The 144,179-nt window shown below is 33.1% G+C and overlaps 1 protein-coding gene across 4 annotated transcripts; it reads left to right on the plus strand.

Annotated features, from left to right (window-relative positions):
• Positions 1-32,590: 32,590 nt before the first annotated feature.
• Positions 32,591-112,638, plus strand: LNPK (lunapark, ER junction formation factor). Of its 4 annotated transcripts, none has more exons than XM_074303047.1 (14): positions 32,604-32,745; positions 38,602-38,690; positions 42,362-42,403; positions 43,322-43,509; positions 62,480-62,538; positions 65,937-65,977; positions 81,729-81,812; positions 81,892-81,943; positions 96,273-96,488; positions 99,499-99,604; positions 102,373-102,443; positions 103,051-103,221; positions 104,679-104,761; positions 111,575-112,638. In XM_074303047.1, exons 2-14 carry the CDS (start codon positions 38,664-38,666, stop codon positions 111,581-111,583), a joined length of 1,149 nt encoding a protein of 382 aa, XP_074159148.1. In that variant the 5' UTR covers positions 32,604-32,745; positions 38,602-38,663; the 3' UTR covers positions 111,584-112,638. The 4 variants fall into 4 exon arrangements, with proteins under 4 accessions (XP_074159146.1, XP_074159148.1, XP_074159147.1 ...); XM_074303046.1 differs by having other exon boundaries at positions 32,614-32,729; XM_074303045.1 differs by lacking the exon at positions 104,679-104,761 and having other exon boundaries at positions 32,591-32,745.
• Positions 112,639-144,179: the final 31,541 nt, after the last annotated feature.

The raw sequence follows: 144,179 nt of genomic DNA on the forward strand, positions 1-144,179 counted from the left end.
CCTTTACATGTATTTGGAAAAATAAAATACTATTGATTAAAAAAAAAAGAGAGAGATAACATTATTTTCAGTTCAGGAACATTTACATAGAAGTCAATGTCATCCTGGTTCTCTTTAGGGAGACTTCGTTTGCCATCCTTGAATGTGTTGAAAGCAGATGCACCATTGTAGGAGAGTTTCTTTTCCCAGTTGACCTAATAAAAGCCCCATATATCTTCTTATGTTTTATTTATGAGAAGTCACAGGGCATGCATATTCTGTATAATTTAGAACAAAAGGATATTCAATTATTTGCTCAGTACCTTACTGAATTCTGAATGTAATCAGATATTGTTTGATGGACTTTTGATCCTTTCATGAGATAGAATTTGGATTCTACTGCTCTCACTTATTTCTGATTTGATTGCCAGAAGACATAAGTACCATCATTTAATAATTGATTAGTTGTATTTCCATTTACTAATATGGTTTAACATTAAAATAAAGGATTTTACTTAGGCTGACTGGCTCAACTTAAAAATATTTCTAAAGTAGGCTCAGGTGATCTATACTCATGAAACATGGATGACATCATAGAGAAATCAAAAGTATAAACTAGAAGATAATTTCTTTTTTTTCCTTAATGATATTCCTTGACAGTCTTGCTTGAGAATATTTCACTGACAATCATTTAATATTGAACCATATGAACTTAAAGAGAAATTAAGGAGACTCTTCTGAGAATGATTTCATGAATTATTCTTAAGCCTTCATACTTCACTGCAAACATCATATTTATTTCTTTAAGAGTTAGTTTTGGTTTCTTCATGGTTTTAAATGCAGTCTTGTCATTCACAGGTTCCTCAAGGAAAAGATAGTATGTTGTAGAGGAGAAAGGATTGTATTAAGAACCAGAAAAATCTGGCTTTAATTAGTGATTCTATAATTTATTAGCTGGGTGATCTTGGGTAAATCATTTTAACCTCTCTGAGCCTCAACTTCTTTCATCTCTTCTGTTTTCTTTATAAGGTAGTTAGGTATTGCAGCAGAAAGAGTCTGCCCTGGAGCAGAATCCAAAACTCAAATCTAGCTTCAGAACTTATTATTATTCAGAACTTATTATCTATGCACACTAACTATGGGCAAGTCACTTAACCTCTGAGTGCCTCATTTTACTCAACTGTAAAATGGGGAGCAATTATTTTGAGTGTTATTTTGAGGATGAAATAAGGTAATTCTAATAATGTGCTTAGCATAGTGCCTGGTGCATACTACTATATAAATGTTATTATTATGTTACTTTACTGCAAAAATCAGTTGAGAAAGAAATGTATGCTGAACTCTTAAGAAACTCTTCTACAATGGTGCACCTACTTTCAACACATTCAAGGATGGTAAACATGGACTCCTTGAAGAGAACCAAGATGACATTTACTTCTGTATATGTGTTTCTAAACTGAAAATGTTATTTCTTTTTTTTTTTAATCAATAGTATTTTATTTTTACAAATACATGTAAAGATAAAAGTTTTAACATACAAAGCACTACATAAATGAAACCTTTTTATTTAAATGCTTACAGATCATACTCAATTTATATAGTGATACTAGGCCATCTAAAACTAACTTACATGATAAACTATTCAGAATTTGGATTAAAATCTACTGATCACTCAGCATCATCACTATAGTTTATCTCTAGGTTTTATAAGGAAAAAAGGATCAGAGTTCAGGAAACTATGTCTCCCAATCCATAATTATAAGTTTTGATCATGATATATAGATATAGATTTTGATGGAGTTATGATTGCAAGAAAAACAAACTAAATCCCTGGCTTTATCTATTTTCACAGAATTCACCTAATTAGTATTTTTATAAAAAGCTATCTTTCAGGTTCTATGGTACGTATCTTAGTTTTATTATTTGTTGTTTTCAAAAAATTTTTAGACTAAGATTCCTTATCTCATCTAAGTTGGAAGTAAGGGGGCCATTCACAGGTCAAATTCCACTATCCTCCCCACATGTGGCATGGACACTCTGATTTGCTGTGTTTCTAGCCTGGCCTGGCTTGCTCTTTCATAGGCAATCTATTTTCCCACTCCTGAAACTATATTGATGTCAGACAGTGGATACCTGATTGAATTTAGAACTCAAGACATCTACCAACCAGCTTTCTCAGTGTCAGGGATTACAGATGTGCTATCACAATATTTTTTTCTCTTTAAAGAATGAACATCTCTATATCCTATATCTGTATTTATATTGACAGTTTTTACCTCTCTTTAGGCCTTTTGCCACAAAAGTCTGTTGGAACTTTTCACCTAAATGTTCTAGCACCACAAAATTCACGTGTCTAAAATGGAGCTCATCTTCTCTAAACCTCTTTCCTCTCTTTTTAACATAATATTATCTTCTCACTTATTTGGGTTCATAACATTGAAGTTGTCTTTAACTCTTCCCTTTCCTTAACCTCCATATCCATCCAATCACTGATTAAATCTTGTTCTTACCTCAGTTAAAATATGTCACAACTCTGCCATCCCTCTCCATTTTTATGGCCAAATTAGTTCTAGACTTCCAGACTTGGTGAAGTAAGGGAAAATGTTAAGGGACAGATCAATTCTTTAACTCTGTCAACACAACTATGAGCTGTGAATCATAGCATCTGAAGGAGTTGCAAAGCAGCCTTTGCTGACATAGGTATTGGGGATTGGGAATGAGATAAATTGGAGGCAGAGGGAAAAGAAGAGAGGTCAGACAACGCAACAGCCTCTCAGTCGGAGAGGTCAGAGAACAGCAACTACCTTTCTGTCTCTTTGTATCATTTTCTCAGAAAAGGAGATCCATTCTGGGTTGGATCTCCAGCAGCCACTGTCAGGTGGCTCCCATGTATTCCAACATGAAAAAAGTAATGAATATTAATAATAGAACTTATAACTTAATGTTGTATTACTTCATTAAGTTAATTATAAAAAACTTATATTTAAACTTTTTAAAAAACTTTTTTTTTACATTTATTGAACTAAATACAAAATAAGAAAAAACAATAGAAAAAAGAAAAACAGAAAAGGAAAATAAACAAAATATTGTTATGTGCCTAGCAGAACATTAGAGAGGATTCAAAATATATAATGATAAATTTCCATTTCAAGAAAGCATATTTCCCTGTAGGTTATTTTTTTGTTCTCTGCTGATCATTTTTTAACCCTTTTTTCCCCTCTTCATTTCCCCACTTCCTCCATGAAAACTAAGCAAGATATATTTATACATACATACATACATATATACATATATATGTATACACACATAAATATGTACACACATATATGTATTTATATATATATAAAGATATGCAATATACACATTCATACCCATTCACAAACCCACATACCTATATGTATATCTATAAAAATCTGGATTTTAGAATCCTTACTAGGTGCTAAGTCAGTACTTAACAATTCTCTAGTTCAGAGTTCACCCCTTTAGTTCAAACCTTTAAAGGAGTTTACACTTTTAAAGGAGCTTGCTCATTGGCTTGTAAGGAGTTCCCACAAGCCCCTGGGAGTACCTACAAGCCCATTCTCTGAGAGGATAAAAGGAGCCAACACTGAGTGGGCAGGGTCAATCTGGAAGGAGTCAGTCTGGAAGAGGTCAGTCTGGAGTGAGTCAAGGGAAGGACTTCCCAGGAGAACTTCAGGGAAGCTTGAGGGGATTCAGAGCCAGGATTCATGAAGAAGAGGATTCGAGATTCTACTGTGGTGCTGACTGGGAACACTTAGACAAGAGCAGATTCACAAGTCTAAAGAAAAAGGCTGCTCATGGACTTCCAGAAGATTCACATCTAGGATTGAATTCTGGGATTATTGAATTGGAACTAAAGCCAAGGCTGTTTCCCCAGAAGTTCCCCAAGAAATCCTGCTCCCAGAGAATGATCACAATTCTAGAGACAACAGAGCACTACACAAATCTATATGGATACATACCCACACCTATTGACTCACATATATGCATATGCATTTACCCATATGTAAACATGCATCTAAAATAATAATAATAGGGCTGACATATTTCTCTTGATTGAATCTTTAAGTTTGACTTTCTCTCTTGGTTTGGTCTTTGACTTTAAGACCAATGATTATTAGCCCTACTTTTTTTTTCCCTAGCAAATTCTAATTCTGATCTTTGTTGTAGTGTTTCTTCTTATTCCCTATTCCTGCTAACTTTTCTACTTTAATTCTGTTCCTTAAGTTGCCTTGCAATACTTAACTTCCCCTTACCCATGAATCCCCCCCTTGTCTTTTTCCTTTACCCTTTGTTTCTTCTTCTTCCTCCCCTTATTCATAATTTTGAAAAGTGCTATAATCTTCATGATATATATATATATATATATATATATATATATATATATATATAGTCTTGCATATTTAATCCATTCCTGATGTAGGTTTTCAGAAATATGAGCCCTCCTCCTTCTTCTAATGCCTTTGTGCCTATTCTTCCTCTGTACCTCATTTGTATAACATAATTACTATTTTAACCTTTACTTAGACAGTTTCATTTTTTAGAGTCAGATCATATTCAACTCTGACCCAATCTTTTCTTTTGTCAGTCTTAAATATATGGTATACATTTTCAAACAAATCTATGTTAAGTTCCTTGAAACTAATCTTTGATATTGGCTCTTAGATGTTAAATTTTCTATTAAGCTTGGCTTTGGTCGAAAGAAAGTCCTAAAAATCTACAAGTTTATTGAATGTGTTTTTTTTTTTCCATTAAATATTATGGATAATTTTGCTGGATATGATATTTTTGGCTGCAGACCTAGTTCTTTTGATTGTTGATAGATATGATTCCAGGACCTATGGTCTTTTATTGTAGTTGCTGCTAAGTCCTGTACAATTCTAATTGTAGCTCCAGCATATTTGAATTATTTTTTTCTTGTTTCTTGCAAAATATTTTCTTTTATCTGGGGGTTTCAAAAATTGGCAATAATATAACTATATGTTTTTCACAAAGGATCTCTTGAAGTGGTGATGGGTAGATTTTTTTTTTTTTCTATTTCTACTTTTTCCTCATATTCTATCACTCCAGGACTATTTTCTTGGATTATTTCTTGCATTATTGTGTCAAAGTTCTTTTTTTGGACACACCTTTCAGGTAGTCTAAGTATTCTTACATTTTGTTTTCTTGATCTGTCCTCCAGATCTGTTGATTTTCTTAGGTTTCACATTTTATTCTTTATTTTTCTTTATATTTTATTTTGTTATTTCTTGAAAGATTTTCTTGATTTCTTGATTTTTTTTTTTTTTTTTTTTTTATGGTTGGGCTGGTTTTTTTTTCCTTGCAATTTTTTAAAATGAAAAGTATTAGTCTAAGCACTTCTAATTGTACAGTGTGGGAATGGTCCCTCTAGCTTCACTTTAGCTTTTTCCTCTGATCTGGAACCTCAAACAAAAAGCTCCACTCTCCTGAAAGCCTGAAACCAGAAGTGTCTCTGCCTCACTGCTTCTGTCTTTGCCTAGTGTGTTGGTTCCTTCTCATCCAGGGCCATGTCTCTGCAGTACAGTAGACTTGGTGTTTCCAATCAGTCAAGGTTCCTCATCCTTTCTGGACTTAGACCCTGGCCCTCTATGCTGTCTGGAAGATGAAAGTTTCTCTGGCATGTGCTAAGGCTCCAGCCAATCCCAGCTAGCCCCAGGTGTCCTCACTTGCAATTTCTGTGGAGCTAAGCAGGAGGTATTTGCACTTCACACCAGTTAATATCTAGACTAGGGCTTTTCTTCTGGTCTTGTTGGGTTGGTCCCAGGAGGATCCTTGTTCTGTTCCAATTCTTTTTTGTGTTTCACCAATCTATGTTCTCCCTAAGACACAAATTTGTTCTCTTTGTGGAGGAAATCTGTAGAGTTTGAAATTTACTGACCTACTCTGCCAACTTCCCAGATTCCTCTCATCACCAACACTGTATTCCATTTACTTAAATGCAATAAAAAATTTGTGGATTCACCCTCTCAGAAACATTGGCATTTAATAGATTATGTAATTATAAGGAGAAGACACAAAGACAATGCGAGAGTGACAAAGGTAATATGTGGCACAGAATGCTGGGGTGATCATAGACTTTCCAAGCTAAATATTCTTATTCAGCAAAAGTGATGGCCCCAAGGCAAAACTTGGAGGGAAAGTTGAACTCACATACAGTTGATAACAGAGGAGTAGAAAAAGGAGTGGACAGTTTTCAGAAATGTGATGTACAGCATTATATCTGCTCATCTGGGTCAGAATATTAGCAAACATCAAGATGGGGAAATTCAGAAGCTGGTAAATAAAAAAAAAAAAAACAAGAACTCCATAGGGCATATCACTAGGATAATCCATCCATCTCTCAAGATGACAGAAATCAATTCTATCAAAAGTAAAGTACAAGTGAAGCTTAGAGAGGTTGCAGAATTCTTAGCTCAGTAATAAGGTAGATGAAATTTGCTGATAGTACTGATAGTACTGCTGATAGTAACAATTCAGACAGAGCTTTTAAGATGCTCTGAAGACTACTTACAGGGTAAAAACCTAAGGTCCATCTTAGCCACTCAGTGCTGATGGAGCTACATAGGTTAGTGATAAGAACAACATCATAGAGAGATGGGCTGAACAATTCCATAGTGTTCTCAACAGATCATCATCAATCAATGCTGAATCCATTTCAGGTTGAAGTCAATCTCTTTCTAGTTAAAATTCCAGCTGAAGATAAGGTTTTGAATACCATGGAGTTCCATTTCTGTGTGGTAAAACACATGGTGCTGATTCTATTCCAGCTGATATTTACAACCTTTGGAGTCCATTGCTCATTAAAAAAAAAAGAAAAAAAGGTGGCTGAAATTTTCTAATTATATGGCAATAGGAGGTTGTCCCCGAGGAGTTCCAAGAATGTCTTCATTGTTCATCTCTATAAAGGTACAGGGATGGGGCAGCTAGGTGGTGCAGTGGATAGAGCACCAGTCCTGAAGTCAGAAGGACCTTTTTTGTTTGCAGATGATTGTGCACTCAATGAAGCTTTTGAAGATGAAATGCAATAAAATATGGATTGATTCTCTGCCCTTGTGCTTATTTTGGCATAACAATTAACACAAGAAAACACCACCCACATATGGAACCATCAGTGACAGCAAATGGAGAAGTTTTGAATACTGTATATAACTCTACTTGCCTTATTTTGACATATGCATTGTCAGAGCAGTGTTTGGGAGGCTCTGAAGGAAAATGTAGGAGAGAAGAGGTATTAGATTGACCACCAAACTGAAGGTCTACATAGCCAATGTGCTGATTTCATCCTTATATTGCTATAAAACCTGAATAGCATACCAGTGCCATTCCAGGAAACTGAATTGCTTCCAATTGTCTTAGGAAGATTCTGAAGATCACTTGACAGGATAAGATACCCAACATGAAGGTCCTTTCTTGAACTAAACTGCTAAGCTTTCAAACTCTTCTGCAGAAAGGACAACTCTGTTGGGCTGGGCACATTGTTCAAATTCCAAAAGTATGCTTGCTCAAAAAGACTATGTTATGGAGAACTCACACTGGTCTAGTGCTCCCCTGGTGCAATACAAAAAAAGCTACACAAAGATACTATTAAAGCATCTTAAGAATTTTGGAATTAAGAACTAACATTGAATGGATGCCTATGCCTATCAATTGAGGAAGGGCTGAATAAGTTATGGTATGTGAATATAATGGAATATTATTTTCCTATACAAAATGATGAGCAGGCTGATTTCAGAAAAGCATGGAAATACTTACAGTAACTGATGCTAAGTGAAATGAGTAGAACCAAGAAAACATTATACACAGCAACAAGAAGATTATCTGATATTCAGCTATGATGGACTTGGATCTTTTCAATGAGGTGAATCAATGCAATTCCAATATACTTGTGATGAAAAGAGCCATCTGCATCCAGAAAGGGAATTTCTTATGGAAGTTGAATGTGGATCACAACATAGTATTTTCACCTTTGTTATTGTTGTTTGCTTTTTTTTTTTCTTTTTCATGTTTTTTTTTTTTTTTCCCCTCTTTTGATCTGACTTTTCTTGCACAGCATGATGAATATAGAAATGTGTGCTTGCTCTCTGGGGGAGGGGATAGAAGGCAAGGGAAGGAAAAGAATTTGGGACACAAACTTTTGCAAAGATGAATGTTGAAAACTATTTTTGTATGTATTTGGAAAAATAAAGAGCTATTATAAAAACAAAAATAAAAAATAACTTTGGAATTGATTGTGTGACATAGGAGACATTGGCATAGAACCCATGATTTGCTCTCATCAGAGAAGATGCTGTGCTCTGTAAGCAAAGATTTGAATTGAAGTAGCTCAGAAGAAATGTGAGATGCAAATTTAGAGAATCCACTCCAAATGCTCACATGGACTATTTGTACCTGACCTGTGTAGAGTATTCTGAACCCAGATTAGTCTAATCAGCCACAGTTGGACACAATGTAACTTGAGTCTCTTAAGAGACTCTTTGAGAACAAAGGATAACCACCATCAACAACTGCCAGGCACTTTGGTAGACCTTGGGGGATATAAATATAATAAATGAAATAATTTTTATTAGCAAGGAACTTATATTCTAATGAAGAAGACAACAATTATGTGTGTGCACATACATACATACATACACACATTTATACATACGCAAACATATATATTATATATATGAATAAGTACATATTCATACATATATTTATTCTACATATATACATATATATGTAACTATATGCATATGCATGCACATATAGGTATGTATAATATACAGAGAATTAACACAAAATTATACTTTGTACAAATACAAAGAGTTTGGGAGGGAGGCCATTGTTAACTTGAAACAATGTTAAAAAATCTATGTATAAGGTATACTCAAGCTTTCTCTTTAATGAAGAGAAGAATTCTATTGAGATAAATGAGTGCATTCCAGGTATGAGGGTTGGTCAATGAAAAGATATGAAGATGAGAGATGGAGTGATATGTATGAGGAACAGAGGGAAAGCCAATTTATCTGGATCAGAGTATGGAAGGGAAAATAATATTCAATGAAGATAGAATAATGGGGACCATGTATAAGTAGCTTTGAAAGCTGAACAGGTAATTTTATATTTCATCCTAAAAGCAATAGGGAACCACTTGAGCTAATTGAGTAGAGAAGTGACATGGCTAGGCTCACACTTAATGAATATTACTTTGGCAACTATGGTGGCAGAAATGTAAAGATTTGGCTTACGTAAGTAATTGAGGAAGATTGAAGAGGTGAAGATAATATGACAGTTTTAAATCTGGGAAATTGGAAAAATAAGGGTGCCTTCAACACAAATATGTAAATTTAGAAGAGAGGCAGATTTTGGGAAAAGATAATGTATTCTTTTTTGAACATGTTAAATTTGAGGTGTTTTTGATAAAACTAATTTGAATGTCCAGTAGCCAATTGTTAATTTGGGACTGAAGCTGGGGGGGGGGGCACTCTGAAGATATACATACACACATACTTACACACACATATATATAAATATATGTTATCTGCATAGGAATGATAGTTAAACCCTATGAGACATATGAAGCAACTAAGGGAAAGAGAGTACAAGGAGAAGAAAATAAGACCCTAAACAAAACATTAGGGTACACTTGTAGGTAGAGAATGTGTTAAGGCCAGCAAAGAAGATTGCTGTTAGGAGATCTAGTGATAACTGCTCCAATATCAATCATCCAATTAACATCAACTCAATATTACTAACCAATGATCCCTGCTCCCAATATAAAATTTAACTAGTTGATCTTTCATACAGTGACATTGGCCTCCTGGCTATTCCTAAAAGAAAACATTTCATTTCTTAAGTTTCATTTTCTCTGATTTCCCCCATGTTCACAATGCTCTTCTTTCATATCAACACCTCTTTCTTGGCTTGCCTGACTTCTTTTAAGTTCCAACAAAAAAAATCTTACTTTTTACAAGAAGCTTTTCCCAATATCTTTTAATTCTAGTACCATTGCTTTGTGAATTATTTCCTATTTATCTTGTTTGTAGGTTGTATATGCATATTTGCTTGTTTCTCTCATTAGATTGTGAATTTTTGAGGACAGGGGCTGTCTTTTCCTTCTCCATGTATTTTTAGTGCTTAGTACAATACCTAATATATAGTAGGTACCTGGTAAATGCTTATTGACTGACTGGTCTCTTCATTATACCAAATAATCAATATGTTAGCTTTTTTTTTTCATCTTTTTTTTTAAATAGCTTTTTATTTACAAGATATATGCATAGGTAATATTACAGACTGACAATTGCCAAGCCTTTTGTTCCAATTTTTCTCCTCCTTCCTCCCACTCTCCTCCCCCAGATGGCAGGTTGACCAATTATGTTAGCTTTTATAAAGGGATATATTTACATCAGTAATCCGTAACCAAATCCCCTGAACTTCTGAAACTAGAGATAGTGGACTCAACCAATTTCTTCATTGCAAGGATTGATACAGCATTGGACTTAGGTAGGTTTCTTCTAGAGGACAGGACCAAGATTGGATGCTATGGCCATTGGCAAACTCTTGGATGAATTTCATTGTTTTAGACCTTTAGTGACTTTTCTGACATTTTTAAGCTTACAAGGTCATAATTTTTAATATCAGCAAAGAATAGACCCAACAGGGATAAAAGAAACATAAATGACCCAAATTCATTGCCACATGGTAGTCTTAGTGTGGAATTAAGGCAAATTTGGCACTTGTAGTCTTATAGCATTTCTGCCTCTTCAGGAAAAGGAAAAGCTCTGTCTTTCCTTTGAGCCTTTTGTACCTACTAAATTCCAGGTCAGCAGTCAATTAAAGGGCTTTCCATCACTATATAGAAAGCTGGCAGGAAAAAGAATACTTGCAGATGTTTGAATAGGGGAAAAAGGGCCTACCCATACCACATACTCTAGAAGCAAGATCATCAAGTTTCCTGTGGATTGGCATCAGGCAGAGCATATCATGAATTTTATTAAGGATTGTATCTTAATTGGCTACTCCTGCCATTATAAAACAGAATGCTAAAGACAGGCATCTCTTAGTCCATTTCCCTTATTTTTCATATGGGGAAACAGAGGCTAATTAAGTAAGGTCATGTGCATTTCACGTGTAAGTTATCTAAATTTTTAGTATATTGATTTATTAATGTTTTAAAATATTCTAGCTAGAAATATTTTGATAATGTAATTATTGAAGAAAAACAGGATAAAATGTATATATGAGAGATAAGTGAAAATTACATAGTAATAACCAATAAAAATTTTATATATCAGAGTCTTTCAATTTAATTCAATAATAATTAGGTTTTTCCCCCACAAGTTATTAAACTAAAAATACTACACAATGTGCTTTCAGTGGAGAAAGAAAAAGAAATGGTATGCAATCTTCTCTTTCTTAGAAAAAGGAAATCTTTACTTGATTAGAATTCAGAGTACTTTTTCATAGTGGGGAAATCCAAATTAGCTAACTGTTGGTATTACATTTCTTGAATGCAAATAGCAAAATTATTGTGATATCTTTTCTTTTCTTTTTAAAAAATGTTTTCTTACAAACAATAATCACCAACAAAATCAGTCAAACTTATAAAGGACAAACTCTTAACTTAAAGCCTTAGTCAGAACCAAAGGAATTAAATAAGCAAAGAAAATTATCTTGTAGCCCTCTCTGGCCCTGCCTCAAATTCTGCCCTTTGACTTTCATTCCTTTTTTCCTTCCCTCTTTCTTTCCTTCCTAATATAGTTGTGGTCAATGTATTCCAGCTTTGGTACTGATAATTTTTTTCTAAAATACCTTAGGTTCTCTCACATTTCCTTGTATGTTTCTTATTTACTCTTTTTAAAAATACACAGTATTCTCTTAATATACTATCACTTTCTGTGTCATGCTAAATTGCTGGACATTTAAATTATTTTAAATTTTATTGCTGTAACAGCTATTTTTTTTTAAGAGACAGGACCTTCCTCCCACTCCACCCCCTTTTTATGCTGTTTTTAGGATAGTCTCTTAGCAATGAATTTGTTGAATTGAAAAGTATATTTCATTTTATGCTTAATTATTATATCAAATTGCTATCTAAAATGTTTACTTTTTAAAAAGTGACTTTTATTGGTCACCTGTGGCTTGCTTTTTTTCTTTGAAAAACAAATAATTTTTTTCCTTTTGGTCCTATTGGAACTTTTGAGTAATTTTCTTCTTTTTCCTGCTTAAATCTGATATTTTCCTATTTAAGTTGGTCTTTCTACATAACATTTGAATCTGATATAACAAAGAGAATGTGACTTTGAAAATTCCAGATAAATTGCTTGGACAAAAGGAGCTAGTATTTGAATTTTAAAGCTAATATTTTAATTTTAACAGGTTTATTTTATTTTCGACAATGCTTAAAAAGTAATCATACAGACCACTGAAAAGGATCTAAAGGAAAGAAGTATTCTTGTACTGTACATATGATGAAAAATGTCACTGCTAATCCTTCTATAGCCAAGGCAGTAGTTGGGACCATAAAATTAAAGTGTGTTAATGAAAGCTAATTGAAAATTAATTCACTACTACTCCAGGGAAGAGATAGGATTTATATGATAATTTCATATGTTACATTCTTAGCAATTCTCTAATCATCAGAGCATGGCATAATATTTCAAAATGATACATAGGTTAATGAGGTGGGAAAGTATCATAACAAAAATCTTATTTTAATTTTAAAATAGCCACTGGACTTAAAACTGTCACTTTTGTGCTTTTTTCCTGCTTCATTCAACCTGATAATGAGTTTGCTATTCCTCTCTGGCAGATATTGCCAGATGATTGTTCCAAGTGTTAGTAACCAAAGATGAACTTCCCAAATGCCAGTTTACCCACTATATGAGCTTTTAAAAATTAAAATCAATAAGCCTTTAAAATTATTTTTTCCTGTCTCTTCTCCATCCAATGGGATATTCTTTCAGAGTTTCATAGATATGTGTCTTGATTCATTATTTAAGGCTTGGGGGTGTATTCCCATTATAATACAGATTTATAATACTCAAATAGTTTTCTTTAAATGATCATATCGATTGTTTTATCTTTTTTATGATATCCCAAATTTTTATTAGGACTTTATTTTATCTGTCGCATAGAATTCTTTATTTTGTAGAATATTACATACATTAAGCCAGTGTATGAGAAATCCCACTGAATTATGTCCTTGTTGGTCTAGAATAATTTTTCTACTTAGTTGATTAGGGACTTAAAGAATTTTAAAAAGAAATTCATTTTTAGGCAGCATGGCAGAGGTAGCAAGTACCTAGAATTAGGTAGTTCAACTTAAAGCTAGAAAAGTCAATGGGACCTTCTCAAAGTTGCAAATAAACTTGAAGGCATTTTAATATTTAATATTTATATTTAAAAAATCTTCATTTTTATCAGACTGCTCCAGTTGAATATACTTTTCAATCTTTTTGTAAAATCCCATCTTTTATTCTTCATTATTTATTTTCACAGCATTATTCTGAACCCTAAACCAAGGAAAATTGAGTACAAGTTAATTTTCTTTGAGATGTCTCTTAGGTTTAGTCACTATTAAAAAACAAAAACAAAAACAAAAACAAAAACTAACCTGTTGTTTTGGGATTCTTTTGGACAATTAGTTCTGGGGATATAAAGAAATATTCTTTGTTCCCATTTTCTGAGGCAACTTGAATTTCACTGAGAGTCTCATTTCTAAATATTTTTGCTTTTTGTAGATTTTTCCCTTAGGATTCATATCAATATATCAACACATTTTTGTTATATCTTCAGCTGAAATTTTCAGTCAAAATATGTTTAGGAATATTTCTATAACCTTTCTAATCTTGTTTTTATAAGGACTTCAATATGGGAAAATTTGATGGACCAACACATGCTAACATTTTATCTTAGAAAGATTTTTTTCCCTCTGGTGAAGGAGCAAAAGAAGATTGGTGTAAAAGTTTCAGTTTGTGATCCTTCTAATTTTTTTTTTTTTTTGAGCTATTAAGAAACAACACAAAGAAGCTAAAATACAGAACTCTCAAACCCAAATGTTACTTTTGCTAAAGCAGCATATTAATAATCTAATAATCAATTGGGAAATGGGGAAAAATGTTGACAGTGACACAGAATAGGTAAATTTTGGGGAAAAACATTTTTAAATGATATTTTCAAACACTGGATTTAGGTTTTAGTATATTTACAATGAAATCATTTTTGCTCCTGATAACATTTTTATTACCAATTAGTTTTTCCTTTTCTTTTCTTTCTTTTTGGTTCCCTCTTCTGACTTTTCCAATATAAACAACTATATGAAACTTTGTAAAAACAAAATGTGATGGGCTAAAAGGAATCTGGGAACAGGAAAAAGAGCAGACTGTTTAACTGAGGAGATCCATTATGTATAGGGGAACCCAAGATTTAATGCAAGCAGCAGCACATAAAGTTGTCTACTCCGTTACAGAAATACGAGCATACAAGCAGCTTGTGTGACATCTGAGCATTAGCACATGAAATACACGTATACAACATTTCTTCTATTTCTACCAGGCTCTTTTTTCTTTCTTTCTTTCTTTTTTTTCTTTCCTTTAAGTCTTATTCATATTCTCTATATCCTGGCAGGAAAGTAAGGCTGAATAATGTATTTGAATGACAGAGTAGAAAGAATAAAAGCTTTGTTCCTTTATATTATTAACAACTAATCAACTAAAAGTCTCTAATTCTTCCTAGATAACTCTCACTGGAATTAAAGTCAAGCCTTGATTTGTAATGCTCTAACCTCTCTCCAATTCATCCCTTTCGAATTATTTCCTATTCTCCCCTTATGTAACCTACCTTAGGGGGGAAAAGGAACCTTTGGCTTAAATTGAGTTTGGCTATTTCAAAGCTGGTATTTGCAACCTCGGGAAAAAAAAAAAAGGGGGGGGGGGCGCTTTTCATTAATCCATGATTTTGGAAACAGTCACTCTAACCCACAACCACGAACAAATACAAAAATCCTAATGGGACTATTTTCTTACTAAGCCTGTAACAGTTTACATTCACCTAATGGCCTGAGGTTATGAGCAAACTACTCAATTAGAGAGTTTAGGCTGCTTGCCCACATATTTTAGTGCAAATTATCCCTTCACAAATGCAGAACCCCCTATATAAAACGCCTGACCAGTATTTCCTGTTACATATATATATATGTTATTCCCTAAATTCCCACCTTAAATCCACTAAGAACTTCTCTTTTTGCTAGTGCAAAGATTTTATAGAGAATATTTGTTTTTGCCTCACATAACTTACTGTTGCTCCTTTTGCTGGCATGTGTTTTAACCTTAACTGTCAAAGTAGCTAAGAAATTGTAATAGAAAATGCTTCTAAATAATGTATTTCCTTTAAAGGTAAGATTCATTTTTCTTTTTGCTACTGCTAGATAAAGAGCTGAATTTAGAGGTGTAGCATTCTTGCCAATTCTTTGATAACAGATCTTCTGCTTGGGGGGTTAACTGAATTTCATGGTTCTCCTTAACACTTACTATTTCTTCTTATGCTTCTTTCATTTAAAAGGGGGGTCGGTGCTTCCAATCTATAAACACCTATTAAAAGTTCTCCACCCTTTTATACTAGGCTGCTGGTCTTAATTGTCTGCAGATGGGTGGATCACTTCATTGTTATTTCAAAGGTAGAGATTTACAAAATATAAACTAACCTAATAAGAGTTCCAAATCATGAATCTCAACTTGTATAAAAAGACATGGGCTTATCAAGTATTAATGGGGAAGAGAATTCTGTAACAAAAACTACTATTTTAGTAAAATTTTAATCTACTTGAAGATGAAGGTATATGTCATTATGGCTTAAAATTTTTAAAAAACAGTATTTTATTAAAGTTAAATAACAGTGCCACAAAAGTATTTAAAATTTAAGAAAAATAACCTTGGAAAAACCAAAAAATGTATACATGCAAAATCTTTTTCTTAAAGTGAGCCAATAAATAATAAATGATTTTTCAAATTAGTTGTCCATACTACATGTTAAAAATATTGCTGGGTAGAGCTAAAATATTAATTGAATACAATTAGTTTCGATTAAATTAATAAATATTTCTTGTGTCTACAATGTATGACATTATAATATGAAGCCTGAAAATGTTATTCAGTATTTTCTTTGCTTCCTTAATATGATTCTTCCATTTTGATAAACTTAAATTTCCTTGAGAATAAAATCTCTTGTACTTTTTAATTATTAGAGACTGAAAACTGAGCAGAGCTAACTGTTCTTTGGCTCTGTAGAAACTGACTTATCTTGCCTAAGGAACCAACAGTTTATCTCAGACAAAAAACAGTTTATCTTCTGCCCTTCTTTTACTTAGCACTTCCCCCTTGGTCTTGCTTTTCATTAGCCCACCCTGCTGGCTGACTACTTCTTATCCATAAATTAAATGGGAGGAAAATACAAAAAAATAAAAAAAATAAAAAAAACCAAAAAACCAAAAAAAACCCAAACCAAACCAAAACAAAAACCTGTGCTACTTTTATCTCTGAAAGTTGAACCCATCATTGACTAAATTTAATTTGACTTCTGCCTGTCTAAACTTAACATTTCAAGTTGTATTACAAAGGTCTGCTGGAATACCTGGAGTCCTAGACCAGTTTGAAACTTCCACCTTCTAGTGGTGCAAGAAGAATGACTCTATATTGCTTCGAGCAATTTTATTTAACTTGACTTTGAGCCCCATAATCTGTACCCAGTAGTCAAATCAAAATTTGAACATCTAACAAACATAGCTCCTTCTACCTTTTCTCTATATGTAACGCACAATTTATTTTATTTTAACAAGGGGAATCATGTTTTCCCCAAACCCTTATTTTAATTTGTACAGATTGCACTGGAAAAAAGTTGCTATGTGTAGCCAACTTTGAAGTTTATATTTTCTTTTGCTTATATTTTGCTCAGTGTCACTGTGTGTGAGCAGAAGAGAAGCAGGGATTGTGCATCTAAAGATAAACAAAAACAATTTTAGTTACTGTCCTTCAGCTTGCAAAATACAAATTTACAAGCTCTCAACAAAACTTAACTTTTAAAAGTAGTTTGGATATTTTTTATCTTGAGTAAAATAAGCTGATACTTTTACATGTGGATCTTATTATGTGAATTTCTGCATAAGTTTGCTATTTAACATGATCATATGAATTACGAACTGTGATTTTATTTCCTTTATAATCTTTGTAGTTCTTGCCATTACTTTTACATGTCTATGTCTGGCATTATGCAGCTTTGAAACTATGCCAAAAATATTTATTGTCCTATTTCTGGCATTCTAGTACTATGTGGCTCAGTTTGGCTTTTAAGCTGGGCAAAGCTTATTAGGAGATCTAGTTTTTAGCATTTGTTTGGAAAGAATCATATGTAATTTTAGTAGCACTCTAAACAATCTTTTGCAAACTATGAAACATCCTTGAAAAAAAATAAAATCCCATTCTGAGTTATCTTTCCAATTCTGAGTAGCCTAGAATAAAATCTATCAAATAAATCATGAAAATGAAACAGAAAAAAAACCCCAAAACAAATCATAGAGGAAAAATTAACCCAATGTAAATACATAGTATAATATTTTTCTGCAAGACACATGTAAACTATTGGCCTAAAATTAAATTGCTAGAGGACTGAGATTGACATATTTCCATAGCACAGTATCTAGTACTTTGTCAGTGATCATTCTAAATTAAAACAATGTAATATAATTTTAGTAAAAACATTATTAATAATTACTTTTAAAAATCTATTGTAGTTTGGTCACTAAACATCTTAATGCTAAAAGGATCACTTCCTATACTAAACTTTAACTTAAAACACCCATCACCATTTCACATAACAAATGTTCAAGAATTTTTATATATACATAAGACTATATTTTAAATATACAGGCACACAGAACACACACTATTAAAAGATAAGTCAAATCTATAAATTAGATTCTTTTCATATATCCCAGCATTAAGAATGGGATTGTATATTGTTATATCATACTTCCAATACTAAAACTGATAAAAAAAAAACAACAAAATTTTTACTTATCTATCCCACAAATTAGATTTCAATCAATACAGCTTTACTTTCTTAACTCTTTTATGTCTCTGAACTGAATCATAACTACTAGGCAAATTTTAAATTTAGAGTATTTGGTGATGCTACTAACAAGCAAGCAGGGAAAATACAGCTAGAATTTGAAACATCAAATTTAGGCCTTTAAGTCCACAATTACACATACTCACACCCACATTTGTATATATACATAACACATAGCACATATACCTACATGCACATATATATATATATATATATAAAATGAAGTATATACATGCATGTAATAATAAAACAACAGTGATATACAAGTTTGGATTTTTAGGGTTTCTTTTTTTTTTTTTTTTTTTCAATATCATCTGATCAGGGAGGTGTACAGTGTGAGAAAACATGAGTTCAAATCCTGCCTCAGACACCAGTTGTGTGATTTGACCAAGTCACTTCACCTCAGTTTGCTTCAGTTTCCTGAACTGTAAAATGGATATAGGCTAAGTCCTACTGAGACTCCTCACTGTAGTTTGAGGTGATTCCTAGGACCTTGAAAGATGTCAGCAGAATACAAACTATGGCAGGTTCTATCAAACTAGAAAGTACAGACTCAATGATGGACTCTCTGTCATCCAAAGATCAACCTCAATAAATTTGGATAGGTTCATCATTAGTTTGGTTTCAGGGAGATGGATCATTTCTATCACAGCAGGTAGAAATTGGGACTTAACATGCAGGCTTACCTTTGTTATTTCTCAAAGCTCCCAGGGACTTACTGTAAAATGAGTAATTCTTAAATGACTTTCAACTTTAGCCACAAGATATCAGGAAAAAAAAAAAAAGACTATAAGTGCTTCCTTGTCAAAGTGGATTGGGAAGAAATAGGTTTTTTTGTTTGTTTGGGTGGGAACAGCTATGGGGAGGGTCATTTTTAGGATTGAATGTTTTCCAATAACAGTAGTAATAGTGCTGTCTTATCTAAGCACTGTGGGTTTTGAACCACATGGGGACTTGTAACAATGTGTGTGGGGGCCCTGAATTATCAAAATATCAACTCTGAAAAGTTGATGCTAAGTGTCCTGTAGCATCAAAAAAATCTGCCAAGACTTAATTTTTCATATAAAAATAAATAAGCACATCTACATTATTAGTATGCAAATTTGCTTTTGTTTTAATAAATGGTAAAATTATATATATACATATATATGTAGATAATCAAAGAATTGTTTTAAAATACTTTTCTTTATGATTTACCATTAGTAAATAGTTGATTTGTATACCTATTTTATATACCTATATACCCTGGAGTCACTTAAAAATTTCTCAGGTAAAAGAGGGTCATGAGTGGAAAAAGTTTAAGAAGCCCTTATCTAAGCAACACTACCTAAAGACCACTCAGCTGATCACCAGCTACAAAAAGACCATGGATGTCAATGATTTTTAACTTTCTGCCCAAGATTTAGGGAAGAGAGGCACAGAAAGAAGAGACTAAATGTTTTAGTTTATGTACTTCAAATCAAAGGATTGTTTTTGCCCTGTGATCATTGTTGTAGTACTATATTACCAATTTCGGTTTCCTTTTAGGCTGTAGGATCCCAAAGCTTAACTGGTGTCCAATTTATTGGCCATTATGTTAAGATATGGGTGACAGATATACATGCAAAGTATTAATAAGTTAGAGGAAAGGAGTCAAGAAAAAGTATGAGGAAAGTAAAAAGTCAGGTAAGATGAGGAAAAAAAATTATTCATAGAAAGAGGATTATTAGATGAGGAATGAAGGGAATGAAGAAAGGGAGAAGGTGGCACAGAGAAATCTGAGGTCTTTGAAATAACTGATGTTGTCATTTTAGTATTATGTTTTGAGAAATAATATCAAGCCTTAAAATCTTGTTGGATTTGCTTTTTTCTCCTCTTTTCTAAGGAAAACACAAGTCTAATTTCTATCCTATCATTTATCCTCTTCTTTACTTGGCACATCTAATGAGGTGCTATATCCTACTGATTTTCCTCTTTAACCCCCCCTTCCCGCCCCAATAAACTCTTAATTAAATCCACCTCCTTTTTATTCTCGTTGTCACCACCTTAGTTCAGGTTTCTATCATCTCTCACTTGGATTACTGTAAGAGCTTCCTAATTGGTTTCCATGCCTCCAGTCTCTCTCCCCTCTAATTTATTTTTTCATACATCTTCCATATAATCAGTCAATCAGTCTGATTTTGTTCTTTTCCAGCTCAAGGATTATCAGCATCTCCCTATTGCCAATAGGACAAATTGTACATTTTTTTTTGGTCTGGGATTTAAAGCCAATCACAAGATGGCTTCAATCAAAATTTCCAACATTATCTTATCTTATTCTCCTTCATGCACTCTTTTCTAGGCAAACTGAATTGTCAATTAGTCCAATTTATTCAACAAGCATTTATTAACCATTTACAACATGCCAGGCACTGTGCTATGCTCTGGGGATACAAAGACAGAAATAAAACAAAACTTGCCTTCAACGTGTTTACATTCTGTTAAGGTGGGGATAATATCTGCATATAAAATGATATTTAATAACTTGCTAATTATTTGGTACAAGCAATAATTTTAATATACTTACATTTTATGATAGCAATGTATATGCTTTGTATATTGACTTAGATTCTTGACCATTATCAGATGAGATCAGATTGATTTGCAGCTCTTTAATTATCTCTCAGTTGAGTAATAAACTTTGTCTCATTCATATGAATTTCATTGCTCCTGCTCTAATTCTGTGGTTTAAAAAATGAATAATATTTCAAGGAAATGTATGAACATTGTTATTTTTTAAAGAATACACTTTAATCACTGTGGCTTTTGTGCCAGGGAATTTAAATAGTTCAGAGATCATTAAAATCCACAATGAAACAATTAATTGCACTGTGGAAGTATAAAAGAAAGTTTAGTTGAAAAATATAAAAATTTCTTCAAAGCAATCTAATTAGTTTTCAGAAAAGACCTTCATAAAATCTAACATTGGAGGGAGGGGCAGTTAGCGATTCCTCTATAATGTATTTGAATATTGAGAAAAGCAATAAAAAAATCTCTAGTTATAAACAGTTGCTATGAAGAAAAATAATGCTTTTGGTAAGACAATACAAAGACTGGAGTTGTAAAGACTGGGAAAAGACAATTTTACTGGTCTTTTCATTCAAAACTAAACTATACTAACACTATTGTCAGAAGCTGTTAAGTCCATGTAAGCCCATAAGATCTAGGCCTTTTCATCAGTTATAAATATCTGTCCCTCACTATCTGTGCTAAACTTTTCTCATTGAAGGAAAGATCAACTCTGAGAAATATATTTACATCCTGAGAAGCAGAATTATAGAATTCCCATGTAGAGATGGAATGCTAACAATACAGACATTCATCATGACATTTATCCAAGAGAAGGAGATAAACATGCTTTATTGGCCTGGAAACTGATTTAAAACTCCACTGAAAACCTATAGTTATAATCAAGGTTAGACTTGGAAAAATACTGTTGGTTAAAGATAGATTTAATAACCAGTATAATAAAAAATGTGGCTTCATGATAATTAAATGTGTCAAAATCTTATGAATTTAATGTCAAATTATGTAAAACTTAATGGTTGATACGACATATTACATCTGAAAAGGTTTTTTGTGGATATTAAACATTTGTAAAGTCATTGTATGTCAATAATTAATCTTTGTTCCACTTAGCTTGTATAATACTATATAACAGATATATACAAAATATATGATTTGGGTGGTTTGGTATGGGGCAGGATGATTACTAGGAGCTAGGTGATCAGAAAAAGCCTCATATAGAAAGTGGCATTGTCTTCCAATATTTTGTGCATTTGTTCAGGCTGGTCTCCCAAACTCTGGAATATATTCTTAACTTTTCTTTCTAGGTCCAACTGACATATAATTCTTCCTTGATATCTGCAACTGAAAGTGATGCCTGCCTTCTTTCAATTTTTTTTACTAGCCAACTGTACTTTGTTTTTCTAAAATATCAAAGTCTTACTCTGTGCATACATATTTGCATACCATTTATAATCTTCCTCCTCCTTATAAATTTGCAAACTTCTTGAAGGCAGTGACTGTCATTTTTCCATTACTATTTTGAGGGATCACTGATATCACTAATGTATTACCATCAGTGATATAAATTGTCACCCTCCATACCCTCTCATTTTGGGAGTCTCTTGTTTATGCCTTCCTGTAAATTGTCCACTTAACATGTAGAGAGCTTTCTTTTAGTCCTTTTGGCATGATGCAAATAATGGAAACATAGGCTTTTCCTGTTGGATCACTTTTTTTTTTTTTTTGGCTATGTGTGCCTCTTGGGTTATCTCTACCTAGTTTCTCTTGTGCCATTTGTAGTTGTCAGTGTGTTGCAGTTTACCCAGGTCCACTGAAAATGTCTCTGTTGCTCTTTTAGGGAACCTCAATATGTTTCATGACTGAATTGTAACTTTAGAATATTTGAATATAGTTTGGAATATTTTTGTTGGTAAGGCTCTCTTATTTTGCTCTAACATTGTAAATATTTGCAGAGTCAAGTTCTCACTCACTAATCAATAGCTTCCAAGGAAATTTGAAACCATGTGGATTAAGATGAGATAGTGGGACCTTGTTTTTTTGTTTTTTGGCAGGAGGGTCATGATCCATGATTTCAGTGCTATAGGAAACTCCTCCTACCAATGAATATGGCCAAGTGCTCTGCAACTTAAAAGAGTTTTATTGAGTTGCTTGGGGTACTGGCTCATATAGTATGTATCTGAGGTAGAACTTGAACCCAGATCTTCTTAACTCAAGGGGCATCTATTTTTCTATGGTCACAAGCCCTTACAAACTCTTAATAGTATGTAGTTAATATCATCTGAAAATTGAAAGGCAAATAAAAGTTTTTATTTATGGTTCTAGTTAGAAATTATTTTCAATAAAAGAAAACATGCTGAAAAATGAAAGCTAAGAAAATGCTACAAGATTTTTATGCCATATCATTATAATACATGATAGAACTAAAAGATTTTCCAGCAAGATATATAAGTGAAAAATTGCTACATAAAAATAATACAAAGGAATTTTATGACCAGAATTTTCACCTTGTTCCTATGCTTTATTTCCTGATTGGTAATTGTTTTAGCACACCTCTGTTATCTACTAATCCTTTTCCTCATCCTGTAGCAATGCTTCACTATATTCCCCAGCACTTCTTTCCAGGTACCTTGCATATACCTGTTTCTATCTCCATCTCCTCCCCTTCTCTTTGCAGTTCTAGAACCATGATTAAATTAACTTTGTCATTGTTCCTGATAAGTTTGCATCAATCCATTTTCCTTTAGTTCCCCTCATCCCATAACTTTCCAAACCAAAATATTCCTCCTGGTTCATGACTCACCCAAACGTGTCACCTCCTCTACTTAGAGGGCAAGAACTGATCTTACTTTTTCATTTGTATCCCTATAGCATGGCTCAATGCTTGGTACATAGTAAGAGTTTATTACTTTCTCACTCATTTATAACAGTTTCCTCAACTCGATTATGTTAAGACTGTAATGCTCTGTACATTATCTTCAAAAGGAGGTCCAAATGCTTTGTTATCTTTAAATAATTTTATGGTCTACTTATATATTCCTTTGAATTTTGAGAAAAAAATTTGCATTTTAAATTTGCTTACCAAAAAAAGGTTAGGGGGTTTCAGGAGAGAAAAAAGAATTTCCATATATGGAACAAAACAGATGATTCCACATGTAATCTCTAATCTCTACTTCATTTCACCATTTGATTTAAAAAAATTCTACTTGAGTTTCTTATGGGGTCACATAACTGAATATGAATCACAAAATTATGATTTGTCAGCGAATGTTTGATCTGTATTTCTCTTTCATATACATATATACCCAGGGTTGCATAAAAATTTCTTGGGCTAAAAGGGGTCATGAAGGGAAAAAGTGTTGTCCTGGTTCTATTCACTTTATTCTGTGTCAATTCATTGTACCTAGGATTTTCTGAAGTCAGCGCCATCATTTCTTATGGCTTGTAATACTCCCATTATATCCATATACCAAAATTGGTCCAGACATTTTTCAGTTATCTAAGCAATCTAAGGAATACTTCTAAATTAAAAAAAAAAAAAATTCCCTTCCTCTTTTGATAATTTCAGAGAGAGCTTTTTTTTTTTCTGCTTGTAGCTATTCCCTCCAAGGTTTAATCTGCTCAATCACCTCCCACTCTTAATCTCAGCTCGTATTTTGGTTGAAGTTTTGATGTCTTTCTACATCAAACTATGTGTTCAAGCTTTTTTTCATGTCAGATAAGAAATTCATCTATTCCTCCTGTCCCCTCTTTCATATTTATATACTTGCCCCCTTTTATACCCTATGAGAAACAGGTTTCACTCTACTTCTTTATATTTTTAATACATTCCTTTAGTTGTAAGCTTATCTCTTTTATCTTCTGGAATTCAACATTCCAGAATCTCCTCTCTTTTATAATAAAGGTTGCCAGGTCTTGAGTGATGTTATTAGCTCTGGAATATTTGAACTGCTTTTTTCTGAAAGCTTTTCCTATTTTTCTTTGATGTGGAAACTTTTTGATTCTAACATTCCTAGGACTTTTCCTTTTGGGATTGCTTTTAGAAAGTGATTAAAGGATTTTTTTATTTTTCTCTCTGGTTCAGAAATATCCAGGCAGCTTTCATTTATGATTTCTTGTAATATTGTATTTAGGCTTTTTAAAAAAATTATAGTTTTCAAGAAATCCAATGATTTTTAAGTTATATTTTTCCATATTTTTCAAAATATCAACTTGTCTTCAAAATTTTTTTCAGATATTTTTGTTCTAATTCTTACTGCTTTAAGAAGCATGTTTGATGTATTAATGGTTTTCAAGGAGTTCATTTCCTTGGTTAAAAGTGGTTAAAAGTGATTTTAATCACTTAAAACCAAATCCATATTCCCAATAGCTGAAACATTTCTTCATCTCTATTGCCACCATCACCACTATCTTAGTATAGACCATTATCATCTACTTTTCCTATATCTAGCAGGCCTCTGTCTGGTTCTATATAGTCATACATGCTCTCCAAAGGAATGTGTATTTGCCTTAAATTAACATGGTCTATTATTGATTTTCACAATTTAATTTAATATAGGCTATTTAAACAGCATTGTTCACATTGGATAAAACAGACGATTATCAAAAGGTAACATTTAAAATCTGAATTTGTAGTATATTAATAGTGTTACAATTTTGAATCATATTTTACATATCATTTATATATCAGTAAGGGCACTTTCTGTAATTTCACCTAGTAAATTTGATTGCTTATAAAATGATCTAATATGAATACAAAATATAATGTAAGATCTTTCTGTCACTATAATTGTTAGAATATATGCAGTTAAATTGTATACAAAGTTTTATCTTATCCTTGTGTTAATTTTATTTTCATTGATTTTGCAAAAAGTTAAAAATATTTTAATGTAATATTCATCATGCTGTACAAACACAGCATGTACCAAACCAAGTTCAGTTTTTCCCCTCAAACCTGTTTCATTTCTAATTTCACTATTTTTGTCCCATTTTTTGTATTATGTTTTGTAACCTTGGAGTTCCATATCCAATTTTACTTATTTTCATATCCATCATTTAAAATTAATTTCATCATTCCAACATCTCTCCAATACCTGTGTATTGTATATTTTTACTACTACCATATATGCCCTCATTATCACCTACTTGAACTATCAGGTCTTCCTCTGTGCAATCTAGATTCTCTAATACTTCTTTTATATGGTGTTAGGATTACTAGGTGAGAACTCAGGTTGTCTGGACAATTACAAGGTGAGAACTCAGGTTGACTTGACAGTTCTCTGGCTCAGACCTGTAAAAGGAGTTTACACCTTAGGAATCCTAGGAGGAGCAAGCTCATTGGTTAAAGTGGTTCTTCCCACTGACAGCTCGCTACAATATGGTTGTCAGAATATTTAATCCTTGTATTACTGGCAATGCCATCGCTCTTTTAAAAAATCTTCAGTGACTCTGCCTACTAAAATTTACCTTTATCTTGCCTGTCATTAAAGGTCTTTCTCTATTTGGCCCTATCTAGTTTTCTAACACAAGTTTCCCAGTTGGAAGCAACCTTTGCTCTCATACTTCATGTTTTTATAACTAAATTAGTATGTAATATTGTAAATTATAGCCATTAATCTTTTGTCTTATCTCCTTACTATAAGTAGGAACCATGTCTTATCTCAATTTTGTATTTTTCTTCTTGCTGAACAGTGCTCAGCACAAAGTAGATACAATAAATGTTAATTGTATGATACTGTTATTTTTCCGTAGGCAGAAAAAATATGCATCTTTATAATGCTTTTAGAATCCACAATGTGTTTCAGTTTTAAAAACTAATTCCTGAAATATTCTTAGTATTTTGAATACTCAATGTTCTTTTCTTAGTACTTGTTATCTAAATACTTACTTTGAATACTTAATGTTTTCTTAGTACTTATTTTATCTAAACTATATTCATGTATTTCAAAGTTTAGCTCTGAATTAAGAAATTTATGAAGCTGTATTTGATAAAGATACTATAGATCACTTGTTAGTACAACCAGCATATTTCATATAATTTTCTATTTATTCTTCACATATGAGTACTCTATGTGCTGTAAGATATTTTGTATTGCTTTTCTAATCATAGAAATGGACTTGTACTGATTCACATCTACTTTCTTGTCACACCTTTGTGACTAGTGGTATGTTTGCATTTAACAATATGGTCATCCAGGGTTTATACTGTAGGTTGTGTTCTTAGAATAAGAAAAAGCTGTATTTCTGAATAGAGCAATCTGCAACTTCAGTTTGGTCTGAAATATTTTGTTTGCATCTTTATTTTTGTGGATAAGATTTATTTCCTTCCCACATTTTAAAGTTATTTGTAATTCCAAACTAAGTATGAAATTCTCAGTAAATTCAAAAGACTATGATTTTGCCTAAAAGGTATGTAAATTCAGGAACTTATTAGAATATTGAAGGATACAGAAAAAATGTACAAAGCCAATACAAATGATAAAAGGAATGGAAATATTAGAAAGGTTAAGAGTAGTACATACACAGCTATATCTATGTATAATGTGATGTAGATAAACATGTACTAGTCTTTTCTGATAACATACATCATGTATGATAATGGGAAAATCACTTAACCTTTTAATGCTCCAAGAAACTCCCAAAGATTGTAAGTTAGAGAGCAGTTACATGTCTGTAGTGGATAGAGGGATTTTCTTTACTGAAAGTTAATACTATTAATACCATTAAATCACAAGTCCGATCCAAAAAAAAAAAAATACAAGATTTAAAACAATGAGCTCTGTAATCTAGAGAGGAATAGTAATCTTTTCTTTAAGTATAAAAATATATTACAAAGAAAATGCGTATCAACATTTAAATTTTTTTATAAGAGGGGAAATGACATAATGAAGAGTAGCCTGGCTAAACAAAATAAGTCTTCTGAGAATAACTGTAGACTCACTATAGTTGAAGAAATTTAAGGAATAACCTACCAGTCCTTTATGCTTCAAGTATCTCCTGAAGAAAAAAAGTGAAACCTTTTTATTTGTAATATTTCCATTTAGAATCTTATCTGAAGTAAAAAATACTAACTAGATTTTAACTTCTCCAGCTCACAGGTAGGTTATCTTCTCATGATTCATAAGTAGGAAATGTAAAAAAAATTCTTCAAAATTCCAGATTTAGTTGGATCAGTTAAATTCTTTATAATGATGGGTATATTCTGGCTTTAAAATTTTGAAGATTGAAAAGAAGCTAAACACAATATCTTTTATGCTCACTTATATTACTATGTATATTACCTTTTAGGACAGTAATAACTGCATTAATTATGTATTAAAATGGATATTAAACTTTTTCAATCAAAAGCATATATAAATATATAATGGTTCTTAAAAGTTTTGATGAAACTGCACTTTTGATATTAAGTACAGAGAAAAATTCCTAGATATTTATTGTCTACAAGATTAAAAAAGAGTAATACTTTTAAAATTTGAAAAGTTTTTCAACTTTGGAAAACTTTTGAATTTTAAAAACTTTGAAGGACAGAAAATCATTTAGATAAAACTTGACAGAACAGTAATTGTTAGAAAAAATGTTTAATTTTGAGACATATAATTGGCTATAATTTTAAAGACAATAAATTTTGTGAATATGTACAATATCCATTTGTTCTCTGATTACTTGAGTTCATATTTATACTGTTAGGGTTTTAACATTTTTCAAATGCAGAATTAAATGTATAATTGAGTGTTATCTGAATAATGGCTAAGTTCAGTTTTGAGGGTTTTTTCCAGTTTTAGGAATTTTTATATGTTTTGTTTAGGCATAAGCCACTATAAAAACTTTTAACCTACAATCCAAAATAATTCTAAAGGTACCTTTATGTTATTCTCCAAAATACCAAAATAATTATCAAAAATTGGTCAAAAGTTTTCTAAGGATTTTAAATAGAAACTGCCATTCTTCCTTCTTGTAAATTATTTTTCTAAACTTCTCAAGGAAGGTTAACTTTATTCTCTTTTCTTGGAGTCATGTCTAAAATGATACAATTGAATTACTCATGAGTTGGTAAATTTGATTTTTATCTGGGAAACATTATGAAAAGAGGCATTAAACAAAGAGGAACATTTCAATATTGCTATAATTGACCATCAGGAATATTCTTTAAAGTTTCTTATAAAAATGATTCTATATATAGAAAAACACAAACCAGCCCTTAAAAATAGTTTCAAAACCTATTTTGTTTTATCCTGATTTTCTGTTAAATTAGAATTTGTTTAAATGCTTAGATCACTTAATGGGAATAGGCCTCAGAAATTTTAGTTGGTCTATTCACTGGGAATGTTCCCCATTCAGTTTTATCAGGAAAGAAGTAAATAGCTAGGATTTCAGAGGTCTAGACCAAGCCTTCTTCTATTTCTATGTATTGTACTTTGTTAGGCTTTAATTCTGTAAATAGCTTTTCTTCCATCTTTATCTTTATCCTCCTTTTCACCCTTTCCTTAACTTTTCTTGTTTTATCTTCTTTAAATCTTCACACCAAAGCTCATTTTTCATGTACTAGGTAGGCATTTTGCCTTTCTACCTACCACTTCTTAAAATATTTTTCTTCTTCCATTTCTGACCACCTTATAAATCACCATGACTTAATATTTTTCCTGTTAGCTAGTGCCTTGTACATGTTTTAGTAAGCTCCTCAGGGCAAGTACCTTGTCTACCATATTTTATGCTTTGTAAAGTAGCATGTACTCTTATGGCTCCTATTAACAATAAATCTCACTATGAATTAGCTAAAGCTACATCTTTCTAGTTTTATGTGTAAGCTCAAGGCACACACAAAGTCTACTACAGGTTTTTATTTGGCATGGCAAGATATCCTTATTTCTTAGATAACACTGTAATGCCACCTTTTGGTGTTCTCAGACAGAAGGCCTCAAATCTATTATGACCTTGCTTATCCACCCTCTCCCCCACTTTTTTTTTTTTTTTTAAAGACTTACCTTATTTTTTTAATAATCTAGATTGAATAATACAGGTCAAGGTCAAGCTGCCTTTAAATTTCAAATTAATACTTGAAGGATAAAAATCTAAGTTTCTGGAAACATTTTGTATTCCAGTAATTTAAAAAAAACACATGTCAATAGATAGATTGAATAATGTTGATGAATTATTGGAAATTAATAAAGTTGTATACTTTGTCTTCTCAGTTTTCTACTGAAATACAAGTTGAACACTTCTGGTGCACTTATTTCAGGCTTAGGTTATCTACTGTAAATCCAGGAAAACCTAAGATTCTCAATTTATGGCTTAAATGACACAAATTTTTTTTGAGTACTTCAGTGTTTTATTGTCAAGCAGCCAAAACTTATCTTTGGTATGTTTGCCAAGTAGTTTAGGATCCTCCCCTCCCAATTAGGTACCAGTGCCCCATTCTTAGATAATATTCTAAGAATTCAATTAAGTAAACAAGTCTTATTAAAATGAGAGGTGATTAACTCAAATAGACCTTTCCTAGATGTGTCATATTTACAATTTATAAGAGCCTACACAATGTTCAAGGTGAAGGGAATTTTCCCAAGCCTAAATTAATGTTTCTTTAAAAAAAAAAAAAAAAGGCAATTGATACTAAGAGAAATGACATTGACTTGCCCAAGGTCATATACAGGTGTTAGTAATTGGTTCTCTAGAAAAAAAAAAAAAGGTAGGCAAGATAACACATCCAAAAATTTAATTTGCATTATTGTTATATTCTCCAACACTAAGTCTAGTTAATCAACAAAACAAATAATCTAATCCTGATTTGTAGCTAAAATTCAACCTGTATGAGCTGGCCCCAGAAGAATAGTGGTCATATAGCTGCCATCTGGCAGAATAACTCCAGCTTTCTGGAATGGAAATCTGTTTCCCCCGTATTACATTGTCCCCAGAGACAGAAAAGCATCAAAAGGAATAAAACTCAAATTGGTCATGGTGGGTTAGACATTTCCTGATGTCCTTTAAAATTTTAAAAATAAGCAATTTATTCTACTTACTTGAAGAGCTTAGGCTAGGGGTGGACAGGATAGATAGCTGCACAGCTGGAGAACTTTTGAAATATTGTTTTATATAAAAGTACGTATTTCAAATGTCAGAACATTTTACTTTCCATGGTACATGTTCTGTGATGTTACCAATTTACCAATATTGCATTGCCAATATTACATTGAAAAATCAAAGCAATTTCAAACTTTGCTAAGGGTAGGTTGAAAGCCATTAGACTGGCTCTACTTTTTACCTGTATTAACTGATAATCTTGACTGAGATGGCAGAATTATTTTTATTCCTATTTAGCTTGAGATATCTACACTGTGTTCTCCAGCCTATCTGGATTTTACTTTTCCTTACCTGTGGCCTAACTTCAGACTTCTAAAGAGTTCCAAGAATAGTTAGGAATGACTCCAACAATACTTTTGGGTAGATACCTATGAGTTGTGTGATCCTTGGCAAGTAAATTAACCTGTTTGTGTCTGTTTCCTCATAGGTAAACTGAGGATAACAGCACCTACCTCCAGAGTTGTTGTGCTCAAGGTCATACAGGTGACCCCAGGCAGCAGCAGGACGTCTGGTTCCAAATTCATTCTTGGCTTCTTAATTCTCTCACACCCTTCAAATCTATCTATCTATCTATCTATCTATCTATCTATCTATCTATCTATCTATCTATCTATCTATCTATCTATCTATCTTTTTTTTTTGCTAAGGCTTGCCAAGTTTACCTTCCTAACATGTCTTGAATTCACTCTCTTCTGTTCTCTTACACTGTTACCGTGTAGCACAAGCTCTCATCACTTCACACCAGGACTACTGTAATGATCTGCCAGCTGGCCTCCATTAAGCTGACAAAATGATCTTCCTAAAGCTCACATCTCATCAAGTTTCCCCTCTTCCCATTCAACTTCAATGGCTGCCTAGTCCTCCAAAGATCAACAATAACATCTTTTTGGGTGTTTAGATCTTGTCACCCTTCCAGTCTTCTTACAAGTTACAGCCCTTCCGCTGTGATCCTGTACTACCTTCTCCGATATTTTTCGCACAAGACTAACTCCTGACTGGATGAAGGGGCATTTTCTCTGGCTCTTCATCGCTGCCTGGCTTCTCTCAAGTCCCAGGCAAAATCTACTCTACCAGAGGCCTTTCCTGGATCCCCTTCATGCCAGTGACTTCCCTCTGCTAACTATCTTCAGTTTATCTTTATGTAAATGTTTATATATGGTGATTTGCGTTGCCCGTTAGGCCGTAAGCTCCTTGGGAGCAGGGATTTGTTTTTGGTATCCGGGCCTTTAGCATGGTACCTGACGGATGGTAAGCCATTAAGTAATGTGTATGGGTGATAGCACGTTACTCTGTTTTGCTCTGCCTCCAAGGAATAAAAGTACTCCGAAAACCAGAATTTAACATCCATTGCCATTTGACGGTGCAGGAGACTTTTGCGGCACATTTGCCCAGACAAGGGTTTCATCAGAGAGGCAGCTTTGGGAGTGGGGAAGGTAAAAGATTTCGAAGGATGGAGTGAATAATTCCTTGGCCTGGTAAAAACCCAGTGGCGCACAAAGCAGAGTGCGACCGCCTTGCTGCCGTCTGGAGATGTCTCATTTGGGGACACTTTCAGGACCGGCACCAGTCCTTTCCCGTCCCAGCCGGGCTTCCAGAGGACTCTTCCTAGTTCATCGTTTTCCATTTACAGGGGGCCTGGGCTGGTAGAGGGAGAACATGGAGAAATAGGAAAAGCAGTTCAGGCCACTACGAGTCCAATCACAGGGCGAAAAGAAGCGTAGGCGAGAGGATGAGCAGCGGGTACCTCAGCAGCCTCCAGCCTCAACCGCCCCAACTGCCCGCCCCCGTCACGTGACAGGGGAGCGCGGTGCGCGGGGTGGTGCTGCTGATTGGTCGGATGGCAGGGGCGCGGTGTTTGATGGGAAGGGGCTGCCGGAGCGCTCTGTCACTAGTGGTTGCTGCCTGCCGGGGCGGGGGGAGGCTGCCAGCGACCGCGGCGGCGGCGGCCGAGAGTCTGCGCCAGCTCTGCCCCTTTCGTGCAGGTAGAGCCGGGCAGAGGTGAGGGAAGGAACGGGGTGGAGGGCGCCCGGGGATCCTTTCTTCCCCCGACTTTCCCTCTGGCAGCCCGGCACCGATTGGCCTAAGAGAGAAAAAGGCTGAGACGGCGGCGGTTGTAGCTGGGGGCTGAGCCACGCACGTCTCTTCTGTCTCCACTTGGGTGCCCCGCACCTGGGCCTTCTGGTCTGAGGGAAGAGAGGACGGAGGAAGGGGGTCCGGGCTGGGGCGTGTGGGCGTGTGTGGCGGAGGTCTAACCTGCCCCTGCGGAGGCGAGGGTAGGAGTTTCCCTTCCCAACCCCGCCCTTTCTGTATTCCTGGAGCTTTCGGGAGATGGGTTGATGTGAGCATCCCCTCACTGCGGGTGGGGGGAGGGATGGGACGGAGGGACTCGCCGGAGCAGCGCTGGGACTGCTGCTTAAGGGACATACTTTTCCTGCCTGCCAAGCCGGAGAACAGAAAACTGTCAGTGTTATGCTGGCCGGTCCCGAGGCGCAGGGCGCCTCCCAGAACAGCCACTTGCCTCTTTATTTGGTCGCAGAGCCCGGTCGGGGGGAAGGGCGAACTGGGGAGGCTGTGTAGGTTGAGAGTAGGCGTGGCCAAGGGGAGGAAGCGGGGCGGGAGGAACGAGAACCGAGCTTCTCCGGCGGGAGATCCTTTTTCTTTTGGGGAAAGGCGAAGGGACTGTGGATTTCTCCGAGTGGCATCCGGCTGATGGGGCAGACGGGACATATCCCCTCACGTGGCAACCGAGTTCTTAGAAATTGTTTGGAGAGTGACAGTTCTTTGAGGATTCTTGTCTGTGTTAATTCTTGTCTGATTTTAGCTGCTGTGCAATACAGCTCCTTAGTAATGCCTTCAGAATTTTGCAATGGTGTTATGGGCACACTGTCAATATAGAAACCAAAGTTAGGTAATTCTGTTATGACTAGACTTAAAGCAAAATAAAATAGTAACTGACAAGTAAAATAATTGGTATCAAGTTGGTTTTATAGACATAGACAATAAACAGTAGCATGTGTCATATTACAGTACAAAAACGTATACAAGACATACACAGTATAATGCATACGTACATATACATAAAATTTATTTAAAAAGGAAATAATCTTTATCTCCGTTTTGTCCGTAACCTCACAATGAAGAGATGACATATACGTACTTGTTGCATTATTGGCGCAAGGCAGAGAATTGTGGGAACCCTTTCTGGTCGCCCAGAAATTCTTTGTAAAAGAATTTACGAACCCGAAAATTTAGACTGGCAAAAAAAAAAAAGGTTATTGGCATTGAGAAGTCAGCTTCTGCTAGGAGGTTAGTTTCCTCAGTAGCAAGGTCCTGACAGAAAAGTAAGGGTTTAGCAGAGAAATCCTGACAGAGAGATAAAGAGTTAACTCTGGGAAAAGGGTGTCTTCTCCGTGGGCAGGGTGTCCTCCCAGGCAGCTGTGCTAAGGAGAGGTCCCTTGGCATGGCATGTGCCTGCTTTTGGCTCTCTGCAAAGAAATGAGCCCCAAAGTTGCTCTTTAAAACAGATTTGAGACTGAAGTTTCAATTGAATGAGATTACTGCCTCCGGTCTAGATTTCCAGTAGAGATGGGACCGTTTACTGGGAGTGCGCCTGAGCCAATCTTTAACTCAATAGAGGTCCATAGAAATCTAGATCTCCAGCTAAATGAGACTACTTAAATTTGAGCTAAGTAGGGATTGGTCCTGGACCCAAATAGTCCCACCAAGATAACAGAGTGAAACCACTTTATTTTGCTTCCCTGGGGGAGGAGGATTCTCCCAAATGAGAGTTTCAAGGATATTCTTCCCCCCCCCCCCAAGTCAGAGGACAGCTTCAGGGTTCCCCTCATCAAGAATAACCTTTAAAAAGATTTAATGAAGGTGATGATAATAAATTCACAGAACTGTATTATAGTAAGCCATATTTATTTTTAAAGGTTTAGGCTTATAAGAAAAATCACTTTGAATGTTAGTTTGGGTACTAAGAAATGCCTTCTGTATTTGCAGGGCATTCTGAATGTATTACTGATCATTATTTAGTCTCTGTTAAAATAGATTTGAAATCTGAATGAACTTGCCCAAAATCTTACTTTGCTTCCTCCACCCCCAAAGAGGGAGTGGAATATACTCTTATGAGAATATGTTAATGAAATATGATATTATTTTGCTTTTTTTTTTGTATTAGAGAAAATGGAGGCAAAACAATTTGCTTAATACAACTTTTGACTTATGATTTAGTTATTTGTTGTACTATTACTTACATAGAAGATACTATTCCCTAATGCACTCTTAATGCACCAATGTATGTTGGTTAAGAATATGAGTATCCAACCCCTAAAATTTTGAATTATAATTCCCAAGCCTAAAACTTATAAGCAGCATCTTAAAATAGTTAACTAATATAGTGGATAGTATTACATATTGGGAAATGCATGATTTGAAAACTTAAGTCATTTCAAGGTTCACTGACACCTGAACAGGAATGAAGAAAGTCTTTGCAGGTTCTCGAGGAAGAGCTTCGTTGAATTTCATTGAATTTATCCATCTTTTGTTTTAATGGCAAGTGAGTTAGTATATAACATTGAAATAGTAAAGACCTTGGATCTTTTCCATGGATGTTTAAGTTGGAGTGGACCTTAAGATTGGATTGCACTGGAGACTGGATATGAGAATTGATGAAGATGTACATAAGTTAAAGCACAAGAAAAATACTTTATTTAGCCACTTTATATTTTCATATGAGTATTAATGCAATGACTTTTGCATGCAAATTTAAATTGATTGCTTATATGTTTATTCATTTCTTTTATTTAAAAATTTTCAGGGTAGTTGTTAAACTGGATCATGCTATTTTTAAAAAAACTATGTGAACTGGCAACAATTAATATGTAATATTTATTGACCCTTTATCATCAAAATATTAGGTGTTTTTGAACATAGATAAGTAATTTATTCAATTTCTCTTAAAAAATATATGTAAGGATCTGCTTTAAAAATTTTTTTTTCCATGACTGGGGAGGGGGGCGGGAGGGGACAGAGGTAGGACATGACCTGGAAGAGAATTGAGATCATTGTATTTAGAACTGGAAAAGTATTTTGGGAATAATCTAGTCTAGTTCTCAAAGTAAAATCTGGGGTTCCCTGGGGTGGGGAGTCTGAGACCCTTTGATGGGGTCCTCTAGGACAAAATGATTTTCATAGCAATACTAAGATTTTAAAATTTCTAATACCATAAATATCAGTAGATATAATCACAAATAAAAGTTTTTTGAGAGAATGGTTCCCCATTAATTTTAAAGAATATGAAGGGATTCTGATAATAGGAAGTTTGAGAATTGTACGTTTAATCTAATCTTATGAATTCATAGTGGAGGAAACTGAGGTTCAGAGAAGTTAAGTACTGTGCCAAAGTCACAAAGCTAGAATATAACAGAATTAAGATTGAAATCCAAGTTCCATACTTTTGATCCAGACTTTTTAGGGATGTTTAGGAGTTTTTGGTTCTGGCACCAGGCCTGTTTTTGGAGTATTTGTCATGAGAAGTGAGTGAATCCTGTAGAACTGAAAGATTTATAGCCAGTAGAGGCATTGCTAGAACTTGGCCATAACATAGAGTAGATGACTATGAAATCATCTTGTAATGCCTTTGTTAGAAATATGGGAAGGGAGATAAATTTAGGAAGGAAATAATGAATTCTAATACCATTTTCTTTGTGTAGCATTTCTCAAACTTTTTGGTTTCAGGACCCCCTGCCCTTTTAAAAATTAAGGACCATCCAAAGAACCTTTGAGTCATTTCAATCTATACTAAAATATTAAAACACTTTTTAAAAAAAAAGGAAATAATGAATTCTGTTTTGAACATGTTGAATTTTGGACATGAAACATCCAAGTAGAGATAAGCAATTAGTGATATAAGACTACTCAAGAGAAAGATAAGGGCTGAATATATAACTAAGGAATCCTCCCTGCATAGAAATAATAATTGAATCAATAGAAACTGAGAAGCTCACCAAGAAAGTGGGTCCCAAATGGAGAAGTTTCAGTTGAGTGGTAAAGAAGGAAAACATTGAAAAGGTTGAGAAGTGAATGTGATGTGAAAAAAATGAAGATAACTTCTCCCCTTCTCCTTTCCCCCACCCACCATGAGTTCAGCTTATGAAATGGAGAATACTCAGGGCAGCTTTAAAATATGAAAGTCAAGTGAATGTTAAAGGGGTTTTGGCTAAGCATGTTTGAAGGCAGTAGGAGCAAACTGAGCAATTCCTCCGATTCCAGTCGACAGACATTTCTTGAGTCCTACCTATTAAGTATAAGAAATATAAATAACTACTTCTAAGCAAGATGAGGGGAAGTAAAACTAAGGACACTTTTTAAAAATAGTATTTTTTCCCAAATATGTGCAAAGATATTTTTAAACATTTCACTTTTATAAAACTTTGTGTTCCAAAATTTTTTCTCTACTTACCCCCAAAACAGCAAGCAATCTAATATATGTTAAACTTGTATAATTCTTCTAAATGTATTTCCATATTCATCGTGCTACACAAGAAAAATCAGATCAAAAGGGGGAAAAATATAGAAGAAAAAACCCCCAAGCAAACAACAACAAAAAGGTGAAAATACTATGCTTTCATCTACATTCAATCTCTATAGCTCTCTCTCTGGATGTGGATGGCACCTTCTATCTCAGGTTTATTGGAATTGCCTTGAATCACCTTATTGTTGAAAAGAGCCAAATTGAGGACAAACTTTAAAGCACTTATTTCCTAATTGTGTGGGATGTGACTAGTATTATTGCTAATGATCATTCTTTGAATATTAAAATTAAGTCTTTTTTAGCAATTTTTTTTGGTTAAATCTTTACATATAACATCAAATTCAGTATTTTTACTAATTCAGATAGGCATTTCCCACATTAGTCTGGAGGAATGGAGTCTATTGTAGCCTGCTATGGTGGTTAGAGCTCTGACTTGGAATCAAGAAAAATTAGATTCAAATTTTGCCCCAGAGACTCTTTGCAAAGCTTAATCTTCACATGTCACTACCTTTTCTTTAAGCTAACACCTTCAAATCTCTCTTCTCTTAGCCTGTAGAGCTAAGAAGAGTTTATCCCCAGAAATGATAATGTTCAAACTCAGCATACAATTAGTCTTGGATCCAGGATTTTTAATTTCCAACTAGTTATAAGGAATATTCAATTTTACTAAGAAATCAACTAGTGCATCCCATATATTAATCAGTTAGTTTTTTTTCTTCCCATTGGTTGAAGGCCAAAAGTTGTACTCTGATTTATATGTTTAAAACTGTTTTGGCATAGTCAGAATAGTGTCTGATACATTCTTATCTTACAAGTATTAGAATAAAAGTAATGTGAAAAAGATGAATTGTTAAGTTCAGAAGCAGTCTCTGAGTTTGTATGCAAAAACCTTTATTGGAATCTCTGATCCCTTCAAGCTATTTGGTTTATCTCTCTAATCCTCTTCAAAAATAACTTGTCTACATTTTGCTTACATATTATCTCCTCTTACTGGATTCAATTCTACTTCAGCAGAAATTGCTTTTGCATATATTTTGTATTTACTTACTAGTGAACATGTTTCACTTTGTTTCCTTTTCATGTAAGATTGTTGAGGGCAGGGAGAATCTTGTTTTTGTATTCCTAGTATCTAGCATTTTTTTAGTTCCTGTTATATAGTTGCTCAATAAGTAAGTGGCCATTTCTAAATTGTCATAATTTTCAAGTTAGAAAAATGACAGTGTTTATTGGTATTGTAGCCATAACACTTTAGAATAAATGGTAGATATATTTTATGCATTTAATATGAAAATAAATAAACAATACTTTATTTCTAGACGTGAATTCTATTACAAAATTGATGAAAGGCATCAGTGTATCCTGTCTTCACACGTAAAAGATGGGTGGATTATTTTCCCGATGGAGGGTAAGTTTTTATTCTTTAAACTAGTTCTTAAGTCTGAGATAATCTCACATAAAAACTTATTTACAAAAATCTGTTGTATGGTACAGAATAGAGTATTAGTTAGATATTATCTCTAAACCTTGATTTTTCTGTGTGTGTGTGTGTGTGTGTGTGTGTTGTGTGTGTGTGTGTGTGTGTGTGTGTGTGTGTGTGTGTGCTTGCGCCTTTTCTGCTTCTTTGCATTTGATTGGCCTTGATTTTAAATAACTTCAAATCAGTAACATTGTCTAATAACGCAAGCATCTTGTGATTTAATAAAATGAATAGTTGATATTTATATAATGCTTTAAAGTTTGCAAATCACTGTCAATATCATTTCATTTGGGCCTCATGACAGCTTTTGGAATGGAGAAAATAATTTTCTTCTAATGAGACTAACACTGCTGGGAAGTGACTTGTTTGGGGGTCACAAAATTAGGGCTCAAGTCCAGTATATATATAGCATAAATCAGAGATAATCTTACAGGGAGGTCATTAAGGATATTGGGAAAGACTTTTAGAAGATGGGATTTTAGCTGAAAACTGAAGGAAGTCAGGGAAGCCAAGAGGCAGAGATGAGACCAAGAGTTCTAGGCATAAAAGAAAGCCAGTATAATTCACAGAGTATGGAGAGGGAATGTTATGTGAGAACATGAAAGAGATCAGTATCACTGGATCATAGAGCACATGGGCATGGAGTGTAAGGTATATGAAGACTGGAAAGGTAAAAGAGATGGCTTATGAAGAAGTTTAAGAAACAAATGTAGGATTGCAGATGTGATCCTGGAGGTAATAAGGAACCATTGGAGTTTATTAAATCATGGGAGTGATGTTGTCAGATTTGTGCTTTAGGAAGGTCAGTTTGATAACTGAGTGGAGGATGGACAGGAGTAGGGAGAAGCTTGAGATAGGAAGACTAGCTGGCTATTGCAATAGTCTAGGTGTGAGGTGGAATAGGACATCTAGGTTGTAAGCCTGGGTGATTGAGAGAATAGTGGTGCTCTCAACAGTAAAAGGGAAGTTTGGAGGAGGGGAGATTATTTTTGGATTATTTTATTCACTTTTGGATAGCCAGTTCTAGATGTCCAGTAGACAGTTGCATGTACTGATTGGAGGTTAGGGCTAGATAAATAGATCTGAGATTTAGCTGCTTAGAGATGCCAATTGAATCCATGGTGGCTATTGAGATCACCAAGAGAAATAATAAAGAAAGAGAAGAGAAGAGTGCCCAGACAGAACCTTGAGAGATTTTTACTGTTAAAGGATGGTAATGATGAGGTGGATGAAGATCCAACAAAGGAGACAAGAGAAGGGACAGTCAGACAAATAGGAGAATCAGGAGAGAGAGAGTGCACGCACACACAGTGTCATGAAAATCTACAGACAAGATAGTTTCAAGGAGAAGAGGATGATTGTCAGAGAAAAGGTCATTTAAATTTGGCAATCTAGAGATCTTTGGTGAATTTGGACAGAACAACTTCAGTTAAATGATGAGGTCAGGAGCTAGATTGTAGAGAATTAACAAGAGGGTGAGAGGAAAGGGGGAAAAATGAAACTGGAGAAATTTTATGGAGAAGACAAGGTGGAATTTGATGTGTATATGGACAGCTTCGCCTTGTAAGGAGAAATATGTGAAATGGGTAAAAGAAGGGATGGTGCCAAAAGCCACCTGATATGAAATGAGGAATTCAATGATAACCTGAGTAGTTCAGTAATGTGGCAGTTCTCTCTTCATAGGGAAGAAGAGGGAGCTCTAAGCAAATAGTCTCAATTTTTTCAATGAAATATAATGCAAAGCTTTCAATGGAAAGGATATAGGGAGGGAAAGCTTGTGAGAGTTTTAAGGAGGAATGGAAAGGTTTGGAAAAAATTTTTCCACTGAGAGAATTGAGTCAATTAAGAAAATATAAAAGGATTGTATTGTTGCAATGAGGACCCAATTGAGACTTAACTTGTGGACTTCATACTTAATAATGTCATATTTATAATCTTTATTATCTATATTAGCTTCATATTTGTAATTCTAAAAAAGTTTAGTTTTAGTTCTCAGCTTTATTTTAAAGGTGTTTTAATATGAAGTGTTACATGTAATTGAATATCTGGGTTTCTGTTTCCTCTTAATAAATACACATGCAAAATCCTCCTTAAGCTGAATGTAAGAAAAAAAAAAAAAAACTTGGCCATTTAAAAAGTGTTACAAGTTTTTTAAAAATTGGATAGCAACATTTGTAAGAGAATTTTATTTAATGGTCATATGTTTGAGAAAGGTTTGTAAAATTTGTTTCTGGTGAATTTAGATTATATGGTTGCCATTTTAAAATACAAAAGTAGGCATTATGCAATGAATGATTAGGCAGTTTGCTTATTATTACTGTTATGGATGTCTGAATTTGAACTTCGTTAATGTAGATCCAATCTGTGACTGGCAGTGAAGAAATAAAACAAATAGCAAAATGGAAATGAAGCTCTTAACTCTTTCTTAAGTACTAATTTCCTTGCTTATTTTTTCCTTTACATTGCATTTCATATAAGTGTGTTTTGTGGCAATGACAACAGATTGCATTTTAATACTACTTAGGTTACAAAAGTTTATATGACATATTCAAATTGAGTCAACAAACATTTTAAGTATTCTTTGTGATGTTCCAGACTTTGACCTAAAGGCTAGAGAGGCACTCTGCTAAATGCTAAGCATGAGTTTTCTCAACTGCTTTGTGAGCCATCTTGACAAATTTGAATTTTTCTCACTCTTAAGTGGATTATTAAAATTTGTGAACCCTAAACTATTGCCTAACAGTGTTCTTGATTCCTTTATGAAAATATAATGATAATAACTAACATTCATGTAATTTTTAAGGCTTGCTTTGTCATTTTCCATTTATTCCTCACAACAACTTTGTAGAATATCATTATTATTCTTATTTTATAAATAACTGAGAGATATTAATTGACTTCCTTGGGGTTGAACAGCTACTTGGCTTCCAAGGCATGAGTCAAACTCAGGTTTTCCAGAGGACAGATCTGTTTTTTTTCTATCTACTCTAATACCTAAAAATGCCTCAATATCAATATTTTTTTCTTGTGGAAAATTGCTAAAGAATATTTTAGGAAAACTAAACAGAACTTAACTTACTAGTTTTCATAGTTTTGCAAGATTTTTAAATGATCTTGTAGACAATCAGATTCTTTCAAAGAATTGGTTGCTATTTGAATCTTAAATCATTTAGAGACTTAAATGGCTTTTTTTTTTGTTATAGAAAATAAGTAATTTTATTTTTCCAATTGTGAAATTGGAGAGAGACTTGATGTAGCCTTTTTTAAGTTTATGTTTTATAGATTTTGAGAATTAGGTGTCTAATGTATCTTGAAGAAAAAGATAGTGACTATAAAAAGGCTTTTCATGTTCTCATATAATAATTTTTATTTGCTAGAGAATACTTCATTTCTTTTCGGTAGTTATTCTTGTTAAAGCAAAAATGATTCATAAATGCCTATGATTACTTAGAATAAGATTGACAATGTTATTGTGTGGTGGTATTTGAGAAAATTCAAACTTGGATCAGGAGAAATTTCTTGGTTTTTCTACAGATTGAGAAAGTAGGTTTTATATTGACAAGTTCTAAGTTATCTTTTTTTCCCTCTCCTGTAAACAGGTAAAACCTTCAACAGTAGAAGTTCTGGAAAATATAGATAAGGTATGTTCTTTAGCCCTGAAGTATCTTCTGACCTGAACTGAAAATTATTTCATTGTATGTAAAGTAAATCTATTCATTTGGAAATAAAATCTGATCTGCAAAGTTAGAATCATACTAGTAAGAAATAAGTTGGGTAAAAATCTTGATGTAACACAATCTCAAAAAAATCAAACTGTACTAGGGAAACTAGAACTCTGTGTCAGGTAATGGAGCCTGCCAGAGTGAAATCAGATCTTCAGTGTAGTATAAATCAAGATTGCAAATAGAGTACACTCAGCTCCAAGTATGGACAAATTTTTACTTTACACAATTTTCATTTTCCCTTTACCAGTGCATTGTTGATTATTCCTTTAGAGCAAGGGTTCTTAGCTTAGGCTCTATGAATTTGTGTTTTTAAAAAATATTTTGAGGACTATATTTAAATATTACTGGGTTCCTTTAGAATCCCATGTATTTTTGTGTTTAAAATGCTTTTCTGAGAAGGGGATTTGTAGATTTCATTAGATTACCAGAAAGGTCCATGACATAAAAAAAAAAGTTAATAAGAGTTAGTGGCTATAGGAGATAAGTAGACAGAAGAACTACTATAAACACCAGTTTTATGGGTTTTTAAAATATCAATTTTCATTACTTTTTCTAAAATCAAATTTCTTTATGGTTTTGTTTAATGTAACAGACTTGTAACAGGTTAGTTTTAAATGTATATGAAAGCTCAAAGCATGATTTTTGGCTATTATCAAATGATATTGGTCATTATAAAATATAGACATGTATTAATTTTTATGAGAATAAAGCATTATTAAAATTCGAATAGTAAGTATATTGTAAATGAAAATATGACTAGGAAAAATTCTAATATTTCAGTAATTGTTTTGTTTTTGAGGTTCAATAATAAATGTCTTAATTCTCTTTTAATAGGAAATCCAAGCATTAGAAGAATTTAGAGAGAAAAATCAAAGATTACAGAAACTATGGGTTGGAAGGTTACTCCTCTACTCATCCCTTCTTTACTTGTTTACTTGCATAGTGGTTTATTTGTGGTATCTTCCGGATGAATTTACAGCAAGACTCACTATGACACTCCCATTCTTTGCATTTCCTTTGATGTAAGTAAATATATATTTCATTTTTCTTCTGATGTCCTTTTCCCCCCCATATAGCCAGTTTTCTCTGGTCAGTTCCTTTTATTGTGGATTAAAGTACCAGTGAGGCTTCTTATAGGCATTTGAATGCTTGGGTTTGCTTTTTGACAGTTTGAAGATTTACTATTTTTTAATAGTAGAGCAATATTTATGGCAAAGATTGTAAGTTAGGTAACTTTTTTCTGAAGGAGCACCCAGGATCCAAAAATTAAGCTTCCTAGAATGTGCTCACATGAAATAATATAATGATCCTTGTATTCTTTACAACTTTTAAATCAAAAATTTAATAATGATATTTACTATACTAGCACATGAGTATTAAGTTAAAGATGACTGGTCTAGGCATCACTTTGATTCAGGCATAAAAATATTAGTTTTTGTCTTCAAATGGACATACTACTTTATAAAAACTACATCTTTCATAGCAGCTATTTAGAGCAGGAAATATATTTCCTCAACATTATGTGCTATCTTTAGTGACCCTATAAGTACTAGCTTTGTCCCAAAAGTATATCTATAGGTTTATGAATGTGTACATAGTGCTTTAAAAGCTATTTTATTATTCACTCTTCCATTTTTTTCTTTGAAATCTTGTCTCCAGTGCTTTTTATTCTAGCTATGATACTGTAACTGAATTTGTTAATTAGTAATCCTGAGTTACTTTCCTTAGGCTTATTTAAACAAATAAACAAAAAATTGTAGTGGTCAAGTTACCAAGATTTCCCCTTTCTTTCTTATCAGAATTAGATTTTCCTTTCCACAAATGAAAACAAGGATATATAGTTATTGATTGAACATATAATAACTAAATCTACTGTTATTGTTTTGGGGACATTTTTATAGATAATTATGCCATTTTGTTCGATAATTACTTTTCATGGATGTTTTTATTCTTATAAAAGTTTTAGGAGTTATTTAATAGCATAATACCATGGAAAGAACTGTTGGTTGGAGTTGCAATTAGGCCTGAACTCAGGGTTCTGACTTAACTACTTATTAGCTGTGTGATGTTGGACAAATCCACTTTTCAGGCTTAGTATTTTTATTTATGAAGTATTGTTAGTAGTATTTTCACTACATTCTTAAATGGGATTGTTTTAAGGCTCAGTTGGAAAGTCTCTCAGAAACTTTCCTCAGGAAGTTTTAAGAAATATAATATTAAATTAGCCTCCATAATAGAAAGTATCCATGATCAGAGATAGCTTTCATCTATGTTTCAGTACTAGATATTCAAAGGTAATTCAGATAGGTGGTCATGCTTATATAACTCCCTTGAGCATTTTCCTTGTAGGTTCTAGAGTTGTAGAATTCAAATCCATATAAATTCTCCCTTGGGGACAGAAAATATACCCAGAACAGTTAGTCACATATTTCCTCTGTGGTTTTCCACTCTGTTTTTTATGCATTGGGAAAGAAACTTGTGCAGAGGAACTGAACCCAGGAGATTGTCAGTCAGGATGTGCCAGCCATTATGTGATAAATAATTACAAGTAGAGGTCAAAAACTGAACCAAACCAAAAAGTTTCTGCCTTCAAGGAGTGTATATTTGAATAAGTGTAGACAACATGTAAATAACTAATTAGTCAACTTGCATTTATTAAATACCTAGTATGAGTCTGGAGAAGAAAATGGTATACCATTTCAGTATCTCTGCCAAGAAAACTCCATGAACAGTAGACATGGTTCATGTAGTTCCAAAGAGTCAGACATGATTGAACTATTGAACAACAAATATGCCAGGTACTAATAACTATATAAAGGAAGTCGCAAAAACATCTTCCCTTGCTCTAAGGAGTTCACAGTCTAATGGGAGTGAGAGTTGAGGAAAATGTGTAAGAACTATGTACAAAGGATAAGTTGGGGTTATTCTCATAGAGAAGAAGACAATTAAGATTAAGGAGCATTGGAAAAAGCTTCTAGTAAAAGGAGGACTGAAGAAATCCAAGTAAGCAAGAGGCAGAATGCGGAGAGAGCATTTTAGACATGTAAGGCAGCCAGTGAAAACACTTAAAGCTGGGAGATGGAGTGTGTAATGTGGAACAATATAAAGGTCAGTGTTATTATATCACAGAGCATGGGGATGTGAGTAAGGTACAAGAAGACTAGAAAGTTAGGGAGAGGCCAACTTATCTTCATAAAAGCTTAAAAAAAACCAAATAGGATTTTTCGCTACTGGAATTTATTGAATGGGAGATAGATATGGTCAGCTCAGTGCTTTCAGGAACATAAATTTGACAGCTAAATGGATGATAGACTGGATGTGGAGAGTCTTGAGGAAGGGAGACCAATCTGAACCAATAGTTCAGGTATGAGGTGATGTGGATCTAGGTATCAGGGTACTTTTGGTGTTAAAGAAAAGAATGAACCATAGGCAAAGGATGTTACAAAGGTATAACTGACAGCTAGCTAATTGATTGGATATGGGGAAACAGGAAAAGTGAGGAATGACATTTTAACATCTAGGTTATAAGCTGGCAAGGATTGTGGTTCCCCTGACAGTAATAAGGGAATTAAAATGATGGGAATATTTTTGGAAGAGATAATGAATTCACTTTTAGATACTCAGTTCTAGATATACAATAGGCATTTGGAGATGTGAGATTGGAGTTTAGGAGAAAGATTAGGACTTGGATAAATAGATCTAAGAATTCTTTGCTTAGAAATGATGATTGAAACCATGGGAGTTATTGAGACCACCAAAAGAAAGTATATAGAGGGAGAAGGAAAAAGGGCCCAAGAAAAATCCCTGAGCAACCCTTATTATTAAAGGACGGTGATGTGGATGAAAATTTAGCAAAGGAGAGAGAGGAGTCAGATATGTTGGAGGAATAATCAGGAAAGAGAGTAGTGTCATGAAAACCATGAGATAAGAAAATATCAAGGAGAAGAGGGTGATGCACAGTGTCAAAGAGAAGTATAAGAATTGAAAAAGGCAAGTAGATTTAGCAATTAGGAGATAACTTTGTAGACAGTAGTTTCTTCTCTTATTGCTAAAACTAATATTTCTAGTACAATATTGAATAGTAGTGGTGTAATGGGCAACCTTGTTGCACTCCTGATCTAATTGGAAATTTTTCTAGTTTATTCCCATTACATATAATGCTTAGAAAGTAATTTCAGTTAAATGAAGGAAGTGGAGGCATCTATTCTAGAAAGCCTTCTCAAGGAATTAAAAAAAAAAAAAAAAAAGGGAGAGACTTGGGTTGATAGCAGAGATGGATGGATCAAGTAAGGGTTTTGTTTTTTTTTTGTTTTTGTTTTTTTGAGGCTAGAAGAGAGATGGGGATTTTTATAGACTGTAATAAGGAAGTAGCTAACCAACAGGGAGACTGAAGATAAATAAGAGAGTGCAGATGATAGAGGGAACAGTCTTTTGGAGAAGATGAAATGTAGTGGGATTACTTGTGCATATAGAACAGAAGTGGGAAATGTCCAGCCTGCAAGCAGTATAAGTAGGACCTGTGAAATCATTTCCTAAGGCAAATGCAGGTGATGATGACCTGAAAACTAGATACAATAACCTGCTGCTTGAGTTCTATAAGTTAATAATTTTGTGTGGCCTGTGAATGACATAAATATCCAAATGGTGGAAAAAATGTTCACCACCCCTGATGTAGAGGGATTTGCCTTGGCAGAGAATACTGCCTTTTCATTTAAAGTGGAAAGGAAGAAATAGTGACAGAAGGCATCTGAGTGATATGAAATAAGGAACTGAATAAAGGAATTACAGAGTCATGAACATGAATGAAGAACACTTGTGGGTGGTAGCAGTATAAAGGGTGTGATTCATCTGCTTGTTGTCGAGGTTGATGGAGGAGTACTAACAATGTGAAATGAATAAGTTGAGGAATTGAGAGGTTAGACTGTTTTGAGATATCATAATATATAGTTCCCTAGTATGAGAGCAGGGATTCAGAAAGAGACCAACTTTGAGTCAGGCACTGAGATCTTTGAGGAATGAAGGAGAATGTCATCAAAGTTCATAGACAATAACTATCATAATCTTGATTGTGTGCTAAATATGGATCAAAGGAACTTCAAAGGAGGGGTAACAATGATAGTAGGCAAGAAGGGAGAGCCTGGAAATGTCAGTGAAGGAGTAATCTAATTCCCCAACAAGGCCCAATGATTTGGGTTGAGGAGAGGTAGGTATGAGTAAATGCAACCTAGGTCAGAAAGGGAAATCAAGAAAGCTGTGAGGACGCAGGTCTCATTGAGTTCAAGAAGCAAGAAAAGAAAATATTTAAGATGAAATCTAGTTTGTTACTTCTGGAGCAGGCATATTTCAGAAAGCACAGTGGAAAAGTTGGACAGTTGGGTTGAGGATGTTATGAATAAGGGAACAGTCAGTGGCAGATGGACAATGGAGTTTTAAACCGTGGCAAATGGAAATTTAGAACCACTGAGATGAGGTGAGGGACAAATTGTTCCAGGATGGAAAAAAAAGATCTGATGGAAAACTTTTATGTGGATTAGTTTGGAGATCAATATTGAGAGATTACCCCACTTTCCTCCTGGGCAAAATCAAAAGATGATGGAAGTAGGAAAGGAGAAGGAAGAAAGAGGAAGGAGGGGTAGAGAAGAGTGAAAGGCAGAACAATGAACAGGGAAAAAGGGAAGGAGATTTCCCATTGGAAATTTTGGCCAACCCATCCTGAAAGTATAAGGAATGGAGTCAAATTTATGAAAATAAGTGACATTCTCCATTTGATAAGTGGTCAAGGGATATGAACAGTCATTTTTTTCAGCAGGAGAAATCATAACTATAGTTAAACAAAAATAAATGCTCTAAGTTACTAATGAGAACTGCGAATTAAAAAAAAAAAAGTGAGGTACTACCTCATATCAGATTGGCTAACATGACAGAATAAAAGTGTCAAATGCGGAGGGAAAAATAGAGACACTAATGAACTTTGGTGGAGTTGTGAATTCTGAAAAACAATTTGGAACTATGCCCAAAGGGCTATAAACTATGGAGAATTATCACTACTGGTTCTGTATCCCAAAGAGATCAAAGGAAAAGGAAAAGGACTTAGGAAAATATTTATAGCAACTCTTTTTGTGGTGGCAAAGAATTGAAAATTGAGGAGGTTGTCCAGCAGTTGGGAACTAGCTAAACAAGTTGTGGTATAATATTGTGATGGAATATTATTGTACTATAAGAAATGATTAGGAGGATGATTTCAGAAAAACCTGGGAAGACTTATATGAACTGAGAGTGAAATAATCAGAACTAGGAGATCAATTGTTCATAATAGCAATGTTGTGAAAAGATTGTGCTTGAAAGAAGTGCTTGTGAAAGATTTAGCTTGCTCTGAATTACAGTCTGAAGGACTTCTTCATGAAAATGCTTTCTAACTCCAGAGAGACAACTGATGAATTCTGTGTGCAAATTGAAGAATTGTTTTCACTTTTTTTTTTTTTTTTGCTTTTTTGTGTGACATGACTAATATGGAAATATTTTACATGATTTTACCTGTATAACTGCTATCACATTGCTTGCTTTCTCAATGGGTGAGGGAGGGGCTTCAAGGAGGAAGAGAATTTGGAATTCAAAATTTTGAAAAAGGAATGTGAAAGAATAGCTACCTAAATAGTTGCCTGAATTAAGGCAGAGCAACCAACTCCAAGTATCACTCTAACAAAAACCTGAAATTCACATCAAATGAATAATTAAGAAATCAAGTGAGAAGGAAATTTAAGAAATCGTAAGAAGTGATTTCTTGTGCCCCATAAATAATAGCAAAAAAGCCAGTGAGAAGCCCATGGACAAAGGGGCCTTCATCAACACTAGCCTTCAGTGCATGTAAACAAGCCAATAGCTTCTGAGTAAAACCAAATGATACATGCAGCTAGAGGCTGCAGAAGAAGGTAGGCATGGGGAAGTGATCTACAAAAGCATCAGGGTATTCAGAATCTCAGAGTTGAAAATGTTGGAAACCCTGGGAAGTGACAGACAAATGCTTTGTGGCAACAATTAGACTTGGACAGCCCAATTCTAAGTGCTCTAAGGTCCCTAGCTGTCTGTTTTAAATTTCTTTTCTTTTCTTTTCTTTTCTTTTTTTAAATTAAATTTTTTATTTTAAAAACATATTCATAGAGAAGTTTTCAACATTGACCCTTGTAAAACTTTGTGTCCATATTCTTCCCCATACTCCTTCCCTAGATGGCAAGTAATCCAGTATATGTTAAACATGTGCAATTCTTTTATACATATTTCTACTATTACATCAAGATGAATTTTAAGTTGTATTTGAGAAAGGGAAATAGAAGAATGTTGACTAAAATCTTTTGTGTGATTTTTTAAAAGAAGTGATAAATTTTTATTTGCTAATTATTGCAACTACATGAGAATGTCAATAACTGTATCTATCCTAAGCTTATTTATGAGATTTGTTATGTAAGGTAAAATCTTATGGGAATCTATAATCTGATATTATTCTGAGTTTTGATTTCAAGTAAAATTTAAGTCACTAGACAAATGCTAGCAAATGCTAGCAATGGGAATGAAGTCTGTGATCTATGGCCAATAGTTGTCTGTCCCTGAGACAATGATTGGGGGGAGGGGAGAAGACACACAGTGGGAAGGCTAAGGTAGGACACTCTTGACTCAGTTTCCCATCCAAGAACTCTTCACCTGTTAATTCAGGGCTTAGCAGTGGCAAACTGTCATACATTTGACTGATCAAATAATTCTTACCTAAAATCATATGGAACTAAGCATGCTTAGCACTCTAATTTGAGATATCATAAAAGAGACCTAAAGATTTAGCACTGAGAACTTCAAAAGTTCAAGGAGGCCTAATATTTGGAGGGTAAGAGTATGCCTAAGAACCCTATAGACTCAGGGTGATAGCTTGTAGACCTAACTACCTTTCCTAAAATTGCCACAGGGGCTAGAAGAAAGACTATCATCACAAAGACCCAAATTCAGGATCCGAATCTGAAGAGGTGGCTGAATCAAAGAAAAGGCCAACTATATCAAAAATTATTACAGAGCTAGAGATTCCCAAAAGGAGACACTGAATTCAATAAAAATTATAAGCAGTAACTCAAAAGGAAAAAAAGATTTTTCATAAAGATTACATGAATGCCTAGAAGAAATGAAGCAAAAGATTTAAAAAGGGATATGAAAGTTCTGGAGGAAAAAATTAGGAGAATAAATAGCTTAAAAGGAATTTGGTGAACCTCTCATCCATGGAATGGACTCCATAAAAACTAGAATAGATCAAACAGAAATCAGTGACTCCACAAGATAGCAAGAAATCTTAGAATAAAATCAAAAGATTTGAATAAAATTAAAGAAAAAAGGAAACCAAGTCAAAGAAGAGATAATTTAAGAATCATTGGACTCCCTGAAAACCATTATTTAAAAAAAAAAAAAAAGAACACTATTTCAAGAAATAAGTGAAAATGACCCAGATTTTTAAACCCATAGGGTAAAGTGAAAATAGAAGAGTTTTAAGATTTTTTTTTTTTTTTATAAAATCCATAGCTTCCATATTAAACAGTAGTACCACAGCACCCAGAAAAAAAGCACTTTTAAGTCTCAATAAGACCTAGCTCCTATTAAAAGTAAGAAGACAGTTTGGAATGTAGTATCCTAAAAGGCAAAGGAAAATAGGTTTGCAATCAAGAATAATTTCATCTGCAAACCCTAATATAATCCTACATAATAGTGGAGTTTTATGAAATTGAAGACTTAAAAGCATTTTTAATGAAAAGACCAAACATGAGGAGGAACTTAGAAAACAAACAAAAAAGTCTAGAGAAACCTAGAAAGAAAAATTTATTCCATCAGTTTGAAAAACTATGTAATGATTTAGGGCTGACTTTCTAATAGGGAAAGACATTTGAAACAAGAAGAGCAGGAGAGATGTGGGATAATCAGAGCAAGTCAGATTTTGTTGTTTGATTTTTTTTTTTTAAAAGGATGAAGGAAAATGAGTATATTTTTAGGCATCATTTAAAGCACAAATGGAGGGATCTGCCTTTTCAAGGAGGTCCACATCTTTATCTGAGACTGGAGTGAAGGAGGAGGTAGAAGATATCTGAACGATATGACTTAAAGAAAGAAGAGCTCTTGGCAAAAAGTCTTAGATTTTTTTTTTTTTTTTAATGTAAAGGTTAGGGTGTTTAACTGAGAGGAAGAGGGTAGAAAGTATAAGCGAGTTTTGTGAAGAGACAAGATAAGTTTGAACAGCTGCTGAGAATGGAACAATGAATCAATTAGAGAGAAATAGATTGTCCTGCTGTTCACTTCATCAGGGCCTATTAAGATCAACTAAAATAAATATAGATTATTTTGTGATTTTTTTTTTTTCAAGCTCTATTCAGCAGCATATGAAGACAAGCTAAGGAAGCAGATAAAGTAATCCAGAATTGAGCTTTGGCAAAGCATCATTGGGGATAGGGCAAGGGAATTGAAGGGGTATAATTAACTGGTTAGTGTATTGTAGAATTGAATTAATTTAGTAGTAGGTAAGAGAGGAATATGTGGGGAAGAGAGTATAATAAGTGCAGGGATGTCTGGGAAGGATATCCACAGTGTAGAACAACAGAGTCAGGAGTGGTCAAGACATAGGAAAAGCTAGAATGATAAATAAATAATAATTGGATAAAAGAATTTTGGAATTCATGAATATAGAGGACTTGTGACAGCAAGGTCAAAGATGTGACCATCTCTTTATATAGCTGAGTTGAAGTGGAGAAATGGGTTTTAAGAATTCATTAGAGTTCTAGAATTATGAATTGAAGCTCACTTGTTTGCAAACAGGAGATGGGGAGGAGAGAGACTGTTCATCAAGCTCTGAACTCATTGAGTAAAGCTAATTTCTTGAGGTCTAATAATGATGATAATAACATTTATATAACATTTTAAGTTTTTGCAAAATAAAAAAAAAAAAGCATGGACAACATCTTTTATTTTTCAAGAAATCACCAAAGAATACTGCCTTGATATCCTAGAACTAGAGGGTAAAATAATCACTGAAAGAATCCACCAATCAATTCCTGAAAGAGATCTCAAAATGAAAACTCCAAGGAATATTGTAACTAAATTCCAGAATTATCAGATCAAGGAGAAAAAACTGCAAGAAACAATTCAAATATCAAGGACTTACAATTAAGATTAGCCAGGACTTAGCAGCTTCCACAATAAAAGGTCGGAGTACTTGGAATATAATACTCCATAAAGCTAAGGAGCTTGAACTACAACCAAGAATCAATTACCCAACAAAATTAAGCATTATCTTTTTGGGCAAAAGAGGAACATTTAATGAAGTAGGGGATTTTCAATCATTTGATGAAAATAGAGATGATAAAAGCACTTCTCAGGGTTGAATAAAAGTAAAATGATATATCTGTAAAGCATTTTGCAAAAACTTAAATTTAACACTGTGCCAGAGGCAGTAGAATAAATAAAGCTCTGCACTTGGCATTTGGAAGATCTGAGTTCTAATTCTGACTTAGACACTTAGCTGTGTGACCCTAGACAAATCTCTTAGCCCTTGCCACAGTTTCCTTATCTGTCCAGTAGAGTTAATAATTCTCAGTCTTGTGAGAATAATATATATAAGCACTTTATAAATCTTAAACCAATATATAATTGATATTATTCTGTAATATCTGCAGGATAACTGGAGTTCTGTTTGATAATCATGAACCCCAGTCACCTGCAGATATTAGGCAGTCCTGCTCTACCATTTTTATTGCTGGTGTTTGGGATACCTTACTCATATGTATTTGTTAATAATGAATAAATGTAAAAATTACTTAACATTTCTATACTATTTAAGATTTATTAATTTAAGATTTGTACAGAAAAAATCTGTACAGTAAACCTGCAAAATATATGGCCTGTTGTCATTTTACAGATGAGAAAACTGAGGCTGAAGGGTCATATATAACTAGTGAGCGGTCACTATATAATCTGAGGTTGAATTCAAACTTAGATTTTCTTGACACCAAGCCAGCACTCTTAATAAATATTAAAGCTAATATTTGTCATAGATATCCATTACTTACATGTTTACTGAGTATTTGATAAGTGTTATTTAAATATATACATTTTTACAAATTCCTATCAGAACCTACTATCTCTGTCTTGTTTGGAGCACTTTGTTCACTACATAGTTATATTTTTATTTTAGTCTTCAATTGTTTGTTTTTGAACTGCCAATTGAAACATTTAAAAATGGATGTCCTGTAGGCATCTCAGAATTGAACTATCTGAAACAGAATTCATTGTCTTTACCCCCAGCCCACCTTTTTTTCCCCAAATACCCTTATTACTATTGAAGGTACAACTATCCTAGTAGTATAGGTTTGCAACTTTGATGTCCATCTTGCTCTTTCTTATTCCCCCTTATCCAAATCCATCGATAAATCTTCTCATTTCTACTTCCACAACTTTTTTATTTAGGTACCTTTCTATTACTTAACTAGTTACCATCTTAATTCAGGCTGTTATTGCCTGTTGCCTAGATTACAACTCCCCACTCCAATCTTTCATTTACATATCATTAAAGTGATTTTCCTAAAGCATGGTTCAGATCATGTTAACACTCTACTTAAAAAGTTATAGTGATTTTTAATTTTCTTTAAAATTAAATTCAAACTCCTCAGCTTGGCATTTGTGGTTCAGACATATTGGCCCTATTTGTTGTTGCTTGTCCTTAAGACCTTTTTGTAGGCTGTCCCTCCCACCAGGAATACTTTCTCTGTTCATCTCCACCTTTTAGAATTCCCGAGTTTCAAGACTTAGCTCCAGAACCACCTTCTTCAAGAGGCTGTTTCTGGTTCTTTCACTTACCAGTGCCTTTACCATTAGGGCTTTTATTTACTGTGCATATGTGTGCATGTATCTGTATGCGTATGTATGTGTGCATTTGTGTGTGTGTGTGTGTGTGTGTGTGTGTGTGTGTGTGTGTGTGTGTGTGTGTGTGTGTAGATATAAATATATGTTATATATGGCTATGCAAGAACATGTTGTTTCCAGTGTGATAATATAAACTTGAGGACAAGGAAATCTTAATTTTGTATTCCAACTGCTTAGCATAGTGCCTGGCATATAGTATAGTAGGCGAATGCTAATTACTTATTGACTTATTTGATTATCACCACTACATGAGATAAGTATTATAGCTTTTATTGTTTTCCATTTTTTAAAAGAAATGTACTTCAGACAACTTTCTAAAATGACAATTACTGAGAAAATACACTAGTAGAAGTTCTTTCTTGGAAGCACTGAAGTTGAATCTTGGTTTATGAAGACCTGACTTCAAGGTTTTTCTTAGTAGCTTATTAAATTTGTGATCTTGGACTAGTCACTTAACTTCTTGATAGTGATAGCACCTACTTCCTCAGGTTGTTGTGAAGATAAAATGAGGTAACATTTGTAAAGTGTTTTGTGAATCTTAAAACCATGTATAAATGCTAGCTATTAAACAATAATGATAAGGTAACTGAAGCTTTGAAGTTTCGACTTGGACATCTTTACTTAAGTATTGGAAATGAGAAGTTACTCCCAGGCCTCTCCTGATTTCAATACTAATTTTTTTTTTTACTATACCATACTACTTAGTATTTGATCAGGCAGTTTTTTTTTAATTTTTAAAAAGTATTTTGATATATAGTTGATCAGCCATTATTTAAATTAGAGAATCATAGGGTCATATAGATCTAGACCTAGAAGGGGATGAGGTATGAGCTTTGGATTCAATTTTTATTAAAAATATAAAAAAAGATTTTATTAAAAATAAAAATTAATTAAAAATATAACCCAGTAAATAGCTGGTCTTCTCTTAGTAAGTAAAGATTGGACATCTTCCTGAGCTTTGGGCTTATAATGTATATTATTGAAAGTACTATAACAAATTTTGAATGGTTTTTAATAGGTAAAGATGAGGAGTCTGCTAAGTGATATAAATACCAAAAGACTAAGAGAGAATAGCAATTTGAAACTGACGAAAAGTACACTGCTAAACAAAAGCAAATTCCTTTTTAAAAATACTGTATATTTTAAAAATTTACTTTGGGCATATGTATAGTGTTGCATATTGTTAAGCTTTCAAAAATAATCATTTTTCCTTTCAAAATTTGATTGAAAAAAAGTTGTATTCTTATGTGATTTCAATATGTTGTGAGAAGTACTTTATGTAGAAATTATTATATATCAGACATGTTTGTTTTTTATTTTTTTTTTTTTTATTCATTTTTCCAAATTATCCCCTCCCTCCCTCCCCTCCCTCCCCCCGATGGCAGGTAATCCCATACATTTTACATGTGTTACAATATAACCTAGATATAATATATATGTGTAAATACCATTTTCTTGTTGCACATTAATTATTAGCTTCCGAAGGTATAAGTAACCTGGGTAGATAGACAGTAGTGCTAACAATTTACATTCACTTCCCAGTGTTCCTTCTCTGGGTGTAGTTATTTCTGTCCATCATTGATCAACTGGAAGTGAGTTGGATCTTCTTTATGTTGAAGATTTCCACTTCCATCAGAATACATCCTCATACAGTATTATTGTTGAAGTGTATAGTGATCTTCTGGTTCTGCTCATTTCACTCAGCAACAGTTGATTTAAGTCTCTCCAAGCCTCTCTGTATTCCTCCTGCTGGTCATTTCTTACAGAGCAATAATATTCCATAACCTTCATATACCACAATTTACCCAACCATTCTCCAATTGATGGACATCCATTCAACTTCCAGTTTCTAGCTACAACAAAAAGAGCTGCCACAAACATTTTGGCACATACAGGTCCCTTTCCACTCTTTAGTATTTCTTTGGGATATAATCCCAATAACAGCAATGCTGGGTCAAAGGGTATGCACAGTTTGACAACCTTTTGGGCATAGTTCCAAATTGCTCTCCAGAATGGCTGGATTCTTTCACAACTCCACCAACAATGTATCAGTATCCCAGTTTTCCCACATCCCCTCCAACATTCATCATTATTAGTTCCTGTCATTTTAGCCAATCTGACAGGTGTATAGTGGTATCTCAGAGTTGTCTTAATTTGCATTTCTCTGATCAGTAGTGATTTGGAACACTCTTTCATATGAGTGAAAATAATTTCAATTTCATCATCTGAGAATTGTCAGACATGTTTTTAATGGTAGTCAATAGAAAATAGGAATTATTTACCTGAAATTTACTTTATAGTAATATTTTTTATAAAAGTAAGTTAATTCATTTATTGAAGAATACTTATATTCATTTCAGAATTTGAGGGAATTTGTTTCAAGTACTTTGGCTCATTATATAAGTGAAATTTTCTTTTTTCTGTTTTCAATCATCATACTCTTTGTTTTTGATTGATTGTCTTATCAAACTTTTGGGTCAAGCATCCATTTCATACTCATGAATAGTGTTAAATGCTGAAATGAGTCAATAAAGAGACTGGAATCTTTGAGTATATAAGGATTAGGTCTATTAAAAAAAAACTTTCTTCTATAGCTTAGATTTATTTGATAGAGCCTTTAGAGACTTATGTTTAATATTCAATTATTTGTAACTTGTATATTTTAAATATTATTTTAGTATTTAGCAAACTCTCTTTAAAAATTTTTTTTACTAGTTATTAGACAAGCATTTCTAGTATTTGTTATGTTTTGATTTATAGAAGTATTACATTTTTTATTGACTACAGATTTTGAGGCCGTAGGAAAATGGAAATATGTCAATTTGTCCCATTATTGGGCTTTTTTCAAAGATAATAAACATGCTCAGTAAAATGTTTAATTGATAGCTTGGCAGAAGATTTATACTATAGATGCTAATTTGGGTTTCAGAAATTTCTCATTTATTCTTTTAAAATTTTTTTTAATTTGAAAGAATTCCATTTGATAATATTAAAAACATTGATTTAAGCTTAAATTTGCATGAATTATTTTCAAGTGTTTCAGAGACATTGAAAACATACTTTTGTTGAACACATAAAAAACTTTTTACATTTTTTGGTTACTCTGGGTATCAAACCTTTGAAATATTTCCTCAGAATTCATTTTGACTTGCAAGTTTAAAATTCACATACCAAAAGGATAGTATTTCTGAATTTAAGGTGTATAACCTAAAGTAGCATATTTGTACTCTATAGATTGTTTTATGATAATAATTTATTAAATGTTTTGCATTTTGCATTACTTTTTCTCCCAACTGTGATTTTATATCTTGATTTTATAGAGCAGAACAGAAGAGGACATTAAATAGCTAATTTCCACAAAACTAATGAGTATGATATATTCAGTGTAGCTATTCCTAGTTTCAAATGATATGTTTGGGGTTCTCCACCAAATGTTGGAGTCCAGTCAGAATTCACAATGGCCTTTCTCTTTGCCAAACGGTTTATTTAGGGAAGAGGTTACAGATAAAATGAAGAGATACAAATAGATACTAGGAATGGTAAATATGAAATAGAGTTGGGAAATCATATAGTTAGCAGGGAAAGGGGTTTTAACAATCAACAATGGAAAGGCCATGTTCTCTAGTGGAACTCACAATTAACTAGGAGGAAGGGTATACTCTATGAGTTGGGAGTATGGCCTTAAATGACAGGCTAAATTTATAGGGGAGTTTAGCACCCTGAAAGAGGTAGTTAGCTATGAAGAGACAGACACCATGAAGCATGATGGGAGGATGGGGGAAAAGACATCATGAGACATGGGGGAAAGGTGAGAAGAATGGTCAGATTTATAGAGGAAATTTAACTTTGGGAGTTTGATATAACTTGGATTTCTGACTGGGGGGAAAGGTCGTGTGTAGCCCTCCACAGAGGTGGAACTGTAAGGTTAAACTAATCCCCATCAGAGTCCTTCTTTGCTCACCTTAGGGAGTAAATTTTATCAGTTCTTCAGGCTTTCTCTCCCAATCCCAATTAATAACCCAGGACCTTATTAACTGGCAGAGTTAGGACTCTGATATTATGTCTTTTGATATAATACTTCCAGCAATTTTTCCATTACACTAAATTACAATTTCCTGTAGAACTTTGTGTGTACATATATATGCACCTAAAATTTTAGTGGATGAGAACAAAATGATCTTAATCATTAAATAAAAATTGGACTTTAAGAAAAAATATTACGATCCCTTAGGTCTATAAATAAACAACATATCAAAAAAAAATGGGCATGCTGTAGTTTTTCATCTAAAAATACTATTGACAACAACCACTTAACTTTAAGAGAGACATACTGACCAGTTTCACCATAGTGATAATTGTGGAATGAGATATGCTGTCATCTATAGGGATTAGAGAGCAGTGACATTTTGGGGGCTTTTTTTTTTTTGGGTCACGTCCCTTCCTTTTCTTTTTTTTAGTCATATCTCCTACCCTTGTATTTCTGGATAGTAATGTTTTAGAGCAGGCTGAGATTCTCTATTACTGTAGATAATTTGAAGGTGGTGAACAAAATAGTCATCAAATCTCTTCTTTATCCCTAACATATTATAACTACATGCCTACAAATAAAGCTTTATTGCTGCTTTTTGCTTTTTGCATTAGTGACTTATGGATTTCCCACCTTCCCCTCCTCCTATTGTTCTTTTCTGTAACAGCAACAACAAAAATACCCCAGATAGTTAAGGGAAAACAGCAACACTGTTTAAATGCAGCATTCTCCCTCAGTGGTCCTCTTCATCTCTTTGTAGAGTTGGTGCAGAGTTTTTGTATTTGAATAATTCAAATTGTCCAGCCATCCAGAGTATTGTTAGATCCTGTGGCTTTAGTATTTTCCCTTGTTTTAGTATTATAGGTCTAAATTATCACATTGCTTAATGTAGATCTTCTAGACTTTTCCTTCTAAGTGGTTTCTACTGTGGAATAGAAGTTGCCTCCTGAATTTCCCTTTTTCATTGTGCTTCATTCCCAGAACAATGCCAATTATTGTGGGTGTCTGAAAGGATGCTTTCCAGGGGTAGGGTCCTTCCCCCATGTAGCCCATTATTGAGCTATACTATATCCTGATTAATGCCCCCCTCTCCCCTAATTTGCTTCAGACTCTCCCTAAGTCCATTCTTTCCCATTCCTCTAGGTGTCAATTGCCCTCTGAAGTTCCAACTTCCCTTTTTCCTGAGGTGGGGCAGCTAGTCTTGAAGTCTTGAATTTTTTTTTCCTTTCCCCCTTTTTTCATTCCTCTCCCCATCTCCCTTATCCACTCTCCTATAAACTCTTCTCTTTCTGAGATAGCAGGGGTCTTTATCCTCTAATTGCTAGCTCTAGATTTGACTTGGAACATCACACATTCTTCTTGATATCCCTTCTCTTTTCCCTGTTTTCATTTCTCATTTCCCCTCTACTCCCTAGCCATAATGTAGTTCCCCCAAACAAAAGAAAAAAACAACACTGATTCACTTGTAGGCAGGATATGTCTTCATATTCTGCCTATAATGCCCAAGGCCTGTTTCTGCACTGTTACTTTTACTAGATTTTTGGCAGATTTTTACCTTCATCTCTGTCTCCCCCTTTTTTATATTTAGAAAAAAAGTTTCTTTCTCTGCTGTTACTCTGTTGCTGTCCTTGGTTACTATATTTAGTCCTACATTTTTATTGTTTGGATTGTTAAGAATCAAATACTCTTTTCAGTTCTGTTTTCCTTTCTCAAAATGTTAGAAACATCTCATTATTATTGAATGTTTATCTTTTCTCATGTGTGATTAAGATCAGATCTGGTAGGTCAAACTGGGCTGTATCTTCAGTTCCCCTGTTTTTCAGAACACATTATTCCATTTCCTCCTGTGTGTTCTGTTAGGTGCAGAATATTCTTGCATTATTTTAATTTCCTTTTCTTTGTATTTGAAAGTCATTTCCCTGATTTCTTGAAGAACTTGTTTCTGAATTAAATAGTTAAATTTAACCACCATGTGTCTCAAAGTCGGCAACCTTGGTATGTGTTTTTTGTTTTTGTTTTTCCTGGAGATGATTTATAAGTTCTTTCAATTGGTACTTATTTTCTGTATTCAGAAGTTCTGGACAATTTTCGTTTATGATTTCCCACATTTTAGGAAGAATTTTTGTTCTGTTCTGTCTTCTGGGAGACCTGTGATCTCATGGTTGTTTCTATGCATCCAGTCTTCAAGATCAGCATGTTTTGCTTGTATAAATAGCATGTTTCCTTTTAATGTTTTTGGGTTTTTTCCCTTTTCTTTTATATTTATTTCCCCCTCACTTTTATATGTTTGTATTCCCAATATATTGTTTGTTTGTTTTTTGGTGAAGGTTGCCTTCACAGATTCTAGTATTTCAATTTTGCTCTTTATTTTTGTTTTTCAGGCCATAAATTCTGCTTTCATAATTCTCATTTCTCTTTTGAATCTCTCAGGAACAGATTTAGAGACTATACTTTCTTCTGTTGTTTTTCCTCTTTGATTTATCTGCTTATAGTCAATGTATTGAAGTTTTTTTTTATCTCTGGGATTTTTTTTTTTTTTTTTAGTAATGTTAGTCTTCTCCCCTTTATTCCCCCCCCTCACTTTCTCTTAATTTTGTTCTCTCTTACAGTGATTTTCTTTGGGAATTGGCTCTCAGGCATTTCAACCTCCCCACACACTTCAATGATTTTCTCCTCTGTTCTAAGTGATTTTTGGGTAGTCAAAATTTACCTCAGCTGGATATTGTGTTCTTTGTCTTGGTTTTAAGGAAATGCTGTATAATTTCCACTCCTCTCCCAGTTTCCATCCACCACCATCCCCACATACATTGATTCTCTTTCTCTCTCTCTCTCCCCCCTCTCTCTCCTCCTTTGTCTCCCCCTCTCCCTCCCTTCTTCCTTTCTTCCTTCCCTCCCTCCCTCTTGTCTCATTCCTCACTGTGGAACTGGAGTCGTCTTGATCAGGAAAGAAGGAGGGTTGGGAGGGAAGAAATGGGGATGGATCAGATTATTTATTGTTGCAAGTCTCAGCAGAGGTCCTTTGGTCTGCTAGTACAATCTCTCTATATAGGAGGTGAGGAAGGAGTACTAAATGAGTTGAGTCAATTAGTGGCAATTTATGGTTTATTTTTTTTTAAACCATCTTTTAGATTCCAGGTGTCTTAGAACATGGAGAGACCTGAGGTTGCTTGTGGTGATTGGAGAAAATGTCTAGGTTGCCATCTTGTTGCTCATTTAACTCAGAAGTCTCTTTTTATCCTCTTTTATTAATTTATTTGCATATATAGTCATAATGTATATAATACATTCTTCTGATTTTCCTTTTTTCACTTTGCATTATTTCCTTAAATTCTGTCCTGATTTCTTTATAATCCTCATTTTTGTCAATCTTGATAGCATTATAGTATTTCATTGTATTGGTTATATTATGCTTTATTTTATATTTCCTATACTGTTGTACATTTAGGTTATTTGTAGTTTTTTTTGCAGTTATGTATAATCTATGAAAATCTTTGTATAAGTAGCTGTTTTTTTTGATTAATAACACTTTCATGGTACACATACACACACATATATATGTATGTACATATGTATACACACACACACACACACATATATATATATATATATATATATATATATATATATATATATATATATATATATATATATATATATACATATATATATATGTTTCAATAATGGAATTAGAGGTACTTAACCTGTATTGAATGGAAAAAGATCTGTTCAAGAAAGCAAGAAAGCTAGGTAGGGACATGGAGAATGAATTTATTTTTTTTTTTAAATGCTGCATTGTCTCAGTTTTACCTTAGTTGTATTTTTCTAGAGTCTTCTGGTTTGACCTGACATGGTGTTCCTTCTGATTATTATAGCACAGAAGAAATAAATTTTGACCTTTTGAACTTGGACATTTCTAAATGTAGAATATGTACTTAAGTTCTTTTCCTAAGTCTCTAATTATGTTAATATTTATGTTGTTTATTTTTCTCAAATATAATTTTGGTTTCTAAATTATTTTTCTCTCACAGCATATGGACCATAAGAACAGTACTTATTTTCTTCTTTTCCAAGAGAACAGAAAGAAATAGTAAGTCTGTTTCTCTAACTTCTCTACTAACTACTAACTTCTCTAACTAAAGTCTTTCTTACAGAAGTTCTGATTTATAAATGAAGTGTCCAATAATAATATGTCACATGAGAACTTGAGTTTAAAATGAGTGTTGAATAATCAATGTAAAATAATATCTGGATTTATAATGTATTAATATTTGTAATGCTCTTTAATAAACAATTACATATGATCTTTATAACTTTGAGTTTAAATATTCTGGGTGTAATCATGCTCAAGGAATTTGTTCATGGTCACTAGTAGAAGATCCAGAGATAGTATTTGAACTCATGTCTCTTCTGATTCCAAGTCTAGAAAAACATGTTTAAATATCTATGTATAAAAATATTCTTATATAATATAAGAATTTTCATTTACTATATTTCTGTTTTTCCTAATTTGTAGGACTTTCTTTAATAAAAAACAAGAAAAATTCTTTCCTCTAAATTAGGAGAAACAGATTAAAAAGAACTTGATTTAGATCAATAGACTTAACTGTCTTTGGCAAACAAACTAATTCTGATATATTTAAGAATAAAAAGGAGAATATTGCTACTCTAAAGATTTTATTATCATTATACCATTAATTGGTATCCTATTAATAACATAATTAGATCTAACCTTATAATCACAGACCTTTAGTTCATATTCAAATCCACTAACTCATTGCAAATGTATTTTTTTACATTTCTTCTATCTGCATATTTACAAATCTTAATTATAAATTACTAATAAATGTTTACTACACAGAGCACTTTATTTTGTTCTTATAAAAATTTAAAACTTGAAGAATTGCTAAAGTTTAAGTCAAATTTAAGGAAGACAAGGTGGAACTAGTAGTCATTAAAACAAATTTACATAACAGAAGTTCTATTAGCTAATATAAATTAAGTATGGAAACAAAATTTTGGCATCTGTACCTGTTTTTTTCATGGGATTCCAGGATATTGTGGCTATAGAAACATATAAAGTTCTTAAAGTACCCAAAAAGGTATCAGTAGGAATATTAGTACTACATGGATGACATTGGATAGGTCATTATTGAACTCATAACTTTTTGGTTAGCAGTTAGAAGGTTTTTTTCCCCCCATAAATATCTTATATAGATCATGGATTTCATTCATTAAAAGTATGTGATATCTAACCCTAATTTTGCAAAAAGTGAGATTTCATTATACAATTAATTCTGAGCACATATGAAGCAAAGGATACCTTCATTATCATGCAAAGTAAGCTTTGAGTACATTATTAGATAACCAGAAAACAATAATTTTATTGCAAATAAATACATATTTTATGTTTCTTATTACATTGTTAAAGACACTATGGCTTTGGGCAAGTCTTTCTAAATAAATTTTACTTCACTCATTTGATTGATAGGGATAACTATTCTTTTATTAACTACTTCACAGGGCTGTTATAAGGATCAAAGGCATTCATACTATATGTAAAAGTGTTTTGTAAACAAAGTTTTGTGTACTTCACAACTTTTTGCTACATGCTATGATGGTACAAACACATGCTTTTCCTGGCTTTGAGAAGTTTCTATTGTAAAAAGAAACATAAAACATGTTCCTTTCATTTCATTAACCTTAAAATACAGACATTTTCAATTCAGTTTATAATTTAAGTACAGATATGCTCTTTTTAGGAAAATTCAACACATGAACAATTAAACTTTAAAAATTAGATAAATCAGGATAATTCATGCTAATAATGATTCTTTGTTTCCAAAACAAAGGTTACATTAATTCACTTAGTAATTTTAAAGTCAGATTTTTAAAATATAATTTTAACTTTTCAAGTTAATATCTATTTCATAAGACAAAGTACTATATACTTGTAATCCTGCTTGCCTTTTCAGTCTAGTTTCTTGAGGACTTCTGTCCTTTTGGTTTGTTAACACTAATAAATATTTGGCCTTTTGGGCACTTATCCTTTATACATTATATTTTGTAGTTTGAAAAACTGCTCATTGTTTGATAATTTTGTATTTTTGATAAATTTACTTTTTTCTTTAAATAGGATAAACTATGTTTTGTTGCATTATGTGTTCAATGAGAAAGTCATGTATGTACTCAGAAGTGAGAGGCATTTATGAGACAAAGCAAGGCTTAAAAATAATGTTCTTGTCCATTGGACACAGTAAGCCTTCACTTGTAATAATTCAACTTTACTTATTACAGTATTGATAGTCACATTTTTATAATACTTTAAGTTTTACAAAGTGTTTCCTCTCATAGCAATTGTTTGAGGTAAGTACTTTCCTTATAGGGAAACTTGAAGCTTAGCAAGGTTGTGGTGAACAGGTAGTGTGTATCTGGGCTACAATATAAATCCAGGTCTATAAGCTCTTTAAGTCCACTGTTCTTTATATTACATAATAATTTATTAAAATAAATAAAATTTATGGGAAGTAGAATTTTATGGCATTAGCACAGTGTTGACATTTGATAAATGTTTGAATTGCTGTTATAAATGTACGTTGGTCAAAAATCATGTTAAAATTTACTTTTGTTGTGTCTTAGGCATTTTACTATTTTAACCTAGGGCTAGTCCTGATTCTATATTTATGTATTTTTAGTTTTAGTTAAATGCAAAAGCTTTATTTTATGATGTTTGTTACAAAGGTAACATTTTCTGCTTATGCCTTACCTATTTTCCAGTAGCTAATTTCTGGCAAGGTATCTTTGGAAGTGTTGACTCTAAATACTTTGTTATGGAAAATAGGAAAATTCATATTTATTTAATTTGAAGAGTTCCATTGGCATTTGGAATTACCATTTAAAATATTCATTATGAGACATTGTATAAATGTAAGTACAATATGAGCAGATGATCTCTGGGAACATATGACTGGTTTTTAATATCCCTTATTAGTTGCCTCCATAGTATTTATATTACTGCCTTTTAAAAAGTTTTCCCTACTAGTGTACAGATCATTAGATGTAAAACAAACAAAAAGGTATTTTGTACCTTTTTTAATTGAGAGAGATATAAAATGTTCAAAATTATTCTTTTAAAGGATAGTGGAAGAAATAATAGAAGAAATATATGTATTTTAAAAATCATGAGTAGGTGATGTGCTTTTGTATTTTTTGCTTCACTCACGAATATTGGCAGAGGTAAAATACGAAGGTAATCTTTTTGTTAAATGAAATTTATTTTGTTTTAAAGAATGTTAAAAGTGCTTGCAAAAGAATAGTAGAATGCAGGTGATTAATAATCTTGATGGATTTTTCTTATAAATTGTATTTAGATAAATATGAGAATTTTTAAAATAACTGGTCAATATGTAGACAGGATCTTTTCCCTTGTATTTAACATATTTAGGCTTTTAAAAGTCACTAATATTGACGAAATTTTTGTTTTTATAGATGAAGCTTTGGATGATTTAAAATCACAGAAGAAAAAAATAGTAAGTAAGCTTTTATTAGCATTTTGGGCAGATTAACTTCAATAAGGGGGATTTCACGTGAAAAAGTCAGAATTGGATGAGTAACTTAGAGAGGGTAGGGATTAATTGTTTTCAGAAGAAAGCATATTCTTTTAGACAGGTAATTGAATTATAACACAAAGTGATAAATTTTGCTGCTGAGTAATGATACATGAATGGGGAAAAGAATGATTAAAATGAACTTTTTATATACTAAGAGATGATGTTATCTATCAGCATATAGCCACGAATTAAGGTTTAAGCATGAGAGCTCCAATAGGAAGAAGTTTTAGATATAGGGTTTTTTGTTTGTTTTTTGTTTTATTTGATTTAATCAGTATAGGGAACTCCTGTACTGACTTGGTCTACATGGGCCATTAGGCTACCTTTCAACTCTCAAATTCTGTCATTTTTTGGACCTGCTGTCCCAGTGTCAGTTGGCACCTTCCCTGAAACTTAAGTCTTAGAGAATTTCTTAGGAGTATTTAGAGATTAATTGACTTGCCCACACATACTGGTCATATGGCCAATGTGTATTAGCGAGGTAGCTTGAATCCAGGTCTTCCTGGTGCTGAGATTAGCTTTCTATTATACTACAATGTCTCATATAGTACTTAATTGTAAAAGTTTATTAATCTCTTTCCTTTAGTAAAGCTGTGTTGTAGTATGGACAATGGCAATTGCTTTATGGTCAACAAATAATCTGATCTATACTCAGATCTGCCAGTGATAAAATTCAGATTCAGAAGCTATAATATGATGATGTTGGACCATAAAAAGGAAGTACTCTTGTTGTTTAGTGGTGCCTGTCAAAGCCAAACTCTGTAGGTTCCAAGGCAGGGGGATACTTGAGGAAAAAAGTGGGGGATAAGACTGGGAAGAAGAAAGAAGCCGAGATAACAAGGAAGCCCATAGTGGAAATGAGAAATAGTATCCATGAGTAAAAAGTGATGACAGTGATGAGAAATAAGTTCCATGATAGAAATAAGAAGTAAAAGTAAAGAACAAAAAAAGATTGAGAAGAAACAATGGTAAAACAGTTTTGTAGGAGTTTGTTAGGAATTAAACAGTTTTAAGATACTTAATAGCCATTGAAGCATCATAGCAAAGTTTTTTTTTTTTGTTGTTGTTGTTGTTTTGTTTTTTTTTCTCCAAAGTAGGTGTTATTATAATTTCCATTTTTATAGTTGAGAAAACTGAGGGAAATAGAGGTTGAGTGACTTTCCTTTGGTCAAACAGTTAGTGAGTTTCTGAGGCTGGATTTGAACTCGGATTCTCCAGACTGCAGACCTAGCAAGCTAGATACTGTGCTACTAGGTGTCTCTTAAAAATATTTTTTAGCATTCTTCTATTTTTGATTTTTTAGTTTCATATTCTCTTTTCCTCTCTTACCCTTTCCTCTACCCACTATCAAGCAATATATCAATTATACATGTAAGTACAAAAATGTTGTGGCAGTCTTTTTTGTAGTGGCAAGAATCTGGAAACTGAATGGATGCCCATCAGTTGGAGTATGGCTGAATAAGTTACGGTATAGAAATGTTATGGAATTATTCTATAAGAAATAATTAGCAGGAAGATTTCCGAGAGACTTGGAGAGACTCACATGAACTGAGGCTAAGTGAAATGAGCAGAACTAGGAGATCAATACATTGCAACAGCAAAATTATATGATGATCAATTCTTTTTTTTTTTTTTTTTTTATTATATATATATATATTTTATAATATTATCCCTTGTATTCATTTTTCCAAATTACCCCCCCTCCCTCTATTCCCTCCCCCCGACGACAGGCAATACCATACATTTTACATGTGTTACAATATAGTCTAAGTACAATACATGTGTGTGAATATAATTTTCTTGTTGCACAATAAACATTAGAATCCGAAGGTACATGCAACCTGGGCAGACAGATTGTAGTGCTAACAATTTACATTCCCCTCCCAGTGTTTCTTCGCTGGGTGTATCTACCTCTGTCCATCATTGATCAACTGGAAGTGAGTTGGATCTTCTTTATGTTGAAGATTTCCACTTCCATCAGAATACATCCTTATGATGATCAATTCTGATGGATGTGGCTCTTTTCAACAGTGAGGTCATTTAGGCCAGTTCCAATGATTTTGTGATGGGAAGAGAGCCATCAGGGGACTGTGGAAACTGAAGGTGGATCACAACATAGCATTGTCACTCTTTTTGTTATTGTTTGCTTGCATTTTATTTTCTTTCTCATTTTTTTCCTTTTTGATTTCAATGTATGCATATATTGGATTTAACATATATTTTTACCATGTTTAACATATATTGGATTACTTGCTAAGGGGGTGGGTGGAAAGGGGGGATGGCATTGTAGCCCAAGGTTTTGCAGGGGTTAATATTGAACAATTATCTATGCATGTCTTTTGAAAATTAAAAAGCTTTACTTAAAAAACTATACATGTGAAATTATGGAGAACATTTCCATATTAGCCATATTTCCCAAAAAAGGAAGAAAAATAGAGAGAAAATTATATATTTCATTTTACATTCAGAATTCATCAGTTCTCTCTCTGGAGGTGGATAGCATTTTTTCATAATGAATCCTTTGGAATTGTCTTACCTCATTGTATTGATCAGCTAGATAAATCTTTCACAATTGATCATCATTATAACATGATTTTCTAGTGTGCATTTATTTTCCAGCTCTTTTCACTGCCTTTTGCTAGGCCTTGCCATGTTTTTCTGAACCATCCAGCTCTTCATTTTGTATAACAGAATAGTAGTCCATCACAATCATATACCATAACTTGTTAAGCCATTTTCCAACTGATAAGCATCCCTTTGATTTCCAATTTTTTGCCACCACAAAAAAAAACTGCCATTTTGTGTGTGTGTGTGTGTGTGTGTGTGTGTGTGTGTGTGTGTGTACATACATTTAAATCCTTTTTCTTTTTCTTTGATTTCTTTGGGATACAGACCTAGGGATATGGGATATCTCTATTCAAGGGATATGCATAGCTTTCTAGTCCTTTGGCATAGTTCCAATTTGTTCTACAGAATTCTTGGAGATTTCACAACTTTTAATAGTTCATTAGTGTACTTTTCACACCCATTGCCTTCAGCATTGTCTTTCCTGATTGGTGTGAAGTAGTTATCTCAGCATTATTTTAATTTGCATTTCTTTAATCAATAGTGACTTAGAACATTTTTGCATATGACTTTGTACATAGCTTTGAGTTTTTCTTTAGAAAACTGCCTGTTCATATTTTTTGACCACATATCAATTGGGGGAATGGTTCTTATTTTCATAAATTTGACTCAATTCTATACTCAGTATATTTGAGAAATAGTCTTTATCAGAGAAACTTGCTATAAGAATTTTTTTACATTACTTCATTTATCTATTATATGTTTTAGCAAAATGTAGTTCTGATTATTTCTTGTGATTTGGTCTGTTTTTGCTTTTGCTTTGTCCTGGATTATGATTGCTCTCCCTACTTTTTTATATCAGTTGAAGCATATTAGATTCTGCTCTAGTCCTTTATTATAATTCTTTTTGTTTTTCTGTTTTAAGTGTGTCTCTTGTTGGATTCTGATTTCTAATGCAGTCTGTCTGCTTCCATTTTATGGGTCAGCTCATCCCATTCACATTCACAGTTATGATTACTAGTTGTGTATTTCCCTCCATCCCATTATCTTCTATTTATTCTTTTCTTTTTTTTAATCCTGTCTCCACAAAAGTCTGTTTTTCTTCTAACTACTGCTTCCCTTTATCTACCCTATCTTTTCTCATTTCCTATCTCCCCCTCTTTTTCTTCCTTCACTGTTTCCCTATTAGATAAGTTACATTTCTATAAACAACTCTGTGTGTATGTGTTCCTTAATTTGAACTGATTTTAATGAGAGATTCAAGCATTGCCTGTGTCTATCTCCTCATCCTCCATTTCCTTTCCATTGTAAGAGCTCTTCCTTGTGTACCTTATGGAAGAAGAAAAATATCCCCATTCTACCTCTACCTTCTCCCAGTACATCCTTCTTTCTCCTCCCCTTCATTTTTTTGGGAGATAATTCTAACATAATCAATTCACATCTTTACCCTCTTTCCTTATAAACTGCCTTAATAATGATAAAAATCTTAGGAATGACATACCTCATAGAATGTAAACAGTTTAATTTTGTTGAGTCTCTTATGATTATATTTTCATGCTTATATTTTTATGCTTCTCTTGAGTCTTGTTTGAATGTTAGATTTTCTATTCAAGCTGTTCTCTTCATCAGGAATGCTTGAAAGTTCTCTATTTTATTAAATATCCATTTCCCTTGCTCCCTCCCCCCCCCAAAAAAGGATTATTTCCAGTTTTCCTGAATAAATGATTCTTGGTTGTAATACTTTACTTTCTAAAATATCATATTCCAAACTCCTATGCTCCTTTAACATGGAAGCTGCTGAGTTTTGTGTGAATCCTGATTGTGGTTCCACAATATTTGAATGTTTCTTTCAGGCTGCTTGTAATAATTTCTCCTTGACCTGGGAGCTCTGGATTTTGGTTATAAGTAAAATTTAAATAAATTTACCTGGGATTCTTCATTTTGATATCTCAGGAGGCGATTGATAAATTCTTCCAATTTCTATTTTACCCCCTGGTTCTAAGCTATTGAAGCAATTTTTCTTGATAATTTCTTAAAATATAAAATCTAAACTCTTTGATTTTTCTTTGATTCAGGTAGACCAATAAGTCTTAAATTACCTGTCCTTATTACTTTTTCCAATGAAATATTTCATATTTTCTTTTATTCTTTTTCAGTTTTTGACTTTATTTTATTGTTTCTTGATGTTTTGTGATGGAGCCACTAATTTCCACTTGTCCAATTCTAATTTTTAAGGAATTATTTTAAGTGAATTTTTGAAACTTTTCCTATTTGGGCAATTCTACTTTTTAAGGAGGTTTTTTTTTTTTTAAGTGATCTTTTATTCCTCCTTTTCTATTTGATCTATTCTACTTTCTTCAAAACAGTATTTTGTTTTTCAGATTACATGCAAAGATAGTTTTCAGCATTCACCTTTGCAAAAACTTATGTTCCAAATTTTTCTCCTTTCCTCCTTTTCCCTTCTCCCTTAAACAGCAAACAATCCAATATAGATTACACCTGCAATTCTTCTAAACATATTTACATATTTGTCATGCTGAGCAAGAAAAGTCAGATCAAAAGGGAAAAAAAACATGAATGAAAACAAATAACAACAAAAAGTGAAAATACTACACATTGATACACATTCAGATACATATCTAGATTCAGATGATTCTTTCCCTCACAAGTCTATTGGAATTGCTTTGCTATTCTGCTTTTTAAGGTTTATTTTCTGGAGCATCTTTTATATCTCTTTTATCAAACTGTTAATTCTCTTTTCATAATTTCCTAGCATTAACATTCTTATTTCTTTTCCAAATTTTTCCCATCACTTTTTTTTTTTTCTTTAACTCTCCCAATAATTCTTGTTGAACTTAATGGGTCCAATTAACATTTTTATTTGAGGCTTTTGGTAACTTTTCACATTTTTATCTTCTTCTGCGCTTGTTTTGGTCTTCCCTGCCACTATAATAGATTGTTATGGTCAGATTCTTTTTTTGTTGTCCACTCATATTTATAATCTATATCTTGACTAGGACTTTATATTAAAATTAGGCTTTGCTTCCTTGAGAGTGGAAAGGCACTGTCCCAAACTTCAGGCTATTTTGTACTGCTGTTTTCAGATCTAGTCTGGGGGTCTGCAAGGTTTAGGTGCTTTGGTGGTGTGATACTGGGAGAGGTATGACATCAAAGATTAAATTGCATTCTGTATATCGTGGCATGGAAGCCTTTCATTAAAATGGTGAAACAAATAATTCAAGTTAATTTTCATTTATCTGGAAAATACACTCCTTGAGAATATCTCTTTGACCCATTTTGTATAGCCAAGATCAGGGTTTTCTTTTCTTTTCTTTTCTTTTCTTTTCTTTTCTTTTCTTTTCTTTTCTTTTCTTTTCTTTTCTCTTCTTTTCTTTTCTTTTCTTCTTTCTTTTTTTTTTTTTTTTTTTTTTTTTTTTTTTTTTTTTTTTTGCTTCTTTGTAGATTTTCTTTTGTTTTCTATGCACTTTTTACTTTACCTCCCCCTCACCATGTCCTCCCTGCCAAGGTTACAATTAAGTGTAGCTACACACATACATATACATATATATGCTCATATAAATATATATATATATATAAGACCATACTATTTATTTACATTTGTCATTTGTTTCTCTGAAGCATTTTCCTTTGCAAATCTAAGTCTATTTAATCTAGCTTGTTCTTCATCAATAAATATTTATTATGTGAGTACTTTTAGCTTTCTGAAGCAAATAGATTTTTATTGTATCTTCACCGTTTTAGGTAATTCCTTGATTTTGTAACTATTGTCTCAAAGTTTTTTTGAAGGACAGTTAAAATATAATTGCATTGGTCTTTCCATTGAGAGATTTTTCTAGTTTAAATACAAGATTCAATCCTTGCTCTCAAAGACTGCTATAGCTGATTAGCTAATTTCATTAGAGTATGTCCCTGATCATCATAATAATTGATGTTTATACAGTACTTCATCTTGTTTGAGCCTCAGACAACCTGGCAAGATGGGTTCTATGGGTATTAAATACATTTTATTTATGAGAAAAATGAAACTTATAGAGTAGCTAACTTGTGTGTGTTTATAGTTCCAGTAAATGCCAAGAATGGGATTCAAACTCAGGTCATGTTCATCATTAAGTCTTTCAACTATACTAAGCTGCATCTTTTAAGATATCAACTTTAGATTTTTCCCCCCCCATTGCAATATTATTTTATTTTTTAATTACATGTAAAGGTAGTTTTCAACATTCATTTTTGTAAAATTTTAACCTCTGATTTTTTTTCTCCCTCTTTTACTTCCCTCTTCCCAGGACAGCAAGCAATTTGTTATAAGATATATATATATATATATATATATATATATGTGTATATATATATATATATATATATATATATATATATATATATATATATATATATATATATATATATATATATATATACATATACATATACAGATATACAGATATATACACATATACATACACATACACACACATTTATTTTATTTTATTTTATTTTATTTTTTTTTTTGAGGCTGGGGTTAAGTGACTTGCCCAGGGTCACACAGCTAGGAAGTGTTAAGTGTCTGAGACCAGATTTGAACTCAGGTCCTCCTGAATTCAAGGCTGGTGCTCTATCCACTGCACCACCTAGCGGCCCCCACACACATTTATTTTAAAGATATGTTGTGGAAGACAAAGCAAAACAAAAGAGAAAAACCATGAGAAAGAAAGAACATACAAATAAACACAAAGATGAATATAGTATGCTTTGATCTGCATTCAGCTCCATAATTCTTTCTCTGAATACAGATGACATTTTTCATCCCAAGTCTATTGGTATTGTCTTGGGTCAGTGTATTGTTGAGAAGAGCTAAGCTAATCATTATAGTTGATCATCATCATAATCTTGCTGTTACCATGTATAGTATTCTCCTAGTTCTGATCACTTTGTTCAACATCAATTCATGTAAGTCTTTCCAGCTTTTCTGAAATCAGCCTGCTGAATCATTCTGATTTCACATCATCCATTACATTCATAAACCATAATTTATTCAGTCTTTCCCCAATTGATGGGCATGCACTCAATTTTCAATTCCTTGCCATTACAAAAAAAGGGTTGCTACAAATATTTTTGCACATGTATGTCCTTTCCCCCTTTTTATGATTTCTTTGGGATATAGATCCATCCAGCTTTAGATTTTAATCTCAGTATATGCCATCTAATTTTGCACAAGTTTATGGGAATAGGCTAAAAATCCCTAATTTCTACCTATGCCACATTTTTGCACAAACTCCCTAATCCTGTCAATTTCGTATGTTGCAGATGATCCAAGGCAGACAGATGACAGTGTGAACAAATCTGTTTTCTCTCAGAAAAAAACCAATTGAGGTGTTTTCTATAATTGTGTTTCTAATATTTTAGTATAAAAATAATAGCTTTTTTATTGTAACTGTTCAGCAATTTCTAGGTACTGTGGAGGACACAAAAGGAATGAAAATAACTCACTATTCTCAAGAGCTTATCATTTGATTAGGTGACACATGCATGAAACAACCAAGTGGTGAATAAATGATAGGGCAAAGTAGATAACAACTGATTTATACTGTAACTCAAAATTTATGTTGTGACACACACGAGAAAACTAACTCTGAAATTAACTTTGAAAGAAATAAACCCTATTAAAGACCATTTAAAATGAACTGAAATGCCATCCTAATTTTGTAGCAATATGTATGTGAAGTTATCTTTACTGGAATTAAACACTGTAGCAAAACAGTGAGGCCAATCCTCCTGAGCCCCTGGACTAAGGAGATTATCAAAGTAAAGTAGAATTATTTATAAAGAAATTAGGGTTGAGAAAATTCCCTCAAATCTGACATTTAGTAGATTGTTGGTAATTTTGGAGAGATTAGTTTTAGTTGGGTAAGTGGAAATCAAATTGTAAAAGGCAGGTATCAACAAAATAATAAGTTCTGATTTTTGTTTGCCTATTTCGGAATATAATTATTCATACTGAAATGTTAACACTTGAGTTTTGCATACTGGCATGAGCTGGTTCCAGCATATCTCTGAGCATGTTGGAGAGCAATAGGTAGAAAACAAGTAAATATGAAGGGATTGAAGATTAGACTTAGGGAATGGTCAGTATAATAATTAGCTGATGGTAATGGGGGATGGGAATCAAAGGCATGTAAAAGAATTGGTCTTTGCAAGGAGAAGGGTCACTTTATTGTCAGAAATTGAGGAAAAAGAGGGACATGATGTCAAGGGCTTTTGAGATTGAGAGAATGGAAGAAAATGAATCCAAGTCAGACAGCCTCCATTTCCTCAGTAAAATGAGGAAAGGTCTTCATTTAAGTGATGGATGTGATATAGGAAACTTGATATGATAAGATGAGGTTTATAAAATTTTTTATGGTTGAGATAGGGAATGCTAATGATACATACCTTACCTAGATTTTAGCAAAAGTTTTGATAGAGTAATAGAAAGCACTTTAGATAGACTAGACTAGGGATTAAACACCATATAAATGATTAACGGTTTTTAAAATATAGTTTTAGCTCATGGACATACAAAAACAGGTGGTGGTTGAGTTTTGGCCCATGGATCATAGTTTGCCAACTCCTGATCTAGACAATTAATATAATGAAATAGATTCAGAAATAATTGGATGACTATATTCAAAAGTTGTTAATTATTTAGTGCTAAAATGGCAATTGGTTTCAGTAGAGTATTCTAGGGATCTGTACTTGGCCCCTGTGCTAGTTAACATTTAATGTTTTTGTCAATAACTTGGATAAAGGCTATGTCATGCTATCCAAATCTGCAGATGATAGAAATCTTGGTAGGTTAACCAATACATTATTTAAGAGGACCCAAAAATATCTTGACAATTTGGAGCATTGGATAAAAATCAATAGGAAAAAGCAATAGATTATTATTTGTAGATGTAGAAAATCAACTTCCCAACTACAAGACAGTAGAGGCATGGTTAGCTAGTACTTATTCTAGAAAAATCTGATTTCTTTTAGTGGACTACAATTTCAGTATGAGTCAATGTGATGTGGTTAGCCACTAAGTGATCTTAGGTTCCATTAAGAGAAGTATAGTTTCTAGAAATTGGGAAATAATAACTCCACTATACTTTAATCTCATCTGATATTACCTTGAATATTGTGTTCAGTTCTGGGCAATACAGTATGTCAATGGTCATTGATCAGTTAGAGACTATAACCAGACTGGTGAATGACCTTCTTGAATGAGCCCATGAAATGAGGATATGTTGATAGAATGACATTTAACCTAAAGAAGAGAAGGCCTGGAGAGCTACATGAGAGCTTTTTTCAGGTATTTGGAGGACTGTCCTATGGAGGACGGATTAGATTTGTTATATTTTGCTCCAGAGAGTAGAACCAGGAGCAATGGGTAAAAATTGTAAAAAAAAAAAAAAAGGAAATTTGGGCTTGATATCAAGACTACTTTCTAACTATTTGAATTGTCCAAAAATATAATGGGCTTCTATGAGAGAATAGTGAGTAGTTCTTTGGAAGTTCCAAGGCAGAGACTGGATAAAGTGTTTGTTGGGCATGGAGATTCTTTTCATATATGATGGATTGGTCTAGATTGTTACTTACATCCCATCCAGCTTTAAGGTTTTGTGATTGTATGATTCTCTGACAAAATTTGGAAAGTGACTGCATATATGGAGAGAGGGAAATTAAAGAGTAAAAACTCCAAGTTTGCAACCCTGGGTTCCTTGGAAGGATGGTGGAGTGTTTATTTTTATTTTTATATTTTTAATTAATTTATATATATATTTTCACACTATATATGCATGAGTAATTTTTTTTATAATATTATCCCTTGTATTCATTTTTCCAAATTATCCCCTCCCTCCCTCTACTCTCTCCCCTTGATGACAGGCAATCCCATACATTTTACATATGTTACAATATAACCTAGATATAATATATGTGTGTAAATACCATTTTCTTGTTGCACATTAAGTATTAGATTCTGAAGGTACAAGTAACCTGGGTAGATAAGACAGTAGTGCTAACAATTTACATTCACTTCCGAGTGTTCCTTCTCTGGGTGTAGTTGTTTCTTTCCTCATTGATCAACTGGAAGTGAGTTGGATCTTCTTTATGTTGAAGATATCCACTTCCATCAGAATATATCTTCATACAGTATTGTTGTTGAAGTGTATAGTGATCTTCTGGTTCTGCTCATTTCACTCAGCATCAGTTCATGTAAGTCTCGTGGAGTGTTTAAATAGAGAAGTTTGGAAGGTTTGTGGCTTTAAGGGGAAAGATAAGTTATCTTCTAGAAATATTTTTATCTGAGATTATTATGAGATATGCATTCCAAAATTTCCTTGAAGGATTGTAGTATAGATGGAAATTAGAGCAGGATATATTGACATGGTAGTCCTCTGTATAGAGATAATTGAACTGATACTGGGCTTATGAAGTTACCAAGAAAGCACTTGGAGAGAGAAGAGGGTTCAGATCTGAAATTTTCATGTACCCCCTTAGTAAGTAGGGTGGTGAATTAAGGACTAGCAAAGGAGATTGAGGAGAAGGAGTGAGACCAGCAGGAAGAGAATTAAAAGGGGTAACAGTATTATCAAAACACAGATAGGAGTGCATACAGAAGGGGAAGGGGTTCGACAGTGTTAAATGCTGCAGAAAAGTTGAGACTCGATTTGAGAGTGTTTGACAGATCATTAACAACTTTGTACAAGGCAATTTTAAGTCAAGTGGAAAAATCAAATTGTTAAGAGCTAAGAAATAATTTGAGAAGAGGAAATGGAAACAGTTTATGTAGCCTGCAAAAGAGAGAAGAGATAAAGAATGATAACGAGGTCAAGTGAGAGTTTTTTAAGCTTAGGAAAAAAGCCTGGGCATAGTTGTATTTAATGCAAGGAGAATTAGCCCAAATTCTAGTAGAAAGAGAAATTCAAAATGGGCAAGAAATGGAGAGAACTTCCCAATTGCCAAATTCAGTGATTTTTTCTCAATCCTTATTCTCCTTAATTTTTTTGTAGCTTTGTTTGCTTAGGGCCATAACTGATAATTATGTCACCTTGTTTAAGTGGTGGAAAGTTGTTCTCAATAGATTCAGTTGGGGATGCCATTGGGGTGAAATAGAACTGTAAACATTGGTCTTGGATTAGATCAAAACCATTTGTATCTAGAGGATGGTGAGATAGCAAGGCCTGGCTAGGGATAAACCATCTCAATTTTGGGGCTTGTGCAAAGGTCTGGATACTGGGCTCTCAAATTATGTCTATAATGGATATCTTCTGTTTGGCTTGAAGATAGCATATGTCTATTTTTGCCTTTCTAATTGTCTCTCTCCACTCTAACATACATGTAAAATAACCATAATAAAGTAAGTCATTAGTTGGCAAGAGGTGGCTTTTTGAAGTCTGAGAAAGGAAAGGTTATTATTAGGGCATGGAATTATTTCTGGTCCTGAAGTCAGCAGAGACCTGGTTTGGATACTAGCTGTGTAGCCATGGGTATGTGAAATTAATTTTTTGATTTTCCTCATATAAAATGGGAATGCAAAATATTGAGGTAGATGAATTAAAACCTGGAGTCAAGGTTGCCAGGAGAAATATCAACATTCTGAAATATGGAGATTATACTACTCTGGTGGCAAAAAGTGAAGAAGAATTAAGCCTCTTAATGAGGGTGAAAGAGAAGGATATAAAAGCTGGCTTAAAGCTTAACATCAGGAAAAAAATCACAAAACTGGTCCCATCTTGGCAAATAGAAGAGGAAGGAAGCAAGCCAGATTTTGTATTCTTGGGTTCAGGAGATCACTGCAGATGCGGACTGTGGCCATGAAATTATTGTTAAGTAGCCCCATTACTGTCTGAAATGGGAAGAGTCAGGCCGACTGGAGGTACTTGAGCCAAAGACTGTTGGAAAGAGGGAACTGAGACTGAGGAAACTTGGGCTTCTTATCACAGTGGGGGAGGTGGTGGGAAGAAGAGTTGGGCATTGACAAGAACATGGTATGGGAGGAAGGGAAACCAGTGTGATCTGTGTAGGGAAGGATGATAAGTAAGGATGGACTCCTTAACAGCTTATACCACTGGGTTAGGTGATTAATCATTAGAGGACTGAACTTTCTAGTCAGGAAATCTGACTTCATATCCTGACTCAGACATTTACTAACTGTGTGACCATAGACAAGTAATTTACTCTCTTTTGTCCTTAATTTCTTCATCTGTATAAAATACCTTTCAGGATGATTGTGAGGATCAAATGAGATTATACTTATAAAATGTGTATTTAGTATAATATGTGGTACATAGTAAGTGCTATAAAATTTTTAAGTAATAATGATAGCTATTATTATTTCTAGTCTTTACTGACTCCTTCCTTATCTCATTGTTTTCTCCTTTTTCTGTAATCTCATAACATTGTATAAACTTTTGAAATTTAATCACACATTGCCTGGCATTGTTATTTGCTGTTTATAAATCTTTTATATACACATTACTTAGCACAAAGAATAATAAATATTGTACCCATAGTACAAGCTCATTCAAAAATTGAATAAATGGAGAAGTAGGATGTAGAAGTGGGTAATGTGAACCCTGGTAGATGCCAGTTGTTGTTGAAATTGGTAGAAGGCCATTAGATCTCCCCCATTCAAAGTTGGTATGTTTGCTAAAAGACAGTGAAAAAGACAGAGTATCTGTCTTATAGTTGGGGATTACAAATAAAGCTCAGGACTGCCTAATTAGGACCCTAAATTTAGTTGACCATGATAATCACAAAAACTTCTAGGCAATTTCTGTAATTCCTGTCCTGATAGCCAAAAATTATTCTGCCTGCAGATTATGATCCCTAGAACTAGCATTAGGATTCTTTGCCTTCCAAACAGGATGTTTGGACAAATAAACGTCTATTTATATAAGTTTTTAACTTAGGCCATTGCTGTGTTTTGATTTCTAAAATTAATTTTAAAAGAATGATATTATACTTTTTGCTCTATAACTTTGATATTATTATTATTATAGGATCTAATTCATTCATCCCTAGGACTTTCCTGGTTGCCCTAGTTGTGGATTAGAGGGATACATAAATGAAATCTAGCCTTGACTCTCTATATTTTATAGGTCCCAGTCATCTTATCAGGATATCAGCTTTGGCATCTTGCCAACTCTCCTTTACTGTAGTTATTTCATCACAGATTCCCATCCCCTTTTTACATCTTCTTCAAATCAATGTTACCACAGTGCTTGGAAAGAATATGATAACCTACTGTCTTAATGACTTAACAAAAAATCCCAGTAGATTTCTTAGACTAAAACACCTTTTCCTGGCAAACATTCCCTGTTCCTTTATACCCCATTTATGTCTGTTCTGTCTCTCTCTTAATTACCTATCCATTTTTTCCCTTCCTTTCCATTGTTGTCAGCCTAACTTTCTTGCTTCCTTATAATCTTAGATTTTGTCAAGCCAGATTTGCTGCTTCCTGATAATGAATTTCTAGATGTCACCTCAGTGCCTTTATATAGTCTGTTCCCCCTCCCCCCCGAGGCTCATGACTCCATTGCTGTTTCCCCCAAGAGGCCTTTCCTGATACTCTCCATTGCTAGTGCCACCCCATCAATGGGTATTTTTTTCTTGTATATATGCAGCATTATATTTATTTGTGAAAATGTATCACTAAGCTCTTTGGGGGCAGGAATTATGTTATTTTTGTCTTTGTATTTCTAATACCTAGTGTATTTCCTAGTGTCTAATGCCTATTTGATTTACCTCAAAGAAATAAAATTCTGATCTATCTTGATCAGTGACTTTCAGTCTTTTTGGAGATATGTTGCGCTTTCATTTTTTTGTCTTTGTGTAGGGATAAATTCTTTACCATCAGCAGTATTCTATAAAGCACTTAAAAATCAAAATAAAAATTTATTCTTTGGAGGAAGAGAATGCATGAAAGCAAGATTAGGAATCACTCAACTAATGCAGTGGGTTTCTGACATGCAGAATTGGGTGGTTAATGAGAAGTATATTAATTTGAGGCACTGTCTTTTTAGTTGTTTTTACAATTTAGAAAGTATCCTTGGAGTTGTAGTTTACAATATATTTGGCCTTTTGAATTCATGTTAAGTGTGATGAATCTAAGAAGTTGTCATAGTAGTTATTTGAAAAGGTGATATCCAGTTAAGATTTTTAGAAGTGTTTTATTCATTCTGCATGTTAATTATAACAGCATCTCTGCATACTAAGTTAAACTTTTTAATAAATACCTTTTAACTGTTAAAATGACATTTTACTAGTAACTACTTTTAATATTGAGGCCATGTGTTAAGTTATAAAGAAACCTGAGTTCATTGTAAATAAACTACTGTAATAATGGAATGAACTAGTTATAACCCCTAAAATATATATAAAACTTGGCATATTTTTTTATTTAAATTCTTACCATGTACATTTTTTCTTCTTCAGAAGTTGCTTGAATCTAACTGTAAAAAAAGGAATTTAGCCCTTAAAGTCATTTGAGCAAATTCCATGGCTGTTCTCCCAGTTAGTGAGTTTTCATAGCATTTGCAGCAAGCTAATTGCTTTTGCTAATAAATAATCTAAAATCGATGCTGACAGCAGTTAATTGGCACAGAGACTTTATTCTGTAAAGCACTTGGCTAACGACCTTCTTTAAATTAATAGCATTAAGTGCTATGAGGAAATAAATCTGAGGAATTGCCTGTCATTTGCTTGTCATGTCTAATAACTTCCAATAATGATGGCTGATAGATTTTTGCACATTCCATTATTGAAGTTGGTGCATGTAATTATTCTTCTCATTATATGTAAACAATTAGTAATATTTGGTGGTTCTTTCCAATAAAGCTGTAAAATACAAGTAGCACATTAGAGGTTAGAAAGTATTATAAAATCTAAATTTTATTTCCATTGAACATAGGAAGTCTTTCAGTACTGTCTAAATATGTTGTGATATATTTCTAATTTTCACTGAACTTTTCACCTTAACAGATTTTAAATTAGATTTTTGGAAATATCATTTGTAAGCAGTTAAAATTTTAAAATGATAACCTGTGGAAGTTTTTGTTCACAGCTTGAAGAAGTCATGGAAAAAGAAACTTACAAGACTGCTAAATTAATTCTTGAAAGGTTTGATCCAGAATCAAGGAAGGCAAAGGTAGGAACCTGACAGTAGTAGTAATTTATTATAAAATATATTATATAGCAAAACACTTACAACTTTCTGTAATTAACAGGAGCTTGAGCCACCATCCTTAGGAACAGCTGCAACTGCAAGGCCTGGACAAGGTAAATAACTTTGTAGAAAGTGCTGCTGCTGTTGGAAAGATCCATATTTATATAATTGAGTTCAAAAGTGTGATGGAGAAGTGTGAAAATCTATGTGGAATGTTTTTGTGTTTTTACATTTGTTTGGGAATATAGTGTAGGCTGATTGGTTGTTTTACATGATGTTGGTAGATCTTTATGTGAATGGTTTGACAAATAAGGTTCCTTCTGGGATATTAATGCCTGTTGAGATGAAATCTGGAATTGATTTTAACTTCTTGAAATTTGAGTAATCTTTCTTGAGATTTAGTATAAGTTGTTTTGTTTTTAGATATTTACAGTTTGATTATAGCAGAAGTCTTTGAATCTTTATATTGACTCATTTTCCTGTAGAGCTTTTCTTTGTGTTGCAATTTGTGTTTTTCTTCTTTGTGAGTTTAGGAATTGGACGAATTCATAAATAAAACAAAATTGAAGTAGTAGTTCTTAAAATTATTGTAAAACTTTCTTTAGATGGCCTAGAACAAGAAAAACCATTCATCTTAGAAAAAAACCCTGTCATCTTAGAACTAAGTAAATTTGAAAATTTATGATCTGGTGAGGTATATTTTACTTGACTGAGCATTTAAAAGAATACCATTTGATATTTGAGGAGGTTGTGATTGTATTCCCCTCCCTCAACCAGTAGTGTTCTGGTACTATACAACCTGGAAATATTTGTCTTCAGTCTTCTCTTGTCAAAAATAATACTTAAAGGTGTTACTTATTTTTTTCCATGAACTAATAATCATGCTTGCTAGTGTTTGTGAGAAAGACTGGCTTCTTTAAAAAAGAAAAAAAAAAAGCTTTCATAAGTACTGAGAAATATCATAAGTATTTACTGTTTTATATATTAATAATTTTTTTCTGTATTTGAGATATTCATTTGGAGTTGGAAAGAATCTTTCGGCATCTTCTAATCTTCTTTGTTTTATTAGTGCTGCCACTAAGGTACTGCAGGGTTAAGTGTCTTGCCACACATTGCATGGAAAACTCAAGCCTTGATTCCAAACTCAGCATTTTCTCCTCTCCTGTGCTTCCAGTTTTCTTTCATAAAACTGAAAATTCATAATTTAGCAGAAATCCACATTTAGTGAACTTACATAATTGTAATTTACCTCTTTAAAATAAATGAACTTTTTTGTTGTTGCTCATATAAAGTTCCAGGAATTTTTACAATATTTTCTGCATAGACTTTTCTCAGAGATTCTTAGTAAATATTTCTATTATATTTTGGTGAAATTTGATTTGAAAAGCCTTTTTCCTATGTAAACTTCTGATAAATGTTTAAAGGATTATTTCTCCCTTATGAGAGTCTCCCTTATGAGAGACTCAATAGTCAAATTTCCACACAATGCATAACACCATTGAAATTGCATTCTGGGCAGTTGCACTAGCAAGCATTCTAAAAGTAATCATAAAATATTTTTAAAATGAAAGGATGTGTAATGTTCTTGCCTGTAATATAAGGGCAATTGTTTACCTTTAATGAAGAGAATCCAAAATTACTTTGCCTCATGTATGTGTATTTTATTATTTGTATAAAAACTTAACAGTGGTATCCTAACTTTTTTTCTGGTCATTTGTACTTGTGTCTGCCACTTATAATATTTTCCCATAATTCCTAGAAAAGTTGGAGAGACAAATAAATAGAATGTTAAATAGAATAAATTAAATAGTGTCTTTCATTGGAAAGAGTCAAATTAAATCTTTACATTTTTGACATGTAAAAACAAGTCACAAACTTAAAAAAAAAAACTTGTTAAATTTATTTATGGATTTGTTTCTAAGATTGGCACAAAGGTATTGTTCCCTCAGACAAAATCCTTTACTCACATCTGCTGTTGCTGTTAATAATGAGACCTTTTATGACCTTGTCATTATCATTCTATTGTTTCTTAAAATAGGAAAAATAAATTGCAATGAAATAATCCAACATTGGCAGCAATGTAAGAATTAGTTCTGGGAACTGTTATTTTGATCCCCTTTCCTTATACCTGAACTCTGTGATTTCTATGTCTGCTTTTTCATACTCCTTGCACCTTAATTTTCACTTTAGCTGAAGGCAGGGCAAGTTGGGGAGAGGGGAAAGTGAAAGCAGTAATAAACATGGGGCCAGTTGCATTCTGCTTTAGGGGAGGAATTTATATAAATGTAAGCCCTCTTTTGTTATGTGCCTATGGTGGTTGTTTTAATGATTACGCTTGGACATTGTTTCAGAGAGTGATCAGAATTCCAGCTACACATAGATGAATTTAACTAGTTTGTTCAAGTTGCTACTCAGGTTGCTGTAGCAATTGAAAACCCTGTTTCATTTCCATATAGTCCTTTAAACTTGAAGGGATTTGAAGTTTTATGTAATAAAATTTATAACAAACTTCAAGGAATAGCTCTTATTCTAGGGAAAATAGATAAAAACATGCATGTTTCATTTTTAGGTACAGAAGAACTCTGAATTTACGATTTCTAAAAGATTAGTCTTGGTTTGAGCCATACATGTGATTTTAACTTGCTACATATATTTCTTCATTTTTTCCTTATTTAATTTTTAAAAAATCAACACACTTTTGGTCTCATTTACTGACATAACTATTCTTAATAATTTAGCAATATTTATATAATATGCCCAAGATATTTTAAGTTCTCCTTTCCGGTATACTTTTTGAAAACTGAATAAATTCCTTACTTGAGATGTCATATTCTAATTTCAGAGTAACTAGTCTTGTTCTCTGTTTTTGTTTTGGCTTAACTCTTAGACCTGGGACATATATTCCTATTTTTTAAGTATTCATATTCCTGGGCACAACTGCCATGTAATTATGAAATAAGTAATTTCAAAGGAGCTATCAGACCTATCATTGGGCAACTTAGCAGTATTATCTTGGGGGTGGAGAAACAATATAGTATAGCTATAATAGCAACTAACATTTATACAATGTTTTGCAAAACACTTCTCATTTGGTCTCGGAAATAAACTCTAGGAAATTGGTGCTATTAGTATAATGTCTATTTTAAAGGTGATAAAACTGAGGCTGAGAGAAGTTATAAAATATTTTTAAAATGAGAGAAGGGAGTATTATATGACTAGTGAGTGCTTGATTTGAATTCAGGTCTTCTTTGACTCATTATTGATACTACTATTGTGGAAAATGTCCAGAGTTTTCAAAACTATATGTCTGTCTGCACCCTGATTTTATTCAGGATGGTGTTTATTTTTTTGTGTGTGTGTTTTTTGGTTTTGAGGTAGTTGGGGTTAAATGATTTGTGTAGAGATCATAAATGAAATGTTAAGTTATCTGAGATAGGATTTGAATTCATGTTCCCCCTGATTTCAGGACCAAAACTCTATCCACTGTACCATCTTAACTGCCCCCTTATTTGATAGCATTGTATTCATGACAGTTCTTAAGTCTTTAAAAAGTTGTTTTTCTTTACTATAGTGTTACTATAAAGTGTTTGCTTCACTCTGCATCAATCCTTTTTTTAGTTTTTTTTTAACATAACAAGTATTTTAAAAGATGAATCTGATCCTCCCATCCCCTTCTTCTCCCACTAAACAAATAAAAAATTTTTTTACCAAACCTGAAAAACAAATCTCTAAATACATATCCACATAGTCTAGCAAAAGAAATTCCCATTTTAACCATGTCCATAAATGTATATCTCTACAGCCTCCTCAACAAGAAAGAATTTAGCCTAGCTACCCACACAGAAAAAAACAAGAAGAATACTACTTGTCCAGATTACGATATGCAGTTGCTTAATCAGTAGAACTTGCCTATTAATGCAAATAAATTAGACAGACACTATAACTATACCAAACTGGGCCCAGAGTTATATAGGAAGAGGAGAATGAGTGAATTGAACTTGGTAAGTCGCAGGGTGCTTTCAAAGATTCTAAGATTCTCTCTCAAACAAAATCCCATCTATTTTTATCTCTGATATACTCTTGATGATACTTTTTGACAACAAATCATTGAAGACTCCAACCTTGAAAAATTAAAGTTGTAATGCCCAAAGGACAGTAGAGTTATATGTAGGTTGTGCATCAATGGGTTATTATATGTAATTGTATACCAGAAGTAGTGATGCTATTCTAGTGGGAGTGCAGAGAGTGATGGGAATCTTCTTTTGGTCTGCACAGGTTCAATGTGAAAGAATTCACGAACCCAAAATATTAGTGGCAAAAAAAGGAAGTTTATTGGCATTGAGAAAAGAGGTCTCTTCACAGCAGGCAGAAGTCCTGGCAGGCAGCTGTGTCAAGGAGAGAGAGGTTATAAGGCATAATCCTGCTTTGAACATTCTGCAAAAATATGAAGTTTAGAGTTGTCCATTATAAAAATCTGAGGCTAAAGCTCCCAGTTAAAAAGAAAGTCAATGCCCCCAGGCCTAGATACTTGGAGTTTCAAGCCACTCAGTATCAGACCCAGATCTCCCAATTGAATGAAAATCACTTGGAAGGCTTCCTGAATTTGGAATTTCCTGAAAAGGGGCTGGCATCTCCAAAAGATCAATGCGGGAGGGGGTATGTGTAGTGATTTGCCCAAGATTTCTCATTGAATGATGCCACTTAACTTGTCTGGAGAGATATGCTTCCCAGGAGAGCCTGAGACTTGAAATCTACCTTCTTTACAGATCAAAGGGGACACAGCTTTCAGAGTGATTATTTTACAGATTAAAGGGGGCACAGTTTTCAGAGTTCACCCCCATTAGTAGCATGGATATTATTTTCAAAGAGGAGTATGGCTAGAAAAGGAGGTGGGCCAGACATGTAGTAAGAAAAGATAAACTTATTTAGAAGGTAGGAGGAGGTATTCATGATAAGCAAAAACAAAACAAAACAAAAAAAAAAACAAATGAGAAAGGTAAGAGAACTAGGTTTACAGTGGTACAGAAAGGGAAGAGTATTTCAAGGAAGACATACCATAAAGTTGGTGATATTGAATAATGTAGAAAAATAGAATTGAGACTGAGGAAAAGTGACTTTAAAAATTTTTTTTAGCTGAATAGTGGTGTTACAAACAAAATTGTCAAGAGTTGAGAAGATTAACACAGTGCCTGGGATATAGTAGGTGCTTAATGTTTGTTGATTGATTATTCATGATGTTGATGAGGTTTAGGTTTTGGGTTTCCCTTCTTTGGTCAGGAAACCAAATGATGAGATCTAGATTGAGGGAACCAAAATGAGAGTAGGGTTCCTGGTGGTCAGGGAGTTAAATGATGAGGTCTAGTGGTAGGTTCGGGGTTCAGGGAACCAAATGAAGAGGTTTGGCTTCCCTACACCCCCTTAGGATTCAGCACAGGGGTAGAGAATTTTGGGGAACCCCGTCTGGCAGCGCAGAGATTGTCTGAAAATGAATTTACAAACCCAAAAACCTAGATTGATAAAAGAGGTTTATTCTAGGCATTGGGAAATAAAGTTTCTAGTAGAGAAATCCTGACAGAGAGGCATAGAGAAACCTGACAGGCATAAAGTCTCATTAGGGAAATAGGTGAGGATAAAGAGAAGACAGTGCTGGAAGAGACTATCATCCCAGCAGCAGAGGTTCCCTTGGCATAGCATGGCATAGCATTCCAAGGCCTACTCCCCATCCTGATGAAGCTGATGGGTGGAGTTGGAATTGAATAGAAAATCTTCAATTGAATAGGATTGGTATCTCCAGCTCCAAACTCAATCAGCCCCACAGAATGAAGCTGTTTGTTTTCAGGCAGGGTCCCCACAGTGGCAGGATTCAAGGAGAATTTGTCCTTCAAGGAGTTTTAGAGTTCCCGGGTTCCTTCAATGTTATTAAAGGAAATAGCAATAGTGATTTTTTTTTGTGTGTGTGTGTATATAAGGAAATTTGTGCACAGTGAAAAGAAGAGATTGAATTGTGGGAATGGGAGTATGGTTATTTGAGCAAGAACCCTAAGGAGGGAAAAGAGAATGGAATTAAGAAAAGGAATTATCCTTGGTGAAGAAAAGGAATATTTCTTACTTTTGAGTCAAGGTAGAAGCTTGGGAATAGGTGGATATGATAATTTTGAGGTGGGCAAGATTGAGAGAAAGGACATTGAGAGAGTTCAAATTGTTCAGCAATTTTCTTTTTCTTTTCTTAATTTATTTTTTTAATTAATTTTTATAATTATAACTTTTTTTTGACAGTACATATGCATAGGTAATTTTTTTTTTTTTTTAACAACATTATCCTTTGTACTCCCTTCTGTTCCGAATTTTCCCCCTCCTTCCCTTCACCTCCTCCCCTAGATGGCAGGCATTCCCATATTCCTCTACATATTAAATATCTTATAGTATATCCTAGGTACAATATATATGTGCAGAACTGAATTTTGTTGTTGTTGTTGCAAAGGAAGAATTGTATTTGGAAGGTAAAAATAATCTGGGAAGAAAAACAAAAAATAAATGCTCACAGTTTACACTCATTTCCCAGTATTCCTTTTCTGGATATAGCTGATTCTGTCCATCATTGATCAATTGGAATTGGATTAGCTCTTCTCTGTGTTGAAGATAAAAACTTCCACCAGAATACATCTTCATACAGTATCATTATTGAAGTGTATAATGATCTCCTAGTTCTGCTAGTTTCACTCAGCATCAGTTGATGTAAGTCTCTCCAAGCCTCTCTGTATTCCTCTTGTTGGTCATTTCTTACAGAACAATAATATTCCATAACATTCATATACCATAATTTACCCAACCTTCTCCAATTGATGGACATCCATTCATTTTCCAGTTTCTAGCCACTACAAAAAGGGCTACCACAAACATTTTGGCACATACAGGTCCCTTTCCCTTCTTTAGTATTTCCTTGGGATATAAGCCCAGTAGTAGCACTGCTGGGTCAAAAGGTATGCATATTTGATAACTTTTTGGGCATAATTCCAGATTGCTCTCCAGAATGGTTGGATTCTTTCACAACTCCACCAACAATGCATCAGTGTCTCAGTTTTCCCACAGCCCCTCCATCGTTATTTGTTCTTGTCATCTTAGCCAATCTGACAGGTGTATAATGATATCTCAGAGTTGTCTTAATTTTCATTTCTCTGATCAATAGTGATTTGGAACACTCTTTCATATGAGTGGAAATAGTTTTAATTTCATCATCTGAAAATTGTCTGTTCATATCCTTTGACCACTTATCAATTGGAGAATGGCTTGATTTCTTATAAATTAAAGTCAATTCTCTGTATATTTTGGAGATGAGGCCTTTAACAGAACCTTTAACTGTAAAAATGTTTTCCCAATTTGTTACTTCTCTTCTAATCTTGTTTGCATTAGTTTTGTTTGTGCAGAAACTTTTTAATTTGGTGTAATCAAAATTTTCTATTTTGTGATCAATAATGGTCTCTAGTTCTCCTTTGGATACAAATTCCTTCCTCCTCCACAAGTGTGAGAGGTAAACTATTCTATGTTCCTCTAATTTATTTATGATTTTGTTCTTTATGCCTAACTCTTGGACCCATTTTGATCTTATCTTAGTATGTGGTGTTAAATGTGGGTCCGTGCCTAGTTTCTGCCATGCAATTTTCTATTATATTCATCATGTAATGTTTCTCATGGTTTCCTGTATTTTAATGCTCTTTTACACTGTAAACATCTGGAGCTGAGAGATTATTTATCAAAACAGTATATATCACTATTGACTGTTGTATTTATTCTAGGTACTTAAATGCTTGATTGTTGAGTTAAGGGGGACTTGGATGAAATTGGGGAATTAAGGGGTTTGGAAAAGTTTGCAAACAGTTAAATGTGAGTAACTTAGTAAGGAATTAATAAGAAATAAAGGAATTGCCAAGTTTACTGAGTGCATTATTTTGTAATGGGCTTGAACTCACCATTGATTGATTGAACTCACAATTGATAGTAACATTGATTAGCCCTTGAAGGGAATGCTTTCCTTTTTTTTCTCTGCCTTTTAGAAATTTCCTCACTGAAACCCTTCCTGATCTTCCCCAGTTGTCTGTCCCTAAACTATCTTTTATTTGTTCTTTTATGCTCTTTGTATCCTCAAGCAGGCAGCTGAGAAGCAGTTGTGTGATGTTGATAGACTTGGACCTGAAATCAGGAAGATCTGAGGTTAGATCCAGCTACAGACACTTCTAGCTCTCTGTCTTAGAAGTAATTTTATATCTAGAGTCTGCCTCAGTTTTCTCAGCCTTAAATAATGGCCCAACTTCTTAGGATTTTTGTAAGGATCAAGTGAGATAATATTTATAAAGTGCTTCATAGGCATTTAAGAAATTCATGTTTTTTTTTTCTCTTAAAAATTTTCTCTTCAGTTAACAAAATTCTATTTTTCTCCCCTCCTCATTGAGGAAATAAAACAAAACCAAAAAAAAAAAAAAATCCCAAACTCTTGTTACAAATATACATAGTCCAGCAAAAGAATTTTATTTTTTTTGCATTAGTCATGTCCAAAAATTATTTGCCTCAGTCTGTACTCTTAGTTCATCATTTTTTGTTGCTGGTATGGAACATTCTTCAACTTTAGTCTTGTGGAATCATGGTTGGTTGATTGAATTATTATGAAAAGGACCTGAAAATTAAAAATTTTAAAGACTTTGTCACCCCAAAGCTAATGCTGTTCTCGGTGACTTTGAGAGACATAGTATTTAGAACAGAAGAAATATAGTTCTTTTCTACTTTGCCTTAGTCAGCTTTCATTTGGAATATTGTATTCCGTTCTGGTCATACTGTAGGGTAGGGATAGGAACTGCACTTGTGGTTTCATCATTATTGAACTCTTGGATAAGGTAATTCCTTCTACCAATTCAGATTTATATCTTCTCTGCAACTCACAGTGTTGAGAGTTTACCTAGAACACTAACAGATCAGATGAATTGTCCAATGTCACACTTCTGGTATGCAGCAGAGGTAGAACTTTAAGTTTTTAATTTTTTCTGATTTAATATGTCATTGGGGTCATCCCTCAGGTTGGATAGGAAATTTGCTAATAGGAACATGTTTAGAAGGAGCAGACTGGAGAATGTACCATATGAGGATCATTTGAAGGAACTGGCCAATTTAACCTGAAGGAAAGAAGAAGGGGAATAAGTATTTGAAGGCACCTCATGTGAAAAAGTGATGGGGCTTGATATTTTTGTCTTCAAAGGGCAGAGATAAGAGCAATAGTTGAATATGTAAGGAAGCAGATTTAGGTTTAATAAAATGAAAAACTTTCAAATTCGTACCAAAACCGGAATAGGCTGCTTTAGGAGGCAGTGGATTTGCCTTCACAGGCGATCTTTAAGGATAAACCATGGAACCTTGATTATGAGTTGTATTTGATGACAATTATACTACCATCACCAATACCCCTCTCACTACAATTATGGCTCATTAAAGTGTGCAGAACACTTTTATGTACATTATCTCATTTGGTCCCCACAACAAGCCTTATTACAAATAGGTCTTATCCTAGTTTTACAGATGAGGAAAGTGAGGTTACGGTTAAGTAACACATCCATGATTGTAGTAACATGAAAGTAACATCCATGATGTCAGAGATCTTAATATAAATACAAGTCCAATACTCTTTCTGCTATACCACACTGCATCTAAGATTCTTTCTAATTCTTAAATTTTATGATTATGTATTAAAAGTTAGAAACTCCTCTTGTATGATTTTAGTATATACAGTTTTTCAAGATAAGTTGAAAGCAAGAGGATTGGGGGTTGTAGTTGGCCAGAAGATAATGTTAATTATATCTTTTTCCCCTCAAGTATTCTGATTCATGGACACGTTACCATGTCTAGTTCTAGAATTGTTTGTTAGATGGTTTGGTTATATGATTTGAGTGCTTAAAAATCCTTGAAATATCTAGTTTTGGTTTTTGTTGTTGTTTTTTTTCCTGAGGCAATTGCCTCAGGGTCACACAACTAGAAAGTATTAATTGTCTGAGGCCAGATTTTTTCTTAGGTACTTCTGATTTCAGGATTGGTGCTCTATCATTGCACCATTTTTATACTTTAAGATAGGATTGTGTCAGAACCATCTTGGTAATGACCAATAGACAAAGAAAATAATCTACCTTACTGAGTAGTGAGATCTCTTATGTGATTGACCACATTTAGAGAATTCTGTAGCAGAAAGGGACAAATACTGTCAATGCATCATGTTATCAAACTTAAGTAGAAATAGGACCACTAAAATTGTGTAAACCATTTATTAACATTGTGTTCTATTATTTTTTATTTATTTTGTTAAATATTTTTCCCAGTTAAATTTATTCTGACTATACTCATGATTGCCTGCAGGCAGTATTTTTTTTTTTTTTTTTTTTTTTACACTTTGATCCAAATTTCCTACTTATTGCTTGCAACTATCCAAGGGACTCTTTGTGCTTAGTCCCAGAGGTCTGAAGGTGACAGTCCTCAGCTTTGAGAGATTTTCAGAAATTTCTAAACAGAGCTCTCTGTCAAATGCATAGTGATCCTTGGGACCATGTATCAATCTGGCCTTGGATCCATTCTATAGAATAGATATAGATCCTAATCTAATCTTGCCCTGGGAATTCAGGATGCCACGTGACCTCTTTAGAGTCACAAATTGCATGCCAGCATTTGGGGACCCCACAGTCCATCATTGCCAGTTGGCATTTGTATTAGACCAGAGGTCATATTTTTCTTTTTAGTGCCAAATACTACTGCTAAAAATGGGAGGATAATTAAACACCCTTTGGGGTGTGACATTTTGGTATGTCAGTCATTGTCAGCTTTTCCTATATTTATCCTAAATATCTTTTTCTTTAGCTCAAACTCATCTTCTCACATTATCTTCAGTGAGATGGAGAATATTGATTCATAACCCTGTGTTGGGGTGTATTGAGGGCCACTGATCCACAAAGAAAAAAAATCAATTGACGACCATATGCAAGTAAAAAGCAACATAATTTAGGTTTTTTTGTCTTAAAAGTATAAAATGTTCAGCTCACTTGCTTTTCAAGTTAAAGGTAAGAAACACAAAACATTAATACAACAAATAAAAATAAAATAAACTGTAAAGATAAAGGGACAAAGACGGATAGGGGAATGAAAAAAAAAAAACAGTTAGAAAAGAAAGGAGTGGGCTTTGAAGGTCCAGGAGGTAAATATTTCTCTGGTAAATTACTTTTCCCATGGGTTGTAGATTCTTTGCTCAGTTGGGTTGGGGAGGAGAGTATGACAGTACATGAGATTAAGGAGAGTGCCAACTTGATCTAGCATTGAATTGAAGATTTCCCCACTTTTACAAATAGCTTTTAATCTACTTGTACATTTTAAAACCATTTTCAGCCCTCTTTTCTTTGAACAAAATAATTCCACTTACTATAACCCTTCCATATGCAGCCCAGAACTGAATATGGTGTTCAACAAAGTGTTTGAATCTAAAAAAGAAAAACAGAAACAAGGTATGAAAAACTGTACTTAGAAAACCTAGTTCATTAAATTACAGAAGGATTTGCTGTAGGATTTTTCTAATAGCAAACTGTCCAACACTTGTATGTGTTCAGAGTTGTAAAAATTCACAATTTTCAGAAACTTTTCAGATGCTTAAAAATCAGTATTCATATCTGTGGTAGGCTTCTTAAAACAACCAAATCAAATCTACAAGTTTTCTTAGCTTCTTATCTTTAGATTTTCTATACATTTAACATAAAGCCATTCATTGATATCTTGTTTTTCTTTCCCTCTTAGAGAAATCATCCTGTTTTGACCTATGTTTCATTCAAAATACTTAAATTTAAATTCAAAACCAACCCAAATCAGACTCCCTTTCAATCTCATTAGCATATATATATATATATATATATATATATATATATATATATATATATATATATATATATATATATATATATATATACATATATATTTTTTTGTTGTTGTTGTTACAGCTCCATATCATTGATGAAAATGATGAATTAGCTCTTATCCTGGAGTGAACTTTATGGTTTAATATGTCATCTACCCTGACATAAATAAGTTGATCACTAATTTTGGGGGAAATATATATTTTAGATACTAGATTGAAATAGGACTTTTATTGATCATTAGGTTTTTTTAGATTAGGTAATGTATAATTTTTCAAGCTATAGTACAAAATAATAGTAGGTCATACAAAAGATGACACATTCAGAAATGATTAAGTTTAAAATACTGGGAATTTTGGTAATAAATATACAGTGTGGTATATTTAGTATTCCCACTTACCAATTTTTCTTGAAAATCTTGAAACTGCATATACCTTCCTTTTCTCTCTCCTCCCCTTTTTCTTCCCTTATCCTCATTACTTTTGTCTTTCTTATATTGTCCAGTTCAGATTTTAGAACAAAGTCCAAGACTTAACTGTTTTATGGAATGCCAGACATCGTCTTTTTTGTTAAGTAAAACTTATAATCTTTACCTTTTAGTGAAATGTGAGTGATGTTAAGAGAGTGATGTGGTTAGTCTCAAATACTGTAATATACATTTAAAGGAACATGAGTGAATACTCTTTACTGAAGAGATGAAAATAAGATAACAGTCTGTCTTATCACAGTTTGAGAAATGTTCTCAATTATTGGAAGTAAAAATGCAATTCTCTGAATTTACATTTTAGCAAAAAAATTGGGGCAAAAATAGATGTGGAGTTTTTGATAGATTCTTTTAAGTAACAATTTAAATTTTTAAATCCTCATGTGTCCATATTGATTTTGGAACCCTTTGTAAATAGCCTTATTTTCCAGAGTATTTAATGTGCTTCCTAACTGTGTAACAAACAAACATTACTAGCTGTTTCAGGACATGTACAAGATAATTAATCCAGATGGAACTGAAATTCTCTACTTCAGATAAACATGGAAAATTTCAAAATGTAAAGATGTTCACTTGTTCAAATAGACTATGGTAGTAGTGTTTCCTATTGTCAGTCTCCTCTCCTCAATCCTCCATTTAATCCTTAAATTCTATCTGATAGGGTCAGCTAGGTGGTGCAGTGGATAGAACACCAGCCCTGAAGTCAGGAGGACCTGAGTTCAAATCTAGACTCAGACACTAGCTGTGTGACCCTGGGCAAGTCACTTAACCTCAGTTGCCTCAGGGGGAAAAAATTCTTCTCAAGCCCCTTTTCCCCAACAAATAGATAACTTAATCTGAAGAACTTCAGAGAAGAATTAAGAGGTACAATATTGATATATGACTAGAATTGTAATTTATTGATGTAACTGGAAAGTAAAGGAAACACCAACAAAACATTTTTTTCCATAATGATAGATTTCAAAATCTTGCTTTTTTTATCTTAATATTTCCTTTGGCATAACTATTCATATTCTAAAGTAATGTTTCTGTATGAGAAGTAGTACATGTTTCTACTAATTTTGTCCATTTCAGTAAAAATTAAAGTAATTTGAATTGTACTCATTTTAAATTTATGATGATTTAACGTGTATGTGAGATTAGACAAATACTTGTCTGGAAACCAGACCATTGACAGAATAAAACGAATACAAATAGAAAATAAGTGAGGAATATTTTCTAAATGCTACAATAAATAGAAAACATTTTTTTTATGAAATTTAGAACTTTTTAAGTTATCTAGTCAGTAAACATTTATTAACCACTTTCTACATGCCAGGAACTGTACTAAGTGCTGAAGATCCTGAGTAAGCAAATTAATTATGTAAAGCTTATTGAAAATAGCATATAGCCTGGGGCTTTAAGTTAAATACTCTTAAAGATGCTTGATTTTTCAGTTACATTTAAGCTATGTGCTTGTTACAATTACTGTTGTGCCTAAAGAATGGGGAGGTGGGGGTGGAGAAAGGTGCCAGGAAGTAGGAAGAGTATGGAATGTATCTGTTAATCTACTTTAAAATGAAACTATCTTAGAAAAAATAACTCAAATTTGGAGTATTTTACTAATTTAGACTCCCTTTCCCCCATTATCACATTAGTAAGAATTAGAAATCAATCAAGAAGACATTAAGTGCTTACTATTTGCCAAGCATTCTATTAAAAGAATCTTTATATAATAAGCTTATGATTTGAATAACATGACATGTAGTTGAACAAATAGTTTCTTATGTTTATTGTGAAAAAAAATCAGTTATCAATATATGATCCTTTCATAAATGTGATGAGAAAAATGAGTTATCATACTGCAACATTAATACCTTCCTTGCCTTTTGAAATTTTTTCTAAAATAGATTCTTTAGATTCCTGTTGCACTGTTTGATTTCATAAATGTCTTAATACTTATATTGTATGATTTAAATTACTGGCTGGTCAGAATTTGTGGTATCTTGTAATATGGTTTGGTCATTAAATTGAGCATATACCTGTTCCTGCTAGAAATCCGTCAGCGGACTACAGCTCAGAGAAACCTTTCTCCATCAACACCAGCAAGTCCAAACCAAGGATCACCTCTACAAGTTCCAGGATCTCCTGGTCCACAAAAGGATACTTCAGCTCCTGGTGGACCACCGGAAAGAGCTGTTGCTCCAGCCTTGCAGTCAAATGTGCTACCAAGGCGCCTTGGATCCCCTGCTACTTCAATGCCTGGAATGGGTAAACAGAGCACTTAATGTTATTTACAGTTTATATTGTTTTCTCTGGTTACCAATAAAACAGGCCATTTTCAGACAGTATGGAAATGGCATTTCATTTGGAAATAGCTGAGCAGTTATCTGATTAAGCGGGAGTTCCATATTCAATTAGCCATAACTCTTTACAGCTGGCACCTTGTGATACTGAAACCTATTGCCTGAGCTCATTTAACTGTTATGGCTTCTTTGTTTAAATGGCAATAAAACTTTGCAGTATTCTGTAGTCACCAGTATAGTGTACCTTTTTATGTTCCAAATTTAGGAAAGCTCCAGATTTATATAAATCAGACCTACAAGCAACACTTTCAGAATAAATTAACTTTTTTCCCCCTATAGCCTGAACATATTTTTAAACATGAATTTTGACAATTTACTTAAGATTTAATTTCAGGAAGTATGCTCTTATATTTTGTGCACAGTACTCTGCCCTCTTTTTAAAATTAGAATTAGAAGTAGTATTGGTAATATGAGAAGTTATTTTTCAGGATAGTGAAATCTTTTTTTTTTTTTTTCCTATCAATTAGTTGTGTTTAACTCTTTGTGACCCCATGTGAGGTTTTCTTGGCAAAGTTACTGGAGTTTTTTGTTTTTGTTTTTTTGCCATTTCCTTCTTTAGCTCATTTTATAGATGAGGAAACTGAGGGAAACAGTATTAAGTGACTTGCCCAGGATCACACAGGTAAATTTGAACTCAGATCTTCCTTATTCCAGGTCTGGCACTATCTACTGTGCTATTTGCCTGGCACTATCTACTGTGCTATTTGCCTGCTCAGTGGAGAGACTAAGTTTTTTGTTGCTGTTGTTTTCAGTAATAAATTCTGTCAATTAATGCTTTTTTTTTACAATTAGTGAATTCATTTGTATGGTTTTTTTCTTTTTATTAAGTTTGATGGCACATAGGGGTTAATTCTATTAGAGACTCCAAACTCCAAAATATGTTGTATTTGAAATATGCTGTTGAATAATGAATAGAATGTGGAAATCCATTGGTTTATATTAGATTTTAATATTGATTATAGAATTTGACAAAATTTCATTTTAGAAATGTTTATTCTGACCAAATTCTTCTTTGATTATTCAAAGTTCTTCAAAGCCAATTACTATTTAGTTGCTTTTCAGTTTTTCCAAAGCCAAATAATAGTTTTAACTAAATAGTCATATGATGAATAATAGCTGATTAGTGTCTTCACTTACGGCTTTTGTGGCAATAATGTTTCCTTTCTTATCTCTAAAAAAGTAGATTCTTATTTTGAAAAATTGAAAAAATATTGATTAAAGGATAAGTTTGGAAAGTCACCCAACTATGGTTTTTGTATGAACTATATTTTTAAAGGTAATTTTCTAAAACATGTTTATACTTGGCATATTGGAAACTAATGAGTTATGAGAAATACATTTTAAGCCTGAAGAAAAAGTTCAATGAAAAAAATTTTTAGTATGTCAGATTACTTGCTTTAGACCATCATAAAATAAAATGTTAGTGTTAAGTTGTTTTGTGAGAGGATTTCTGCTTCATCATGTAGTATACATATACATAGACATATAGGTTCTTTGCCAAAATAATATCAGAATTTTATTTCTAAACTTTGAAGTCATCATGATAAAACAATTTACATCCTGGATTCAGGTACATGAATGAGAGACTAATTTTAAGGTGGAAAAAATTGAATAAGTTAAATGTTTATATGATACTTTTTATATTTTAGGAATTATGTAAAATAATTACATTATTTTAGGAATCATGAATTGAGTTTCATGTATATATATAAATATATCATCAGAGTTGTCAAAAGATGTTTTTGTAAAAGAGGCTATTTTTGTTTCTAAATTTATGCAGTTTTAAAATCTATGAATCTTTACAGGTGACTTAATGATTTCTAATAAAGTAGAAAAGATTAATAATTTTTTTTTCATTACATGTGTTTGGTAGAAGAGAATTAATTTAACATGTATTACCACAGAGCTCCCATATGTTTGAAAATTAATAACCAGCAGGTAGTTGAGAGTTTGCCAAGCTTTGCAAAAATGACCAGTCTTCCTACAATGATTGCTTTTGATGTTTATATTAATCACTGTTGTTCATAACAGCGTGAGTATGAAGATGCCTGGTTTGAGAGTTTATTAGTATGCAAGTAATTGAAGAAAATCTCATGAAACATATTGTTGTGTCTTGATTTCTTTGTGGGATCTTTAACTGTTTGCACATAAAAATAACATATTCAAAAGTATTTCAGTAATCTTAAGTTTTTTCTTCAACAGCTTATTTGGTGTGTTTCCTGTTTCAACTCAGATTTCAACTTAGAAATCTTTCACCAATAGTCTCAACAATCCTCTCTTAGATGAGGAGTAATGATACACTATTTTTTTTTTTTAGGTTTATTAATAATGTTTGAAGTACTTTACTGACCTCAGCAAAAGAGTATACTTTTTTGATAGTTACTTGGTTTATGATATTATAACTATTCTAGAATCTAAACTTCATGCAAGAGTCTTTTTCTTGACAATGATAATACTTATGTTTCTCTTATTTTTAGAATTAGTCCCATTTTGTTCTTCTTCAGATATAATATTGCTACTTTAGTTTAGCTAAACTAAAGTTAATTTTAGTTAATTAACTAAGTTAACCTTAAGTTTAACTGATAAACTCTCAAGGACTGTGTCTGATTAATTAGTTTATGTGGGACCTAAGATAATATCATTTCATCAGTAGTCATTTGTAATGGTATTGTATTTTTGTTTTATTTGTAGTAAATTTTGGTATCATAGTAGTTTTAATGAAATCATTATGGTGGAATTTTTAAGAATTGATTTTCATCTTTATATTTTTAAAAAATTTTCGTAACCAAAAGCCCATTTAGAAAAATTGCTACTGGCATTTAATTTTTGGTACATTTTTGTTTTAAACAGTTGAAACAAGCATTGTAACTTAACTGCTGTACTTGGTTTGATAATTTTACTTTATTTTTTGGTAGGTCTTCATCCTCCTGGTCCACCTTTAGCAAGGCCTATTCTCCCTCGAGAAAGAGGTGCTCTGGATAGAGTTGTTGAGTATCTAGTTGGTGATGGCCCACAGAACAGGTAATATTTACTAGGACTACAAATGAATGAGGATTTTAAAGATCATGGTCAGCTTTGTTTTTGTTGGTGCCAGTTCTAGAATTCTGTCATTCCTATTTGGTGACTTTAGTACTAGTGTATCTTGTTCAGTATTTTACACTCCTGTGGAAAGAACATAGGTCCAATTGTTTTTCCCTTTGAAATTGAATAATAATATATTTTAAACATATTTTGTGAAAAAAATCAACCTTAATTGAAGATTATGTGGATTGCTTTCAATTTGATTTTATGGTAAATTAGACAAATGGAATAACTTTTATTAAAACATTTAAAAATAGGAAAGCCCAATAGCAGTCTTTTATATATTATGTTGAAGAAAAAACTTATATAATTGATGGCATTCCACAAAACTCAAACCTGGTTTTGATACTAATTGATATTTTTGGCAGTCATTGGGGAAACAACATATATGTTTTAAAAATTTAGGTGGCCCACACATTTGAATTATAGAATCAGAATTTAAACTGAATATAATGTTTGATAAGTCATAATTATATTGTAGTGTATGAATCCTTTCTTAAATATTAAATAGCTTTGTGACTATATGAGTCAGTAAAATTCTTCTGTTTCCTCCTCTGTAAAATAGGCATAGGAATAGTGCCTACTTCTAAGTAATGTAGTGAAACTCAAATAAAATAAGGCACGCAAAGCATTGTACAAATATAAAGCTCTCTAAAAATGCTGGTTGCTATTGTGAATTTGGGTAGGTCAAATCCATGGAATTGTATTCAGAGAAGAAAAAGAAATTATCTTTATAGTGCTCTTATCTTATATTTATATAAATGGTTTACAAATTGGGTTATTTACCCAGTAAACTTATGAGATGGATCATATAGGTTTTACTTCTCTCTTGTAGATGAGGAAACAGAGGTTTAGAACAGCAAAAGTGACTTGATCCCATCATGCAGCTTATCATAGGAATACAAGTTTGAGTAGATTGAACTTTGTGTACTTAGGGCAGGGCTGGCTAACTTTCTACATGAAGGTCATATGGTAGGAGACTAGTCTAGGAAAGAACCACTCACTCCCTCCCCTCTGCTCCCCAGTCACTTGGTGCAATCTCATCTTTATACAGATGCCCTAGACGTAAAAAAGATGTCTGGGTGCCAAGACTAGAACCTGACCCCTTGTAACTTAATTACTAAGTTCATATCTCCTTCTCCTTGTTGCTTCTCCATGTGCAGTTGTATTGATAGACATAAGGAAAGACTGGGAATGTTTGGCATTAATTAAATTCTCATGAGGTAATTTTAATTTTGAGCTTCAGTTGCTTTTAGAGACATGGAGCACTTTGAGATGGTTCAGAAAAAAGACAAAAATGTTAAATGTCTGGAAGTAGGAATCATAATAAAGCTTAAAAATTACCATCTCAAAGGAGAGAGTGAAGGTGCATATCCAAATATTATTTTACACTTGGGTAGTGCTTTGAGGTTTTCAAAGAACTTTACCTGAAATAACTTTGTGAGGCAGGTACAATGTTACCGTGACTTTACAGAAGTCTTGAGACACAGGAGTTTTAAGGATGTGACCATGGTCACACAATTTGGTTCTGATTCCAAGCTGAGAATTTTCCCCATTCACATTGACTTCTAGAAATAGTATGTGAAGGATCTGAACATCTAAACTAATGGACCACAAACACATTAAGAATTTTCAGTGATGACTGATATCCATGTTCCTGGCATGCTGAGAATGGAACATGAGTAATTACAAAGATCATGAATACATTTAAATGAATTTGAAAGAAAATAAAGTCAGAGGTGGTGCTTTCTCAATATTTTAACTTTTCTAAAATGAGTTACATGTTGATTTGTCTGGAATAATTAAGGCAGTATGGTTTAGTGGAAAGAGCCAACATGGTATAATTGGTGGGAGAAAGAATGGACTGAGAATTAGAAGAGCTGAGTTCAAGTTCTGGATCTGATTTTTTATTCTCTGTCCTCAGGCAAATTATTTAATATGTTTAGGCTTCTCTTTACTTTTGATTTCATGACTCTGCAAAAGTTTTAATCTATGTGTTGGGCTAACCTCTGAAATTCTTTCCAGTTTTTAAGATTCTGTGATTCTGATTCTTTATGAACCAAAGAGGAGTTAATTTTATATATTTTGTCTATAAATGCCTCCTCTCTATTCCCATGTGACTGGATTTTCCCCATTTTTTACCTCTTAATAACCTTCAGCTAATTTAAAAAATCTTATTAAATATATTCCTAGGGTGTTAACTTTGAAATTTCAAATAAAGATCAAGAAAAGAGACCATGTAGTGTAAAGGATATGGTAGTAGACTTGTAGTCAGAACCTAACTGAGTTCAAATCCTGTGTCTGAGAGTTATTATTAACTATGACCATATAGAAACCAAAGATTCCATGACTTTCCTATAATCACAGCGCTAATCTGCAAAATGGGGCCAATATTTGTGCCACCTACCTTATTCGGGCTGTTGTGGGCCTCCAGTGAAGTAATATATCAATTTGCAAATCTGCTTTACAAACTTTAAAAGTTAGCTGGTTACTAAATGTTTCTTTTTTTGCTACCAATTGTCTTAAAAAAAGAGTGACATTTCGTCTTTTGTGGAATGTTTATGAAGATTATGTTAGATTTCTTGTTATTAGACATTTAACCATATTAAAATAGAGATTTGTTATGATGCTAGAAATTAGTTAACTTCTAATAGTTTAGATTTATATACATTTATAATTGATAAACTTTTTTTTTCTAATTGGCATAGGTATGCCCTTATATGTCAACAGTGTTTTTCTCATAATGGCATGGCTTTGAAGGAAGAATTTGAATACATTGGTAAGAATTACTTTGGATAGTTAAGAATTAATTGCTTTTTATTTTTAGTACAATTAAATTTTAGTATAATACTACTTCATTATTGTGGCTTATTGTCTCTTTGAATATGTGTGTTAGGCAACTTGACCTTTCTCTATCCTTATTGAAGAAGCTGAGATATTAATGATTTGGACAGGAGTTACTTATTAGAGGAAAAAGTAGAGGAGACAGCTTAGTGAGAAGTACTACTATTGAATAATCCTCTCTTAAGTATGACATATTTTGGAAGAGTGAATTAACTTTTTCCTCAATATACACAAAATAACCACTCATTCATGTCATTAAGATTATGAACTTTTCACAGTGCTCAAATTAATACAATTTACATTTATTTATTATACTATTAACAAATGTTTTATTATTATTTTTTGGCATTATAAATTAATGGTCTTGCTTAGATTTAAATGTTTTGGTTAAAATTTTTATCTTGATCAAAATATTATATATTAGCCTTAGAAAGAATAAATAATTTGGAAGTTGTTCTTTGTATATTTGCAAATTCATTCTTGTGAATTATACATTTTTTAAACCACAAACCCAAGAAAATTAATTTTCTAATTCTTTGTAGCATTTCGGTGTGCATATTGTTTCTTCCTGAATCCTGCAAGAAAAACTAGACCTCAGGCTCCAAGACTTCCAGAGTTTAGTTTTGAGAAGAGGCAGCTTATAGAAGGGCAGAGTTCTATTCCTCCTCTGCAACTAGGAAGTACAATTTCGTCAGAGAATCAATTTACTGAAGGTATGAGCTTGTTTCCTATTGAGTTCTAGTATATTAATGAAGGTACATTTTTAACTTTTTTTGGTAACTTTAAGAATGGGACAGTTTGTCATATTTTGCATGCAGTTGTTTGATCCTCTTCTCAATGGTATGCTTTTTTTTTTTTTTTTAATGATGTTATGATAGCACTATTTATATAGTGACCTATTTTAGTAGATTATTGGGATGAAATGTTTCCTAAGAGCTTTTTTCTTTAAGATGTCAAACAACTGGCTGGGGCAGAATGCAAAATTGATAGAAAAATACTTGCAGGATAGATGGGTAGTTTTCTTTAAAATCTTTAAGACTATACTATGAAATGTGCTGGAGGAAAAATCAGAAAGCAAGGAAATTTTGAAATTGAAAAGTGTGCCTGCTTCAGACCCTGGATGAAGAAAGCTTGTTTGGTGCTGCTATGAAATGAGTGGAATTTCCCGAGGCCTCTAGGAGTTACATTATTATTGGTGAGATGCATGCCTTTGATGTGAAATCAACCTCCATTTTGAAGAAACAGGGTTTTCTAGACTACATCAGGTTTAAGTCTATCTGGCATTTTGAGACATGACAGAATTTGGAAAAGGTGAGAATAAAAATTTCACCTAAGATCTGACATCTATTTCTTGTTATTGATATTTAGGTCAAAAATGCCTCTTTTGCCAAGCTCTTGTAAGTTGTAAAACTGCTCTGTAATGTTATAATTAAAAAAAAAAAAAAAAAGTTTCTGTGTAAATCGTCGTAGGACAGTGCTGGATGTTAGCTTCTTGTGAGTCTTTTGCAGTATTAGGGTACATTCTTCTAATTCCTCAAGATTTCTCCTTTTTTTAAAACCAAATTTTGGTGTTTTCTAGAATTCTAATGTTTGGTTATTTTAAAAAATTCTGTTTACTAAGAAAAATGATCAGGTTATGAATTGCTTGGTGGAAGAATTTCGTTAGCAAATTTGAACATCTTTTGATGTTCTTGGAACAGTTAACTGAAATTCTGAAGTGTGAGCTTGCCTTTTTATTTACTAACAACTCCATGTGAATTTATATGCAAACGACGATAATGGTATGTGGAGGTGTGTGCATACATACATACATACTTCAAAAGATGAACAATAATTTCCTCTTCTGTGACTCTGCAACATCAACAGTAAAGAAGATCAAATTGTTTTTCTTTTGCTTGAATCATGCTGTATGCTGCATGTCATCTGTGCCTTGCTGAAGTGGCTTCTTGGGACATTACTGAACACAAAAGAATCTTCATACAGAAGATGGAGAGAGGGAAAATTGAAGTCCAATCACTGAATCAACAAAATCTGAAGTTAGATACTTAAGCAAGTAGAGTTGCAACAAAAATTTGATAGCATGTCTCATGCTTTTATATCCTCTGCTAAGGAGGAGGCAATTAGTTAGCAAACAACACCCAGCTATACTTTTCCTTCTCATCTAATATAGGAGCAGCAGTGCCCCAGAAGTCTTATTGTCTGTCTGAAATCTCCGGAACGAAGTCTAACTGGCTCAAACTCAGCCCCATTAAGGTAATGTTAATAGGTGGAGGCAAGGCTTCGAGACAGTTACATGGCGTTAAAAATCTTTGATTAAGAGGTAGCATGGTGTAGTGGATAGGGTACTAAACTTGGTATTAGGATGTTCTGGGTTTAAATCTTGCCTCAGACTCTAGCTGCATAACTCTGGGGGAGTCACTTAACATTTCTGGACTTCATTCAGTTTCTTCATCTATAAAATGAGAGACTCAGATCTGTTTCTAAGGTTCCTTCTAATTCCAAGTTTGTGAACCAACAGTAAAATAGTATAGGAGGCTTCTTCCTACTTTGTCTTGGATATATCTATCATCTCTGTTCATGAGCACCTTTTCACTTTGACTTTTACAGAAGACCAAATATTTTGTTCAGACTCGTATCTGGCAATGTTGATACAGTCATCACTTCTTGATAGGATTTCTGCAGAAAAAGCTTGGGAGTGCTAAAATACATGATTGGTTCTTTTCACCAACAAGAGCACACCAAGTGGTTAGGAATGATTTTCAAGAATAGTCACATTATTTTAACCATTTGCTCTTTATATTGTTGACTAATCTAGCTGAGGTTTTAGAAATTTTATCTCTAACATCTTGAATAAGAGAAAGAAAAAAAAAAACTTGGTCTAGAGAAAACAACTCTTGTATTAGATGTTGCATTTAGCTTACTTGAAGGCACTAGATATTAAAAAGATTGATGCCATAGAAGTAAAAGGTAACTTTCTTCTAACTCTCTTCCAGTTGGTGCATAAAGAACTAGAAAAAGCCATGGCTCAGGATTTTGAAATTCTTGATCTTTAGAGTTTTGTCTAAGTTCTGATGTTAGCACATGTTGCATATAGGATGGCTCTTTTTTTCTTTTTAGCTTATCCTGATATCAGCCTTTAGAATCTTGACAACCTTTAGATTCTTCAAAAGTTATGCCTAAAAAAAGGTTTCAGAAGATAGATCTTTCATTTTTATTTATATGAATTCTTATATATTTTGGTGGAAAAAATGAATAAACCACCTTTTTAGTCTAAACAAATCATATCAGTGGTAATAAGTGGGGTAAAGCCATGCAAAATATATAGATGGCATTGTCTTTTGTATCTCAGAGCATTACTGTACATATATTTTGTATTAGAACATATTCTTGAAGGGGCTTAAAAAGTTTAATTTCTCCTTTTTTAGGTGGCTTAGATGGCAAGCCATCTTGGTTTGGTAGAATTTCTTTATACATTTCTACCAAGTCATCTTCTTTTTATAACATATATATGTTTTATAACATAGTAGCCTAGAGTTGCTTCTTTCCAGAGATTATAATGTCCTAAATACCTCATACAAAATGGTCTTCTTCCTTTTTTCCTCTCCCTTTGTGTTGCTATCATTATTTTCTGCTCAGAGCAAGTACTATTTATTACATTGTTAATGTATCTCTCTGAAGTATTGTGCAATGCTTTGATTCAGGTTGTTATTGAAACAAAACAAAACTACCAAAATGAATTATTAGCGTTTGCTTAATTGTTTAATTTGTTCATTTTCAGTGTATTTAATCATAGAGCATACAAAAAATGGTTGTCTTTTTCATTTTTGTATAAGAATCATAAAGTTAATCATAGTTAAATTTGTAAAATAATGGAGTTTATCTTGGTATTTCATGAAGTTGTGTTTCTTGAATTTAACAAAAAACTTTATTTTTATGTTGAGATGAATTTTGTAAATTCTGGAAAACAGAATTTGGATATAAACATTAAGAATATAATATAAATCTGCTTTTGAAAAGTTTTTACAATTTTATATGTTTTAAGTATACTTAAGTTTCTGCAATTTACATAAAATTTTAAAAGTTTAATCTTCATACTGTTTTGTATGTTTATTATAGATCACTTTAACTGAAATTAATACCCAGCATAACTTTTTACTTCCTTCTTCTAAAATTCCATATAATAAAATTGAATTAGTATAAAAAGTTTTCTTATAGATTTTATTTCTGTGAAGAAGTTATTTCATCTTTAAACTATTTGAAAAAGAGTTGCCAAATGATGAAACACTACTTTGTGTAGTGATTTCTTTCTTTCTTTTTATTTGCTTAAATTAAATTGTTTTCAGTAGGATTGAGTTGAGATGAAATCTGTACTTTTGTTCCTTAAGTCAGTTTAGCTTTTTTCCTTGAGGCAAGAAAATCTTGTAAAACTGTCTTGTTTAAAACTTGGAGTTCAAAGACAAATTGTCAATTTTAGTTCAGCAAAGTTCCTTTGGAGAAGTTTTATAACCTCAGTATACAGTGGGTGTCTGGCAATTTTTTGTTGTTGTTGTTAAATTTTTTAAAAAAGGTTTAGAATTTAGTGGTTATCCTGAATCATACTGAACTTATGTAAATTTCTTCAACATTTAATCAGAATAGCATATGCCCCTTGGTAATGCCCCATTGACACACTCTGGCTGTGTGACTTTAGGCAAGTAAATGAACTTAATATCTGTTCTCCCAAATGACTTTTAAGAAGATAAGTTTCAGAGTAAGTGTGGATTTCCATTAATAGAGGGAGTTTACTCCTTCAAGAGTTTTCTATATCAAAGACATAGACCTTGGCCCTGCCCCCAAATGCCCTTAATAGAGAGCTGTGTTCATATATGTTAAGTAGGAATTTTTAAAAAATATTTAAATGTCTCTTAGAGTTGCTAGTCTTCTGACAACTGATGTAATTCCTTTTTATAAACAAAGAGTTTTACAGCTTTGTAGATTAAAATGGAGGAAAAAATGTTTATTAATAGGTTCTTTGCTAATCTTAGCTATTTTAAAATCCTATATGTAACTTCATTAGTCCTTTGCTCTTTAACATATTTTCTCAAATAGTTGTAAAAGTAATAGCCAACATTTTTATAGTATCTTAAAATTTGCAAGTATATAAATATGTACACACATTATTTAGATAAAACTTTTTAGGTAAATGTTATTATCATCCTCATATTACCTATGAGTATATGAGAGTACAAGAGGTTTTAAGTGAGACTTGTGGCGTCACAGCTGATAAATATCTGAGTTAGGATTCAAACTTAAGTCTTCCTCTCTCTAAAACAAACATCCACTTCATGAAGGGACATTCTAGAAGTAGTAGTAACATAAATTCACATAATTTTTTGTCAATATATTTTTATTTGTATTACTAGATATTTCTCAATTGCATGTAAAACATGTCTTAACATTTCTTTTAAAAAAAGTTGGAGTTCCAAATTTTCTCCCTCTCTGCTGTTCTTCACCTTGAGAAGACTTTTTGATATCAATTATAGATGATAAATCATGCAAAAAAAATTTTTCCAAAACAATAAGAAAACATTGCTTCAGTATGCACTCAAGAGTTCATCTGTCCTTTCTCTGGAAGTGCCTCTCATTTTTCATCATTATTTTGCATCATTGTCTTGATTAGAGTAGTTAAAATATTGCTGTGTACAATGCATACAGTGTTCTCTTTGTAAGTCTTACCAGGTTTTTCTAAAAACCATTCCACTTGGTTTTGCCATTTCTTATAGCACAAAATAGTATTCCATTAAAATGATGTATAACAACTTGTTCACCCATTTTCTAATTGATTTCCAGTTGTTTTTTTTTTTTTTTTGTTTGTTTGTTTGTTTTAGCTTCTGTAAATATTTTTGTATAAATAGATGCTTTTCCCATTTCTTTGATTTTTAAGCCTTGTTGGGTCAAATGATAAGCACAGTTTATAGCCTATTGTGCCTTGTTGTAGTTGCTCTTCAAAATATTTGGACAAGTTTACAACTCCATTAGCTGTATGTACATTAGTATTTCAATTTTTTCATACTTCCCTCCTCTCCCAACCTTTTTTGTCATGTTAGCTAGTCTGATAGATATAATAGATATATAATACCTCAGAATTGTTTTAATTTGCATTTCTCTAATCAGTAGTGATTTAAACCAGTTTTTGTATGTGACTATTGATAGCTTTGACTTTTTCTTCGAAAAACTGTAAATATCTTTTAACATTTATCAGCTGGGGAATTTTTATAAATTTGGGCATCATTCCCTGTATTTGAGAGATAAGACCTTTATCAGAGAAACTTGCTATAATTTTTTCCCATTTCCTGTTTTCCTTTTAATTTTGGCTGTATTAGTTTTATCTGTGCAAAATTTTGATTTCATGTAAACAAAATTGTTCATATTACTTCTTGCTATGTTCTGTCTCTTGTTTGATTATAAACTCTTCCATTATTATCCATAGAGCTGATAGGTACATACTCCCCTAGTTTACTTACGATATCACTTTTTATATCTAAATCATTTGTCTATTTTGTCCTCGTCTTGGTATTTGATATGAGATGTTAGTCTATTCCAAGTTTCTGCCAAACTATTTTCCAGTTTTCCAGAAACTTTTGCCAAATGACAAGTTCTTACCTCTAGATCTTGGATCTTTAGATTTATCAAGCACTAGATTACTATGGTTTTTACTATTGTGCATTGAAATCACATAATTTTTTCCTATATCAAATACTATTAAGCTTTTCCTTAGGTGATCAGTGTGATGAAGGAGTCCTTCCCATTCTTGAGATCTGTATTATAGAGAGACATCGTCTTCCCCAGAACAGAAATAGACATGTCTTTGTCTTTACTTTTATTCAGCAATACCTTCAGCTATATGTATACTACATACAGGTGGTCAGTCCTAGTGGAAGTCAAAGATCCTCTCCAAAGTGGCTTTGCTCTCCAAAAGTTCCCAGTTCTTTTTTAACTGTATTCTAAAAGAAAATGTGAAATAACTCTGGGTAAAGTTTATTTCTGGGTTTTATTTCTGAGCTTTTTCAATTTGAAGAAGCTCTGCTCCTGAGAAGAGATATTTCTTTTTCACTCTCATTTACATTTTTTTGGTTTCCAGTGTCATGATTGACTGAGAAGGCAAAAAACTAGGTTTTGCTTACATGTTATAAATACAAATACATGTGTCCTATTTCATATGCATGTAACTATAGATAAAAATAACTTATTTCATAATCCATATAACTATATATCTTATGCAATGCTACCCTTTTGCATGATTCTAGAATATAGTAAACAAGCTAAAATATTCTTATTTAAATAATATACATAGGCATTTTAAATTTTTACTTCAGGTCTCCTTTATAGGAGTATGTTTATTGTTATATCATACTTCCTTCTCCATCTCCCTTACCTCATGAAATGTGGATTATATTGTATTTCTACTATCTAAATATGGCAGTATGCAGTATCCTAAGGCTTATGTATATATGAGCATTGTTTTTCAAAATCTAGATTTCTTTTCTTTTATATTAGTTTTTTTAATGCACATGAACTTCAATATTGTGTAATTTAAAAAGATATACTGTTATTGCTATGCTTCAATCTGCACTATACTTGGAGCTCATTAATATAAAAGGTGCATTTCTAAATAGAGTAGCTTATTAATGTGATCTGCTCTGAATTTTGACACTTCTGTTTTGGTATAGTGTTGAGGCATCCTGTCAGCCAGAATTATACAAAAGTATGTGGCTCTATATCCAGTCAAATAAATATGTTCACTGTTAAGTCATAGTTTCAAAGCTTTTATTTTTAATTACTTTAACTTTATTGGTTTATTTCAGAAGACTTTTATATACAAAAATATAATAAATTGTAAACTTCTTGGCAAATGAATTACTCTTTATAGCCAGAGATTTGTGACAAACTAGCACTTTTAAAGTTTAATTCTATGTAAATTCTTTGGGACTAAAATTGTAAATGATGTATTTTTAAGTTTTACATTAAAGAATTTATTTGCCCTTGTTGCAGAAATGTCTCCATGAAATTTTAGTTGCTTTTTCTGATCTCTCTTTCAATGAGCAGTAAAACATACTCAGATAGGAGGAAACTTAAGTGAACTCTTGGTTAATGAAAGTTTTTATAAAAGTGATGGATGGATCACCAGTTTTCACATAATTAAAATGTGACAAAATATGAAAGACTAAAATTATACTTTTTTATTCTTTGATTTCAGAAGATAACATCAATCTTTCAGGTTCCTTAGTATGAGCATCAGTTATCACTATCCTAGAGATATGTAAAACCACTTAATTTAACATTCTGATTGATGGTGTTGCCAGATAAACCAGATTTTAAATATTATTAAAAAGAATGTTGTTGTTAACTTTCATTAATTTTTTTTTCCTGACATACTATGTAGTATCCTGTACTTGTAATTTGCTATGCAGGTGCTAACATATTAGTGGATAGTGTGTTCTTGTTCTCTCTCTCTCTTTTTTTTCACACACACACACACACACACACACACGTACACACGCAGTATATGTATAAAATACATATACATGTATTATGTCATATGCATGGCTTATTGCTTACATACATGCACATGCTTGTTTATGTGTGTGTGTGTGTGTATACACACATACACATGAAATCAAACTTGAGTACCTATCTTGGAACTGATATTATGATACTATTTCCCTGCTTTCTTTATTTTTGTATTTTATCATATCTATCTTTTACTAATTAAGCAAGAAATTTCTTATTTTGTTTATTATTAGCCTTGTCATCTAAATGTAAACAAGAATAAATAATGTAACTTTGTTAGTTGTTTCTTCACACACAAAATAGCTGCTGCGTTTTCACCCATACTAACAGAAATATCCAATTATTAGTTAATGACATGTGATTCCTAGATTTTAGCAATAACTAACGTGATATTGAAAATTTCTTTGGCATTATGAAGGTATCAGGAAACTCTTTTATATTCTTAAATTTAATTTTTATTTGGAAGTATAATTACTTGAGTACTACTGAATGCTCAACTTCATTTTTCTTTTACAGAGTCTTTAGAAGAACAAGAAGTACCTATTAATTTTACAGATCAGACAGATGAAAAAGCATCAGATACAGAACAGACAAATCAAATAAATGAAAAAGCATCTGGTTCAATGGAACAAGAAGACAGCATAGCAGGAGAAGCTGAGAATAAAGAAACTACAGTTAATGAAGCCAAATCTACTATTTCTAATGCTGATTCTGCTGTTGTTGATGAACCAAATGGAGAATCTTTTATGGAAATTGAGTAAATGATTCCAAGTGCCTTCAACTTGATCTTTGTAACTTTGTTGGTGTCAGCTATTGCTTTCCAGGTGGTGTTTCTCCCCCCCCCCCCCCTTTTTTTTTTTTTGGTTGGTTGTTTTCAGTTTTTTTTAACAGTCCATTTGGTATTTAAACTCTGACTGCCTATTTATTTCAGTCTGTCAAATATATATCTACTAGGTACTTAAAGTTGAAAGGGTATGCCGTCAGTGAAATAAAACCCTATAGAATGTACAAAGATTAGCATTATGACAGCTTCTTCTAAACATATTTTGGCCACTTTCAGCAAATGTGATAGCAAGTGTGTTTTCTCATATATGTAACCTGTAAATAATATCCATTTTGTCAGAGGAAGAACTTTAATTAGGAAGAACTGTTACAGCATTTGGTTTAAAGAATGAAAATCTTTTAGGATTTTTAATGCTTTAATGTTAAAAAATAGATAAAAATCTTTAAACTGTAGATATTTGCCAGAAAAAGTGTATATTTAGGCATTCATCTTTAAGCCATTTAAAGTTATTCTATAACTGTAACTATAGACATTGTTGCATATTTTTAATAAGAATACAGTTGAATAGTCAAGTGCAGTATTTCTTTTGATGTCACTTACTTTGCAGATGGGCCAAAGGCACGTGTGTATGAATCTAGCTAGTGTTTACATAAAGACAAAAAATAGGAAATTTCTCTACATTTGATTGTACTTGAATGCTGACCATTATTTATACTTGTATAATAATGATGTAAGTGAATTTTTGTGCCTTCGTGTGTGTATTTTGTTAAGGAAAATAAAGATTTATGTAGCAGCATTTTTTAAATTTTAATTTTTGTTAAACATTGAGATTTTTTGAAACAAACCTTTTGACGTGTTTTGTCAACTATAAAATTTCATAATGTGAAGAACTCTGAGTTGATAAGTCTTCAAGCTATCTTTTTTTTTTTTTTTTTTTTTTATAGAGAGAGTATTTGTGTTTAAATTTAGTTGCTTTTAAATTTTGGAAGAAATAAAATGAAACATATATTTATTTCATCATCTCCTAAACACTTTTAATCTAAAATAGGCAGAGTTTACCTAGCATGGTTAATTGGTTCCATAGTAACACATGTTAGGCAAAATAACATCATAAGGCCAGTTGTAGGAATAGAAACAAACAGAATTGAAAGCAGGAGCTGCCCAAGTAGTGAACCGGAACTACTTAGGTAAAAATTTTTTTAATAGGGTTTGCTTGTAATGTTATGATAACTTGTAACATACTAATTTATTTGGAAGCATTAGCAAAGAGTGAATCTTTATGCCTGTAAATCAGAAGTCACGTTTTTAAGGCATTAAAAATACTTCAGTGCCACTTGGAACTCTGCGCTTTGGTAAGAAAGTTTTTATTGTGATAAAAGGTGGTTATTTGCTAGGATCTATATCACAGTTTCCTACAATGATACCAAGGAATAAATGGGGAAAAGTGGATAAAAATGATTCCTTAAGATTGAAACATGGAAATAGTTAGTTTCATGGTCTTGGGAAGAGTTTTTATTCTTAAGATTAAAGTTATTATTTCTTATTTCTTACTTCTTTGTAGGTCTTAAAAAATACTAGATTCTTTTGGTGCCAACTGATTATCAAAAAGAAATGAAGCTGTTATACAAAATTGAATGTATTCAGTATATAACAGCTGTTTCTTAAATTGTACACATATGCTTCATTAAAAATCAAATGAAACATTATCCTGAATTTGTTTTAACTTTTGTGATTCACATAATATAGTATGAATCATGTTATGATCATTATCTGTTAACAGGTATAATATGTAAGAGAAAGGGGCACGAATCTTGTCTGCAGAAAACTGAAAAGTAGAGAAAAGCATTGGGCTTGGGGGAGTCTAAACCAAAACTATAGGATCATAAATTTAGAGCTCTTAGTTCATTTAGTTTCAGGACTTGTTATGTTGATCTTTGCTCCATTTAAATTTTTTATATTTAAAATTTTTAAATCAGGGGCACAAGAAATTAGGAGTTTCATCAGAATGATACAGATTATTTTTGTTGATAAATTTATTAAGATCCCTAACTGTTACATTTTGTCCAAATAAGTTTTATCTATATTGTGAATCATTTTCTAATTTTTAATTATCACCAAATTGAAAGGAATATATATTGTAGATGAATAAAATTTCATGGAAGAACCAAGAAAAGATTAGGAAAATGGATGAACCCTAAAAAAAGTCTAGTTAATAGTATTTTATAACATATGAATACAGAGAAATTTCTTCTTACAAAATTTAGTGACATAGATCTTGTTAACCAAGAAAAATTCATATGAGAAAAGTTAAATTATTATTTTGTTACATGCTTAAAGACTTTTTAAATCATAGGACTGGGGAGGAACCTAATCCTACCCATTCATCTTCCAGATGAGGAAACTGAGGTCTAGAGAGAGAAAGTGATTTGGTCAAAATTATAAAATGAGTGGCAGAATTCATACTAAAACTTTAGATCTTCTGACTTTTTGAGAAATGTGCCTCTCCCTGTACCATATTGTCTCTCAGTGAATTATTTTATTAACAACAAAGAGAAAGTTGTTGTTCTAATTGATTTCCAGCTTTTTGGTGAATCTGTGAAGTTATTTATGCTAGATGAAAAACAGAGTTCATATGTAGGTTGGATTAGAGTGCCTTTTCCAATTCTGAAATTCTGTGCTTGTTTGTACTGTAATAGATGATACGGTTTCATTTCTTGCTTCCTCTGACAAAATGTGTCAAGTATTTTAAAGTTAAATCTCTAAAGAACAAAAGAAATAATTAGTTTTAAAATATAAAATACTATTTAAAAAATAATCTGTTGAATTTTGTGTCCAAATAGTAGTTTTAAGGTCTAAAATATATAGATAACTTTTGGAATCAGGTAGTTTTTTTGAAAAGGTGATGGAAAGAGAGCTATCTTAAGCAACTGGACAAAAATAAAACATTACCTTTTGAAGACATTTTAAGAATAACATTTGTGAATGCCTCAAAAAAAACATTTATAGTGCCAATAAGGAAGAGTTTATTTGAACTCAACTCTTCCACAGGTGAGTCCATCAGACAGAGATGGACTTTAGGAATATGGACTGCTTAACCATACATATTCTCTTGTTCATGATTCTGAAAATGTAATAGTTATCTTATTTTCCTTTTAAAATCTGTTTTTCCTGGGCTGTCGGACCAACAAAATAAGACCTTTTATTATTTAAAAAGGAAGAAGTATAAATATGTAATTGACATGGAAAAAAGCTTGAATGAAGAAAAACATGATTGCTAAGATCTTAGAGCTTTAACTCTGTGGTGCATGTGAAAATGATTATACTTGAGTACTGTGATTTCTTTTGTACATGCAAACTTGTGACGTATTTATATGGCAGTGACTCCATATCTTATGGCCAAACTGAGGGTATCTCTTGAAATTTATCCAGACTGATTATGGCTTGACTGACAGTCTATCATTAGTCTTTTCCTTTTATTTTGAATCCTTTCTTGTTTGGTACACTGCTAAGACTATAAGTGAGTCATCAGAATAAGACTTAAATGAAAGATAAGACAAATACAAAATTAAAATGAGTTCTGGCTTTATTTGGATATAATGCATATTAAAATCGGTCATTAAAATATAGCTAAATTCTTGAGAAAAGCTTTACTTAGGTGTAGGTGAAATTCCATTTTAACTTCTGTCCTTCTACCTTATGATTTCCTAAATTTTAATCCAGAGCAAGTCGATAATTTTTTCTTTTTTTATTTTGTTGAAGTTAATGTTTTCTTCCATGTTGTATTCTTCACCCTCTTCCTCTTTCTTCCCCAGGGAAGTTGATATGATGGTGGTGGAGGAGGATTTTCTTAAGTCCCCTATCCCATCCTCCTTTTGATTATACTTTAGAATCTAGTTTTTTTTTTGTTTTATACTGCATACTGCAAATGTATGTTAATTTATACCACTATTTTATTTTGAGGGAGGATTCTGTTTATGTAAGCACTTTTTTATTTGCTATGCATCTTTATTTTTAAATTTTTAAAATTTTCAATAATATTTTATTTTCTAAATACTGGTAAGGATAGTTTTCAACAATCATTTTTGTAAGACTGTGTACCAGAATTTTCTTCCTCCTTTCCTTACTTTATCCCCTCCTCAAATCAGTAAGCAATCTGATAAACAGGTTAAATATGTGCAGTTCTTTTAAACATTTTCGTATTGTCATTGTGCAAGAAAAGTCAGACCAAAGGGGGGTAAAAACCACAATAAAGAAAAAAAAAACAATCAAAAAGGTGAAAATACTATGCTTCAATCCACATTCAGCTCCCCGCTCCCCTTCTCTCTCTTGATATAATTGGCACTTTCCATCCTGTCTATTGGAATTGCCTTGAATCACTGCATTGCTGAGAAGAGCCAAGTCCAATGCCATTAATCGTCACATAATCTTATCGCTATATACAATATTCTTTTGGTTCTATTCACTTCACTCAGTATCAATTCATGTAAGTCTTTCTAGTAAATACTTCCTTTGTGTTAAGTCTTGTGCTTGCCAGTTGCAGATACAGATAGGAATATGATAATCTCTGTCTATGGGGAGCTAAAGTTCATTATGGAAGATAACATTGTACATATATGTAAGTATATATGGAATAAACATATGTAGAACAGATGCAAAATAAAGTTGCAAGTTTGAGAGGTGATGAGGAACAGTATGTAAAAGATGGTGTTTGAACTGTTTTGAAGGAAAATTAGATATTCTCCAAAGGATGAGTAAAAAAGATTTACATTGCAGGGAAGGGGTTTAGCCAGCATGAAGATACAGATACAGGAGATGGAGTAACATGTGAGGAGCAAAAAGAAGTTCAGTTTGGCTACATTAGAGTATGGGAAGGAGAATGATGAAAAGGTCATGAATCTGCAAGACTGGAAGAATTATGGTCTTGACATAAGGAAGTTTGATAGAAGGGTAAAAGATAATATTTTAGATAAGTTTAAAATATCTTCAAGGCATCCAGTTAAAAATGTGTAATAGGTAGTTGGTGATGTGAGACAGGGGCTCAGGAGAGACTACAGCTAAATATAATAGATCCAGGAGTCATGCATAGAATGATTCTATAATTAAATTCATGAGATCTGGTGAACTGAAGGAGAGAGACTATATTGAGAAAATAGAAAAGGATCCTGGACAGAGCCTTGGAGTAAGTACATTTCAGAGTATGGAATATGAGGAGAGGATCCAGAAAAGGAGTCAGCAGTAAGTATGAGGAGGACTGAAACCATCAGATTTTATAATCAGAAAATCATTACTCATTGGAGAAAACTGATCTAGTTAAGTGATTGAAGTCTGAAGCTAGTGTCAAGAATTGAGATGAGAAAGTGGAGGTAGCTAAATGACTCAGAAGATGATCTTGAAGTCTAGAAGACCTGAATTCAGATCCTGCCTCAAAACATGTTACTTCAGACAAATCAGGTAACTTCTCTATGCCTCTCTTGCCTCATCTACAAAGTGAGGAGATTGGATTAGCTATCTTCTAGCTAAATTTACAATCCCATGCATGTGGGCAATTTTTAAGAGTTTGAAAAAGAACACTGCAATTTGAGAGAATGTACAGTCTAGTGAAAGCTTTTTTAGAGATGAAGGAAATTTGGTTATATTTGAAAGCAGTAAAAACAAATGATTAGAGACTGAACATTAGAGGGAAAAAAGGGAGATGATTAAAGGCCAGTCTGCTAGAGAAGATAGGAAGGATAAGCTCAAGGATCCAGGTAGAGATGCTTAGCCTTGACAAGGAGAAGGACCACCTCATTATGAGACACTAAAGAAAAGAGAAAATGTGAGGGGGATGTGAAGGGAAGGAGAAAGAAAGCATCCATTTTCTCTGTAAATTAGAAGGTGAATCCTTACCACAGGGAGGCAGAAGGAGAAGAATATAAGATCAGGGAAGAAGAATTTTCTGTCTGCTATTTGGAATTGGAAATTGCATAGTACCTATGGGTAGTGGACACTTAGATTCTGATTAGTATGAATAATGAATTTTCTGAAGTGGTCACATGTATTTGAATGTGCACTATTTGGAACTAATTGTGTAAAATATGGTAATTAGTTTCATCCCAATGCAATCATATAGTGCAAATTCGAATAATACAACCACTTCAGGGGAATTATTTGGAGTAATTGGGACCTAGCCATACTATAATTATATGAGGAAAAAAAATTCTGCCATAAAAAGAGGTACTAGGGCTTATGTGTATATTTGAGAGGGCAGAGTTCAAAGGAAACAAGACCCAGAAATATGGGGACAGTTGATATAACAAATGTTAAGCCAATAATTTGACTTTCTTGTCTTTTAGCTTTCCTAAACTCTATTTCTTCAGACATGGTAATTGACTTTTTAATGAAAAGCCTTTAGCTTTTTTCCCCCTAAATGAACTTCCTCAGTAGATTGGAATGAAGTCTTGCAAAAGATATTAAGCATCTAAGTGACAAAGTACTCAGCACTGGGCTTGGAGTTTGGAATGTGGCCTTGTGCACTTAATTGTATGAGTCATTTCATTGCTATCTGCCTCAGTTTTTTCAAATGAAGATTATGGTAGCGCTTATTGCATCAAGTATCTTCAATTCTCTGGATTGTTTGAGATAATATTTGCAAAGCACTTAGTACATTATTTGGCACATAGTAGCAATAGTGGCACATTAATAAATGCTTATTCCCATCATTCTCTTCCCTTATTAATTTATCTGATGTGAAAAGAAAGATAAAAATGGAAGATCTTTTATTCCTAGTTATAATTACAAAATCATCTTAATATCATGATGCAGTGCAGTGAGAATTTGAAGGATTAATTTTCTACCTTTTTTTTTTTGGACATTTGTATTTTGAGGGCTTGATAGCTTTGTAAATTTCTTTTCCTGTATATAAAGCCATAGAAGTTCAGACTTGGAGTTTGAGTCTTTCAAGGAAACATATAAAACAAAAAACTAAGCACACACAACCAAATATCAGTAGAGGTTTATTTATTATGGTCAATTACTTTGCCCATAGCATATATTTAAAAGTTCCTGTATAGCTTCTTTTAGCCTTTGAAGCAAAAATTGTAAATAAAATGAAACAATCTTGGCTCATTTGCTCAGAGTTGATACCTTATCCAAGTGTAATTCTTTGTTTTCTCCCAAATAACTTGACCGAGCACCAACAATGAAAAGTATGCTAAAATCCCACAGGTATATCAATATTCTCAGTTGTATCCATTCATCTATGAATTTTATGAGTTTACCTAAATAATGATTATAAATGAAGATAAATATTAAAATGTTCAGGAGTTACACTGCATAAAAACCAAGACTTTTGGGATGGTTGAATTTTGTTCTTATTCCTTTTAGATGTTTTGATTTTTGCTAGTTTCCTAAGATCTGGTTTTCTTTTCTCAACACACATTCCCTTCTCTTCAACAAACTGCTCTTAAGTTCAATTACATTTTGATTTTTTAAAAAGCCATTATTGAATTGAAAATGGGAATTTTCTTTCCCTTTTTGAATATGAAGCTGATAGAAAACAGCATTTGTTCAAGGTTCACTAGAAAACAGCATTTGTTCAAGGTTCAGTAGATTCTGATAAGAACATTTATCCATTCAACAAGCAGTTGTGAAAATAGTTGATGATGGCATAAATGACTAGCTCTTTTCTTATGTCAGGATGGCATCAGATTGTTACATCGTGAATAGAAGTAGGAATGAGAGGTATTGATATTTAGTAAGAAGCCAATGATATGCTTCCTTTACTGAGTTGAATTGGGAGCTGTAGGTATTTCTAGGTAATGGAGTGCCTGGCTCATTGTGAATACTTAACAAATGCTTTTTCTTTCTATCTAGAGATGTGTTAGCAGATGGTTCTGTTGCCTTCAATGAGCATATAAACACATTGGTTTGTGTATTATTGGCTTTATTGTCTCTAAATGGTGATATATGTCTTTATTCTTACATTATAGTCCACAAGGTACTGCCCTATGTCCCAGGCTTATATAATCTAATTTTTTAGATGTATCTTTTGCTAATAACAGCAGGTTTAGTTTGTGATTATTGTTCTGGACCTCATTGATAAACTAAGACAGTATTAGATTCATAGTGTTGACGTTTAACCTTGCCACTGACTTTTTGACCCCTTTGCTCCCAAAACATGGATTCTTTTTTTTTTTTTTTCTCTTAAAGTTGAAGTAGTCCTCCATTCATTTTCACACATATTGTGGGCAGTTTAAAGGTTGGTCACAATCGAATATTGCTCTTTCAAATTTGATAATGTATGAGTACAGAACTGTGACCTTTGATACATAGTAATACATCAACATGACATGAGCAGTAAGTGCAGCAATTACCTTTACTACACTTGAAATTGTGTGTTAGTGCTCATCTTGAAAGCAATTATTGCAACAACAAAAGAAAGTGGCTTTAAGTTAAAAATATTTTATAAATCCAGGTAATTTATGTTTAGGTAAATATCTAGAAATTATCTAATTTATGCAATTATTTTCTGTCTCCAGGGCACACTTTTAAATGAGCTTTCTTTTCATTAAAACATACAGTAGTTCAGTAACAAAGGACCTTAGTTCTTGCTCTGATGTAGTAGGCAGGGTGTCGCAAAGCTGTTTTTACCCCAAAGAGAGGTTATTTTTCAAAATGATTAAATACTGTTTCAATGCAAAGCTTAAAAAAACAAAAACAAAATTTGGATAGAGGTGTGTATGTATGCATGTGTACATGTACATAGCATATATTAAATCCATTAATTAAAAGTACACAGACTACTTTTCAAATGTATCATGTGGTGATGGCACATTTAAGAGAATTTTAGTCATTGTAGGATATGCTACAATCCTAGCTAGGGACACTGGAGACCTCTGTGCATACAAAGCTACTGATAAAATATCTCCCAAAATTTGTTTTGCTTCCATAATATCTTGGGGGGACCTGAGCTGCTTAGATGTTGTATTAGCCTACTAGATTCTCACAGAGATGAGCAACAGTTTACACAGGAAATTAATCTCAGATTTGGAAAGGAATTGAGGCTATACAGTCCAACATAATAATAATCTGAACAAGTACAACATAATAAATGGTTACATAGCTTTTGTGAAAGACCACTACCTCTCAAGACAACCTGTTCTACTTTGAGATAGCTTTAATCATTAGGAAGCTTTTTTTTTTTTTCTGACAATCAAAATCATCCTTTATGTGCCTTAAGTCTGATGAAAAGACACTAGATCTATTCATCAACCTGTATTCATTCTATCTATATATTTGCATAGAAATGCTGAAGTAAGCATAGGAATTAGGATTTTAAGGAGGATTGTAGGAAGTATGTTGATTTCTTGATTATTGTAGCCAAGTGGGGTTACAAGGTCCCAAGCAACATGCTTTATATATGACTGGTGGTTTGCACTTTGTCTCTCTTATTGTAAGCTTTTTGGGGTTAAGGAACTGTCCTTTCTTTGTTTGCACAGTACTTATTCATCAGTAAGTATCTATTATGTGTCAGGGTAGCTAGATATTGCAGTGGATAGATTGCTGGACCTGGAATTGGGAAAACCTGAATTCAAATGCAGTCTTAGAGACTTACTAGCTGTGGGACTCTGGGTATGTCACTTATCCCTGTTTGCTTCAGTTTCCTCATCTGTAAAATGAGCTGGAGAAGGAAATGGAAACCACTCTAGTAACTTTACCAAGAAGAACCCACATGGAATCACAAAGAGATGGACACAACTGAAAAATGACTAAACAAAAATGTGGCAGGAACAAAGAGATGAGGATAGAAAGGCAGAAGACAGGAGCTCATAGTCTAATAGGACAAACAAGTTGAAAACATAATGTATAATCAAGCTATATGTGAGATGAATGGAGAATGATGAGTTAAGAAATTAGGAAAGGCTTTTAGCTGAGACTCTAAGGAAGGCTGGAGATATTAGGAGGAAAGAGAGCACTCCAGGTATGGGGAACAGCTTGAAAAAATGTCTCACACCTTTATGTTCATTGGAACTAACTGTTCTCATTCACTGATTCCACTGGAGTAAGTCTTCACATACTTCCATAAAAGGGAAGTTGGAAGGGGAGGAGGGAAGGTTTAGCTTTGTCCCTGGGACATATAAGTGCTTGATAGATGCTTTTTTACTGACTGTTATTCAGACTGCAATAGATGAGTGAACCAAAATTCAAATGTAGATTTTAAAAAATGGAGATAAATCCTCCAAGATTATCCAATCCAAATGTTGGGTTCCAGACATTCCAAGTTTCTATTGCAGACTGATTCTGGAAAAAACAATTTTATTGCCTTGTACATATTAAATGTTTGTTTAACATGTATTTGTTGGTTAATTAAGAATGCTGACTTCAGTGTTATGCCAGCCTGTTCCTTTCCATGAATGTCTTTATTTGCTTACTTTTTTTTTTTTTGAAAAATCTAGTTCCTATAGTAAAAATCTAATAATGTCTTTAAATACTTCCCCTACTTCCCCTATACATAGATTCAACTGTGTCTTAACCACATTTCTTATCATGCTTTCTTTTTCTCTTAATTTTTTTTTCTTTTTAAATTTTTATTAAGACTTTTTTTTTTTTTTTTTTTTTTTTTTAAATCAAGAGTCTGGAAATTTCATGCAAATTGTCCCCCAGCCTCAAAACCAAAAGACATTAGAGGAGGTTTAAAAGTCATGCTATGGATTAACAAAGAGTGAAATGCAGTAAGTTCTGTATTTCTTTAGAATACTGAGGCTCATGTATCAAGTGTAACATCCACGACAACAAAAGAAGCTGGTAAGAATTTTGCAAGTAAGTGAAACTTTTTGTAGGCCTGAAGATTTCATTTATCTTTGAGGTTAGACTAATGCACTATGCAGTCTCTGCAGAAAAAGGAATTGTGAATTTGGTGGGGGGACATAAGGAGGATGAGACATCGTAAGGAATTGAATTTGGGTAGTATATATGTTATGACTTAAAAATGGAACAAAAATATGAACAAAAGCAGTAATCTACCTTTTTGGATTACAATCTTTGTCCTTACTATCTTTATAATGTAAATTTTTAAAATTAATTTTATAATTATTTTTTTGACAATACATATGCATGAGTAATTTTTTAACAACATTATCCCTTGTATTCATTTTTTAATGTAAATTTTTTAACTCATAGCATCTAAGACTTGAAAGGAATTTAAAAGATACATCTAAACCTTTCATTTTATAGTTGATGAAATAAAAACCCATTTAATTTGTCACTTAACATAGCAGATAAGAGTGTCAGGATTCAAACTTAGTTCCACGGATTCCAAATGGTCACTATTACATATGAATGTTAGTTATTGAATACTTTATATGATTCTAGAGCTTCCTGTCAGATAATGACAAATTTTTGTCCTTTCCTCTTTACCAAATTCAAAATGGTGACCTGAATTCATATTCTTAAAATTCCCCATATCCAATTCTATTCTTCACTAATTATGTCACTAATATTTAGGAAGTACTTAATAGCTTTAAGGAATCAAACATTACCAAAGGAAAAGAAGAATGTTTGCATATGAAATGTATGTGATTTATCTGAGAAACCATCCAAAAATTTGGAATGTTGCATGAAAGCTCTGGGCTTGAATCATATAGAATCATAGGTCTTTTGTCAGCAGGTACCTCAGAGGTAATTCCTGTTCTAACCCCTTCAGTTTATAGATGAGGTATCTAAAACCTCAGAAAGCATACATGACTTATATAGGATCACACAGTATCCATTGTGGGATTTGAAGCCATGTCTTCTGACTCCAGACCCAGTGCTCTTTGCATTATATGATCTGGTTTCCAGAATCCCTTTGATCTAGAGATTTGCTTTGCAGAAAGAGTTAATAAGTTTAAGTATGTATTGTATGTATGTATATACATGTTCCTGCAATCAGGGAAGAATAAAACATTATTGGGATCTAGCTGTGTCAGTGTGTTTATTGTCTTTTATGAGCTTACAACAAAAGAAAACTGAAAAAAAATGGATTTTTTTTGGTGTTGAAAAATATATTTTAATAATATGTAGTCAAATTGTCTTTGAATGTGCATAGCAATATTTTTGTTTGCAATAATGAATTCTATTCCAGTTTGTTTTGTTACAATCAACATTCTTCATTATCCACCTAGAAAAATTTATTATTAGTGATTGGCTCTTTACAAGGCTGATCTATATGTAAATGCAAAAGGTTCTGCATATTACAGTGACATGCTTAAATAATCAAAGACCCTTTGAAAGCTGGTCCAGCCATAAGGACCACCCTCAGTTAAAAAGTTAATCCTTTAATAGCTAAAGAGGTTGCCCTTTCAGGCACAACTCTAGGCAGAGAATTTATTATCTGAGGCACAATCTCATTGGCTATGCAGGGTAAATAGCCTCATTAAGAATGGAATGTGAATGAGATACAGTACTATTCAAATAGGGCAAAAGAGGTGAACAAGATAAGAAGAAGTAGTGAATTAGAAGTCAACTCCCTGATTATTGTGCTTTTAATATTTTGTACTAATTAAGACATTTAAAGGGGCTACTTGCTTAGCTTTGGTGAAAGGCTAAAAAATATAATTGGTTGAATAGTCTGTGGTCCAAGAAGATTTCATAGAAATAATACAGTAGCAAATCACCTGTTGACCATATACATGACTGCTAAACCGAAAAAGGATTGGCTTATACTGTTTTTTATGTTAGCATGTATTTGCCAGGGGACCAAATACCCCTAGATTCATAATGATAATGATGATAGTAGCTAACATTTGTATAGTGTAAGTTTGCAAAGCATTTTAATATAGTTATCTTTTGTTGCTCACGTAACCTTGTGAGGGAAATGCCATTATTTCCCCCATTTTACAGATACTTGTCTAAGGTAGAATTTGAACATAGAGTTCTCCTGACTCCAAATGCTCTATTCACTAGCTACCTAGCTTCCTTAATTCTCTGATGAATCATTTGGTTAATGTCCCACTGGACTAAACACATCTGGTCTCCTATTATTTATTGTCAGAATTTCAAAACAATGAGCTTTTTAAAGAAATCTCAATCTGCAGCAGACATTGGGCAATGATTTCCCACAAAGTTATTTCTCTTTCTTTTCTTCTTTACCTGATGTGTTCATTAAATCTGAGAGAATTTCCCTTACTACTTTCTAAGTTGATAAGTTGATAGAACTCTAAAGGGATATGGAGAAAGTTCAATTCCTTGCCTTAGGTTACAATGTTAATGACAACTCTGCAGGACAAAAATATATTTTAAAGAAAGCTACATTTTTTTGGTTTTCCTTTCAAATATTTAAATATCTGCATGGTCTAGTTTGACTATTCTTTAGTGCTTATTGGTTGAATATGCTCAGTGCTTTAATCCTTTCACCCACAGTTGAAGGATCTTTTGTAGAGACAAAATTAGAAAGTATTCTTAAGGCTTAGAAGAATGTCATTTATCCCTTGATAGTTTAATCTTTTAATTCTTTGTATTTCTTTCCTCTTCCTAGAAAGGAAACATTTAAAAGGTTCTTAAAGGAGACCTGTTACTTTGCCTTTTTTTTTAAGCTCCAAAGTGTCAAAAGTTTTTTACAACCTTAGAAAAAGTGCTATGCAGCAATCAAGAAAAATTTTGATGTCATCATCTTAAGGATAAATTTATGTTCATGATTTTTCAAATCACTGAATTATAGTGTGTGTTTATAGCTGAAGACATCTGCCAATCTTATTGGTGAAGATAGAATTGTTGAATTCTGTAGGGATCTTTGATGATAACTGCTGTCTACCTAGGCATTGTTTTTTTTAAGCCAATATGTTACTGATGCCTTTTAAAAATATCATAATCATTTCAGAATTAGAATTAAATTATAATTTAAATTATATTAATTATTTAGTTAAATTAGAATTTAATTCCCATCTACTCAGTTGCAAAGGACGATATTTAAGACCTCATTTTACAAAGTATATCAGTTGAGTAAAGCCAGTTGATACACTGATTATGCCTAAATTCTTATATAACATTCTAAAATAATATTCTTTTACCTCTCCAAGGAAAAGGAGACACATTTCCTTATTTATTTACTTATACTAAGATTGGTCATTATTATTACAGGGTGTTCAGTGGCATCCTAGTACCACTTTTATCTATTTACTGTAGTTTAAATATAGATACAAATATAGTTTTCCTGGTTCTGTTTACTTTATTCTGCTTATGCAAAATTGAGAATTTCTGTCATTTGTAATCTTTGTCAATTTGCTGGTTATGTTGTTAAATCTCAGGATTATTTTGATTTGTATTTTTCTTGTTATTGATGATTTGGAACTACCTTGATATATATATATTTTTAATGATACTCCGTGATTTTCCATTTCTGCTTGATTGCTCTATAAGCTGTTAATTTGACAAATTAATCTATGCAATTTGGGTACTAAAGTTTTAGGTTTCTCTTACAGGTTAATACATTGGTATTTCACCAAAGACCTTCTGGGGACATTGCCTTAATCAAAAAGCATTAACCAGGCAATTAATTGCAGAAATAGTGAGGAAGGGCTAGAAGGTAGAGTTGAGGACAGATATTTTGAGAGGAAGCTGGCCTTTTAGTGTCCTTCAAATCATATCCTCCTGGGAAGTATCTACTCTGTTTATTCAGAGGCTGGTTCTGGTCCCTTACTAAATGGTGCATTTGTGGTAAATAAGTTGGGAAAGGATCATAGGACCATTAAGATAATGAAATTTAGAGTTAGAAAAGACAGGAAATCATTGCATAGCCATGTTGTAGAGATACCTTATTTTGAAATTTGTTTCACTCTTCAATATATCCTGTCCATGTCTATGCATATGCATGCATGCATATGTGTATATAAATACTTTGTAAAACACCATGTAACTCCTGTGCTATATTGACAGCTAAAATACCCTATCCCAAAAGTGGCTTAGAATAGTGAAAATCCCATGAAATTGAATTGATCCTCAAATCATTGCTTAAATGATAGGACAGTAGAAATTTAAGTGCATATTAATACTAATGGGAATTGCTCAGTTAATGCTTTGCTTGGCCACTGGAGAAGTGCTCTTAGAATCTGCCCAAAGGCCATTATGCTTATCTTCTCATAGAAGCATGATTTGTTTTATTCTGAAAACATTTGAGGTTTCAGGCTTTTACAAGATGCGTTAAGAATAGACATGTAATGATGTTGAAAACTGAAGTACTGCTCTTTACTATGAATAGCAATACAAAAAGAAAACTTTAGTTGAATTACGTACAGTGGAAGCTGTTTAGGGGTGGTGATATAAAGATTAATCAGTTTAGATTTATACTATTTAGCACATTAACTCCTAGATTTAGAATATTACAGAGTATTTGAGTCAGGTAAGAGCTGCTAGGATAAGATACTTTAAAAAGTATGATTTAAAAATCATGAAGGAACTCTATATCAAATTGCTTCATCTCAGATATGGGAGAGGTAAGGGAGGAAGGGAAAAAATTAGAATTAAAATTTTTTTTAGAAAGAAATACTATAATTATTCACATGTAATTGGAGAAAATATTTTTAAAAATAGAAAAAAAAAACCATAAGTGTTTCCTAAAGTGGGTTTCTATAAGACATCTAAAAAAATGAAAGTACCTTTATGGTAAGACCTGATACTTTAAGATATTTTGCTGTTTTTAATCTGAATTTAGCCCTAAGTGTTTAATCACCTCACTCAACCTAAACATAAACTGATCTTTTATTTACGCTTTGAAAATAGAGCAGATAAAAAAGCATATGTGTTTGATATCATGTTGTGTCATATCTAGCTAAAAAGATTGAAATCCTGAGAAACAATTTTCTGAAGAAATGAAATACCATGCCCTCCTGAACCCTTGGGGAACATAGCTTGACTGTTTGCTTTGAATACGAAACTGCAAAGCAGCATAAGTAAAATGGACAGTCATGTCACATGTGTCACATTTCTATTTGTGTAGTTTAGGAATGATATTTTAAAAAAAAGTGTATGTGTATGTGTGTTTGAGTATGTTTTAAGAAACAAATGGTGGCAATAACATCTGCATAGCTCTGCTAAAAGGATGCTTTCCAAACCTGATTTATTTATTTTTTTTTTTCCAGAGGAACTTGGAAAGCTGTTTTGTAAAATTGAGGTTGTACCAATTCTGGGAAATCTTGCAAAGAGAAATATATTGAGAAGCTATTGTGTTATGGTCCCTGAAAACATTAATGGTGACTTCAAAATTGTTTGGTTACTGGTCATTTGAAATGGCCATGGTAAAATTCATTTGCCTTGTCAAATGGTGAGATGTGAAAGGTCTGCTTGGTAGGAAAGGAGGGAGGAAAGAAGGAAGATGCATTTTTTAAAATACATCTATTGTCTATTTATTTAAATACAGCTATTATCATATCTGACCTCCCAAATAACAAGTGCTCCTTAAGGTAAGAAGACTGATAGTCTTGATAATTCAGCCTTGCTAAGGTTAGAGGTGAAGACTGTGCAAAATCCAAAATGATACTTTGTAGATTCACATAATATGTACAAACACTTTTTTGACTTCATAACTCATGTTCTTGCTACAAGACCACAAATTTGGAAAAATAATTTTTTTTCCTTTATAGGTCCAAATAAGCCTAATTAAATAAAAGTTTTTGATAAAGATTTTTCTTTTCCATAGAATATATGCCATGTTATACAAGCATGAAAATATATAGCAAAACTACCTAATGGTGACAGAAATTCAAGTAGCAGTTCCTAATATTAATATAGAGAGCACTTTCCCACAGGATATAAGAAATGAGTGTCATCACATTCAGGCTGCTAAGGTTTATAAGCTCTAATTGTCTTTTCAAGGATTCATAGTGCAAATTCTGTAAAGTAAAAAGGCCAGTTTGAGACATGGTACAAAGATTGGAAACTAATTCATTTTTTGAGTTAGTGTATTTGCAAAGAAAGGAAGGAAGGAAGGAAGCATTTATCAAATACCTATGTTTTAGGCACTATGCTAAGTATTTTGCAAATAAGAAACCTTGGGGTTTAGGTGCTATTATTATTTCTATTTTATAGTTGAAGAAACTGAGACAGACAAGAGGTCAAAGCCAAGAGTTACATAGTATGTATCTGAAGTCATTTTTAAATTCAGGTTTTTCTGACAACAGGCCCAGTGTTCTATTCATCTAGTTGCCTTTAGGCACAGTGGCACAGTGGATAGAGTCCCCAGCCTGGCAGCTAGCCTCAGAGACTTAGTAGCTGTGTGACTATTTAATCCTATTTACCTCATTTTCCACATCTTTAAAATGGAGCTGCAGAAGGAAATGGCAAACCACTCCAATATCTTTGCCAAGAAAATGCCAGATGGGGTCACAAAGAGTCTGATATGACTGAACAACAGTAAAACAAAAGTTGCCTCTACTCAGCAAAGGAGGAAATTAGGAGGAAACTCAGGTCAGTAGGTTTGATTTCTAGCTTGCATGGGTTGGGCCAAATCATACAAATATTAAGGGCCCTTAGGAGTCATCTAGTAAGGTTCTTTCCAGGTCTTAATCCTAGGATCTTGCAGCTTCTTACTTTTATAACAGGAAAGCTGTAAATGTATGAAGAGTTAGATTTTAGGCCTGATGTCTGGGAATAATTTGCAAAAGATCCTATTTTGGGTTCTTAATATGATCTAACAGGGCTCTATTATTGCCTCAGACTACATTCTCTCTAGCTATAGGTATTACTGCTACCTGTTTTTCTTCACTTGCTTTATTTACATGAGATGTTTGGGATAGAGATTGGAGGAGGCCAGATTTTAGGCAGGAGAAGCAAGAAACATTTGAAAATAATATAAAAAAATATAATTTATATTTACAAAGTGCTTTTCCTTATGAAAAGGAGTTTGCATGTATCAACTATTTCAGATTGCTTGTTGTCTTGGGGGGAGGCAAGTGAGAAAAGAAGGAAGAAGAAAATTTGGAACTCAAAATCTTACAAAAATGAATGTTGAAAACTATTTTTACATGTAATTGGAAAAAATAATTTTTTTTTTAAAGGAAGGCCAAAACAAAATAAAGAATGCAATATTCAGTTCTATTCAGGGTAATGGAATTGAATTTAATGCAGAATCCTAAAATACATAAAAGTCTTTTCAAGGAAAATTGGAAATTATTTAGGATTCTGCATTCAATTCACTGGGAAATGTTAAGTCTTTTAGGATTCTGCATTCAATTTATTACCATTGTTAGATTTTATAGAAATTGTTTTTGCCATTTTAGTATTGTTGGCCTCTTTTAAATGGAGGATAATTTTCTTGTAGCTGTCAAATGCTCTTGTATTATCACTATGCTTGAAAATCTTTTATATATTTGCAGAACATGCCTACACCATCAGAATGCAAGACTGAAAGGTTTTGTGATAATAAAAAGAGTAGGAATGTTATGGTTCCTCAAGCAATTTGTTCAGTAAACATTAAATTGATAATGAGTTGTGTCTTTTTACAAAAACAAACAAACCCATGTTTGTGAGCCTGTCCCTGGCAATAAGAAATTTCTGGGGTAACCATATCCAATTTTCTCTGTCCTTTATGCTAAACTTGGAGTAAAGAGAATTGGATTCAAATCCAGTCTCAAATATTTGCTGTATGTGTCCATAAATTACTAGTCTTAATTTCATTATGTAGTCAATGCTTGTAGTACTGATCCCATAGCTTGCCACCATACTCCCTCTCTCTCCTCCTTCAGCCTCTTTTTATTTTTTCATCTTTTCAAACATGCCCAAGTCTACCCCAGATCCAAGCCTCATTTAACCCCATGATTCTCTCAGGATATAGTCCTGCAACTCACCTCCCTTTCATGGCCAAACTCCTAAAAAGAATCATCTATACTTCACTGCTTTTACTTCGTTACCCATTGACTTTTTAATTCCTTACAAATTGAATTTAGACTCCACTATCTGACTGAAACAGCTGTCTCTGAGGTTGTCAGTGATCTTGATTAAAAAATCTGATGGTCTTTTCTTCAGTCTTTCTCCTCCTTGCCTTCTTTGTGATGCTATCTCTATGTACTTGACTCTCTTATTTAGATAGACAACCCTAATTTCTTTCCTGAATTTCAGTCCTGAATTACCAAAATATGTCTTGGATATCTCCATCTCTGTGTACCATAGGCATATGAAACTCAGTGTTCTTATTTTTGTTGAGGACACCAAAATTTGTAACCACCAAATTGTCTTTGACCCTTATTTTTCTCTCACTTCTGAGATTCAGTTGCAGTCTTGTTTATTCTACTTCTATAAGTCACTTATATCTACTTCTTCCTTTCCTCTTCTTCAGACATCATCTCTTAAACTATTGCCTTGCTAATTAACTTCCCTATTTCCAGACTTTCTTTTGTCCACTCTGTCCTCCGTACATCTCTCAACATCATCTTTTTGCACAATGGTACTCCCTTGCTCAAAAGCTCTGAACAGCAGTTGACATTGCTAATCACCTGGGCTCTCTTTTCCTAATTATCTCTACAGTCTCACTTGGAGTTCTCATCTACTTCCCGGGTTTCAATTGTTATCGCTATGCATATTATTTGGAGATCTTTGTCTAGTCCCAGTCTCTTCTGAGCTACAATCACATATCATTAGTTACCTCTTGAATATATGAACTGCATTTCTCATATTCACTTCAAACTCAACATATCCAAAACAATTTATGATCTTTCCCTTCCAATCTTCCCCTCTTCTGAACTTTCTTATTACATTTAAGGATACTACTGTCTTTCTGGTGACTTAGGTTCACAACATCAGTATCATTTAGAACTCTTCACTTGAACTCACCCCATCTATCCATAGTCTTTTATTTTTGGTCTCTTATTTAGATAGTTTTTTTTTTCCAGATTTCTCTCTTCAATGCATTCTGCTGCTATTCACCTATTGGTCCACTTGCAGATCCTAGAACATGACCCTCCATGATCATTCTTTTATGCTGACTGTCCCTCTTGCCTGGAATGTTCTATCTCCTTACCCTCAACCTTCTAGTTTCCATGACTTCCTTCCAAGAACCACTTCAAGTCCTACTTTTGCAGAAGATTTTTTCCCAGTTTCCTCTTCTCCCCACATTTCCCTTCCTACTAGAGCCTTATTCTCTGAAATTGACTTTTATATTTTCTATGTATATCTAATATGTACCTTATTGTATAAATATTATCTCTTCTATTAGAATGTGAGCTCCTTGAGGGCAGGGGCTATGTTTTCATTCACTAGCACAGTAAGCACTTCATAAATGTTTATTGACTTGGTGATTGACTGAAAGACAAAACAGAAACTCAGCTTGGCGTTTGTCTATTCATAATCTGACTCCCACTTATCTTACTATTTAATAAATTTCACATTCAATCATAATGAACCTGTTTTGATTCCCTCAGCTCAATACTCCATCTCCAGCCTTCTGCTTTTTTACAAACTATCTGATGCTCAAAATGTACTATTTTCTGTCTCTGAGAATCCTTTTCTTCCATCAAGACTCAATGAGGATACTACCCTCTCTGTGAAGCCTTTCTTGATTCTCCTGCTCTGTGCTCTTAGTTATTATTTATTATCCCTCTCTCACTCTTTCCCTTATTCTTTGTAATTCCTCTAGCATAGTATAAGTTTCTTGAAAGAAAGTTACTTTTATTTTTTTCAGTGTGCCTTATACATAGTAAGAGCTTTCTATATAAAAAATGTTTTACAAAATGCCTTTTTTATTTATATTAGTCATTTCCTCTATTCACCTTCCAGAATGAACCATCCATTGTGACAAAGAGAAACCAAAAATATCTAAGTGTTCAATACAGAGAATATATCTGATTTCACATTCCATATTCTGTTCTATTAGTCTTCCATTTCTCTGCCATGATGGAGGAAGCATGTTTTATTGTTTCTTGTCCAGGATCTTCTCTGTATTGTCTTTTACTCAGAGTTCCATTTCATTTAGTGGATTGTTCATCCACAGTGTTGAAGACATGTCATTGTTCACTTGGTACTGCTTGTTTGCATTAGTTTATGGGCACAGCTTTCCATTTTTCTCTGAATTCCCCATATTTTCAAATTTTTACTTCACAATATTATGCCATTACATTTACATACCATAGTTGCTTCAATGCAAAGAAAAAATAAATATAATAAACCATATTAAAAATACAAATAAAACCAATCACATTATTAGGTAATAGATAACAGATAATAAAAAACCTTTTGACCATATCTAACCCATTTCAAACTCTTAACTCTAAAAATTATAGGAACACATGAATCTTTCCTAAATATAGCAAATGACATTATTTACTATGTTGTATAATAATTGTATTTATCTGAAAGCAAGAACAAATATAATGGAGAAGAATTAATGGCCTTTCCAATAAGATCAGAGGTAAAGCAAGGATGCCCATTATTCCCACTGCCATTTCACAAGGTACTAGAAATACTACCTCTCACAAAGAATTATAGTAAAATAAAAATTAATTGAAATAACTTTAGCAAAGGGGCAAGATATATGATAAATATATATAAATCAGCATATATATATACACAGACAAATGCATACAACAAAACGCAGCAAGAAGAGCTAGAAAGAGAAATTCCAGTAAAAGTAACTAGAGATGTTATAAAATATTTGGGAGTGTATGCACCAAGAGTCAGAGACTATATGAATCAAACTATAAAACATTTTTTTTTAAATAAAGTCCTAAAAATGGGAGACCTAAAATGGGAGAAACAACTGTTCAAATTAGGTCAAGCCAGTATAATCAATGTAATACAACTTAAATTCATTTACTTATTCAATGATATATCAATCAGATTCCCAAAATAATATTTTGTAGGGCTAGAAAAATAATAGAATCCATACAGAAGAACAAAAAGTCAAGAATCCCAAGGACAATCACAAATATCCAAAGGATGCATGTCCAGTAATATAGTAATCTCAAACTACTCTACAAAGCAGTAATAAAAAGTAATGTTGCTCAGTAGAACAGATTAGGGACACAACAAACACAAACACAGTAGCTGTGTTTGATAAGCCCAAAGTGCCAATTAGTTACTATTTGATAATATTGCTGAGAAAACTAGACAGGAATTTGATAGAAATTAAAATTAGAGTAATACTCCATAGTATACACCAAGAAAAATTCCAAATGGATTTGTTTAGTTCTTTCAGTCATATCTAACTCTTTATGCTCCACCCCCTTTTTGTGGGGAATTTTCTTGGCAAAGATATAGAAAGTGATATGTCATTTCCTTCTCTAGCTCATTTCACAGATAAGGAAATTAAGGCAAACAGAATTAAGTGACTTGTACAGGGTCATACTGCTGCTTATTGTCTGAAGCCAGATTTGAACTCAAAAAGGTAAATCTTCCTGATTTCAGATCCATGCTTTATTCATTGCACCATCTACTTACATAATTTAAAAATAAAAGGTCATAGAAGTTAGAAGAGCAAAGCAAAGAAAAAATTACTTTTCAGATTTCTGATTGGAGAATTCATGACTAAACAAATGATAGATTTCCTATTAGAATAAATTTTTGAGGAAAGAGATTATCTTTTTTTTTGATTGTATTTATATCACCAGCAAAGTAGCATAATGCTTAGTACATAGTAACTGATTAATAAATGCTTGTTGCCTGCGTTTTTGTTGGTAGAGTTATAAATTGGTCCAGCTATTCTAGAAAATGATTTAAAATTACCCCTCAAATGTTAATAAATTATCCATACATATCTTTTGACCCAACTACACCATTATGAGGCTCATAGCCCAAAGAAATAAAAGGAAAAAGGATCCATGTATAAATAAATACTGATAGAAACTCTTTTTGTGCTAGCCCCAAATTGGAAACTAAGTGGGCGTCTGCCTATTGGGGATAATAAAATAAATTGAGGTATGTGGATGTAACAAAATATTAAGGTGAGATATGAAATGATTTGAAAAGAAGAGTTTCAGAAGGGATTAGGAAGCCCCTTATGAATCGCAACAGAGTGAAACGAGAAGAAATAGAACAATCTACACAATGATAACAAGTAGAAAAACAGTTTTGAAAAACCTTAGAATTTTGATCAAAGCAGTGATTGAGTCCAGTCGAATGAAGATTGACTTCACTTACTTTGGGTCAGAAGAGTGAAAAGTAATTTTTTCTTTGCTTTGCTCTTCTAACTTCTATGACCTTTTATTTTTAAATTATGTAAGTAGGTGGTGCAATGAATAAAGCACGGATCTGAAATCATGAAGATTTACCTTTTTGAGTTCAAATCTGGCTTCAGACAATTAGCAGCACAAATTATTGACAATATGCCACATCTAGTTTACACTAACTATACATGTTTCCTCTACTCTTTAGTTACCTTTAATTTTGATTCTTTACAATATAGTGAAGCAGCTAGATGGAGCAGTGGCTAAAGTGCAGGATATAGAGTCAAGAAGCCCTGACTTAAAATCTAGTTACCAGCTGTGAGATTCCGGGAAAGTCACGTAATCTCTCTGGGCATCAGTTTCCTTATCTGTAAAATGGGAATAATAATAACACATCTCTCAGAACTATTTTGAGAATCAAATGAGACAATATTGGTAAAGCGCCTAATACAGTGCCTGGCACATAGTAGATGCCTAAAAAATGCTTCCTTCTTTTTGTCTTTTCTTTCCATGGTCATATTGTGACACCACAAGAATTCCAGTGTTTTAATGATGGATTTATGTTTCAAGGATCACATTAGATTATTATAAATACTGTTCAATTTTTCAAATATAATCCCGCCACCTTTCCTCCTAGTTTGTTCTTGGGAGTAACTCATCTGCAATTCATCCTTAAGTTATATGTTCCAATGACTCAATTAAATTGGCTGTCAATACAACTATATGTTAATATTTAGACAATTGATATGATTCATCCACTTGGTCTTTCCAACTCATAATGTTAGGACAAAGTCTCCAATGGTTATGAATCTAATTCACTACTGGATGTCTCCTGTGCCTGAAATACTTTCTTCCTCACCTCCCCATCTTAGTTTTCCTAGTTTCCTTTAAGTCTCAGCTGAAGTGGATGCTCCCTGCTCCACCCACTCACTGCTAGTGTCTTCTCTTTGAGATTACCTTCCTTTTATATCTCATACATACACAATTATTTGCACATTGTCTTCTCTACTCAAATGTGTACTCCTTGAGGGAAGAAATGTGTTTTTGCCTTTTTTTTTTTCTTTTAACATTTACAGAGCTGTGCCTGGCGCTTAATAAATGGTTAGAGATTGACTGGCTGATCTATACTAATCTATTGACTTAATATCAACCAAAGCATAAACCACAAAGACAAATACTTGTGAAAGGTGTTTACTGCTTTCATCAGTGATAGCCAGTATAGTACAGAGGGAAGGATGGCTTGTAGATGATGAAGTCCTCCAGCTTTGCAAATGAAACTTGCAGATTGATAAATTAAATAGCAAGTTGTCATTGACAAACAGAACATTTATATTTGATCTTGGAGGGAATACTGGAACAATAAAATTTGATGACCAAATATACAAGAGTGTGTGTGTGTGTGTGTGTGTGTGTGTGTGTGTGTGTGTGCGCGTGTGTGTGTGTTGGGGCAACATAGTCAAACCTGCACTTTAGAAATGTTAAGTTCCTTCTATTAAAGAAAGCCTAGAAACCACCTCATATTGTTTTATCTTCTCGTCCATCAGTGATATATTATAGCCTAAAGCATTGCCAATTTAATTTTAATTAACCGTTTTAATTGGATTTAATTTTTGATTAATTTAAAAAATCTTATGGAATAGCTATTACTCTACAAAATTGTAAGAAAAAGTGAAAAGTGTGAATTTGCAGAAAGGATAGCACGAGAAGAAATTAAACTAGAGCATTCCAAGAATTACACAAGAAACTTGAGGGTGACTACAAAGAAAAAAAATGGAATAGATTTGTCCACATTTCTATAATAAAGTATTTTCTTCATTACGGATTGTGGAGTCACTCCATTTGGGACTTTAACATTTCAGTCTGCAAGGTGCTAAATGGAAGAAGGGAAAAGGCATTAAAGTAGATAAAGACCAGGAACAGCTAGACCAATGAGTGCTGAGGATGACCCAGTTCTGAGGGCCTTGAGAGATAGAGTCTGAAGATATCTGAAAGAGAGAGAAAGATGTTCAATGATTGGGGGGACATTGCAAATAGTGTTATGACTGAAAAAGGTGATCCAAAGGACATCAATAATTATTAATGCATATGCCTACTTTCTAATGTCTGTAAAACTTTTGTAAGAATCATCTGAATGTGTATCAAGATATCTTTGGCAAAAATAGTTGAAGGAACTAGGTAGGCTTTCCTAAACAATATTAATATACTACTTTTTTGGGGTTGATTTTTCTAATGCATTTGATTTAAAAGATCTAACCTCCTTCTTAAAAGCTTGGTTGCAACAAAGTGTCTCCCATGCTTATATTAAATAATTATTATATGGGGCCTGAATATAGAAGTGAAAAGATCCCTCTCAATGTTAGTGCCTTCCCACTGTTGATTATCTCAAATTTATTCTTTGTTTTGTTTGTGTTTAGTTGCTTACATGTTGTTTCTCTTTTTTGACTGAGTTTCTTAAGACCAGGAATGTTTTATTTTGTTGTGTTTTGCTTTTCTTTGTAACATTAGTTCTTAGCACTGTTCCTGGCACATAGAGTAGGTCTTTAAGAAATATTTATTATTGACTGATTGTTGTTTAACACAGAAAAGAGAAAGCTGGTGAAAATGAGGGAATAAGTGCTCTGAATATTATTTGTTCTATGTTGTTCTAGAGGGCTGAGCTATACATAAGAAACATGTGAAAAATACAAACATGAAATAATATAGTATATACAGTTTCATGAGAGAATTGAAAAGTATTCTGTGACATGCTTTAGAGCTAGAAGTTGGAAAATGATTGTCATTTTGGGTAGATGAAAGGACCAGAAAAAGGTTTTGGGATAGAATTGGCTTTAGGGAAGGAGGAATATTTTCAGCATAGGGAACAGAAAAAGATGAAGTTCATAAAAGTGCAAAGCATGTTTGGAAGCTCATTAATAATCAACAATATAATTATTAATAATTATAGTTAACAACTGATAATATAATTATTAATAATTACAGTTAATAACTAATCATAATTAATTGTTAACAATAATTAAGGTTGCCAAAGCATTCAGTATGTGAAGAGAAATTATATTGAAAAAGTCTAGAAAGTTAGGGTAATAGCTGTTAATGACCTTGAATGTTAGCCAAAAAAAAGTTGTAATTGTGCTTAATAGAAAACAGAACCACTGATGAGTTTCAAGCATAATAAAATGGCCAAGTTTATGTATAGAAAATGTATTATTTTGACAATAGTATAGAGGACAGATAGGAAATAAGAAAACATTTTAATGGGCTATCATTAGTACAGATCCTGGATTAATAACTAGCACTTATATACCTCCAAAGTGTTTCATATATAATATATAATATCTCATTTGAGCCACAGAACAACTCTATGCCATTACAGATACCATGAACACACTTTACATATGAGGAAACTTGTTTATAGTGACACAGTTAGCAAGGCTAGAGGCAAAATTCAAACCCAGTTTTCTACATCACTCTTTCCATTCGACTCTGCTATCTCACCTAGGTTGTAGCATTGAAAATTAAAAAGGAAAAAAAGAAAAAGGCGATCAATTACTAGAGATGCTGTGTTGATAAAATTTCTAGGACTTGCTGACTGACTGGATATCGGAGGTGAAACAGAGGAGAGAGTCAAAAGGAACCCCCAAGTTTTGATGCAGCAACTAGATAGACATTATGAAAGGCAGAAATGGGGAAAGTATGGGGGACAGGTTTTCACATGTTGCATTGCCTCTACTTTTGTAGGCAGTTAGAGATAAAGGACTGAGATTTAAGGAGTGGTCATAGGACTGGAGATGATGATGAACAGAGATAGTAGTTGAGGAAATCTGATTATTATGGGAGAGAGTTCAGAAAGAAGAGAAGACCGGGAGCAGAGCCTTAGGGAACCACTGAACTTAAGGAGTTGAGAAGATAACGATGAACTAGAGAATAGATTAAAGATAGAAGAGAAGATCAGGAGAATATGTTGAAGACAAGGGGGAAGAGAATGTCAAGTGTTGGATACTGTGGAGAGGTCATAAAGATGAAAGGCTGAGGATAAAAATGATTGGATATATCAGTAGCAGATTGAGTGAGAGTTGGGGAAGATATCTTGCTTGGTCAGAAAGCATTATTTTAAAATTCAGGATCTTGGGAGCAGTAGAGTATCTTAAAGTTTTCCAATGATTTCCTAATCACCAAATCCAGTGGTTTGTTTTTCAGTTTTCATGCTGCTTAAAATGAATTATTCAAGCACATTGGTAATGAGTTTCCATGGTCTCCAGGACACAGAATTGCTGCTTCCGTGCATTATCAGATCATCACACCTTGCCCTCAAACTTCTAGGACCTTGGATGTTTTTGGGATTTTGAAGATGAGTGACTTGAGGACCGATAGGAGCATCTGATGCCAACAATTACATTCAACATTGCTTACCTTTGATATAGCTATTAAAATTTGCTTATGACTCATTCTTCAGATTAAACCTATCTTACTCTCAGTATTCTTTAATTTTATCTCCCCTTTGCATTTATTTATCCTTTTTAGACCAAATAAATGTGCAGTTATTTTCAGTAAGAGTTTCCTAAAGCACAAGGATGATCATGTCACCACCCCTTCATTCAATAAACTTCAATGGTTCTCTATCACTTCCAGGGTCAAATGTAAAACCCTTTATTTATTGTTAAAAGACCTTTATAACCTGTCTTCTCCTCCTCTAACTTTCTAATCTTTTTATGCCTTACACCTATACCAATCCTCTCCCAGGAAATAATTGTTCAATTGACAAATATGAATTGTAAGCATTGAAAAGATGCTCAAAAAAGGATATAGTTCACCTTACTTTTCCCTCTCTTATTCTTACTTGTATACATGAATAGCTATTTTTGAAGAAATTTGAATAAGATATTTCTATATGAATGCATGTTTGAATGAAAGTGCATTTTAAAATGCTTTTTGTGTCATGCATTGTGCTAAGCATTAGGAATACACATATAAAAGTGAGAGAGTCCCAGTCCCCAAGTAACTTATATTGGAAACAACACATAAATAGGAGTGGTATTAGGGGAAGATAGTAGTCAATCACCAACTTTCATGGAGAGTGACATTCCTAGAAAATGGTCCAAAAGTTAAAAAAGGGAATGCTGATACATTGAATCTATGGGAAATAAGGGGTTAGTTTCCCACAACTATCAAAAATTGTAATCTTTTGCTAGAAAGTACTGAAATCACACTTTTCTTCATACAATTATTTATAAGAAAACATTAATCCAAATATTATGTGTTTTTCCTAGCACAGTAACCATGAAATAACCTATAAAATGAGGCATATAATATAAAATATAAATACATGAAAATATAATATAAAATTGGTAACATGCAAAACATTTTTTCCCTAGAATTTTCCCTAGAATTCCGTTATCTTTTGTGTTAACATCTCACTAAAAAAATTACTTCAGACAATATTTACTTTTCACAACACATGAAGTCTATGGTACCACAAATACTTTCGTTCTTTTTGCATTTATAATGAATCTTTGATTTGTTAACACCAAATTCAAGGCCAACAGCTGCTGTTGACATTTTGGTACGACATTTATCTAACATTGTTATTTTCTTAATAACCCATCATTGATTTTGCAAGCTTGGATTTAGAGCTCAATGGACGTGAACTATGCTTTGGAGACTTAATTATAACACAAAACTTGAATTTTAAAGAACAACAATAAAAATATGCAATGAATGCACCAGGAGGTCTTTATTTTAGAATGATGGGGTGAACAAGACCAATGAAATACCTAGCAGGATATTAAGTGCTCCACAAACTTGTGAACACCATGCTTCTCATTTTTTCTCTCTGTTGTACATAACCATGAATGTGCATGCTTACTGGAATTACTAATGAAATTACATGATCCTTTAAGTTGCAAAAGTTAAACTGATAAATGTTGAGGATTGACTATATCTAGGAACTTATAGGAATGGTGAATTGATCCATAGGGCAGTTAATTGACATACTCTTTCCCAAGAACAGTTGTAGTATGGTAATATTAATTTGATTACTAAGGCCAGAGAAACAGATGAAAAGGTATACATGTTGGGGTGGGTAATGAGAAGAGTGAATGCCAAGTAGTGGTAGTATAAGGGAGGTGATTTGATGGGATATAAAATGTGGTATGGTGGTCTGAGGCCCATCTATATATATTGGTTAAGTTGAGTTTGTGCTCCTTCATTAATATATGCACAAAAGAATATCTGTTCAATAATTGAATAATAGAGTTACTTTTGATTTTTTTTTTTGCATTTAGGTCGGCATTTGTGATTGCCTCCCACAGCAATGCATTAAGAAAACACTAGCATTATCTCTTAGCAATGTAGCATGAACTCCTCTGCAAATCCCCCCCTTGCAAGACAACATAAAAGAAAAGCAAGAGTTATTAATTTACCAATTTAATAATTCAGTGAACATTTATTATATGCATAAAGTGCACTCTGCCTTGGGTTGGACATACAAAGATGAAACAAGATATAGCCTTCAAAGAACTTGCATTCAATTAGAAATTATCTTTTCAAATAAGGATATTTTCATTCATTGTTGATTAGTTGACTGATTGGTTACTTAGATTTAGATGGGGAAATGACACATGTTATAATGAGAAAAAATACATAGGAGAAATCAAATGGAGAAGCATGAGAGATTCAAAAAGGAGATATTTCTTAGATCAGTTGACTAATTTGTCTTAGGGCCTGCTTATGGGGTCATCTCATTTTTGTGGTTCTTTTTCTGACTATAAAGTAGGGGAAATGAGAAACCTAGAAAAATATATGCTGATTAATCTCTCTTTTTCTAGCTCCTTTCAGCTTAAAAATCTCAGGTATTATACATGGGTGCATGCCATACAGTGTACTTTAGGCATATATTGTGTAATGCTGAAACAGCTGATTAGTAGGCCCTTCTTGCTTCTATTAATGCTGCAACTGAATACCTTGTGTTCTATTCTATTAAAATGGTGATCATTTTAAAAGTTTACAAGCAGAATCTGAATTTGAGAATTAAAAGAGACCTTAGTGGCCACCTAGCCCCACTTGCTTATTTTACAGAAGAGGAAATTGAGGTTGAGGGAAGTTAAATGGCTTCACTAGGTCTGCATCGGTAATATGAATCAAGTACTGGATCTGAACCCAGAGGCACCAGAGATATGAGAGGAATAGTTGGTATTTCATCTTAATTTCTGAATATAAGATTATACTTTCATTCAAATAGTAAGACATAAAGAAAACAATTCTAATGATCCCAAAAGAAGATGAAATTTGATTCCTAACAGTAGTCAGGCTTTTCCCGCATACAGACGGGACCAAACCAAAAATAGTGAGCCTGCTAATGAATAAGTCTTATGGCTGATTTTGGCAGCTTATTTTAAAGCTAAGAATAGGAATCCTGTCCTGGTTGACCTTAATTGCTATGAACTAAGGACACTGACCTCCTCTCTTTCTCGGTTTCAGAATTTTTTAAATGATGGGTGATTTGTCTAAATTTCTCTTGTTTCAGCTATGGGTAGGTTGTTGTGTTGATGAGACATTGCCTAGGGGAGACTTGAGAACTTTTTCTCCCCCCACAATTCAGGAGTATTCATTAGAATAAATGTGGAAAAATCATTAGTATACAAAAACAGGGTGCTGAGAGCCCCTTTCTGAAGAGTATGTATAATAAACTTTGCCTGGTTGCAATACACATGGAGTCTTGGTGAGCCAGCTGCCAGAAATGTTATAATTATGCATAATGGAGAGACTTTGCCCTCGATTCAGAACTTGCCACTATTTACTATTGGCTTGTTGCTTGGTTACAAAAACATTTTAATAGGAAGCTGAACTGAGTATTGAGCATGAGAATTGAGTATGTATATAATTGGCTGAAATAGAAAGCATTCATTATCTCTCTTTCCCTGGGACTTTCAGGTATAGCAACTTCTGTAGGCTTGGTGATAGATCTAAGATTCTTTCTCTCATACCAGATACCTTATGATTATGAATGCAAAGTACGGTTTTGTTCTATCTTTGATATATTTCTGATTTCTTGATCTTAGGTCAATGAGTATCAGAGACAACCTTGTAAGCTTAGAAAGGTTCAAAGAGCCATCCCTTTGGCTTTTTGGTCCAGGAGCTGGAGTCCATAGCTTAACATACTGTTATATTCACAATAGCCAAAGCAGGTTAAGCCCTGAGGAGTGACCTGGTTGACTCAAACTAACAGTACATCTATCTGTTCAAGTAGATCTACAAGCACCTTGTACTGCAAGCAGAGAAGTGACTTACTCATAGCTGTGCCATTCCCAGAAGTGGACTTGGTGGTGAACTTTGTAGCAATAGTCTCAAGATGATTCCACTCTCGAAGAGCAGATTAATAGATGAGAGAGCATGCTCCAATTTGGGGGAATGTTTTTTGTGTTCAGTTTTTGCTGTACTTTCTCAGTAAATATCCCTTTTTAGAAGCTAATTGATGTTAACCATTTAATTGATATCGATCATAGGAATAGCTAGCATTTATATAGTATTTTAAAATTTGCAAAAATTATTTACATATGTTAACTTATTCAAACATTGTGGACAACTCTGTGAAGTTGGTGCTATTATTTCCATTTTTCTGGGGAGCAATATCTCAATATTGATTGAGAAACTATTGATAGGTTAATTAATACTGAAGAGATTCTAACTGGTTATTGATTTGGGGGGATACTGGATGAGGGCTTGACACATAGAGTAGCATTAGAATACCATTAAAAAATAACACACAACTCTCAGAATTCTAGAACCTCTAATTCTGAGGTGGGAAGAAAATAATATCCTTACTCTTGTGACCTGTTTAGTAAGGTAAGTTCAGAGCCTATATCCTAATATTTATGTTATGACTTATTACATTCCTTCTCTTATAGTAACCTGAATCAACCAAACAAAAGCTGCTACAGACGCTAAAAAATGTTTTCCAGGGAACCATTTAAAAGTCAATGCCTATTAAAGCATTGTCAGCTTGTATCAGGACTATTATAATTATCTCAGGCCAGCAAGGTGGCCCAGTGGATTGAAGAATGCACCTGGAATCAGGAAGACCTGACTTCAAATACAGTCTCAGAGAAGTTGCATGATTTTAGGCAAATAATTTCACCTCAGTTTAACTCAGTTTCCACAATTTCCTCAGTAAAATGAGGATAATAACAATATCTATCTCATATTATTATTGTGATGATTAAATGAGTAATATTTGTAAAGT

This window comes from Sminthopsis crassicaudata, chromosome 3 (genome assembly GCF_048593235.1).
Source record: "Sminthopsis crassicaudata isolate SCR6 chromosome 3, ASM4859323v1, whole genome shotgun sequence".
NCBI lineage: Eukaryota > Metazoa > Chordata > Mammalia > Dasyuromorphia > Dasyuridae > Sminthopsis > Sminthopsis crassicaudata.

Coding starts and splice junctions, on each gene's coding strand:
- LNPK (XM_074303045.1), top strand. CDS start 38,664: ATGGGTGGATTATTTTCCCGATGGAGG. Junction 43,510..62,479: donor TTCTTTGCATTTCCTTTGAT/GTAAGTAAATAT, acceptor TTTCTCTCACAG/CATATGGACCATAAGAACAG. Junction 99,605..102,372: donor GGTGATGGCCCACAGAACAG/GTAATATTTACT, acceptor TAATTGGCATAG/GTATGCCCTTATATGTCAAC.